Genomic DNA, 119,587 nt, shown 5'->3' on the forward strand with positions numbered 1-119,587 from the left:
TGTGGGCACCTGCGGTGACAGGCCGCATATGTTCCATCCTATTCACAGGCATTCAGACGTGGCTACAATGAGCGGCCTTTGTGCGCACAGTCACTAAATATATTAATCTGCACTCCCCAGAGCACCGGGCTGTTTAATTTTTCACTAGCAATAACATCTGATCTAATCCTTAAATCGGCTCCCAAAAGCCTGCCCTCCCGCCCTCCTTTTTTTCCTCTTTCTCCCCACCCCCTCCCGAAAAACGTGTGAAGCTATTCAACCTTCCACCTGTTGCCTGCTGAACTGGGCGTGGGTTCCTGCAGCATCTGATGTCGGTCGGGGCAGGGGGTGGAGGTGGGATTGGGGGCGGGCGGGGGCGGCTGTGCGGGGGATGCTGCCTGGCCACACGGGCACCGCCAGGGCCTGTGTACCAGAAGGAAAATAAGCGCAACGTGCGAGGGTGGCTCCCGAATGCTGTGCAAACAAAGAACGATGATTATTAAACAGCTTCCAAAGCAGCCCAGCATACCCATCCTCTCCGTGGAAGCGCCTTGAAAATGTACAAGTTCCCACTTATCTTTTTGTTTATTAAACTCTGATGGTCATTATAAACACTGGTCAATAGGCCACACAGCCAAAAGGTAGCATAAATCTCAGATGTGCGACTTAGATTTTTTTAAGCGATTTTGTTGCGTGACTCTTTTATCTTAGCATCCCGTATTCTGTTTTGGTTTGTTTTCGGTCACAATGAGTCCCTTAGTGCCATTGTGGGTGTCACAATGCAGACGGACATCGGGCTGTGAATGAAGACAGAGGCAGTTTAAACAAACCGAGCTCTTTCTTTCCTTTCCGTCCATTGTACTATGAATGGGCCTTCTGCATTCGGCTGCTAGGAGACGGCTTTGCAAAGCCCTACTCCAGTAAATGGGCTGGAGAGAAAGGGACCCCAATAAACAGCCTAAGTATTGGAGAAAAAAGGGGGACAAGTTCAGGCAAATGTTTTTCCACCTTCGCATCAACACCTTTCCTAATCTCAAAACTAAGACATACTTTCCAGCAGTTTCCCTCCTTCTTGTCACTGTAATTCTTACTCCCCCCCCGACCCCCCACACCTCCTAGGAGACGCAGAGTGGGGACAGCACTGGCTCACCATTGAGATCTGTTTCCAAATGCTGCTTTGTCTCCGGAAAGTAGAATGGGGCACGGGGCTGTTTATCAGTCATCATTGCTAATAACTAAGGATTGCAAACTGCTCTCAAAATGGATGCCTGGATGTGTTGCTAGGTAAGTAGGGGCAGGGTTGGTGAGTCTGGACATTTAAGGAACAATCATGAACTATGAATTGTTTTCGTGGTAGTTGGAACTGTTCTGATTAACATAGGTAGGTTAACTGAAGCAAGACACATAGCTGTTTTCAGGTCAAGGGTCCAGCTTGAGTACATTAGGGAATGACCCACCACCACCACCTGCGTTTCTCAGGGGCTAGAACGAAGTCACAGGCCACCACCGATCCAAACGCAGTCGAGGGAAATGGGAGAACCACGACTGGCTTATGTCAATCACAGTTCACAGCTGGGGCTACTGTCAGGCCCAGAGCACATGGCAATGAGAAGGCCAATTCGTTTAGTCGTTTATTCACTCATCCACTCACTGCTCAAGGGGCTGGAGGTCCAGAGTGAAATCAGACCTGCTTCCTGCCACTAGATGAGTGGTAGAAGTAGAGAAGTGTCGCTTGGTCTTTTGTTTTTGGAGAGAGTTTTTGTAGGATTAATATGTCTTCCTTCAATGTTTGAATAGAACTCACCAGTGAGACCACCTGGGTCTGGAATTTTCCTTTTTGGAAGATTTTTACTTACAAATTCAACTTAATATGGGGTTTAAGAAATATAGGGTTACTCAGATTTTCTATTTTTTCTTTGGTCAGGTTTGGTAATTCATATGGTTCAAGGAATTTCTTCATCTCATCTAAAGATGCTCAGATAGTCTCCTTTTTACCCTTTGGTGTTAGTAAAATCTGTGATACCATCCTTCATGCTTATTACGGGTAATCTGTGCCTCCTATCCTTCTATCGTGATCAATACAGCTATGGGTTTATCAGCTTAATTGATCTTATCAAAGAACAGTCTTCTTTCAGAACCTCCATCCTTCACTTCCTGTTGCCTAATGTCTAAAACTAGTAATTTCATAAATTTTATCTAGTTGTTTACAGTGGAAGGACAAGTTCTGTAGGAATTATTCCTTCATGGGCAGAAGCTGAAACAGTTACGATACTTCTGGGTGCAAATAGCAGAAAACCCTAATCTAATATTCTTAACTTTAAGAAAAAGACACCGTCTCATAGAATGAGGAGGTAGAGTGGTTTTAGTTAACTTCTGGCTCAACCATGTCGTCAAGGCACAATGTGCCCTCCATCTTTCTGCCCCACCTTTCCTGCCTTGCTGGCTTCCAACATGGGTTAGCTGTCTCCTGTGATTGCATGAAGCCTGCAGGGACCCAAGAAGTCACAAATAGACACAAGGACGGCCAGTAGAGGAAGAGGACAATGTCTTTCTGTGTGATGCTCTTTGTTCAGTGACAAAACGATTCTGTAATAGTTACTGCGGATCAGCCACATAGAAGTCAGCATGTTTTAACAGTTGTAGCTTTTCTTCTTTCCCAGTTTTTGGGAAACGTTTTACTGTCTCTTAATTCCCAACTTCTCCCTACTTTCAACCTACAGTTTTCTTTTTCTCTTCCTTTCTTTTTGTCCCTGTTTTTCTCTCTTATGTAAATCCTTCATCCCCAAACTGATAAATCTGACGTGTACAGTAGGGCACAGGAAAGTGTCTACAGGTGGTATGAAGCAGAAGGTGGGGAAAAGGATGTGAAGAGTCTCATGTAAGTCTTTGTGCTCCTTTTACACTGATTTCAATGTACAACTTTCCTTTTAGATCCTAGGAAAGAGACCTGGGAGTAATCGCTGGCTCTTCCTTTCCTTCACCGTAGTGTATGTAGTCGTAAAAAATGTTAAGAAGCCATTAGAATGTAGAAAGATTCGAGTTTGAGTAATAATTGTGCCACTTACTACCATTGTACTAGTTACTTAATCACTTCTTAAAACTTATAATAGTTTCCTTTTATCAAAGTAATATACTTACAGATTTTAAAATTCAAATAGTACTTCTAGATTTACAAAAAAATAGCAATTTCCTACATCATGCATTCCCACTCCCAATTCTTTCCTTTCTAACTCGTAGCTACTTCTTTTGAAATTTACTCGTACTTTTAAAAAACTTTCTAATGCTATGTCTTTTTCAGTTGTGTACATTGTCTACAGACTTCCTAACTCTAGAAGATGAAGGTTTAACACTTCCACCTGATTTCCTAGACACACGCATATTTATGAACGCATAGAAGATCACCTCCCATTTTTTCAAAAATAATTATAGCATCCTTTTGATTAAATTACCATTCAGCATTTACCTCATTAAAATTATGGAATCATTATTCACAGCTGAGGCATATGCCACGATTACGTTTTCTTTTTTGTACAATTTTGTCTTTACTGGATTCAACAATTGCCAAATTTATTTGCTTATTGACCTTTCTATGTACCTATTACATACTGTCACCAAACTCTGAATATCTCCTTTTAAAACACTCAAGCAGGGCTTCCCTGGTGGCGCAGTGGTTAAGAATCCACCTGCCAATGCAGGAGACATGGGTTCGAGCCCTGGTCCGGGAAGATCCCACATGCCGCGGAGCAACTAAGCCCGTGCACCACAACTACTGAGCCTGCGCTCTAGAGCCCGCGAGCCACAACTACTGAGCCTGTGAGCCACAACTACTGAAGCCCATGCGCCTAGAGCCCATGCTCCGCAACAAGAGAAGCCACCACAATGAGAAGCCCGCGCACCGCAATGAAGAGTAGCCCCCGCTCGCCACAACTAGAGAAAGCCCGCGCGCAGCAACGAAGACCCAATGCAGCCAAAAATAAATAAATAAATAAAATAAATTCAAACAAACAAACGAAATAACACTCAAACATCTCAGGCATTCCATGGACTGGCTTTTTCCTGGAGATGTGTCTCTAGCTTTCTCCTGGGATTTCCCACCTCTCTCTTCACTTGGATTCCCTACTGTCCGGGTCCTAAATATTCCTTTTTCTTGGCCTCTTAGTTTTGGAGAATATCCTCCAGCAGGTATCTGAGATAAGGTATTTGGTAGAAAATATTTTTGAGCTGCATATCTGAAAATATTCCACCCTCACAATTATAACTAATATTTTGATTTTGAGTAGAATTCCACGTTAGAGTTATTTTCTTCAGAATTTTGAAATTTAGCGCTCCACCGAATTTCAGTTTCCTGTAACTCTACTGAGACTTTCCATGCCATGCTGGTTTCCACTCCCTAAATGCGACCTTTCTGTTTTTCCTTATGGAAGATCTTTAAGGTCCTTCCGCTGCCCCTGGTGTCCTGACATTTTGTGATGATGTGCTTTCACGTGGGTCTTCATAGGCTTCTTGTGCTGGGCGTTTGGTGGGTCCTTTCCACAGGAGAGCATGTCTTTTAGATCCGGGAACTGTTCTTGAATTATTGCTTGAATAATGTCCTCTACTTCATTTTTCTGTCCTCTTTCATGTAACTCCTATTTTTCAGATGTCAAACTTCTTAATTTTCTAATTTTCTTATGTCTTTCTCTTTCTCCATCTTTTTCTCTTTGTTCTGTTATCTGAGAGATATCAAATTTATCTTCTATCAGTTTTTAAGTTTAAATTACTGCTTCTTAAATTTTCAAGAGCACATTTTCTGAATGTTCTTTTATATACTTTTTTTCCCTTCCCTGGTATATGATCCAGAGACTGCAGACCATGAAGTTTTTTATAATATTTTCTCTCTCCCTAGTTTCTGTTTGTTCCCTTTTTTGCTGTCTTCCTCAAACGTCTGTTGGTCTCGGTCATCTGTGCACATTCAGGAGGGGCAGAGCCGAGTGCCGCCGAGTGGCAGGGCTCACACAGGGTGGTGAATGGGGCTGTGGTCGGCCTGCCTCCTCTGCCTCCACCGTCTGGCTCCGGGGGTCTGCACTGTCTGTCAGTGTGAGGCTCCTGCTCCTACAGTCCGGGATGCGTGGCTTCTCCCTCACACCGCCTGAATCCCTACCTCCATCGCTGTCCTCCGTTTGCCCCTTCTGCCTACAAGTCCTTCTTCTTCTAATCCTGCCTCAGGCCCAACCCGCCCTTCCAGGCTCAGCTCGCACATTGTCTCCTTGCTGCCTTCTTCATCCATGTGTTCTAAGACTTTATGTGTCACTTGTTCCCTGACACCTGAAGTGTGTGTTTGTCTCCCCAACCACCCGTGCACTCAAGGCTTGAGACCATTTCACATACTGTTGGTGCGACCCTATGGCACCCAACAAGTATTAGGTGCTGAGCACTCTTTACTGATTTTAGAAAAAAATATCAACAGGAAATGAAAGCCTTGTAGGCCGAATGAAGAGATTGCTTCCCAAATTATTTAATACATACATATGGTGTCACTTCAATTTGGTAATGCTTTTTTTTTTTTTTGGTGGGGGGGCGGGTAGATTCTTAGTTCCCTGACCAGGGATCGAACCCATGCCCCCTGAAGTGGAAGGTGAGTCCTAACCACTGGACCACCAGGGAATTCCCATCAATGTGGTAATACTTTTTGAGTGCTTGATCTTCAAGAGACCCTGCAGGAACAATATTTGACCATCTTATTTCCCTGATGGAAGCCTCCAGCTCCCTGGGGCTTGCAGCAGCCCTCCTGAGATAGGTCATATGTAAAGATAGGTTTTGAGATGCATCTTAAATAACTTGATATTATTAATTGAAGTTTGTCAAGTATTTACTTAAAAAATAAGTTAGATTGGTTTCAAAGTTATTCTTCTGTCATAACACTTGGCTACCAAAATGTTCTCTTGGTTGTAGAGAAAAGGGTGGTGTTGTGACCAGAGAAATGGGAATTGTGTATAATCTGAAGCCTGCCTATCTCCCAGCCCAGGGGAGCATGTCCTTAATGGGAACCTTGCTGGCCTTAAAGCAGCTGCAGAAACGAAGTCGAAGCGGTGGCTACCAGAGTCCAAACTCCTTAACGTGAGACGCAGACACCGCACGACCAGGCAAGCGCGTCCTCGCTTCCTCCCCTCCTCCACTGCCGTGGCTGCCCGCCCCGGAGCTCTCATGCCCCGTTCCAGACCGCAAGCCTGCCCACTAAAACTGTGGGCTCCAGAATAGTTAGGGTGGCCGCCGCCGTCACAGCAATGCTAGCAAGGCTCCTCTCTACCTAGCGCTTGCTGTGCTCTGCTGTGTCCTTGGTCAGCCCAGGCTGGAAAGCACCGCCCTCCTCCAGACAGGACAGACACCGAGGCCCATGGTCGAGGTGGACAGCGCGCCAAGGTCCCTTGGCTGGAAAAATCCACCCGCTCTGGACCCCCCGCCGCCTGCCTCCCGCGGGGCCCGGGCTCACGGCCAGCCTGCCGCCTCCTAACAGCCCACACCGCCCTCCCTGCGCTCTTCCGCCAAACTGCGGCGTCAGGGCCCGGGCTCGCGTGTCCGCACCACCAGTGGCCCATAGCGCCAGCGGGAGCCGAGCGAGGCGTGACCCCGACCTCCACGCACCGCGCGGTTTCCGAGGCAACGGGCGCTGCGCCGGCGCATCGCGCTTCCCGGCGCCTCTGGGGCCCGGCCGCGCAGACCCCGCCCACCGAGTGGGCGGGGCGGTTTCTCGAGCGGAAACGCCCGAGCGGAAGCGGAAGTGCTCGGCGGCTGCGGCGGGCCGAGGGCTGCGTGGGCGCGTCTCCGGCTGTGTTGGCGCATCTCTAGGTAGGGCTGGGCCTGTGGGGCCAGCGCGTCTGGGCCGCTCTCGGTCGTCGCCTCGGCGCGGCGGCTGCGCTCGTGGTTCTGCGCCGTCGCGGTCCCTGGGCCGCGTCTCCCTCACCGCATGTCCCCACAGCCGTGCGCCCTGCCTGCTCCTCCAGGTGCCGCCTTGGCCCGACCCCTCCCCGGAAAGAGGTGTGCAGTTCCGGGTCGCCGTGTGGTCCCTGTCGGCCGTACCCCAGGGAGGCGTCCTCTGACCTTTGCACTTGGCGTCTCCGAACTTGGGCGCCTTCCGCATTGACCCGGCTGTCCTGAGCCGGGGCCCCAGCACCCAGCAAGCACCATGCCCTCTGGGGAATAAAGGCCGGCGGGATGACGCCTAGGTGGCTGAGAAGATGATTTGTCCATGTCGGCCAAGGAGGGGCCAGAAGTTTCTATACAGAAGGGGAGGATTCCAGCTGAGTTTCGAATAAGTGGGAGTTGGGAGGTGCCGAGGGGCAAGAGGCCATTCATTCCTTCAGAGGGAACAGAATGTTCAAGACCTGCAGGTTTGAGACTGCCTGACATATTCTGGGAGAGACAGAGCGCTAGAGCTGGGGATGGCAGGAAACTCGGGGGAATTGGGAACAGGGAAGTGATGTGATCGGATCGGAGTGTTAAGAGTCATCTGGCAGGCGTAGGGATGGTGGTGCTGGGTGACTGCATGTGATAAGAGGGCTTTTGCAGCCGTTTAGGGAAGAAGTTTTAGGACTGAAAATCTGGAAATGATAGTGGGGAGAACTTGGAGGTGAGTTTGATGGGGAAAAAGTGAGCTCGTGGTATTTCCAGTGACTTCCACATTTTTGGCTTGAGCGCTTGAGTAGGTAATGCAGAGAATGAGAACAGAATGGGGACAGGTCTGCAGCATCCGGTTCCTCACCTGTCGCCTCCCAAATGTATTACGCTCTGGTTCCTCCATGTCTGGTGTCCTCCTCCTGTTTTGTCCTCCATCTCTGTCATTTCTGAATCGTGGCCTCGCATCTTCATGTGCTCTTTGGCCTGCCCACGTTTGGACCTTTCTGTGAGGAGCTACCACTCCTGCACCACCACAGCCTTCACACATTCTCTATGTGTCGATTTCCCCATCACCCCATCTCTGCCATCTCTAAGCTCTGCCGTAGGGGTTTTCCCCCAGCCTTGCCATTCCTCTGTCACAGGACTGCAGTGGTGCATTCCTTATAGGTTGTGTTCAAGGAAAGCAGTGAGAACACCTTGGCTGTGTCAGGTCGCACACTACTCATCTCCATGCATACCGTTTCCTGACCACCTTACCTCCCAGTTGTCTTTGTGTAATTTCGAACAGACATGTCTGTTTTCCAGACATGGAAATCTCTAATCACTTCTGGCCCTCTGTTTTCTCGTCTGTGAACTGAGAAGACCGCAGTAGGTGTTGGTTGAGGTCACTTACAGTTTTTACTATTCTGAGGTTCTCCCTACTCCCTGAGCCTGAATCAGTGTCATTTATGGGGCAGGTTTACTGTAAAGCTAATGAAGTTCAGGCTTCAGGGGCCTCGCTTTCACGGGCCCCTTTCAAGGCACTGGGAAGGACCTCAGTGGTCTTGTGTTTATAATTGTGTGTCTTTTATTTTTATTTATTTATTTTAAAAAATTTATTTATTTTTGGGCGCGTTGGGTCTTCGTTGCTGCACGCGGGCTTTCTCTAGTTGCAGTGAGCGGGGGCTACTGTTCGTTGCGGTGCGCGGGTTTCTCACTGCAGTGGCTTCTCTTGTTGCAGAGCATGGGCTCTAGGCGCGCGGGCTTCAGTAGTTGTGGCTCGCGGGCTCTACAGAGCAGGCTCAATAGTTGTGGCTCATGGGCTTTGTTGCTCTGCAGCATGTGGGATCTTCCGGGACCAGGGATCAAACCCGTGTCCCCTGCATTGGCAGGCAAATTCTTAACCACTGCGCCACCAGGGAAGTCCCATAATAGTGTATTCTTTTTTAGAAGAGGGACCTCAAATTATGTAAGTTTCAGGCCCTACAGTACTTGGATCCCTACTAAACTGGCCATTAGTCATATCCTGCTGTCTTGGTTTTTGTGTTCTTGTCCTTCAGACTTTCCCCTCCCCACCTCCTACTCCTCCTTGTGTGTGCCTCTTATTGAGGCTTAGAGAGAAAATATGAATGAATGGAGCTGGTCAAACTCCTGCTGTAACCTGGCTTTGGTTTGCTCTTGGGTCAGGAAGAGAGGTGCCAGAGATTGGCAACTTAGCACAGTGGGCAGAATCTTTACAGCAGTGCATGTATTTGATTTGCTTGTCTGCTGGGTTGCCATGTCCTTCCAGAAAAGGTTGAAAGTAAGAAGGGAAGTTCACTTAATTGAGATCATAGAAGCAGCTCTTATCTCTATGGAAACTAGAATCATACACTGGAAATTCATTCAGAGGAATTAATTGCATCCTTATTTTATTAGTTTGAAACTGAGGCAACCCTTATGCTATCAGTTACTTTTATAGAGCTTTATAATAAGTGTGAGTAACTTTTACATTTTCATTTGCTTTTAGAAGGAAATTTCTGTTTCTTTATAAGGTGTTCTGTTGGAAAAGTCTTCAGAGTTAAAACATGTTATTTAAGGTTTAAATTATTTATATAAATATAATAAGATATTTCTAAAGGATTTTATAGTAGTAGTTTAAAATTTGCCAAATTGAGAGGTAAATCATTATCTTATTTTTACAAATAAGGAAATCAGTGATGTACAAAGAGGGTCAGTGATTTGTCTTCAGTCAGCCAGTAAATCAGGACCATTGCTAGCTAAAAAAGCCAGGTCCTAAGCACCCGTTTCCTTATAAACAAGTGTGGTTCAGAGAAGGAGGAGTCCATTTAAGTCAGCTCTTGTTGTCGAGTGCTTACTATAGCATGCACCGAGTTTATACTTCCACATACCTGTCCAGCTGCACGCCCGTGTGCATGCTAGGCTGTAGAAAGTACACAGCAGAGATGGATGCTTTCCCCATCAGTCCTTGAGCCCGAAGAATTAGCTCAGTACAGATTCGTGTAAGTTACTGTAAGTCATTTATAATAAAACGGTCTGCAACCAGGACAAGGGGACAGTAACACTTTGAACAGCAGAGTTTGCTGGATAGTTGAGTTTTGGATTTTTGCCCATTAAGCATCAAAATTTCACATTTAGGATGGAAATCTTTCTAAAATAGAGTATTTCCCTGCTTTCTTTTTAAATTTTTTTTTTAATTTTAAAAACTTTTTTTTTTTTTTTGCGGTACACGGGCCTCTCACTGTTGTGGCCTCTCCCGTTGCGGAGCACAGGCTCCGGACGCGCAGGCTCAGCGGCCATGGCTCAGGGGCCCAGCCACTCCGCGGCATGTGGGATCCTCCCGGACCGGGGCATGAACCGTGTCCCCTGCATCGGCAGGCGGACTCTCAACCACTGCGCCACCAGGGAAGCCCTAAAAACATTTTTTAAATTAAAAAAAAAAATGATTTTTAAATGAAAAAAAATATATTTTTTGGCCACACCACAATAGCGGGATCTTACCCCAGGCCCCATGCAGTGGAAGCGCGGAGTCCTAACCACTGGAGCCATTCCCTACTTTCTTAATAGAGTGTGCTAAATGTGATATGAACTTTCCCTAATCCCTGTGATGTGATCTCAAGTAAACATTTTAAACATAAAATTTGTGATGCAAACAGTGTTAGGGCTCGTTGAGGCACATACAACTGTTTTCCCTGTTATTTGTTTGGAGTTTTTGTGTCTTTCGGCCTCTTTCAGTGTTTTCATCCCTTCGCTTTCCCCAGGTCAGCTGTTAGAGGTTCTGCCCCTTGTCAGTGTGTGCGTGCCTACCTCAAATGCTCTTTCCACACTTTTCTTCGCTGTGGACGTAGGAGCTAATTGTTAGAACTATGTAGAAGAAGAATTTATAGGTGATAAATCGGAGCCTGAGAAGTTGTTTATGAATGAATTGTTTCAGTTGTACTTGTGAATTTTAAAATTTATGTTGGAGTCTTATCCTGAATTCTGGATACATGAGGCATAAGTTTTTGTAGGTGGCAGACATTTTCCTTTTCTATGTTCATTGACTTGAAGGGGTTTTGTAGCGCTGCAGTCGGGTGCGGAAAGGCCCAAGGTCCAGCCTTCTGGGTTGCTCCTTCAGTCCAGCCTTTCTGTTGGGCCCCTGGGACTGGGAGGACCTTCAGAAAGGAGCGCTCTGGGCTAAGCGCGTGCCCCGCAGGCTGACTCTGCCACGCGAGTTGGTGTTCCGCGCGTGCCGGCAGCAAGTGCAGTGTTGGGGTGGGGGCTCCCCTAGTGAGAGGAACCGGTTTCGGAGGCAGGTGGATTCAAATCCCGGCTTTGCCGTTGCCGTCTGTGACCTCAGGCAGGTGACTGAGCAGCTCACACTGCTGGCTGCCGCCCAGCAGCCGTTCGTTCCTGCCTTCGTCGCTGGCAGGCGTGCCCCACAGTGGAGTCCGAGCAAAACTTGATAGCGTGCCAGTGGGACGAGAGGGGTGTCTGCCGTGGGGCTCGTAGAATAAGCTGCACATATTTAAAGTGTACGGCTTGGTGCGTTTTGACATGTGTTTGCACACCCGCAGGCTTCTTTCCTGACGGACCCTGAGCCTTTGCTCCTTCTTTCAAGGTGCATGTCTTAGGGACTTCGTCTTGCTGGTTGCTGTGCCTACAGCTGCTAGATCTCTGGTATATCGGGGAGGGTGGGGGAGCAGAAGAGCCTCTCTGTACCCTCCTTTGTCTTTTGCAGCAGGAAACAGGGCTCTGCCTCCCTGCAGCGTTGGGGTTCTTCCACATCCACATGAGGGAGGGTGCTGGGCTTTGCGGGGGGGTAGCTGGTTTTCCCCAGTCGGGCCTGCCTCTCTCCCTCCTCCACAGCACAGGCAGGGCAGTGCTTCTAAAATGCGCTTGCTTAAGAGCCCTGAGCAGCACCTGCTTTCCCTTAGGATGAAGTGTGCACGTGTGTGTGGCTGTGCAAACTCTGGTCGCTGCGCCTCTTCGTCTCTCTAGACTCTTCTTCCCTTACTGCAGAGGTTCTGGCCAGACTGAGGGGTTTTGTTTTTGTTTTTTTCCCCCATTTTCCACGTTGAAGAACACATTTATAATACAGTAAATAAAGTACAGGTTAAACTACCTAATAGAACAGATATTTTAAGCACCTTAGAAACACTGATTTAATAATTAAAAAGACACCTTATGGACTTAAAAAAGATTCATCCCTTATTCCTCTTGCTTACGCGCCCCCATCCGCCTACTCTCCCCTCTCCCTCTGGCTGTGCCTGCCGGCTCTTCTGCCTCATGTCAGGGCCGCTTGGAATGCGCTTCCTCAGGATGGCCGTCGTGGATCCCAGGTCTGGGTTGGGTCTTCCTGCTGAATATTCTGCACGCCCTCCGCTTTTCTCTGCCCTACAGTTATGCCCAAGTGATCATTGCTTGTTGGAGGCTTTCCTGCTGGAGCATAAGCTGCCAGAAGGCAGGGACCCTGTCTGTCTTAGCCATGGCTCCACGGCTGCTGTAGCGATGACACAGGTAGCTGCTGAATGAGTAAACCTGACTTATGTCTAAATAAAGTTACCTGGTGTCATTGAGGAGAAGTAAGTGTGAATGAGTTACAACTACAGTTAGGCACAAATGACCAATATGTGCTTTTGCGTTGACTCAGCAGTTTCACACCTAAGATTAATCCCAAGGAAATGATCAGAGATGGTGTGTTCAGAGATGTGTATTCACGGATGTGACTGACATTCTTATTTATGGCATAGGGCATTGGAAATGAATGTTCAGCAGTAGGGTTAGATAACTCCTATTATGTCTACATGGTGCAGCCATTAAAAGTGACACTGCAGGAGGTTAACATTACGACTTGGGAACATATTCATAATAAACTAAGACACAGAAGTAGATTATAGAAAAGCATGATCCCAATTTTTAGTAACAATGAATAACTAAAAAAACTAGAAATATGTACTCAGATGTTTGTTGTAGTCACCCTTGGAAGGTGAGATTATGAGTAGTTTTTTTCTTTTTGTGCTGCCCTGAATTTTCTGCAAAGAACATGGCTACTTTTTTAATCAGAAAAAAATTTTTATAAATAAGTACGTTCCTGATATTAAAAAGTAATATAGGTTGTAAAAATCATAAATACAGTAAAGCCTGACTAAAATTTATATGGCTTTGTTTTAAATTTTGAGATAATTTAATAATTTTGACTTGTGCTGGGCTTATTTCACTGAACTGTAGCAACTAATGAAAAATGATGACCAAATTTATAATATAAATAAAATTGCATCACAGCAATTGAGTCTTACAAACCTCATTTTGCATATAAGAAGAATGAAGTAACTTGCTCCAAGATTCACTGCTAGTAAGTGGAGGTTAGAATTTCAACTCAGCTCAGTTTTGTTGTAGAGCCTTCCCTTCTGTCAGCAGTGCTGTGCTGCCCAGCGTTCTGTCTTTTTCCCTAGGACGCAGCCAAGAGGGGTCGAGCTCCCAACTCGGTGCATCTGCCACGCACGGTTTTCTGAATGTTGGCGTCAGTGGTCATGGCCAGACTGTGGTCCGGAAGGCCCTCCAGGGAGGGCACCCTGAGTCTGGAGTCGTGACGGCTGTAGGCTTTCCATTTCCACTTTGAGTAAACTTTATTGAGGTTGAAGTTAGTGTTAAAATATCCCTCTGACACTTGTTAAGACAGTGAGAAGGACTCTCTTCAAGACTTGAGTGGTGAGAGAGGTGGGCTCAAGTTCGAACACAGCACAGACACGGGGGGATTGAGAGCCTGCAGCAGAGGGAGGGTCGCTGCGACTGGAGGGCGGGGGAGCAGTTAGATCAGATCTTGAGGCGGGTCACGTGTCAAGGGTGGGGTTACTCAAGCTGACTCAGCAGGAATCTGGCTAAACTTGGTAAGGATGAACTTGCAGCTCAAGGTGGAGGCCTGTCGAGAAGAGGGCCCAGGAGCCTGAGTTTGGTCAGGGAGAGCGTGTCGGCCAGTAGTTCCGCTTGTCCCGTGTGGAGGCCTCTGACAGCAGGGAGAGCAGCCTGGTGCAGCCGCCCGGACCACCTGCGGTGAACCGCAGCCCTGGCTGTGAATTCCAGTGAGCGCTGGGCAGTTGCCGTGTCTCGTGTGCTGGCCTGGGACACATGTTCATCCCTGAATTTTCAGTCCCTGTTCTTACCCTGCTGTGTTGAAAGGGTCCCTGTAAATTCCTCTTTTTAGCTGAGGCTAATGGGGAGGAGAGGAGAGAGCAGACTTCAGATCCTCCACTTAAAGGTGTGAGGGGCCTCATGAGAGGGCCCACGCCCCGGGCAGCAGGTTACCACTGGGAGAACAATGGTCCAAGAGTCAGACACGGAGCATGGAAAAAGAGGACTGTATGTTCTTCACTGAATCCTGGGACATTGTCCAAGAGATTCTTCCAATATTCAGTTTTCTAACAGAAGGTCCCTCTCTGTTTTACTTTGCTGTTTACTCTTCATGAGAGCTCAAACACTGTGATGTTACACGTTAACTTGTAGATTTTTGTCTTGTAGAGACATTATTTCTGTCTGATAAAGATCTATCCAAAGGTTATGGTTCTATTTCTGGAGGACATTAACCCAATTCCTCTCCAACTTTAAAAAGCTCACTTTGGTCGGCCAGCTCTTCAGATGCGCTCGGAACTGGCTTCCTGTCTTACGGTTTCTTTCATTAATTTATATTTGCATGGGTTATGTCTTTTCACCTTTGAACATTATGCCTTGACACCTTTGGGATGCTGGATGTGGCTCAAGGTGGCCACAACTGCTGGTACTGGTTGCCTACAAACACTGCTCCATGGGGGGCAGGGTGTGTGCCCTGGGCTGTCCATGGGTCCACTGTTGCTGTGTCCAGAGTGACTCTCCATGTGTAGCTTTTGACCCCGTTCTCTCAGTGGCAGATAGGGTGCATATGTGTTTTGCTGCCTCTCTCTTCATTTCTCCAAGTGTTTGTCAGTTGAAAGACTGTGAATAAAGGAGCTTCTGGGCTTCTCCTTCCTCTTCTCTGCAGGCCTCATTTACTGGTAACCCAGTACATTGGGATTGGTCCGGTTGTAAGGAGAACAGAGCCATTGCTAGGAGCGAGGCCTCCTCCCGTGTCACACACTCTAGCTGTACTTGTGCACCTGCTGCTCTTTCCTAAAATCTCCTGCACTGATGCTTTGTTTCCCAGACCAGTTTGTCAGCTACTCAAGGGCAGACTCTACTCTGTACTCTTTGCCCACAGTTGGAGTCTATAAACTTGTTGATTCCTGATTTCTCTTTATACACTTGCCCTTTGATGCCTTTATCTATTTATTCGTTCACAAGTGCTTGCCAGGCCCTCATGTGCCTGATACTGTGCTGGGTGTTAGGGATCTGACAGGGTGACATCTTCTGCCCTGAGGCCCACGTTAATGCACGTGACTCCCAGACTGTATTTTGGGCAGTGGGACTCCTACCTAGTGAGACATAACTTTTGTTTTCCAGGCAACAGTTATCTAGATAATGACAATTTCCTGTATAATTTGCAGGTAGAATAAATGAAATTTTATATACGTGTGTGTATATATACGTATAATTTTACAATATATATATTGTATAATCATATTATATGTATTTGCAGTCATCTTAAAAACTACCTTTAGAGTATATGTTGTTAGCAATAAAAGGCGTAAAAAAACAGAAGAAAGTTGTTTAAAAAGGTAATATCCAGATTTCTCTTTTTAAGCATCTCCTTTCACACCACACTGACTGCATTGATGGTGGGCTAACACTGCATTAATGCTTTGAAGAGCCGAAGTGCCGGAAGGCATCCTCTAATGCCCAAGTCCCCAAACCTTTGCCTATCCAAAATTGTCTTTGTGAATGCCATAGAAGAGCACATTGTAACATAACATTCCTGAGGTAATTTGTGATTCAAACTGTGAGAAATTGGCAGTGTGAAAGACAGGAAAAACCAGTACATGTTTAAAAAATAGTGAGCTTTTCACTGCTGGGGTAAGCAAGGAGGAAAAACATTTGAATAAAATCAAAGCAGAGGCTGAGCCCGACTTCTTGCAAAATAAAGAGGAGAGTGTTTCAAGAAACTCAGTGTTGTCACTTGCAGTTTTAGTAGAAAAATGCTTGAAACAAAAATGTCTTTTTATCGGTGAGGGAAGGCAGCCAACGCAAATGTGGCAGAGCTGCTGCACAAATGGGCCCACGTCTGTGAGGGGTGGGAGTGAAGGCGGTGCCGGTGCTTTGCCCTCCTGGCTCCATCTCCACGTGGGCTTGGTGGGAGGGTCCTCAGCACCCGCACGAGAGCTCGGGGAAAGAAGCAGGTCTCCTCTCGCAGTATAGAAAGAGTCCGCCTCCCGCTGGGTAAGATCTACCTTGGATCCACTCGTCGTCCACAGACCTTGCCTTTTTTTTTTTTAAATCCATTTCGGTATTTTGTACAGTCTGACATTGTGTTCTGAAACATATCCCCTTTCCACACCAGGCCCGGAGGGCCCGACTGGAGAACTGCATTATGGCTGAGATAATCATGTTACGAAGTCCATCTCCTGCTTCAGAAACACACCTTCCAAGATGAACCCACTGCTAGTAATAGGTCTCCAGTGGTTTGGGGTATATGGATCCATTATGTGTAACAACTTAATGAGCAAGGCCTCACTCAATTTCAACTTAAATGTGTGCTATTTGTGTCCACTCAGTTTTTAGATATTCTTTATTATTAATGGCTATTAAACAGATAACTCCAAATTCTCTTAGGGGCAAGGGTCCATTAACAGGCAGCAAATTCTTAAAAGATAATCCACGAGGGGGCCTTTTCCCAGCCTAGTAATTTATTTACTGAAATAGGGCTTACAGTTTTTACCCGCCAGGGTTGTTTTGAAGAGTGGAGACGTGTGCTTTGAGTGCCCAGCGCTGTCTGGCAGGAAGTGGGCACAGACAGGAGCTGTTACTGCCGTGCGTGGGCAGCTTGGGGCTGCTGCCCTCAGTCCCCAGCCTGGGAGAGGCACCATTTGCTCTTGTGCTGCTGTTTGCATAGTAAGGATATTTTTGTTTTGTTTTATCAGAGGACCGGAAGCCCTGATGAAAAGAATAGGCCGTTAAGATAAAAGATGTCTGACCACTGATGTATGTTACTGGCTATATTACATCCTTTGTTATGCGTAAGGACATCATACTTATTACATAAAGGACTCTGCTTAGGTTTTTTCCAGATTGTGAATTCTGATCCTTTGAACTATTTTGTGTGTTTTTACATTTTAGAATGGGCAGTTTTCCATCCAAAGTCAGTCAGTCACCACCTCAAATGTTGCTGCATTTGGCCTAGTGAATATTCATGTAGTTTCCTTTTTAACACCTTTATTGAGATGCACTCGATGCACAGGAAACTGCACATATGTACAGCGTATGATTCGAGAGGTTGAGCATGCGTTCACCCGTGACACCATCCCCACAGCCAAGGTGGTGAATGTGTCCATCACCCTGTCTCCTGCCCCACTGCAGACGACCACAGGGCTCTTGCCACTGCGGGCAGCTCAGCTCTCAGTGGGCTGGGCTTTTACATAAGTGGGACCGTGCAGTGTGCGCTCCTTGGTCCAGCTTTCACTCAGCAGAATTACTTTGAGAAACATCAGTGTTGCACGTATCAATTTTACATTTTATGTTTTCAAAATTAACTTCTGTTTGAGCTCCTAGATGGGCAGTATTACTTCTTTGAAATTGTTAACCTGTTTTCGAACTTTGTTGAGAAATCTCTTGAGTAATAGTCTTAGTGACAATCTTAAAAGAGTGCTGCCCTGTGCTGTCCTGGTGGAAGTCCGACTCAGCACCTTACTCGCAGGCGCAGCCCCACGGGTGTGTCCGGGGAAGCCTCTTCAGGCTCCTGACCAGCGTGACGTGCTCTGTGTCGTGCTGGAGACAGAGAGTGAATGTTAAATATTGTCTGTGTTTGCTCTGAAAGGCGCCATATGTCTGGTGATAACGCCATAAGTACTCATTTCTTTTCCTTTCCAGATCCTTTCCAGGAGGTCAGTTATGGGTGTGAGAGGCTTACAGGGATTTGTGAGAAGTAGCTGCCCGCATATATGTACGGTAGTAAATTTCAAAGAGCTGGCAGAGCACCACCGAAGCAGGCATCCTGGAGGGACTCCTACCATTGTGGTCGATGCCATGTGTTGCCTCAGATACTGGTACACGCCGGACTCTTGGATCTGTGGTGGCCAGTGGCGGGAATACTTTTCTTCTTTGCGAGAATTTGTGAAAACTTTTACAGCTGTTGGCATCAAGTTGGTATTCTTCTTTGATGGCATGGTGGAGCAGTCCAAGAGAGACGAGTGGGTGAAACGAAGACTCAAGAACAACAGGGAGATAGCCAAGATCTTCCATTATATCAAGTCCCACAGGGAGCAGCCTGGCAGAAACATGTTCTTCATCCCCTCAGGGCTGGCCATATTTACTCAGTTTGCTTTGAAGGCCCTGGGTCAGGAAACTCTGTGTTCGTTACAGGAGGCCGACTATGAGGTGGCTTCCTATGGCCTCCAGAACAACTGTCTTGGGATTCTTGGAGAAGACACTGACTATTTAATTTATGACACCTGTCCCTACTTTTCCATCAGTGAGCTCTCCCTGGACAGTCTGGACACCATCATGCTGTGCCGAGAGAAGCTCTGTCAGAGCCTGGGTCTCAGCCTGTCTGACCTTCCTCTTCTGGCCTGCCTGCTTGGCAACGACATCATCCCAGAAGGCATGTTCGAAAGCTTTCGTTACAAGTGCTTGTCTTCTTATACCTCTGTGAAAGAGAACTTTGACAAAAAAGGTAACATTATCTTAGCTGTAGCGGACCACATATCTAAAGTTCTTCGGTTGCATCAAGGTGAGAAGAAGCTGGAAGAGATGTTACCTTTGGGGCCAAACAAAGCTCTTTTTTATAAAGGAGTGGCATCATATCTTTTGCCAGGACAGAAGTCTCCATGGTTTTTCCAAAAACCTGAAGGCGTAGTAACTTTGGACAAGCAGGTACTGTCCATGAGTTCAGATCCTAAATCCAAGCAAGAAGTTCCCGTGTGTACAGACCCTGGATCCAAGCAGGAAGTTCCCGTGTGTACAGACCCTGAATCCAAGCAGGAAGTTCCCGTGTGTACAGACCCTGAATCCAAGCAAGAAGTCCTTTTGTATACACACCCTGAATCCAAACAAGGGGTTCCCGTGTACACAGACCCTGAATCCAAACAAGAAGTCCCCATGTGTACAGACCCTGAACCCAAGCAAGAATTTCCCTTATGTACACACCCTGAATCCAGGCAAGAAGTTCTCTTATGCACACATCCTGAATCCAAGCGGAAATTGCCTGTAGATACGGACCCTGAATTTAACCTAGAAGCACCCCTGTGTACAAACCCTGAAATTAAACAAGAAGATCTTGTAAATATGGGGCCTGAAGTCAAGCCACAAATAACTATGGTTTCGGATCCTGAGATCTTGAAGGTATGTAGATGTGTCCACCCAGATCTAACGTCATGATGGAAAGTGTACCCATTGATAGATTTGACAGTGAGTATTTATTGACTGCCTGCAGTGGTTAAGACACTGGGGCGGGGGGTGGGGGTGGCAGGCACAGGACAGAACCCTTGGAGTTTAGCTAGGAAGTAAGACACAATACATGTGAAAACCCACATTATAAACTCTGTCTCACGCTGTCACATCACTGTTACGGAGAGAGTGCTCGAAATTTGAAAGAGAGTAATCACTGTGCGTTAAGTACAGAGAGAAGCTCCCAGAGGAGGGATAACTGAAGCCAGGCCTTCATGGGGCTGAGATTTGTTGTGAACAGGTGAAGATGGGGTCTGCGGGAGCGCTGGAGGGGTGGCCTGTAGACTCTCCCCTCAGGCACAGTTCTGGGACAGGTAGCAGAGGCATGCGGTTTGAAGGGCTAAGTAAGGAGAAAACAGTTGCAAAAGATAGACTGCGGCCAGATTGTGGATTTTGGTACATGCCATGCTGGGAATTTGGACGTAGTCCTGAAGGTAATATAGCGCCTTGATGGTTTTTGAAGGGGAGCCACTGTTTATTAACTGCTTGCTGCACGGAGGATCTGTCTACGTGCAGCGCGTGTATTTTAGCTCATTGAATCCTCTCGTTCTCCTTGGGTTACAGAGAAGGTGCATGTCCACATGAATGCCCTGAGGCATCTCAGCAAGTGCAGAACCAGACATGACCACAACCTTTCATTGTTCTGGCATTGACTGTCACCATCTTGCACAAGTTAAAAACCTGGGAACCATCTCTCCCATTTTTCGTAACCAGTCTCTCCCAAGTCTTGGTACTTTGATCTGCTCGGTGGATCCTACCACCCTAGGCCAAAGTATCGCTGTGTGAATGACTGCAGTCATCTCTGAGCGCTCTTCCTAAACAGACTTCTGCCCCTTCCAGTCCATTTGTCATGCTGCACACAGAGATAAAACCCTTATTTGCATTCCGTAGCTCTTAGGAGGGAAACAGTAACCGGAACAAGGCTGGCAGCCATCACCCAGGCACTGCCTGCAGCTCCACCTTTGTCTGCCCCTCGGCTGCTTGCAGCCTCGCATGTGCTCTTCGCCCTCCGGGACGGCTCTCCTGCCCCCTTCTGCTAGTCGATGCCTGCTCGGCTTTTCCACCACACACGCAGAGAAGCCCCCTGGCTGCCCACCCTGTGTGTGTGTGCCTGACGTTTGCAGCGCATGCCCCTGGAATGTCGTGTTTGGTTCCTGTCTTTCCTGCTAGATGGGGCGGTTCTGTGAGGGCAGGACCTTGTTTGTTCTTGTCATTGCCAAGCCGCTTGTCCTGTCCTGCTGTCTGTCTGGTAGGGGCTGCTAGTTCAGTCTGAGAGGGGATGTTCTCTGTCTCTTGTATCTTTAGGTTTTCTCTGGTGACTTCTTCCCTCCCTCCTGTACAACTGCAGGGGTTCTCCTGTCCGAAAGGTCTTTCCCCTCTTTCTCTGTTACATATATTGTAGCAGAGGAGCTAAGAGGTAGAAGGTGATACATGTTTTAAGAGAGTTGCAGGTGAAAAAGTATTAAGAAGTTAAGAAATTTATTCTACTGGGAAGCACTCTAAACTGCTTTTTAGAGGAAAAAGAATGTGGGGTGGACGTTGGAGGAAGGTTAGAAGTGGACCTCCACGTGGAGGTGCTGCCAGGCAGTGGGACATGAGTAGAACATGACAGCACGGGGACAGGTGGGCCTCAGCAGAGAATGAGGAGTCGTCTGATGAGGAAGAAGGAGAAGAGCATGGAGGAAGGACAGAGAACTAAACCTGGGCTCGACTTGCATGTGTTCAGTTTGGTCGCGCAGGTGGCTCTCCAATGACACATCTCTTTGTAGTTGTTCATGGTTCCCAGAAGGCGTTCCTCACTGAGTCTCCTTCGGTCATCGCACAGCTCTGTCGCTAGACGCGTGGGTGAGGACATAGGTGTGAAAGTGACATGGTCTGCAGTAGTCACACGACTAGCGCTTGGCAGACCCTGGCGTTGAACCCAAGCCTTTGACGCTTTCCAAGATCACCGCTGCCTTCCCTGCTGGTCTAGAAGTTCATTGGCGCTTAGAGAGGTGACACAGTCGTGGTCGGTAGTGTAGAAGCAGGAGAGTGGAGGAGTGTGTAAGGGAACCCCCCTGCTCTGAGTCTTCATTCGAGAGGCGGCGGTGTCTGCGTCTCAGCCAGCCCAGGACTCTGACTGAGCGATCACCTGCCACATCCACAGTGCCATTCCAGGCCCTCTCTGCTCCCTCTCCTTTGCTCTGGCCCCTGCCAGTCCCCGACTTCCGCTCTGGTCTCCCGTCTGTGTACACCTTGCACCTGTCCCGTCTGGGCTCCTTGTCACGCCCCCTGGCTCATCCGCCACACCCACCCCATACCCACCTGGGCTTCCGCTGTGCTCATGGGCGTCCTGGCCGTCTCACCCAGTCTCCTGCAAGGGGAGTGCGGACAGGTTGGGTCTGACTGCCAAGGGTAGCACGTGTGTGCTGAAAGGGTTCAGGACTTAGTTCTTACACTCTTTAAGGAGGCATTGGCTATCAAGCAGAGGTGTGGTGAGATCAGATCTTTGTTTTTTGAAACATTGGGTATACTGCAGAGAATGGCTATTGGCACATAGGAGGGTTGGGTGGCCTCAGAGAGCTGCGGTCCCCCAGGGGCCTGGGGGAGTTCAGATTACAGGGATTTGGGGAGCAATTTGGAGGCAAAAAAGGCAGGAGCTGGGGATGGGGTTGCTCTTTCAGGAAGTTTGGCAGAAAGAGCCTGGGATGGGAAGAGGCCGGCAGAATCTGGTAGGCCTGTGTGCTGGTTGCGGGGGGAGGGTAAGGGCAGATAGTGTGCTGTTCCCGTGACACTCGCATTTACTGAGCTTAGTGATACCTTTGAAAACAATTTTGAAGTTTCTTAAGTTTCCCTTAATTTTTTCTTAAAAATTTTTTTGCAGTGGAGTCTTCCAGCCCTGTCAATAGGTAACCAAAATTCAAATGTGTGCATTTTGACCACACATAGTCACCCTGGAAATCCTTAGGTGCAAAGTTGCTGAATGCAGCAATTACCTGAGTACATACCCACAACCACTGCTGTTTCCTCCAGAGTTACACACTGTTGGATAAACTGAATTCTTGCTTTAGAATATTCAGGTTAGGTGCATATGTTAAAGTTTTTCCAAGTGTGGAATGCTATATAATATCTACAGTTAAGGGCAGAGATAAAAAGATACTGAGGTGATGAGCTAATTAATGAATTAATATTATGCTTGTAGAGAACTTCTCTGAAAACCCTGTGTATACCCAGAAAAGAATGTTACATCTCAAATTCTGTAGAGTTGCCAAAATTGAAGATTTCTTAGTAGAGTGAATATAATTTATTATAGCTATATACATAAATTTGTCAAAATACTAACTCTTCTGAAATAAAAAAAGAGTGAGAAATGGAAGAGGGAATAGGAGAATAAATTAGAAGGTATTCTGCCTTAAAAGGATCATGAAATATCTAACCATATTGTTTCTGATAGATTCTGTATCAAAGGGGGTGTTATAGAGAAATAGGTTGCTTCTAATGATCTTTGATTGGTTAGAGCATCAAGTAATAACTCTTTTGGAATCCTTGCTGACCTTAAAGTTGCTAGCTTGTCTGCCATCCTGATTTAAAGAAATTTTAGCCATGAGATAGACACTCGAGTATGTCCAGCCTGAGACCAGTACTTACCACCTACTGGCCATGCACTATGTGCCAGCCTCGTACATTAACACATTTAATCCTCACGATAGTTCTGTGAGGTCAGCACCTTTGTTAAACCTGTTTTACATATGAAGGAAGTGAGGAGTTAAAGGGATTAGGACTCAAGTCTACAATAATGAATGGGCGTGACTGAGCTGCTTCACGTGTATGAGTAACAACGGGACACTGACACACAGAGGTTTTGATGTTCCAGGTTATTGGCAACACATTTTAAGGGCCATTAGTGGTAGGCTGGATTTAAATTCTGAAGAGTAATCTAGATGAATTTATTCCTGCAGTAATAAGAATGTTTTTGCAGGAACATGAAACCTGTATGGAGGATATTATAGGCCGTCTGATCTTAACTACTCACTGAATGAGAAAGTGGTATCCATTTAAATCATCCATCTCGTCACCTACCATGTGCTGCCACTGTGCTGCATTCGAAGTAGAAAGAAATGAGTGCCCAGTGCATAGTTTCTGCTCAATAAAAAATCCCTGAACAGTTGAATGAACGTGATGCAGTTTCTAATCCCAGGGAGTTTATGGTTTAATAGGAGAGGTAAGGCCAGGTAACCAGTGTAGGGTAAACGTGAGTTTGAGCCCATCAGGCCAGGGGTAGGTGAGTTCCTGCTCAAAGAGGATGACAGGGTTATGGAGAGATGACGCTGTAGGGGACCCTTAAAGGAGCAGAGACTGGGAAGTGGCTGGTTGGGAAGGGCTGAAAGAGGTCAGTTTTCCGGAGCACAGGGAGGGTTCTTGCAGAACTTTGGAGGTTGGGCCCCAGAGAGTCCACGAAGGGCAATGGTGTACGTGGGAAAGGAGATGGAGGCCTCCGCGGGGCCTCCCTTGAGTCTCAGGCTGAAGAATCTGTGGTAGCCGGCCAGATGCTTTGAGGAGGCATTGACTGGGCCTCTGTTTCCAGGAAGGCAGAGTATCGCTGGGATGAAGGGTGGCTTGGAGAGAGGAGAGACTGGTGGGGGCGGCTGGAGCCCTGGGTAGCATCTCTCCGTCAGGTGGACAGGATGATGAATGACGGCAGGAGGAAGTACGACAAGTCTGGTAGGTGATTGGAAATTGGAGGAGGAGCAAGAGGAGTAATAGAAAGCTTTGAGCCAGAAGCCCAAAGGAAAGGAGGCACAGAGGCCAGCTTGACGTCATGAGTTCGAGTGACAGTTACGCTATTTCTGAGCCCTCAGAGACGTTGGATTTCCTATTAAAGGTCACTGTTTTGTTTTCAGCGAGAAACCAGTTGCATTTAAATTTCCGGCAGGTCGCCAGAGCACATCACGTCCAGGCAGAGAGCTACCTGGTGTACAACGTCATGAGCAGCGGGGAGGTCGAATGCAGCAACAGTCTGGAGGATGCGATGGACCAAGCTCTGCCCAGCCAGGCCTTCGTCTACCGCCCAGTGCGGCAGCGGGTGTACTCCCTCTTGCTGGGGGATGGCGAAGGTGAGTCATGGTCTCGCAGTGACTGTGCTCGTGAACCTGAATTCTGAGAACTGGCCAGACAAAGTAGAGTGCATTCTTTCAGGACTTGGGGTTTATTTCTCTGTGAAATCTGTAATGTAGAATGCCACTCGCATCTGTGCAGAATAAAGGGTAAGTGCCTTGGGACGTCTGTATCTAATGAGCAAGCATTTGACCAGTATTCATTAAAAGAGAAGTGCATTGTTTCTGTAAAATGTCGAGGGTTTTTTTTTTTTCCGCCGCACAGCATATGGGATCTTATTTCCCCAACCAGCGATCGAACCCACGCCCCCTGCATTGGAAGTACAGAGTCTTAGCCACTGGACCACCAGGGAAGTCTCTAAAATGTTGTATTTTTATGCCTTAAAAGGATTCGTCCTTTTTAAAAAATGTGAAAACCCTTTCCTCCTGTAGGAGTGTAGGGTGTGTTTATTATTAGAAGACAGCGTCTAGTTACTCTCCCTCAAAATGTGAGTTTCGTAAAATGATTGTATATAATCATCATATTTTAAAATATAAACAAAATTTTCCTTTGGAGTTTCTGTAATTAAGTTTATGTTTTTCCATCTGTATTTCAATTTCACAGTAGGAACAAGAGGATAAGGAGAGGACTGTCCCTGGCTAGGCCAGTAAAATTGAGAGGACCTTTAACACCAGGAATAAAATTAATCAGACCCTGTAACCCTCTGTTAGGAACAGTCTGGGGAAATTGGGAGTGTCGGAGAGCGCTCTGTAGCACAGACTAGTGATGCTTAATGCATGCGGTTACCTCCGTGCAAGGCCTTGCTGACCTGAGGCAGGCTGCTGGAACATCATGGTCTGATCGGATGGTGCTGGGATGAGAAACAGAGTCTGGCACACTACTGTCAGGGCAAGGACTGAAGCAGAAAAGTCCTGGTGAAAGGATGTCTGTGGCCCATTTGCCTAAACTCCATTATCTCCAAACCTACCAACATTACTATTAATATTATTCCAGAAAGGAAACATTTACATAATCTAAAGATGGTGATAGAATCATCAGATTGAAGTGTTGTGATTATTCTTTTTTTGGGCAGAGGGAGTGGCAGGTCCTTTGTACCCAGATTTGATTAGATTCCCAGCACCACCCATCATGTGCTGCCTTCTCCCATAGGTGCTGTGAGAGTTCAGACACTGATGTGGCCTAAGGAGGACATGAGAAAGATGTTTAAGCTGATTTGAAGACAGAAACAGAAGAACCTATGTAAACTTTGAAACCAAATATTATTGAAATAATTTTTCTATTTTTCTTATGTGGTTCTCTGCCCATATACTCTTTCTTAACATGAATGATGGCACATTGACTCCAATGGTTAAAGAAAAGATATCTTCATCATGAAAAAATTTCATGTTATAGAATAATATTTGCCTAGAATTATTTTTAGAGTATTTTGTTAAATGAGGTTAAAATATATAAACTTCATAACTTAAATGTCCTACTTTGTTAATGCGATTTATTGACAGCCATAGAGATCACTCTATTAGATAGCCACAGTAACAGGAAAATTACTCGGATTGAGCTTATCTTCACAACTGACCTTCACTCTCCTTTTTTCTTTCTCAACTTTTTGGCTTTCTACATGAAGTCTACATTGTTAGGATGTAACATAAAAAGCTGCTGTTGCAGGTTTATTTATGATGAATATAATAAAGCGTATTCTATGCTGTTTGCTTGGCTTGGCTTACTATTGCACATGCACCTAAGAGAGATGTCTTTTCTGCAGTGGAGCGTGGTGTTCTATAAAATGCCAGTATTGCGAAGAGGGCTATGAGAGTCTTCCACCGACTTTCTGTCAGCTTGTTCATAGTTTTTAAGAAAAGAGTGTTGAAATCTCCAGATACTGTTGTGGATGTTTTTATTTATTCCCTTCATTCTGTTAGTTTTTACTTCCGATGTTTTTGAGGTTCTGTTATTAGTGAATGTACATAGAGGATTGTATGTTTCTTAATGAATTGGCTCCTTTAACATTATGAGATTTCCCTTTTTTAGAAAATCTGATCATATTCCCTATGTTGAAGCTGGCTTTGTCTGATACAAGTATACACACCCCACTTTTCTTATGACTATGGTGTATCTTCTTTCTGTCCTTTTACTTTTAAACTATTTCTTTATATTGAAAGTATGTCTCTTTTAAGCAGCATATACAGTCTTTCAATCTCTTTCTTTTAATTGGACTGTTTAGGCCATTTACACTTAATGTACTTATTGACAGTACATGTAATGTCTTCATGGGTTTAAGTCTTCATTTTGCTCTTTGCTCTGTTCTTTTTTCCCTTATTTTCTCCTTTTCTGACTTCTTTTGGATCAATTGAGTAATTTTTAGTATTTTGTTTTGTATTGGCTTATTATTGGACTTGGATTATTAGATTTACCTGTTTTTGTTTGCTTGTTTTTTTAGCAGTTTTTATAAGGTTTATAATATATGTCTTTAACGTGTCACAATTTGACTTCCGTGTCATATCACGTAATGTGTATTGTAAAAACCTTACAACAGTGTACTTGCATTCTCCCTGCTATTCTGTATATTTTTAAAACTTCTAAAATGATTATATATTCAAGGGAGTTGCAAAAAATAGCTCATAGGGTTTCATGTACCCTTCACCCAGCTTCCCCAAAGATGACATCTTATAAAATAAAGTACAATATCAAAGCCAGGAATTTGACATTGGTACAGTACTATTAACTAGATCATAGACATTATTCACTTTTCAGCATTTTGTCCACCCATTCATTTGGTATGTGTATAGTTCTATGCAGTTTTATCCCATGTCAAGGTACAGGAATGGTCCATCACCACAGGGGAACTCTCTCATGCTGCCCCTTTGTACCCTGCCCTCTGTCCCTGTCCCCTGGTGACCACTAGTCTGTCCTCCAACTCAACATTTTGGTCATTTTGAGAATGTCACATAAGTGGAAACATAGTAGGTAACCTTTTGAGATTATGTATATGTTTTAAATCCCATAACACACAATTCTTATTTTTATTTTAAACCATGGGTTGGCAAACTTTTTTGTGAAGGACCAGATGATAATAAATATTTTAGGCTTTGAGGGCCCCACAGTCTGTAACAACTGCTGAGCCCTGCTGAGCCAAGTGCCATGGACCTACATCCAGAAGGGTGTGGCTGTGCCAGTGAAGCTTTGTCTAGTTTTCCCATGTCACAAAATTTGAATTTTATGTCATCGGTCTGTGTCACAGAAAATTCTTCTTTTGATAATTTTCCAGGCATTTAAAACAATATGAAAAGCATTATTAGCTTTCAGACTGTATAAAAGCAAGCAAGCCAGATTTGGCCTATGAGCCAAGTTTTCCAACCCTTCCTTTGAACAGTCAGTTGTTTTTTTGTTTTTTTTTTTAAGAATAATTTATTTTTTTGGCTGCGTTCGTCTTTGTTGCTGCATGCAGGCTTTCTGTAGTTGTGGCGAGCTGGGGCTACTCTTTGTTGCAGTGTGCGGGCTGCTTCTTGCATCGCGGTGGCTTCTTTCGTTGTGGAGCACGGGCTCTAGGCCTTGCGGGTTTCAGCAGTTGTGGCACATGGGCTCAGTAGTTGTGGCTTACAAGCTCAGTAGTTGTGGCTCGCAGGCTCTAGAGCTCAGGCTCAGTAGTCGTGGCGCACAGGCTAAGTTGCTCCTCGGCATGTGGGATCTTCCCAGACCAGGGATTGAACCTGTGTCCCCTGCATTGGCAGGCAGATTCTTATCCGCTGTGCCACCAGGGAAGTCCCAGTCATTTGTCTTTTAAAGGAGTTAATAGGTGAGATGAGGTCTTCCGTGTGCACCATTTCTGCTGCTCTTTTTTTTTTTTTGGTACGCAGGCTTCTCACTGTTGTGGCCTCTCCCGTTGCGGAGCACAGGCTCTGGACGCGCAGGCTCAGCGGCCATGGCTCACGGGCCCAGCCGCTCTGTGGCATGTGGGATCCTCCCGGACCGGGGCACGAACCCGTGTCCCCTGCATCGGCAGGCGGACTCTCAACCACTGCGCCACCAGGGAAGCCCTCTGCTGCTCTTTATTTCAGAAATATAATTCTGCTGGATGTAGAATTTTAGGTGTTTTTGTTGGGCACTTTCAGAGTGTCATTCTGTTGTCTCTGGCTTGTGTTTCTCATGAGTTGACGATTGTCCTTCTGACTGTTGTGTCCACGGATTGCAAGTGTGTGTTTCTCTGGCTGTCCTTAGGGTTTCTTCTTGATTGCTGGTTTTCAGCCACTGTTCAAGCTGAGCTTTGGAGTCGTTTCCTCTCTGTTTATTCTGCTTGCAACTCTTGAGCTCTTTGGGTCCATTTCTATTCCCTATTGACTTAGAAAACAACATTTCATGAAACGGTGCTCAACTTTTTCTGTCTCTCTCACCTATCACTCTGGGCCTTCAGTTACGTGCCTGGTTCACACCTCACAGTGTCCCTCAGGCACCAAGGCTTGTTTTTATGCCTCTTCTCTCTGTGATTCAATTCGGGTCACTCTTGTTGTCATTTTCGCATTTCTAGTGTCTTTCCTCTGCAGTGTCTAATCTGCTGGTAACCCATCCGGTGAAATTGTCATTTCAGATATTGTGTTTTTCAGTTTTTTAAAACAATCTTCCATTTCTTTCTTCCCTGTCTTCATGTTTTCCTTTAAATCCTTAAACTTGTTCACAGTAGCTGTTTTCAAGTCCTTGTCTACTAATTCCATCATCCCTGTCATTGCTGGGCCTGTGTCTGTTTATTGACTTTTCCTCCTTATAATGGGTCCACATATTTCTGCTTATTCTGATGTCCAGTATTTTTTATTGTATTCTAGAAGATTTTGGATCTGTGAAGGGTCTTGATTTCTGTCCTGTCGGGCAGTTCATTTACCTAATCCTTTCAGGGCTTGCCTTATAGGGAATTTCAGGAGGTAGAGTGGCCCTGCTCCTGAGGCTGGGCCTTCCTGGGCTGTCACCCTAGTGCCGGTGTTTGACAACGTCTCTGCACACTGGCCGCAGGGGCCCCCGGGTCGGTCAGCAGGGTTCCCCATGGTTGTCTTGTCTGGCCTCACTGAGCTTTGCCCTGGACCCACCAGGACCTCGAGCATGCTCCTCTGCAGACTTCTGGAGCCGTCTCTGCACGCCACCAGCTCCTGGTTCTGCCTGCAGCCCCTGCTGTCACGACAGCCTCGTCCTCTCAGAGAGTGGCTTGTTCTGCCAGGCTCTTCCGCCCTAGGTTGCTGTCTGCACGGTGCCTCAGGGTAAAAAGTGTCCACTGGAGAAGGCGGTGGCTTCTAGAGTTGTTGGAGAGGGAAGAGTCATCAGCACGACCCGCCCTGTCTCAGCCAACCCCACCCTCCTCTAGTGTTCCGGGTGCTGACGGCGTTGAGTGCTAGTGTGGTTCTTGTTCCTTTTTTGTGACTGTTTTCCCCTTGGAGAGTTTTATCCTGCATGTTTATACATTTTTCTCCCATCCATATGTCCGTTTTCCTTTATTGGAACTGCTAAGAGATGTTGCACTTCCTGGTCTGATGTTCTGTTTCTTCATCTTCTACTTCCTGGTTTGTTTTTGCTGCATTTGGGTAACATTTCACCACTCCAACCTCAGCTTTTTTGGAGAAGTGTCCCTCTCTCCTTCCTCTCTCCATCAGGGCCTTTCTCTTCTCCGTCCTGAAGCTCCTCCTGGACCGTCGAATTCCTGCTGGAAGCCTCAAGTTGCTGGCCTGGCTCCTGTTCTCAGTGGCTCTGTTGGTGGGAGGCCATCAAAGCTGGGTTTGCCCCCTTTATCCACAGGTGATTTCATTCACTTGCATTGCTTTAAAAACCAAATCCATGTTGAAAAATACAAAATTTATTTTTCTGGCTCAGACCATCCTTTTTTAAAATTTTTTATTGGAGTGTAATTGCTTTACAGTGTTGTGTTGGTTTCTGCTGTACAACGAAGTGAATGAGCTATACATATACGTGTATCCCCTCCCTCTTGGACCTCCCTCCCACCCCCCATCCCACCCATCTAGGTCATCACAGAGCACTGAGCTGAGCTCCCCGTGCTATACAGCAGGGTCCCACTAGCCATCTCTTTTACACATGGTAGTGCATATATGTCAGTCCTAATCTCCCAATTCGTCCCACCCTCCCCTTCCACCCCTGTGTGCACATGTCCATTCTCTACGTCTCCGTCTCTATTCCTGCCCTGGAAATACGTTCATCTGTACCATTTTTCTAGATTCCACATATATGCGTTAATCTACGGTATTTTTCTCTTTCTGACTTACCTCACTCTGTATGACAGACTCTAGGTCCATCCACATGTTTACAAATGACCCATCCTTCTGACCAGTTCTCTTTGTCCCTCATGCCCTTGAAAACCAACTCCCCCAGATTCCTCCCTTATGCCATCATCAAAATTGATTTCCTCTGAAGAAGCTTTGTGCTTTTCATTCTTAAGCTTATTACAGTTCGTACTTGCACCCTGTTCACATGGGTGTTGTCCGGTGGCCTTCCTCCCCACTAGGCTGAGGGAGCAGGGACTGTTCAGGGGGCATTTTGCCACACCTGGCAGATTTCTCAGGTGAGTTAGGTGACCGATATTATGTGTGTTGAGTGTGTGTTTAAAATGTTACCTTTGGGCTTCCCTGGTGGTGCAGTGGTTGAGAGTCCGCCGGCTGATGCAGGGGACGCGGGTTTGTGCCCCAGTCCGGGAGGATCCCACATGCCGTGGAGCGGCTGGGCCCGTGAGCTATGGCCGCTGAGCCTGCGCGTCCGGAGCCTGTGCTCCGCAATGGGAGAGGCCACAGCAGTGAGAGGCCCGCGTACCGCAAAAAAAAAAAAAAAAAAGTTACCTTTTCAGGAGTACTTGCATTTAGCAAGGCATTCCTTAGAAAAGGATTACCCTAATGGTTGAATTTCAGACATGGGAGGGAGAGCGATGGTCTCTCAAATCCCACTAGGTAAGCAGCTGTCTCTAAGCCCTGTCTGACTGGCAGGCAGGAGCCCACTCGTTTGGAGTTTAGAATCAAAGTTGCCTTTAACTCCACGGTCATCGACTCTCAGCACTAGGGCTCCTGCAGGTGCACAGCTGTGGACGCTGGAGGTCTGAGCCAAAGCACAGCACCGAATTGATGGCTTCATACTTCAGAGCTCCTAATTATGGGCAAGATTTGGGTAATGGATCTGTTGGATACTCCAGTTCATCTGGAATGTTGCAGGGTGCCTCTTTAGGGAGTGGTTGGTCGCTGTCACTCTTACATGTATTTTATATAGTTGAATATATGGTATTTAGACAGCTCAATGGCATCATGGCCAAAAGTAGGGAGAAACCCTGAAATCAACTCAGACCTCAGCCCATCCTTGGCTTCATACCCATTCTTACCGCTGATTTTAACTGTGTCTCCGTTTTTTAGTCTCCCTAATGATAAGATTAGGTTAAATCACCATAAAACTTGATATATTTTAGGAAACAGAAGGAACTCAGAAAGATGCAAGAAGGCAGATTCTGCTCTGCCCTCCTGCTCTTGTCTCACTGGTTTGCAGCTCTGGAGAAGAGCCCACGCCTATGGCAGTCTTCAACAATTAAGGTTAACTGTCCTTTTTCCTTGTCATTCTCTCCTCGTTTTCACTTAGCAGACATTCTGGGAATCCATGGGAGTTGCAGGAGAACGATAGTCTTGTGATGGGCGGTTAGGGAGTCATGTCATCCGTGTGGCACCTTTACAAAGCGCCTACAGGCCATCAGCTCATCCAAGTCCTAGAGGTTGACCTAAAAGGTGACTTTTTTTTTCAAATGTATACAAAAAAGAATGGGGAGTTTTTCTGTATTTTTAAGGACTAAAGCCACACATAATTACAGATTAAACCAGCAATATAAAAAATATTACAGGATCATAAGGACATATGTATACTTTTTAAAGCCTGGAGGATTGTTATCAAACTTGAAAGTACAGTACTTGAGCGGTTAAAGTTGACGTTGCTTCTGCTCGTTCTCTTTCCCCTCCCAGTGCTCACAGACCCTCCAGGTTGTGTGAGAGGAGTGGGCACTGCTGGGAGTGTGTGTTGGCATAATCAAGAGTTTTTATGGGAGAGCGGTTGGGCATGTAGACAGTTCCACAGTTTTGCTCCCAGGGGAAAATGTCTTAGTTATACTAGAAGCTTTTATAAAGCAGTATAATGTGTCTGTCCTTTGGGAATAGCAGAAGAACAAGTTTGATTATGCTACTTTTCTGTTTTCCGTGTAAAATGTTATAGCGTGAATAGAGAGTAAAACTAGCAAAGAAATTTTACTTGAGTTTTTACTTTGCTCGTTTGAACTCAGAGCCTAGCAAATTGAAAGTTCAAATGAGAAAATCAACCTTTTCTTTTAGGAATTACCAAACTCAATTTCCTCTTCTCTTTTTCTTGATGTGTAGGTATTTAAGAAGATTATTTTAATTCAGACAAACCAAATTATTGCAAACATTTCTGCTGTTGTTTCAAAGTGCATACCAGATTAAAACCTCTGAAATTATGTGGTACCCCAGAGAATGTGCTAAACTATAGCATTTTCAAGCAAAATGCATTTATTTTTATTTTAAGAAGATTTCAGGTAACACTTTGCATCCGGCTGTGGCTTTTAGGAGTGGGGAGCTGTAACTGTGTCTGTGGTAGGCATAGTCTGAATTAACAGTGAAAATGCTTCCAAATGAATGTTTAGGTCTGGACAGAGACCTTATCCAGACTACAGACTTACTCTGCCATGTTGACAGCATTTTCTAGCTGCTCTGCACCGCCTTTTTACCCTCTTCTGGCAGAAGGAGGAAACAAAGGCGTATCGAGGGTCTCTGTCACCGGGCAGCTCACCAGGTGAGGGCAGGACGCAGAAGAACCTGCAGACACCTGCCCTCCACTTCAGAGAAGATGCTTGTTTTTATCCCTCTTTTCCTGTATCCTTCCCCACAATTTATCAAATGTTGTTTAGGGAATGAAACTTCAGATCAGCAGTTCTGATTGAACTTTTATCCTCTGGCTAGTTAATTTTATTTGAAAATTAAGAGTTTCCTATTCAAGGCTCTGTAAGTAGATAGCTGTAAGTACTGCATTTTAAGCAACATAGTTTGTTGTGCTGAGACCTAGTCAGTTAAACTCATCAGATGTCAGTTAACCATTTTATTGTAAAAGCAAAAGCTTCCCTTCTTTTGTTAATTAAGAAATACTTTGTAATTAATATTCACTTAACCCTCAATGGTCTAAATTATGGAGAAAAGAGGGAATTTGGTGTCAGTGCTGGTCTAAATAATGAGGAAAGAGGGGATTGGGCATCAGTGGTGGTCTAAATTTTGAGGGAAGAGAGATCTTGCTGTTGGTGCTGGCCTTGGGCCTGTTTCTCTGCCGGGCCTGACGCAGAGGTGAGCTCACAGCTCCTATTGGGCTCTCTCGATGGGCAGCTGTTTCCTCCTGGATTGCAGCTGAACTACTGATGCTGTGTGGCATTTCTCTTGGAATATTTGTCCAAAAGATGACTTCCCTGGGTCTTAACAAGAAAGGAAATAACAGAAGGTCTGTCAGGTGTTTTTATTTTCTTTTATTTCTTTAATTTTTATTCATTTATTTATTTTTTGGCTGCATTGGGCCTTCGTTGCTGCGCACGGGCTTTCTCTAGTTGCGGCGAGCGGGGGCCTGCTCTTCATTGCAGTGCGCAGGCTTCTCATTGTGGTGGCTTCTCTTGTTGCAGAACATGGGCTCTAGGCGCACGGGCTTCAGTAGTTGTGGCACGCGGGCTCAGTAGTTGTGGCGCACGGGCTTAGTTGTTCCGCGACATGTGGGATCTTCCTGGACCAGGGCTCCAACCCGTGTCCCCTAGCATTGGCAGGCGGAGTCTTAACCACTGCACCACAGGGAAGCCCCTATCAGGTGTTTTTAAATAAAGGATACCAGTGCCCAATGTGAACCTATCTTTACTTTCTTTGTGTGTTATTTAGAATTAAAACTTTGAGGTGTCAACTCTGAACCTCTGTGCTGTGAACAGTTTTAGATGAAAGATGGTCACTTGCACGCGGTGTGAAGTGCGGTTTTGTGAATGTTTTAGTGATTCCCAAGGAGTCAATTGGCAGGCTAGGTTCATCAATGGCAGCGGTTGAGTGTGAGTTACTAAACCTCCTAAAGTTTGTCTCTTGGCATGAGTAGGACAGTATTCACTCAGTTGGCTGTTTTTTGTTTTTTTTTTGCGGTACGCGGGCCTCTCACTGCTGTGGCCTCTCCCGTTGCGGAGCACAGGCTCCGGACGCGCAGGCTCAGCGGCCATGGCTCACGGGCCCAGCCGCTCTGCGGCATGTGGGATCCTCCCAGACCGGGGCACAAACCCGTGTCCCCTGCATCGGCGGGCGGGCTCTCAACCACTGTACCACCAGGGAAGCCCTGGCTGTTTTTTTTTTTTTTCCGGTACGCAGGCCCCTCACTGTTGTGGCCTCTCCCGTTGCGGAGCGCAGGCTCCGGACGCGCAGGCTCAGCGGCCATGGCTCACGGGCCCAGCCGCTCCGCGGCATGTGGGATCCTCCCGGACCGGGGTACGAACCCGTGTCGCCTGCATCAGCAGGCGGACTCTCAACCACTGCGCCACCAGGGAAGCCCCCTGGCTGTTTTTTAATGTAATGGAAACCTAGGCCAAGAGGATTATATAGAAAGTGGATTGTTTTGTTTTTAACAACATCAAGAATACTTCTCATGTTTTCTTTCTTTTTAAAAATTTTTTGGTATGCGTGAAATTTAGACTGAGATGAATTTGCTCATTAAACTTAACAGTTAATGAATATTTGCTCTGGGCTTTGTTTTATATGAAGAAGACACAGTTCTTGCTCTGGGGAACTCACAGTTAGGGTGGGCAGCCGCGGGAAAATTGCAGGCATATGCGGGACTCTGGCCAGAGAACTAGGGGAGGGAGGCATGGGGTGCTGGGGGGTGCAGGGGGAGGTGCTGGCCCCACACTAGAGGGACTGATGCCTAACTGAGAGTGAGGGAAAGGGAAAGGGGGAGTTCACCAAGTGCCCATCAAGGGAAGTGGGCCTCTGCGGGGAGTGGGGGGGCGGGCAGAGAAGAGAGTGCAGACCAAATGCAGAGGTAAGAAAAGACAAGGTGAGCCTGGGGATCTGGGGGGCTGCCGCTGAGTGGAGCACGGCACGTGAGCCGGAGCTGTGGTTCTCCAGGGTCCCCAGACCAGCAGTGTCAGCCGCCCGGGAACCGGTCACCACCCCCAGAGCAACTCAGGGGCCCTGGGCAGTTGCTGGGCTCCGAGATCCGCACTTGCTTCTGGTCCCTGGGCAGCTGTTGGGGAATCCTAATTAGAAAGAGTGACCGACCTGGTCAGATTTTCATTTTTAAAAAAGCAAAACCCCAAAAGCCCCATTGACATGGAGAATGGCTTGAAAGGGGATGAGACTGAAGAGGAGCCTGCTTTCACCAGGGCAGTGCCAGCGTGAAGGGGGAAGGCCAAGAGTTCCCCTTGTGGGCCCCAGGCCAGGGCTGGTGTGGTGAGGGCCCTGGGGGGGACAGGGTCTGGAGGCCGCAGGGGAGCCAGACGCTGATGGCTTGGAGAGGCTGAGCGAGAACGCTGAGTAGGACAGGCTTCTGCCACCTCCGCTTTGCTGAGGCTGGTACAAGAATGGAAGCCAGCTGAACTTCTGTAGCAATTAATAATCCAGCAACAGACAGAAAGGCCTTTAATTCTAGATTATTTCTATCAGCTTTCTGAATTGTCTGACATAACAGTAGTCTTGATAGTTGTGTAAAGTAGTGAATTTAAGAACAGAAAGGACTGTCCTATTTCTCCAGTTCTCTGTAAATGTTTTCTGGAATGGTGGGAGGGTGGGAAGGAAGGAAGGCAGAATGCTGCAGGAGTCATCTCCGTGGCTGCCTCTCTGCCTGGTAATCACTTACCCGGGTGATCCTGCCATCCTCCCCGACAAGGTTATCATTCCTGTTGGAATGAACGGATGGCCGTCAGATCAGAGGGTAGGGGGCCCACTGCTGGAAGCCCAAGGCCTCTCAGTGACCTTGGATGTGAGAACTCACTGTGCTCACCAGCGTGGAGTTGGTCCTGGCCAATGTGGGTCTGGTGCAGTGTTAGCCTGGTGATGAATTGGCACTCACGCATGTCCACTGATGCAGCTGTCTTTACTCAGGTGGTACCAGCACCTGCCCCACTGTCAAGGAGTGGTTTGTGTACTCTGGGAACCCACTGAGGCAGCCGGACCTCGTCAGGCCTCTGCAGATGAGCATTCCAGGTACAGACAGCCCTGATTGAAATAAATCATTGATTTGTTGATGTGATGCAAGTCCAGCACTGATCTCTGTGGAAACATACTTTTCCAGAACTGTACACATACTAATTTTCATTTCTACCTTGGGTCCCAGAGCAGTGTATCTAATAAAGTTCTAAAACACCTGAGCAAAGGGCGTTATACCGACTTTCCCGGGGCCAGTCTGCCGAGTCGTCCTGCCTCGTTCCCCTCCCACTGCTCAAGGTGCATGCGGGGCGGGGGGTGGGGGCGAAGAAAGGTCGTCATGGGTGGGGCCCCAGGACCCGACGCCTGGCCGTCACTCAGTGAAACCCACCCAACTAACAAGGCTGGGTTCTTGCTACTCTGTTTGAGTCAGTTCTCGTCTTGCTCCCACCACTGAAAGTGGGCTTGAGGAACTGGGGAGGGGAGGCAAAGAAAAGTTATTTTAACTGGAAAAAAAGTTTTTTCGAGGGAGGTATCTTAAAACACATAATGGGAGGGGAGGAAAAAACAAAGTTCTCCTAAAAATTAGTTGAAGTAAATCCTTCCTTCCTGTGAGTTCTTAGTATCTGAAAAAGGTCAAGCATGCTTGTAGCAGATAGTGTTTTACATACAGACAACTGAAGAAGAGGGCTTTAGGGTTTATTTTAGTGGCCCTCGTTATGTTTTGGAAAACAAATACTTTTCAAAACTTTTATATTCCGTTTTTGTATGTATTAAATTCTCTTAAGTCACTATTATTTTCTATCACTCAAGCCTATAATTTACCAAATAAGGATTGAACACTGCAAAACATTTTTCTTATAAGTGGAATTGTATAGGGAGAGAAGTTGAAGGAATATTTCCTTACTCTCTCAGTTGGTGAGTGATATACTCAGACCTAAAAAGGTGCTTATCACAAAAACAAATTAAGATGAATTGACATTTGGTTTTACAGCAAGAAGTATTTTTAAAGGATAGCCAAAACCGTTTCCCAGAAATGTTCTGCTATATATGTAATTTTCATTTTATAGGATCTTTCCAAAAATAATGTGGAAAGTGATTGTGATAGTTCTTTTCCTCATTTGAATTATGGAGAATATTTGGTTATCCATTATTATGAGTTAATTTTAGAAACCACTCCATATAAGGCTTTAATAAGCTCTAGAAGTCATTCATTTATCAGAGAGGCTGCTTCTGGGTCTTGTGAACCACAGGTTTGTGCGTGTGGCACACGCAGACTGCAGTTGGGACTCTGCTTCCAGAAGGAGCTGGGGACGGCACGTCTGCCATCACTAGGAAACTGGAAATGGGATCTTGAACTTTTGTTGCAGGTGGTTTAGATGAATTACTCTGTTCATGCTTATGTTAGTAGTGATACAAGATGACAAGATTTTTATGTAAATAGCTTTCTATATCCATGAGGAAAAATGCCAAGTAGTTTTAGACTAAATTGGAAAATGGACTAGCTAATTCCTGTCTCAGGTGTTTTCCAACCTCACCCTGACATGTGGGAGTAAAACCAGTGGACTCCTGCTGCTTGATCCTCACCTTGGCAGGCCCCTTGTGCACAGGTGCAAGGTGTCCTTGCTGCCTGATTAAAGCCATCCTTTCCAGCCAGGCCAGCGGCGCTGCTAGAGCTGTTGCTCTAGGGGAGACCGTGTCTGATCCTTCCTGTTCTCCTGAGATGGTGCCATTAGGTTGGTATCATGGATGTTACATTTTCAGTGAGTCTCCCCATGTAGTGGCCAATGTAGAAAAAAAGACTTTTTCCTCTAACAGCACACGTGATTTAACACTTGCTTTCTTAAATGGTGGAAATAAAAAATAAATCAGATGTTTTTTAACAGAGTGGAAAGGAGACAGAAGGGGAGCAGAAAAATTATAAAGATTACCTAAAAATTAGGTAAGAGTTAAAAGGGGGAAAGAATTATAAATGACCAGCCAGGGAGGAGAAAAATTAATTTCATTACTAGTATATTTTATTCATGGAGCTCATTTACATGCATATATTCCATCCACATCCCCATCTTAACGTGTGTGTACATATACACACGTCCAGATGTACTCGCTATATGACGTTTATAATTGTATAGATATTACAATATGTCATGAAAGATGATGTTCCTGGTAACACAAGAAGGGTGTACCTTGAAATTTCGCTTCCTTTCCCCAGACGACCCTTACAGGATCCTTGCGTCCATGTGTGTTTGTTCATTCATCACACTTCACTTACGGATGTTCTGCATTTTGTGGTGTCTTGGACCACATAACAGGGAAGCATTTGAAATAGCTTTCTAGCTCTAGAACTGGAGATTCTTCTTTAGACAAAGTGTAGATGATTTCTTTTTTCTTCACAGAGCCATTTTTTAGTCATAATAAGCATATCCTTATTTTACAAACCTAGGAAAGCTGATTGCACGTATCTAATTGGTAATTTGTGGGTCTGTTGGGGTGGCCAAAAGTTCATTCGTTTTTTCCGTAAGGTGGCTCTAGTAGCACTTAGTTGTCTTTAACTTCATTCAAAACAGTTCTGTTAGATCGTATGTGACAGCTGTCACATCAGCATGCGTTTAATAAAAGACTTACCAAAATTGGTGAATGTTTGTGTAGCCATTTTAACATTGAAGATGGAAGAAAAAAAGCAACATTTTTGGCATATTTTGCTTTATTATTTCAAGATAGGTAAAAATGTAACCGAAATGCAAAAAAAGATTTGTGCAGTGTATGGAAAAGGTGCTGTGACTGATCGAATGTGTCAAAAGTGGTTTGCGAAGTTCCATGCTGGAGATTTCTCACTGGATGATGCTCCACGGTCGGGTAAACCAGTTGAAGTTGGTAGCGATAAAATCGAGACATTAACTGAGAACAATCAACGTTATTCCATGCAGGAGACAGCCGACATGCTCAAAATATCCAAGTCAAGAGCTGAAAATGATTTGCACCAGCTGGTTATGTGGATGTTTGGGTTCCACATAAGTTAAGCGAAAAAAACCCTTCTTGACCGTATTTCCACATGTAATTCTCTACTGAAATGTAATGAAAACATTCCGTTTTTAGAACAAATTGTGACAGGTGATGAAAAGTGGTTACTGTACAATAATGTGGAACGGAAGAGATCGTGGGGCAAGCAAAATGAACCACCACCAACCATACCAAATGCCAGTCTTCAGCCAAAGAAGGTGATGTTGTGTATATGGTGGGATTGGAAGGAAGTCCTTTATTATGAGCTCCTTCCGGAAAACCAAACGATTAATTCCAACCGGTACTGTTCCCAATTAAACCAACTGAAAGCAGCACTCGACGAAAAGCATCCAGAATTAGTCAACAGAAAATGCATAATCTTTCATCAGGATAACGCAAGGCCGTGTGTTTCCTTGATGACCAGGCAAAAAATGTTACAGCTTGGCTGGGAAGTTCTGATTCATCCTCTGTATTCACCAGACATTGCACCTTTGGATTTCCATTTATTTTGGTCTTTACAAAATTCTCTTAATGGAAAAAATTTCCATTCCCTGGAAGACTGTAAAAGTCACCTGGAACAGTTCTTTGCTCAAAAAGATAAAAAGTTTGGGGAAGATGGGATTATGAAGTTGCCTGAAAGATGGCAGAAGGTAGTGGAACAAAAGGGTGAATACATTGTTCAATAAAGTTCTTGGTGAAAATGAATAATGTGTCTTTCATTTTTACTTAAAAACTGAGGGCACTTTTTGGCCAACCCAATAGAATGATTTTTTTAAAGTGTTGTTCAAGAATCAGTGAGTAAACTTAGTATTTCTTGGCTATGTAAAGATGTTTGACTCACTAGAATCTTGCAGATCATCTTAGAAGACTATTTTATAAAATGAAATGAGGTGGAGTGGTATATTTTATGACAAGAAGGGGCTATATTTGACTCCTTCCATCATTTGGTAAACAACTATAGTGAAGTTTTCTTGTTTCAGCTCCTCTTAACATGTACTGTTGAAGGTTTCCATCTTGACACTTGTTAATACAGGTGAAAAAAGTGTTGTCACATCTTGGAGGTTTCTGTGGGTGGTAACTGGAGGTCACCAACCTGCTCTGTGGGTGAGAGCATGTGCTCCTCGTGAGGAGATGCTGTCAGGGCCCCAGGCTCTGAAGTCACCTCCCTGATGTTGTGGATTAGAATAAATGGATTTAAAACCTCAGTCGTGTTTTTCTTCCATTTGTAAAGATAATTGGAAGCTTTGTCAACTAAATGTTACAAATACACGTATGAGTCACAAGCCAGTGGTTGAATTTTGCACTGACTGCTTTTTATACCTAATTCACTATATTTTGAATGTATTAGGTAGAAGCAGTATAACACTGTCATTTTGCAAGCATGAAATTAGCTCATCCGTGGAAGTTTAGAGTTTAATATATTGAGATGTCAACTCATTCTAGTCCGTTTATATCTGAATGAATTTTTTTACTTATTGTAAATAAGCTACTGAAGTTTATCCAACCAGAATAAAGATTCAGTTTGCATGTGAGTAGTCAGCGTTTTTTATTTTGTCTTTTTTTGGCCAGCGGTGCTCTTTCAAACAGAATGCTAAATAAATATTCATTTAAATCAGACTTATGAATTAAAACCTTCATAAGTAAACTTGAGACACACAGTGTATGCAGGTTAATTTCTGGAAGTGTCACCTCTCTCGTTCTCAGAGTGCACACAGACCAGTTTTATGGTTTCTTACCCTAGGAACATGCAAGGAAAATAATCATAGGATAACTCTAAAACCCAGCGATTACATTATTTCCGTATAGAAAGCACACAGAAATGCCGTGGCTTAGAGTGGAGGAGTGTGTTCATTGACTCGTGCACTTATAGCTGTAAAAGCACACTCCGGACCATCGCTTTGTTACTAGTGAGGCATCCAGCAGCCTCCACCCTGGGGTGGGTCCTCCCAGGCATCTCAGATGGTCTTCCAAGTTGTCATTCACAGAAATGACCACTTCCCTTGTCCGTCTGCGTGCCCCTCCAGGGCTCGGTTGCTCCGAAAAGCCTTGAGACTTTCCTGTCTGTCCACGGATTCAGGCAAAAACCTTTGCCAAGTGACAGAATTTGGTTTTTGAAGCTGATGTGTTTCAGAGGCAGTGTATCGTAGTTGGTGACCTACAGACCAGGTCACCTGCTGAGATCTCTGGACTGTTCTTTGGAACATCCCAGCTGCCCATGGAACTCTGGGTAAAGTGTAAGGGCTACCCTTGATCTTTTCTGGCAGAGTTACACAATTTTCTCGTATTGTGAAATCTTTTTACTTTGCTAGTTTCAACTATTTAAAAAATGTGAAAGTCATTAATAGTTTATGGGCTGTACAAAAACAGACAATGAGCTGGATTTTGCCCACAGGCTGCTATTTGCAGACCCCTGCAAGATGATTGTTTTCCGGAAAAGCGTGTTTCTAAGAAGGAATAGCTGACCCTGTGATTCTCTTGGAATAATATTTCTATCTTAAAGACTAGTGCCGTTGGTTTTTTTTGTTTTTGCCAAAACAAAATTACCTTCATTTTCTTTCTTCCAAGGGAAAAGATGATTTAATAAATAATGAAAAAGTATTTTGGGGAGGAAGGAACACTTCAGCCGTATCAGAAATGCAAGCGACTTGCGGGGCTGTTTCACTTCTGATGGTGGGAAACACACACCTGAGAATATTGAATGACATTGTGAGAAGCATAAACAGAAAAGGGGAAGAACTTCCTTTTTTGAGTCACTTAATTCTGGTACCATTTGGTTAGTGAGTTTTGTTTTCTTAGTGAAGCTGTGGGACGGTTAGGTCCAGCCGTCCTTGCACTTGAGGATGCCTTACAGCCACAGGACCTACAGAAAGTCACAGCTGCTGCTCTTGGCAGGACCTGGCCCAGCCCAGGCCTGGCCCCTCTGGGCGGAAGGAGCAGGGCTGCTGTGTCTTCCTCCAGACTCGTGCTGCCATTGATGGTGACTTGGGTAAATGAGTGAGAAGTTTTTCTTCTCTTTGATTTTAATAATTTAAACATATATATGAAATGTAGGAATAAAACACAAATTTAGTAGAATTTTAATATTTTAGGAATTTCTGTTTAATAGTTCTAGGGATGTGCTTTCCAAAGCATGGGGCTCACAGGTGCCCTGCTTATCCCAGGCTCTAGTTTGTTCAGTGCAGACTCCTAGGTACTTCACCTAGCAAAGCAGAGTTTCTGCATACAGACCCCACGAAATGTATTTTTTACAATTTTGGCAGCTGGTTCTTCTGCACAGTGAAGTTTGAAAACCACTAGTCTGGGGAAATAACAGCAAACTAACAGCAAATAGGTGGTGTTTCCACCAAGCACCCCATCGCAGCTGTGCTGTGTCTCACGCCCTAAGACAGTACAGCGAGCAACACGGGTAGGAAAAAGCCCTCTTCCCCCACAATGTAGCCATTTAAAAAAAGAAGACTGGTTTCAGTGAAATACATATATGCTGACCTTTTAGGGTTTCTGCTTGTTTAAACCAGGAAGTTCTGTTCATGTTTATTTCCAGTTGCTTTACACTTTAAAGCCCACGGATATCGGGAAGGGAAGAGGTTAGTGCCCTTTATTCCTTTACTGTATTTCTGCAGACGCGTGTTATAACCTGCTAGTGCAAAGAATAATGGTAAATGGACTTTCCTCTAACTAGGGGGAACGCCTAGTTTGAAGCTGCTGTGGCTGAGCCAAGAGGCAGGACTACAGGCCCAGCGCTTGGACACACTCCTGGCCTGTTTTGACCTTTCCTCCTCGCGAGAAGAGCTGCAGGTGGTCGAGAGCCCCTTTCAAGCGTTGTGCTGCCTCCTGATCTACCTCTTTGTGCAGGTAACCTCCTTTCCTGTCGAAGCTGCTGCTGTCACCCCTCACTCCTGGCCCTCGCCTTTGGTGGGGTGTGGTGCTCTGGGATGTAGCCGTGGGTTGGTCCCCTGCACCATCTCTGCCCAGTGTCTGTTCTATAAACTCCAGTCCTTCCAAATGCTCGGACTCAAGTGAGGGTTCCGTGTGCGCGTACATTTGAGAAGCCCCGTCTGCTGCCGGACTTAGAGGTGGGCGCTGCACCTAAGTGTGATGGCGGCTTGAGGCGTCTGACCCGTGCAGGAGCCCTGTTGCACTTTGCTCGCGCTTGCTGAGCTTTCTGGGCTCTGGACTGTTCCTGTGTCCCTATGTGGGTGGTGGTTCCTGTTGGTGGGGTTTCATGTAATGGTGAGAAGGTCCAGCGCTGCAGTCCGGCTGACCTGGCTAGAGTCACAGCTCTTCTCAGAAGCACAGAGCTACCAAGAGAGACTACTTCAACTTTCCTAAGTCATCTAACAAACGTTCGCTTTTCCACCTGCGAACGGGATCACACCTTCTTCCTGAGGCTACTGGCCAGGCATTCTGTAGAAGGCGAGAAGTGTCCTGCACAGGTGCCCAGAGAAAAGCCCACCAGGGTGGTTGCCGCTGTCAGCCACCCCCACCCGCGGAGCTGGGCCACGCACGGGGTGGAGAAGGCCACAGCCACGCGTGGGGAGGTGCCGCCAGCTCCTCGTTCGTGCGGTTTGTTAGTTTATGCAGGGAGCTTGCAAGGGCCACTGAAAACATTCGCCTCTTATTAGTTTCCACGTGCATGATAACGTTGGGACGCCTCAACAAAAGAAGGGCTTAAATACCTTCCATCTCCTGCTTCCCTTCCCCAGCTGAACTGTTTGTACAAGTCCTTTGCCATCAAGTGTCTGTTTCTTTAGCCATGTAGACCTTCTCACCAGCTTTCCTGATCCCCAGTAGCTGTCCCCTCCTCTGGTCTCCGTAGGTGATAGGTCTGCGTCTGCTTTGCCGTAACTATCAAGTTTTCATTTGTCTGGAATAGAAAATTATGTTTCTGTTTTTCAAACCTGAATTCATTGTCTTTAAGAAACTTATGGTAGAATGACATTTCAGGGGAATCATATACTGATTTTTCCTTTCTAAAAGTCCTCTGTCATTTTATAGCTAGTCCTGTATTTTGCATTTTGTACAAACGTGGTATATATAGTTAAATCACCCTTAGAGATTTTATTGCTTCTTTATTGGTTTCACATGCACCTGTATCAACTTTAGTTTTGAGTAGAATTTTCCTTTATTTGCACCAGACTCAGCAAAGTGTAAATCAATAAATGATGGCAGGGTTATTTAGTATTTAAATGTAAAAATATATTTCTTTTTATATTTTTACTAAATGTACATGCATGTATTGTCAGTTAATATTTTCTGTCAATTGTTTATGAATCTACAGGTGGCTGAGGTGGACCCATAGAGGGAATTGGGAAGTGGTAGATGACCAATAGCTGAGTTTTCTCCTCCAGAAGGATCAGTGGTTTTCTTCTCAGCACTCCTTGTGAACATACGGATAGTGATGCCATGTGTTAGCGCTCCTAGGACTACGTTTTGCATTATTTTTTTCCAGCAGTAGAGATAGTCCTTGAACCCATTCACAGTCACCCGATACAGCTCTGCTTTCTTGTCAGCTGTGCAAGTGATCGTTAGTTATGAAAATCCACTTCCAACAGGAAAAAAATGCCAAATCACAGAACAGTCACTTTACATCTCATATTTATATAACCCTGAAGCAAGACAAGCATCAGGAAAACTTCTACTTTTACCTTCTTTACACTAGTAACTGCCTTTTCAGTGAACATCTCTTTAGTGTAAGTAAGTCAGCATGAGATAGACTCAGTGTTGGCTTGACTTGCAAGGACACATTCAAATTGGAACTTTTTAAAACTAGAAAACAAATCGACACATCAGCGTTGTCCCTCAGATCAAAAGGTACTGTACTGTGCTATTATTCACGGGGATAACTTCTCTCAGGATTAATAAGACTAAAAAGGTAATTTTTTAAAAATACTGTACTTTTATATAGTTAAGCTTATATTAGATGTTTTGATGTGCTATACGGGTTAACTACATACTGCTCAGTGCACAGAACCTGTAGAGAAACAAAACCCTCTCTTTTGTTCACTTGGATTCGTACCTCCAAGTCAGCAGCATTTTTTATCAGAGGCTTATCTGAGAAGCTTTCCTGGGAGTGTAAGTTTGCATCATAGAAAGTTTACATATTTTTTATAATCTATACTGGAGCAAATACTTTATAATAATAATATCCATTATACAAAATTCTAAAAAATTGGTATTACTAAGACTTGCCTCCTCTGATATGTTATAGATTTGTTAATTACAAAGGTGGTGGCAGAGTATGAAATAGGTTAACTGAAAAAAATAGGACATGAAAGAGTTATTCCTTTCTCATAGGTAGTGTCTTTTAAAATCAGCCTTCTGCAGAAGTTGCTAATGGCAAGAAGTAGAACTAACTGCTGACAAACCTGTCTAAGCAGAGAGAGGTGAGGGTTCATGGGTTTAAAAAAAATACTTCCTGCTTGGCCTTGCTTCTGTGGATGGGGATCTTTTTTCTTGGTCACGAGTGCTGCACGTTTGTAGATTTCTTGGTTTTTCCCTGAAATAATTACAGCTGTCATTTATACAAAGGCAGCAGCTATTTTGGAGTAAACATGGAAATGGACAGTGACGGGACCAGGGTGGCATTTGGTGGCTGAGCCTTGTGACCCTGTGAGGAGGGTGCAGAGGTGTTGCCGATGGCCGGGCCTGGCGCCGTCTTTGATCTCCATCCCCTCCTCCTTTCCAGGGTCCATCTCTTTCTCCATATCTCTGTCTCTCCTTGCTTCTCACTCACACTTTGGTTAGACTCTTTGATTCCACAAAGGACTCATATCTGGGGAATCCTGGTTTCCTTTAAACTGGGATCTGAGGACACAGTTGATGTCTGGGGCTGGCAAGGGTGGGTGTTTATCCCAGCTCTGATCACTCTGGCTCAGGCCAGCTGTGGGTGCTCTCCGTCTGCAAACCCCTGAATTGTCAGTTCTGGAAATATGTGTCAAAACTTGATGACCTGTGTTGCTCCAAGACTTAGACTTGGTCATAGCTCAGGCTTTCCCCAGGCGCTCTGGAGCGTTCTGCCTTGCTAATGAGTAACAGGCTCCCCAGTCCAGCTTGGCCCTAGGTGTCGTGGAGATTTTCACACCAGGGACTGTGGGTGGTGGGAGAAAAGACCCTGCTCACCTCCACTGGCGTCTCTTCTGCTGCCTCTGTGTGTGTGTGTGTGTGTGTGCGTGCACATGCATGTGTCCCCTGCCTGTATTTGGTCCGAGCTGGTTTTCCTGGGGCTGACGCTGGCTCTCTCTCCCACGCAGGTGGACACCCTGTGTCTGGAGGATCTACATGCCTTCATTGCACAGGCCCTGTGCCTCGAAGGAAAGACCACCATGGAGCTTGCAGACTTGCAGGTACTGACTGTCACACCTCTAAGGATGGCCCGCCTGACCAAAGGGGTGGCACACTTGCCAGCCTTCTTTACATTTGGTTGTTTTACAGGAACATTCCCCATGACTTATTTATTTTGTAACTGGAAATTTTTACCTTCTGAACCCCTTGACCCATTTGGCCCACCTCCTACCCCGCCTCTGGCAACCACTAATCTGTTCTCTGTGTCTATCAGTTTGTTTTTGTTTTTGTTTTGTTTTGTTTTGTTTTAAGATTCCACATAGAAGTGAAATCGTATGTCATTTGTCTTCCTCTGATTTATTTCACATAGCGTCATGCCCTCAATCCATGTTGTCACAAATGACGAGATTTCATTCTTTTTTTACGGCTGAATAATATTCCATTGTGTGTGTGTATGTATGTGTGTGTGTGTAACAGTTTCTTTATCCATTGCACTCATCGGTGGACACTTACACTTAGGTTGTTTGAGTGTCTTGGCTGTTGTAAATAGTGCTGCCGTGAACATAGGAGTGCAGATCTCCTCGAGATAGTATTTTTATTTTTTTCTGATAAATACCCAGAAGTGGAATTGCTGGATCATATAGTAGTTCTATTTTTAACTTTTAAGAGCCTCCATGCTGTTTTTCAGAGTGGCTGCACCAATTTACGTTCCCACCAATGGTGCATAAAGGTTCCCTTTTCTCCACACCCTCTCCAACATTTGTTATTTCTTGCTTTTTGATGATGGCCATTCTAACAGTTATGAGGTGATATCTCATTGTGGTTTTGATTTGCATTTCCCTGATGATTAGTGATGTTGAGTACCTTTTCATGTCCCTGTTGGCCATCTGTATGTGTTCTTTGGAAAAATGTCTATTCAGATCTTCTGCCCATTTTTTAAGCAGATTGTTTTGTTTTTTTGCTATTGAGTTTTATGAGTTATTTATATATTTTGAATATTAACCCCTTGTCAGATACATGATTTGCAAATGATTTCTCCCATTCAGTAGGTTACCTTTTCATTTTGTTGATGGTTTCCTTTTCCGTGCAGAAGATTTTTTTCCTTTTTTTTCGGTATAGTTGATGTACAATAGTATATGTTACAGGTATACAGCACAATGATTCACAGTTTTAAAGGTTATATTCCATTTATAGTTTTTATAGTTATAAAATATTGGCTTTATTCCCTGTGTTGTACAATATATCTGTGTAGCTTATTTTTTTAATACATAGTAGTTTATATCTTTTAATCTGCAGAAGCATTTTAGTTTGCTGTATTCTCACTTGTTTATTTTTGCCTTTGCTGCCTGTGCTTTGGGTGTCAAATCCAAAAAAGTCATTGCCAAGACTGATGTCAAGGAGCTTACTGCCTGTGTTTTTTTCTAGTAGTTTTATTTTTTCTGCTCTTATGTTCAAGTCTTTAATCCATTTTGAGTTGATCTTTGTGTGTGGTGTAGATACAGTTTCATTGTTTTGTATATGACTGTCCAGTTTTCCCAATATCACTTGTAGAGACTGTCCTTTCCCCATGGTATATCCTTGGCTCCTTTGTTGACCACTTATGCATGGATTTTTTTCTGGGCTGTCTATTCTGTTCTGTTGACCTTTGTGTCTGTTTTTGTGACAGTACTAACTGTTTTGTTTACTGTAGCTTTGAGATACAGTCGGAAGTCAGGGAGTGTTATGCCTCCAGCTTTGTTCTTTTTTCTCAAGATGGCTTTGGCTATTTGGGGTCTTTTGTTCCATACAAATTTTAGGAGTGTCCTATTTCTGTGAAAAATGCCATTGGTATTTTGATTGGATTGCATGGAATCTGTAGATTGCCTTGGGTAGTATGGTCATTTTAACAATATTCATTCTTCCAATCCATGAGCATGGTATATCTTTCCATTTGTGGAAAGGTCCTTTTAAATGATATGTGTATTTACACGTTTATTAAAAATCCAGGTGATGGGGCTTCCCTGGTGGCGCAGTGGTTGAGAGTCCGCCTGCCGATGCAGGGGACCACGGGTTCGTGCCCCGGTCCGGGAAGATCCCACATACCACAGAGCGGCTGGGCCCTTGAGCCATGGCCGCTGAGCCTGCATGTCCGGAGCCTGTTCTCCGCAACGGGAGAGGCCACAACAGTGAGAGGCCCGCGTACCGCAAAAAAAAAAAAAAAATCCAGGTGATTAGATTATATTTGTAAAGATTATAGCACATTTTATATATATATACTGTACACACATTCATTTACAGCCGTAGAAGTCTGCTATATATGAAATCAAAGAATACAGGAACTCTTAATCTGCAGGAATATAAAAAAAGAAAGAAGAAAAACAGTATTACTTGGCACTAAAAAAAAAAAGACAGGCTTTTTTATAAAGCAGGGAAGGCAGTGACCAAGGACACTGGTCTCCTGGGTGCTGAGAGCACAGTGGGGCCAGGCCGTCCATCTGTCAGTCAGTCTCCAGTCGCTACTCTGTCCTCTCTGAATGCTGGGTATGTACTTGCTAGTTTTCCTGTCAGCGTCGTAACTGTCCATGTGTGCGTTCCGCCTACAGCTCTAGAGGACAGGGTCTGCTCACGTGGTCCTTTCATACTTGGTTTGTACAGCCCATAGGAACACACGTGCATGCGTATAGATAGAGATGCAGGTGCATGGCTAGCAGGGAAAGTCAGTTAAGTAGTATTCTGAATTGTATAGCAAATAAGTCCCCCGTCTTAAGCGACTTGAAAGGGGGAGGGTGGAGTCTTAGATTCTTCTATCTGTATCATTTAAGACAGGGATACCTCAGCCAGAGAATAATCACGGGTAAGGTATCACATGTCATGATGTGTGAGTTCCTGTGGTCACTTGCCCCTGTCCTTTCCTGGTTCCTGCCCATCGGGCAGTGGTGGGAGGAGCCCTGGGCCTCAGGAACCCTGGCTCCTGCTGTGTCCTGTGAGCAGTACCTCTAACTTGGGTGCCCTGTGTGCCTGTCCAGGAATGTAAAAGGGGTGCACGTAGCTGCCTTGCTCACCCCCAGGGTTTCGTCAGACTTGGGCACGTGCCCAGAGTGTTGTGTAAAGTCCTCTATGAAGCTTACTGTCACTGAGCCTAGCGGAGCCCAGGCCTGGCGTCCCAGCCAGACTGCGTGCTCTCAGAGCCTCTTTGCTCCGCCCCAGGGTGCTCCGTGGTTTAAATTTGCTTTCACTCTTTCCTTTTGGAATGAGCCAAAGAGACACTGGGGCTTTGTTTGCCTGTCAGTTCCTCTCTGCTGCATTGGGTCCCTGAAACCAACAAAACGATAAACCATCTGCTTTCAGGGGGAGGCCCCCAACTGCTGGAACATTCCAGGCTCACCTCTCCCACCCCCGGCGCTCGGGGAGACCTATCTGAGCCACCCCGAAGCCTAGCTTACAGGAGGTGGCTGGCATCTTTCCTGGCACTACCAGGGCTCCTTGGAAAGTTCTTGGTCTTTTTTTTTTTTTTTTCCCTTGCGGTTCGCGGGCCTCTCACTGTTGTGGCCTCTTCCGTTGTGGAGCACAGGCTCCGGACGCGCAGGCCCAGCAACCACGGCTCACGGGCCCAGCCGCCCCGCGGCACATGGGATCCTCCCGGACCGGGGCACGAACCCGCATCCCCTGCATCGGCAGGCGGACTCCCAACCACTGCGCCACCAGGGAAGCCCTCTTGGTCATTTTTGATTGGGAAATTAAAAGGAAAAGAAATAGGAGTTAATGGAAAGGAAAATTCTGCTCTGAAATTCGAGCTATACCGCATTAGCAAGGGGTCTGCTGTGAGCATAGCATCTCATCGCCCCGGTGAGGATGTTTCAAGATTTACTGGACACGTGACGATTGGGGCTGCTCCACGGCTGGACCCTCTCTGCCTCCTATTGGGTGCCGGTCGAAGGCCCAGTGCTCAGCACATTTCGTATTGAAGGCAGTGCTGTGCCTTGGCGCTGAGTGCACGGGACCACAGGCGGTTCAGTCAGAGCCCTGTGTCTTGGGCTTAGACTCCAGAGTGTGTTGGAGCCACATTAAGAAGCCACAGCTCCTTTTCCACATGGGTTCCCCAGCGTCGTGTCATCCCCCCAGCAGCCATGCACCTCTCCGGTGGGGAGCAAACGCAGCGTGTGTGAAAAGCAGGTGTAGACGTCTTCATCGAGAGATCTCTACGTAATATTGCCTTGGCTGGTAAATCCTCACTTTCTAAATCACTCTAAGTCCCATAGGCAGAAATCAAAATGCTTTGAGGACGTACTGAGATCACATTCTTAGAGCACATCAAAATAGTATGCTCTGCTGATTAACTCACTGGAACAGCCACAGAAACACAGGATTGTGTAAAAGTACACTCAGATTTAGAAAAATGCTTTCATTATTAGGCAGCTCAAAATTGGATGAATGAGTGAATAGTAGAAATAGAATCTATTGAAAGTTTTAGTAGACTTTTTAAAGTTGTTTTGTAAACATAGGAGATGAGTGCTCCAGACAGATTAAATGAGATGAATGGGTAGGAAACCTGGTTTCCATATTTTCCTCATTTTTATTCTCTCTGGCATGCTTACGACTTTCAAATGCTTGTCCCAGGCAGGATATCGTTGAGTGACTTTGGGAGGGAAGAGAGGTAGTGAGAGGGCTCAGGGTGCCTGGAGCCCAGAGTCCAGAAGGCCTGGTGCCCAGCGGTGGCAGCAGTCCCAGTTTCGCGTGGTTTGTATCACAGTACAGGTCCTGGTACTCGGTCCAGAAGATGCGGTCTCTCCGGGTGAGCACGAGCGTTGTGAAGAGACCGTAAGGTGCACAGTGGGGAACACGGCTGACGAGCCCTTGAGGGAACTGGCCGTGAGGGCTGGTCACGCCTCCTCCCTGAGTCCATCTGCAGTGCTCAGACAGGTTCTCCGGGCGAGAGGAGCCCGGGGAGAATGGCTGTGCCCCTGGGAGGGGGCTGGGGGCCCTTGTTAAGTGAAGGCGTGTGGGTGTGAGGGCAGCGACGGAGCTGGCGGGACGCCTTCTTGAGAGTCGGGAGAGATCTCGGCCCGCCCTCCCGGGCCCGTAACGGTTCAGAAGGGTCGATCTCTCCCCCACCAGACACCCGGGGTGTGCGCTCGGACAGGAGAGAGCGAGGGAGGGCCAAACCCAGCCCGCGCCCGCCCCCGACACAGCCACGCTCAGTCGCTCACACATTGTCTGTGGACGCGTTCACATCCCAGCCGCAAAACCGGGTGGTTGCGATAGATGCTCTCTGCCCTTCCCAGACAGCTGGCCAGCAGCCCTGGGCGTGAACCTGAGAGCTGGTTGGTGGGCACGGACGCTCAGGGTCAGAGGAGGGGTCCGTGTGTACATGCCTGGCATAGTTCACAGCTGCCCAGCTTTAGAATCTGAGCTATTCACATTTGGGTTTTCGTCCCTCTCCTGTTTTTGTCTTGAATCATAAGCAGATGTTACAACTTCTTACTGCTTCTTCCTACAAACATTCAGGTATTAAGACTTCAGCACTCTGGCTTTGAAACTGTCTCTAGCCTCTGTTCTCCCCTTTCCAGGCCACTCACACCCCAGGGTAGATTAAAGATTTTGATGCTCAGAATCTGCACTTTTCCAAGTAGGCTGGCCTTCCAGGCCCTCTGATTCTGTCTGCCCTGGTGTCTGTCTTGCAGTCCAGCCCCCGTGAAGCAGGCCCTCCACAGACCCAGCGCTTTCCATGCCCACCAAGACCCAGCGCTCACCACCAAGGTGACTTCTTTCCTTCTGCAAATACCTGTAGTTACTCCTGGTTACCTGTACTTGCTGATAACACATAAATACCTGTAGTTACTCCTGGTTACCTGTTTTTGGCAATTACACAGGTGCTGTGTGATCCCTCTTCCAGTGTTGCAGGATCTGCTTCAGAACCGTGTTCTTCCTTTTCTCAGCGTGGGTCTCTTACTGTAACGCTGCTCTTGGATACGTGTCCCCTTTCTCATGTCGTTCAGACTGTTCTTAAACTCCTTGGCTTGTGGCTTCTTCAAGAGTGGGGACTCCGCTTTATTCATCTTTGTGTATTCTCTGGTACCTATGCTTCTGAGTAACTTAGCAGGTACTCAGCTAGTATTTGTTCAAATGAATTGAGATACATCCTTCCTGGGGCAGAGTAGGGGGCGGGCCGAGTGTTTATAACTTCCATGGAGCCCCCTTGTGTGTCGTATGTACTCAAATAATTGTCAGTTTGCTTAATGTTTGTATAAACCGCTGTGATGTTGGTAGATGTCCTTTTTATCTTCATGAATAAGAGCCTTTCACATAAAATGTGTTTTTCTACAGCAGAAACGGACCTCAGACGTAATTTCAGTTTCACCTTTCTTTTTCTACAGCAATGTGATTTCTTTTACAAACCCCATCCCATTGGTTGCGGTATATATTCCGGGGTTGAGCGGGTGGGCACCCCCCGAGACACTGTGCCAACTCGCTCTACCAGTGGGGGCCGGGCTCCCCCGCCCCGCTGCCCCCGTGCCTGCTCACCTCCCAGATCAGCCGGGCAGCAAAGCTCTGACACCTTGCACAGAGTTTCTTCCCCAGACCCCACCTGCCAGAGGCGGAGCTCGCTGGCTGCCTGGCAGTCCCCCTGCGGGCTCTGAGCTCCACTCGCCCGAGGCGCCTCCCCTTCCTGCCCCACGCCTGCCCCTTCCTCTTGCTCACTCTTCACACGTGGGGCACACTGGAGGTCTTTCAGGTTCTCCGGGGGTGAGGCTTTTGAAAGTGAGAGGCCGGAACTTGGCAGTTTTGCCCTTTCCTGTCCCCATGTACTGATGGCACAGAGGCTTAGGTGACTGAAGGCCTTAAGGAAGAACGGGAAGAAGGGTGGAGTTATGGTTACAATGACCTTACTACATTTTTTGGTAAAGATTAGCCTTTTACCATTCTTTCAGTCCCCTTCTGCAGTTTTGTACTTGTAAACATAATGGCAGACCTCATGGTGGTCGTGGACCCTGGAGCCACCTTCCTTCTGACTGGATCACTCGAGGCTGCAAGAGCTGCCTGAGATGAGGTGACGGGGCGGGGGAGATGAGTGCAGCTTCGAAGCCATAGGACGTCTGCATGTGTTCAGGTGGCTCTGAGTCTGGAGAGGGGTCAGGACCAAGGAGGCGGTCTGGAGTGGACATTGCGGGTGGTAACACTGTGGGAATAGCAGGCTTCATCCTGCCAGCCGTATGTGGGCTGTGCTGCTCCCATAGGTATTTCCTCTGTCACATAGTTTTTCGTGAAGGAAAACTTGACTTCAGACCAAGCTGCATGTTCTCTTCTTTCCTCTGTTCTTGGGTCCTTTCTGTGAGCCACAAAGCACTCTAGCAGGAATTGTTTTTCCTGTTTGTTACCTGTGGTCATCCATTCTGAACCTTAGGTGTAGGTCAGGATGGAGTTGGAAGTTAGGAGTGTGTTCAGAGGCTGTCTCCTCATGCCCTGCACGTGCGGGGGCTGCAGATCAGAAGGTTATGGTTGGCAGGCCTGTCAGTGCTGCCGGACCCAGCACGCCCGAGAAAGCCACTGACTTTGGCCAGGTGGAGATTTTGTTTCTATGTGTGGTGAGTTCAGAAAACCTGCAGTTGTTCCACAGGGTATTGTGGGTATTTTAGTGATGTTACAGGGTGCTGCAGCTGGCCCAATGCTATGACAGGCGGCCCTTGACAGTTTCTCACTTATTTCATTTTACTCTCTTCCGCTTTTGTTCCTTGCAAGTGTCCATTTAAATTCTAGGAGTGCATCTCAACACAGTTTACTTTTGCCTGGATTAAAGATGTGGCGTAAAAACGACATTGGATAAGAACGTGTACAGGAGAAATGGAATTTTCATCTCGCTTGCTGAGGGCAGGAGCCGTGTAACGACTGCCCGCGCAGGCCTCAGTGTTACCCTCGGGGCAGCACCTGTCGTCTCGTGGTGACCCTGTGTTCGCGAGAAAGAAGAGCTTTCTGGGTGCACTGCTGCTGGTGCCTCGTTAAACGGTGCCCTGCCTCTGATTTCTTTTTCCCTCTAAGGTAGGATCAGAAGGTGGTAGGCTTCCCCACACAGCCTTCACACGTCACTTATTTACATGTAAATCCAGCAGCTGTTTTGAAAGTACCCACTGTGTGGACAGCCCTCCTGCAGTGACCCACCTGACACGCTTACCCCTGCTGTGTTCTCACAGGCTTATCTGTGCGTCAGACAGATGCACTCGTGTTATCCTCCACTTACAGATGAGTGGCTCTCCAGGGCCTACCAGGTAGTGTCGGCATCCTCCGTACAGACGCAGAGCCCTGCTCCTGTGGTTCCCGTCTTCTCCCCCGACACAGTCATCACGAGTCACGTGCTTGACTCCCTGTCTCCTGCCTATTGGCTCGCGTCTCTCCCCGTCCTGGGGGTTGGAGCTGACTCTGGTACCTGGCCCGTGGTTGTGTGGGTGATGTGTAGGTGCCAGCCACCGGCCCCGCTGCCTCAGGCGGCCTCCTGCCCCTGAGCAGCATCATGTCTTGATTCACGGCAGGAGGGAGTGCTGGACAGAGATGGGAGGGTCGGAAGGTAAAGTTGGGAAGCTGCTAGGCTCCGGGGGACTGTTAGTATTGGATTCGAGCCCTGGGCCACCCCTGTTGGACACGGAGAGTCTGGGGGTCACAGGTAAGTTACTCAGTGCAACATGAGAAGCCTCCAGGGGAGGGTCTCAGCAGACGGCCCCATTTTCGGTGGTCTCTGCCCTCAGGAGCCATCTTTAACAAGCTCTCCTGGAAGCCGCGGGACCCCTGTGTGACTCAGGAGGGCTGAGGAGCAGCCGGCTGTTAGGAAAAGCCGGACCAGCCCCTCGTGCGCCTGCCCCGCAAGGTTCAGGCGGCCTCCTTGGGCTTGTGTTGTACAGTTGTGCCTGCCTGTAGCCACAGAGAACTTAGGTGCAGAACCTCCTGAGTCCAACCGGCCTTTCAGACCAGAGGAGCTCAGAGTTTGCCTTTGCTTTGTTTTCTGGTGAGTGGTAACGAGTCTGCAGTGCTCTCCTTGCTGTGTCTGGATTTCCACCTGGTTTTAGGACAGTCGCTCTGGTGAAGCAATGCCTGAAAGGGAGCATCGGCTGACTAGGGGGTTTTGGCCTCCATGTATACATAACTGCTAATACCTTAGCGTATAAACACCACACAGTTGAGCTGTTTACTGTTAAAATATTGACTGTGAGGCTTTGCAGCGTTAGAACTGGTCTTTCTGGTTTCTGTGTCCGCATTAGATGCTCCATCACCTCAGCAGGAAGTGCTCAGGGCTCGGCTCCTCCTTGTCTTCATTGCAAAGCACCTTGAATCCTGTTTCCAAAATACGGCCGCTTTTATTTATGACTTTTATTGGTAAGGCCATACCTTAGCCACATGGAATTAGTCCGTGCTCACCAGCGACTCCGAGTCTGGATTCAGGGTCAGCCTTCTGCCACACTGACTTGTTCCCTAAATTCCAGTTCTTTGGGGAAGAAGAAGAGTTGCTATGTGACTTTCTCTGTTGCTGGAAGATACCCGCAGATTTTGATTCTGCAACCTGTGGAAATCTTCTGCTCTTTCAACACAACCAACTGTTTATTTTTGGAATACAGACTTGGTTTAACATTTGAAAACCGGTGTGATTCACTTCGTTAGTACCACGCATGATGCAGAGAAAGTATTCGGTTGAATTCAGTACCTGTTTGTCGTAAAAAGTCTCGGCAGACCAGGACTGGAAGGGAATTTCCTTAATCCAACAAAGAGTATCTACAACAGAAATCAGACCTGATGGTAAAACAGTGGACGTTTTTCCACTCTGGTGGGAGTGAGTCAGGGGTGCCTTCTTCCACCACTTCCCTTACACTGGAAGAAAAGAATAAAACTGTCATTATTGACAGGTGGCGTGATTGTGTATATGGAAAATCCAGATCTACAGGGCAACCATTAGAATTACTAAGCAAATTTAACAGGGGCTGGTGCAGAGTCAACATACACAATCCAGGTATATTCTACAGAAACAACAACAAGTAAAAATAGCCCCCGCATTTTTTGTGTTTACACTAACATCAAAGAAAAAATATGAAGTACTTAGGAAAAATCAACAGCTGGGCCAGGTCTCCACACTGGCAACCATAAAGCATTGCTGACAGGATGCGCTCCTGGGCTGGAAACAGGCTCACTGTTTAAAGATGCCCGTTGTCCGCAGCGTGGTTCATAGGCTCAGCATCCCCAGTCAGCCCTGCAGGCAGTGGCGTGTGACAGCCCGGAGGGGTGAATGGCCTGGGGAGACCCCAGCAACGTCAGCCCAGGGAAGCCGGAGCCCGTGTGTGCACTTCACTTCCGGAGCCGGTTCCGTCAGCTCACTGGCGAGCAAGCCCGTTCCTGCTTTGAGGAGTCGGTTAGCGCTACCTCTGGGGACAGTGGGTGTGGCAGGGAGGGGCAGGGGGGCTTCTGTGGTCCTGGTGACATTTGCTTTGTGGCCCAGGTGTTGGTTGCCTGGTTTGTTTGAGAATTCAAGTGGCGCACATAGGATCTGTGCTTTGCAGAGTGGTATACTTCATTTAAACTTTACTTTAAGACAGACAGACAGGTGTCAAAGAGATGAGCAGAAACTGACTCCATTACTGGAAAATGTGCTTCATGAGAGAACTGCCCCCAATACTCAGAAAATACGCAGCCTCTGCGTCAGTTCACCTGACCTTGAGCAGCCATGGTGGGTGCCCTGACCTGGGGCTGAGACCTGCCCCGACCCGTGCGGCCTGCAGTGCAGCCTCGGGGCTGGGCGCTTTGCAAAGGGGAATGCGGGAGGTGGAGAAGGTCCAGCGGTGGGCAGGCGGGAAGGTGCTGACTGACACTGCCACTCAGGCCCCCGAGTGGGGTGGTGCCTCTGAGAAATGGAGCATTTGATCTTACTGCACTTAAATTCAAACCTCACCCAGGGCCCCAGCTGCTGGTGTGGACAGTGCGGCTCTAGACAGACAGTACCCCGTGTGCGTGGGTGCACAGGGTGAGGGCTCGACGACTGAAATCAGGGAGACGGTGGAAGGTGCTGATGACAGCAAGGGGCAGATAGCCTGGTGAGGGCGCGGGCAGAGAGACCTGAGGGTCACGACCACGCTTCTCTCAATAAGGGAGGTGAGACCTGACTTAAAAAGGGCATGAACATCTGTCCCTTTTCCTGGTTTACTTCAATTTTGTAAACTATGTGAGATACATAATGACATTTAAAATCGCTGCTGTTTACTTTGAGCAACACAGATCCACCCGATGCCGACAGACTGAGTTGAACTTGCCTTGTTAACAAAACCCCGTGGACAGTTGCTGCCTGTCAGTTCACTGTGTGTGGTCAGCACAGGCCACAAATTCCAGGAACACGAGCGATTGAAGGCGAAGGGCGTCTCTGCAGGTTCTCACCAAACGGAGCCCCTGCTGTGTCCAAGAACAGGAAGGAGGTTTGACAGCAGAATAAATATTTTGTATGGGTGTGACCTTAATTTGTAAGAAGTAACAGACTATCAACCCTATGCAGTAATAAGCCATTTTATTCTTAAATGATAGACATTCGTGTAAAACATATCTAATAATGTTCACAGAACTCAGTGTGATTTTTAAAAATGCGATGACTCATCAGTGTCTAAAATGACCCTGTCTTGGCTTCTCTTTCTTTGCCTTTGCTTTTTTTTTTTTTTTTTTGCCTTTGCTTTTAAAGAAAGTTTCCCAGTAGGCCCGAGGCTGCAATCCTGTCACTTTCCCGGCAGGTCAGAGCTTTGGCCTTTGCAGCTCCAAGGGTGTCTCTGTGTGCGGAGCACGTCGCACCCCGAGGGCGCAGCACCTCTGGTTCTCTGCCCGAGTGGCGGCTGCCTCCTCACCTTCTCTGTGCGTCTTGTCTCCACAGCTCGACCACGTCGACCCCAGGGCTGTGCAGCTGGGTACGCTCCTGGTCCGCGGCCTCACCACCCTGGTGCTGGTCAACAGTGCCTGCGGCTTCCCCTGGAAAACGTCGGACTTCATGCCCTGGAATTTGTTCGACGGGAAGCTGTTTCATCAGAAGTACCTGCAGTCTGAGAGAGGGTACACAGCAGAGGCGCTTGTGGAGCAACACGTGAGTTCACAGTTTTCTTTACGCTTAGAAAAAGCAGGTTTGAAATCAGTTGCTCAAATGCATCACGAAAACTCAGAGTCCTCGGCTGGAGGTCAAAAGGGTCCGCAGCACCTTCTGTCCTCACGGTCATTTTACTTTAGGAACAGACCCCAGCAGTCCGCTCTGAGGAGCCGCAGATCCCAGGCTTTGAAATTGACCCAGAAGTCCGTGAGGCTGCTGGTGCCGGTGGTCTCCTCCGCTGTGGTTGTGCCTCAGGCCTCAGGGTCAGCGTCGCTGAAGCTTCTGCCAGAACCTGTGAGGAGGCGGGCGAGCAGCGTCCTGCCCAGTCTCACACATTTTGAATTTTCGAGTGCTTTCGCTGCTTTTCCCCTTTTTGAGTTAAGAATGCACGTTCCCTGCAGAGCTGCCTCTGCAGACATCAGACTAATTCAATAGGAGCGGTGATGATTTGTTACTTGAAAATATTCCCTGAAGGCTGACAGTTTAGTTGGGGTCATTGGCTGCTGTTCTGGCTTTGTAAGTACAACTGCTACACGGTTCCTGGAAGATTTCCAAGTCGGGCCCCGGCCAAGCTCATTTGGAACGTGTGTTAATACCCACAGGACCCTGTGATCAGCGAGAGCTGACTGTCTATGACAGGTCAGCGCTCCACGCCTTCACATCAGATGGAAAACATTACTGACTGATGTGCCGGTAGTGCTGCTTCACACACAGACACAGTCCAGGGCGTCGTAGGGATGTAAGTGTTCAGAATTTAGAAGCAGCCACGGTTATGCAGTCAACAAAAGCAGAGTCCTGACAAAAATGTCCTGTAAGTGTGGCCTTGGTACCGAATCAGTGAAAGGTAACAGTAGGCCGGGCTCATGGCCTGCACATCACCCATCACGGACCCCTCCCTCCTTTCCTTCCTAATGTCTTGACCAAGTACAAAATGATTACAGGTTCACACTCACTGCTTTAAAACAAGTTAGGGCAGATAGGATCGAATATTCAATAGTACAGATGAGGCTGGAAGGGAAGGGCACATGTTAATTTGTTGTCTGTGGCCTTGCTCTTTCCACTTACTGTCTTACAACCAAGAGGAACTGAGGTGATAACACACTACCGGCATGGATGTTTTAGGTATGATTGTGTGTTAGGGCCATAGATGTCACAGTAGAACTTGAAGGCCCTTTTGGAAATGCTTGTATAACCTACAGGGGACAGAGAAGGTGTAGCTGCCACTGTCGCCATTCCAGGGCATGCAGGAGAAGATCAGTTTCTAAGAACATCTTGCTGAGTTGCAGTGTGGAAGGGAAACTGCAGCCGTGCTCGCCCACACCGCTGCAGTGTCCTTGGGCACAGTATACTGTGTAGTTTCACTCACGTAGTTGCGTCTCCCGAGTGCCTGCCTGTGTCTGACACTGCTCCGCCCCATCTGGTGTGTTTGCAGAGGTCCTGGCTCACCAGATTCCATGCCCTGAAGTCAGTCGTGTGCAAGGCCTGCATGAAGGAGAACAGACCCATCGTCAGCAGGCGGCACTGGCGTTCACACCACTCAGGTGGGTCCCAGCCTCTCGGTCCCGGGAGGGGCCCCACTGCCACGTGCAGCTGCAAGGAGAGGCTGATAAAATTGGAAGAAGAAACAAAATTAAGATGATAGTGTGCTGCTGAGCGGTTTAAGTTCTGGTCCCCGTAGGAGGGAGTTTTCAAAGGGTTCATGTGCTGAGAGTTAAGGACCCTCCTCTGGGGCTCAGCCTCCTTTCCAGGAGGCCCTGAAGTACACACGCCGCTGGGCTGGTGGGCCTTTATTTGACAGAGGTTTGGACTTATTTTTTCTCATGATAAAAGTACATGAGAAAACACTTAGAATATAAAGAAAATAATTAAAAATGAAACCCAAATAACCTTTAATTCTGTCTCCTGAAGGTAACAGATGATGACAGATGTTTTCCTGTGTTTTCGTCTCATTATGATTATACTCTGCATGCTTGTGTGCTCTGTTCTCCTCGGCACTTGACTTCCAGCGTGATCGTGGTCACGGTGGTCAGGCTCCCCTTAAACAGAAGCCCCACCACCACACGCACTGCCTTTGCGTCGTAGCCCCCCACCTCAAGCTTCCGTTTTTTCTCGTTATACTTGATGCTTTTCTGTGTGTTGTTTCCTTAGGATAGAGTTCCGTTGTTCACAGAATTATAGATCCAAACATAATTGGATTTTAGATAAATGTTGCCAACTTGTTTTCTAAAAACACACGGTCACTTCACACCTTCACCAGAGGGGTTAAGAGTTCCTGTTTCATGCATTCTTGACACCACTTAAAAGTTTGTTTTTCTGACTAATTTGATAGATGAAAAAGCCTGTCTCCTTGATTGGGTGCTTCTTTGTTTATCAGTGAAGTCGGACATCTTGTTCAGTAGCTCATTGTGTTGAGTTCATTTTTAATCACGTTCTCATGTCCTCGTTTGGGTAGGATCTATACCTGTAACTGTAGCAGCCCCATTTTTTCTTGATGGAATAGAGAATTACCCCAAATTCCTACTCCCCCAGACCGTCTTGACTTCTGCTTACACCAGCCCTGCACGTTTCGCTCCGAGAGACTTTGTGCCGTGAGGTCGGTGAGGCCTCAGGTCGCGTCCAGCTGCTGCCGGTCAGTGCTGTGTAAAGGGGCTTCCGGCCCCTCCCCACTCCTAATGGTGACAGAGTCCCGCCTGGCCTCGCCCCCTCTCCATCCTTTACCTTTCTCCAGCTGCCTGGAGATAGGCGGCGTTTGAGACCCCAGAGCAAAAGTTTATTCCTTGCAGAAGAAAGAGGCAGCGTTCTCTCTGTGTCCCCTGTTCCCCACATCTGTTGGCAGCATGTCACTCAGGCCGTCTGCCCTGTGAGCACCGCACCAGGATTCCTGTCACTAGTGAGATGGTTAGCAGAGCAGTGACAGGCTGGCTGCAGACGTGCAGATGGCAGGGTGCAGGCTTTGTCAGCTGCAGCAGTCACTGGGATTTGGATGCCTGAACCTCTTTCTGCATTTCAGAGTCTGACGCTCAGGCTTAAGAGGGCTGTACATGTGACAAGTTTTCTTGAAAGCCCTAAGGCAGCCTGTGGTTTCACAGAGGTTAATGCTGCAGTACGGTCACTCCTAATACAGACAGGAAACTCTGTGATCTCTTTCTGGTGAAGTGTCCGTAAGATGGCAGACCTGGGTGATCCTGTCGAGTTACTCCAGATTATGGAAGAAACGGTTTCAGCAGATAATCATGAGTCAATTTACGTGATTTGGAAACTGCTCCTTTTTTCTCTCCTCGATGTCATCATTTTCTTCACAAATACAGCCTGATATTCTGTGGTTCACTCCCCTGGGCGCCGGTGGCTCGCCAACACCGCACAGGTTCTCAGTGGCAGAGCCCAGCCCCTTGGCCCCAGCCCAGCGTCCTTCGGTCACCTGCACGCAGCCGCTGTCTCCTCCTCCCGGGACGAGCTGGTGCCGTTGACACTTGCCGGTGCCTTTCAGGCCGCTCCCCGCCCTCAGCTGGCAACAGTGTGCGTGGAGGGCAGGGGCCTGGGGCTGAGCCAGTGCGGAGCCGCCTGCCCGTGTCCTCAGAGCGCTGGTTCGCCCCTGTGGCTGGTGCCGGGCAGGCTTGGCCTCCTTTCTTTATGGAATAGTGTGAGGTACCAAGGTAGTGTTTAGAATCACATTTAAATATGTACTTAGACTTGCTAGTACTGAATTCTAGTAGAGACAGACAGAAGAAAGCGTCAGGGTTTAGGAATTTAGAAGAATTCAGAGTGAGCCGATTGCGTGCCGATGAAGTTTGTGGGGAATTGGGAGGAGAGGGTGGCCTGGTCAGGCCCACCATGTCCCAGAGCCCCGCGTGCTGGTGGCCAGCAGTGTGGGCCTGGGCCTGTGGCCGCTGCCCAGGGCAGCTGCCCGAGGAGGCAGAAAGGAGAACTTACTGCCCTGCTTTGAGGGACCTGACAGGATAGCCTGCTCGTCCCCCCCACAGACTCTCCTGGGAACAGGTTTAAGTGCAGCCCTGAGCCAACCCGGCCGCGGTGCCGTGGCCCCAGCATCTGCATTTTTCAGGGGCTTTCCCTGTGGTGGTAAGGACGTTAGAAGTTTGGGAGCTGCCAGCCCAGGGTCGTCTTGCTCTACTCTTAAACACGACTGCCATTTGGAGTTCTGCGTCTGGTAGCTGCTGACGTGCTGATCACGTGTCCCCACAGGGCAGAGGGGCCGACAGGGATCCAGCGACCACAGGATGAGCTCTGGGTACAGCCGGTCTGGCCAAGGACAGCACTGGAGGGACCAGGGGCCAGGTAAGAGGCAGGCGGGGTGGCGGCAGTGTTCCGGAGACTGCCTCGCAGCTGTTTTGGAAATATGTTGTATGTTTACAGGTAAATAAACAGATAAATGTACTGATAGATCTGATTGCTTTGCCTAGTGAAGTGGAGGCGTAACTGCCGTGCTCGTGCTAGCCTGCCTCTGCTCACCGCTTTATTCATTTTCTGTCAATTTATTCATCTGTTCAAGACCCAGTTTTTTGTAATTTACTCAAAGGAAGACTCTTGTAAAGGCTACATATACATACACCCTTCTAATAAGAAGACAAACACATTTTCTTATGTTCTATGACTTTTTTTTTTCTTGTGGTACGCGGGCCTCTCACTGCTGTGGCCTCTCCTGTTGCGGAGCACAGGCTCCGGACGCGCACGCTCAGCGGCCATGGCTCACGGGCCCAGCCGCTCCACGGCATGTGGGATCTTCCCGGACCGGGGCACAAACCCGTGTCCCCTGCATCGGCAGGCGGACTCTCAACCACTGCGCCACCAGGGAAGCCCTATGACTTGGTTTTATACGTAAGAGCCTTAACAGTGTGATCTGGGAAGTAAGATGAATCCTTTGCTTCTTATGTGTGTAATACAGATACCTGGTTTGAACGCATAAAGATGAATTTAGTACGTTGTGGCCACGTGGACTCCGAGCCAGGCTGTGTGTGGACTGCTCGTCCCGCGGTGGCCTGTGGGGGGCTGAGTTCTTCCCACTGGTTCTTGGTAGAATCTGCACTTACCTAATGTTAGGAGTCTGTTGGTCGGTTCCGTGAGGCCAGAGTTTATTATGACTGTTCCGGAAATGCCCATCCCTGTGGGGAGAGGAAAGCTTCCCAGAGTTAGACTCACAGTTGCTGCAGCTGTTCCTTTGAGCTTACTTCACCTGCAGTCTCTGCCCTCACAAATGACGCCACCCTCTGTCACTTGAAGCTTCCAGGTGGGCTGGTTGAACAAAGTGAGTAAAGTTCCATCTTCTTGGAGTCCCTGGTCCACTGTTGGGACGGGGTTACTTCCGCCCAGGGCCAGCTAAGTCATCTGAACGATCACGTAGTGCCGTGTCACTGAGCAGGGAAAATACCTCCTTTCCATGACTTCACAGCGAGAAGGTGCTGAGGTTGACTCAGTTGCAGACAGGGCACCCGGAAAACCATAGGCAGGTCTGTGTACGCCCTGGAATCCGAAGGTGATAGCAGTGCTGTGGACTCATGGCCGAGGGCGCAGCCCCTCAGACACTGGGCTGGGGGGCTGTCCATCCGTCACACCTGCGTCGTGCACAGGGACATGCTGCCGATGGCACTCATCCGTCAGCCCCATCCCCCTCTAGCTGGGCAGTGGGACTGCTTGGAAACAGGCAGAATTTCAGCTTCTGACTCTTGAGAACGATGGGCCTTCCTCAGGGGAACCAGGGGGAAGGTATTTCTGAGAGAAGGAGGACCCTGGACAGATATGCGGAGGCCTGGAGGGAAAAAGGCGGGGCTCCCCTCCCCCCGCCCCCACTGGGTTACACGAGGGGTCCGAGGAGAGGGGCAAAGCCGTGCACAGGGGGCCACAGCCGCGGAGGAGCAGGGGCGGCCCTTACCCGGCCGTGCTCTCCCCTCGCGAGGGCCACACAAGACGCCCTTGGTGTCCTGAGCAGGGCGATGCCAGGAGGGGCGGCCGTCAGGCAGCAGACTGTCATCCACATGCCCAGAGCCCGCGGCCTTCAGTGCGGAGCCGGGAGGAAACGTCGTGCGGTTCTGACTGGGTTTGGGTCTCGGTGCTGGCCCTGGGGCCTCGAGGCCTTGTGTGGTGGGCTTGGAGCCGGGTGGGGGCCCGGATCCCCCACTCCAGATACGAGTGCGATGCTGGTCCCCCTGGAGTCAGGCCCCCAGCAGAGCGCAGAGGGCGGGGGAGCTGAGGGCCATCTTTAGCTGCCTGGCCCGGCATGGCCAGGGTCAGCCCTCCCTCCAGAGTCCGCTCCCAAAGCCAGGAGACAGGCCCCTGCCAGTGTCTCTCCAGCCGTCTCCCTTCCCCCCACCACCCTGCGCTCCCCATCGGGGCCTGATGTTCTGTGAACGGCCACCTTCCCTCGCCCCTTTGGCTCAGGCCTGTGCCCTCTCCTTCCTGCTGGGCCTCGGGTCAGGAGAGCCAGGGTGGGAGGCTGCAGGTTGAGACGGGCACCGGGTGGGAGAGGCTGTGACCTCGGGCGCCTGCGGGGGAGCACTTGGCCAGCACCAGGCCATCCTCTAGAGGGCGTGTCACCTCGAACAGCTCCTGCACCACCCCTGGGCCTCATCACTGGGTGTCCGGCCCAGGTACCCCTAGTGTCCTTCTGGCTCTGAGCCCCGAGGTCCTTTGCTGCTGCTTTTTCACGCTGGGACAGTGGCCCTGCAGAGTGCGTAAGAGGCAGACCTGTGTCCTTGGGACGCACCATCGGGTGCAGGCCTCGTGTTGCCCCACGCCGGGTGGCGTTGGGCCTGGTGCGCCCTTGAATTTGAAGCCTGTAGAATAGTACACGCTACAGACTTTCTTTTCTTACTTCACTTGGGTCCAGACAGGCAGAAGCTGTCTCGAAACCTGGGTCCACCACCTGCCAGAGGCCTGGCCTGAGCAAATCACAGATCCTCTGGGGCTGTTCCCTGACGTCTGACCTGGGGCCGGGCTCTTCCTGCAGGCTGTGCTGAGGGCTGGAGGGAAGGCACCCGTGGACCTGGCCTCTGGTGGCCCCTACGCTGTCCTTTCTGAGACCTTGTTCCTCTCCTGCTGTTAGCTCTAGTGTTTCCCTTAATATTTTCACGTTGACCTGTTTTATTAGAGTTATTAGTTTATTAGAGTTGTTTTTCTATTAAAAAGCAAACAAAGTCAACTATACCTCAGTTAAAGCTGTTTTTAAAAATAAAATAAAGGAAGGAAACAAAGCAAAGCTTGACTGTGCAGGCTTGGCCTGTATGAGTTCAGCCATCACTTGACCACAGGACCAGAAGCCATTGCTTAAACACCAAGTCCTCTCCAGGACATTGCCCTCAACCTGGTCAAAGTTTCCTCTGGTTGCCGGCCAAGGGCCAAGGAGAAAAGGTCGTGAATGTTGGCTTCGTCCTTACTTCCTTGTGATGGCATCAGGAGCATGTTAACATTGAAGGAGAAACAGTTTTCCTTGGATCTACAGTAAACAAAGAAGTTTCTTCAAATTCTGTTGGCAGACAGGAGTAGTGTCTGGCAATTTCTCCTCGTGCAAATTAGAAAAACAGAGTGACTTTCCTTAGGGCGGAAGCGTAGACGCTCACCATCAGCCCTGGTTCCCTGCTGGGGAGGAATCTTCCTCTTGAGACCCCACGTGACTTGACAGCTGGCCCCCTGGGGAGTGACAGGAGCCCTGCTGGCCGTGCAGAGGCCCAGGTGCTGCCCGCGTTCACGTATCCTACATGTGTGGACTGGGCCCTGTGGAGGTTGAGGTCAGGCTGAGTGGTGTTGGTGAAGAGAGCAGTGGACGGACGCAAGCCTGAGAGTAAGCAGGTCAGTGCAGAAGGACGGGGACACCCGGACGCTGAGGGCCTCTGGGAGGCTGGGGGCGGCAGCGTCCCAGTGGGACTGGACCAGAGCACTGGCAGGCAGCTGGTGACTGGAGAACGAGGGGCTCCTCGTTGGTCTGGCGGGCTTTAAGGTGCTGGGAGGAATGATTCAAGGAAGTGGTTGGGTCTGGGGGAAGGAGGGTGAAAGGTTGTCACCTGCAGGGGCACAAGGCCAGGTGTTGCCACCACCTTGGGCTGATGAGAGGGGTCGAGGACGCATGCCAGCAAGGCCTGTGCGTGTCTGCTGAGTCTTCCCACCTGGTCTCGGGCTTCGGGCACGTTGGCAGAGCAGAGGCCCCCGGGGAAATGTGCTGTCTCTTCCCTTCTTCCTCCTCTGCCAGAGACCTGAGCTCTGGGCCCCACAGGTCTCACTACCAAACCTCAAGTGCAGGTCACAGGACCCAGGTCGATACGTGGACTTAAGGAACCGTTGACTCAGGGAATGAGGCCAGAGGTGCAGCTGCGACTCCTCTTTCAGGTGTCGGTGGTTCCCGAGCTGGTGCCGGTGCCTCCGGGGCGTTTTCCCTGTAGACCCAGCACATACGTCTGATAAGGGGTCTTTGAAGGAAACCCCTGCTCTGTCGGGGCCGCAGTAGCCACACCAAAGTCAAGGGGTGCTAGTGCCACAGGGCTGGGGCTGAAAAGCTTCCTCTGGGGGCCGCAGGCCAGAGGCAAGTTGGGGTGGTGAGCGCGGAGTTGGCGTCAGGCTTCGGAATCGAGGAGTAGGTGGTGGGAGTTCCGACAGGACACACGTGAACAGCCGGGGTGTGAGCACTTGCATGTTGCCTGACGTGGAGAGTGCTCAGAAAATGTTACTGCAGTGCACGCATGTCTCCTAGTTGCAGATGTTTTCATATAGTGTGTGTTTCGTACGCACACACACACACACACACACATTTGTATGCATAAAGTCTTTTATTGGGACAGGAATATGTTTTTCAGGTTAGGTAATCCACTTTTTCAGTTTTATGCTGTGATTGAATTACGTCACCTTCACTTGGCCAGCACATTTTTTGCTGGGTATTGTCTACTTTTGAACTCCTGTTTTAGTATTTTTTGGAGATACTAAGGTAGTCCAAGCAGAAGGTTGTCACTATTTCCAGGGCAGAGTTAACAGGCAAAATTCTTCCTATTGGTGAAAAACTAAGAATGCCTCAAAATGAGAGTATTCAGTTACTGCCCAGAAGTTGGGAGATTTCCCACGGCCGCCCCCTGGCCTGATGAGAGGCGAGCCGTTCCATTTGGGCCTGGCCGGCCGAGAGAGGTGAGAATCACAAGCCTGTGAGACCTTTCTGGGCTGAGATCCAGTGAACTAGGGGTGGGGACCCTGGACCAGCAGAGGTGTGAACCTCCCCTCACTAAGGGGGTGAGCATCAAAGCTTGCGGAACCTTGAGAATGCTAGCCGGCAGCTACAGTGAGAATGGTTTGACCTCCTGCATGCTGTTGGTGAGAAACGATGTGTTAAATTCCACAGTCAGTAGCCACAGATTTGCCTGTGATTTCTTCAGATTTTCACTTCTCTGTGGTAATTCTGTAGGAGGCCTGGGCTGTTGTAAAGCTGCCCCCGATCATCTGTGGTAACAAGGGTGGGGCCTGGAAACCTCATTCTGGCCACTGCTGTGGCCTCCTGCTACCCTCCTGGGGGTGTGGGTGACGAGCCTGCCCATCATCCGCGAGCACGGCGGAAGGTGGGCAGCAGCCCCATGCGCAGGGGCAAGGAAGCCCTGGGCTCTGCTGCGGAGGGAACCACACTCGCGCTTTTCCGCATCAGCGGAGTGTGCCGTGAGCCGTCTCCACGTGAAGGGCCATTTCCAGACTTCACTGACAGCAGCGGCTGCGCAGGCGCAGCGCAGACGGTTGGAACTGGAGTTGAGGGGAGCAGGCTTGACGCTGCTTCCTTGCACTCACAGGGCTGCCTCTTAATTAATTGCTTCCTACTTTAATGGAATAATTATGGTGGCCAAAACGGAAAAGAGAATAAAGTTCTGGCCCCAAGTATAACTCAGGTGTTGTTTTTATACATACTTAGAAATGTGCCATTTTTTCTGTTTGAATTTTAGAGAAATTTGATTCTGAATTTTTGTTTCATATTTATTTGGTGCAGGAAGTAGACAGTATGACCCTGACCAATGGAGAAGATATTAATCATCTTCTGGGTAAGTCCACCACTTATATCTTCAGAACAAATCAGTTTTATCAAAGGTTGAAGTACAATATCTGTCTTTATAACATACATCTTTCATGTCAAGTGCCAAACTTTAAAAGAATTCAGATGTTAAAACCTCCCAACAAGGAGCTAAGTTAACTTGGTTTCAAGATGAGTTTGCCTCCTTCAGAAAAAGTGTGCACAGAAAAAGATGCAGAGTCTGGCCATGAAACCCAGCACCCTCCTTCAGAGTGAAGTAATCAGACAGTGCCTGTCTTCTCTGAGGAGGGGCTGACCTGTGGCTTCTAGACCCAGCATCACGTAAAGAGGACAAACATCCTTGTCAGTCTTCTCCCTCGTATCATATAAGAAACACCTTTGTTGGCTTATTTTTAGACATTCTACCTGATTCCATGGCCCCAAACGGTCATTGTTAACATTTTCATTCCAGTGTCTTCATCTGTGATGTGGGTATGGTTGGTTTCTTTTAATGAGTGGGAATCTCATTATATCCCACTTTTTCTAACTTTAACACTAGATAGTGAGGATGTTTCCCAAATGATCTTGTCTTTGAAGACATGATGTCTACTAGCTATGTCATTTTCCAGGAATTGTTTTCTAATTATAAATTCTAACCTAAAGTAAAGTTTCCAACCATATCTTCTGTTGGTCCTCAGTAGTGTTTGTATAGCGAAAGAGGCACCAGCTTCCTTCTCACCTTCCTGGTGGGAGAGGTAACTGCGTAGTCTTGACACAGCATGAGACTCGTGGCTCTGCTTCTGTCGTGTCATCCTTTTCATTCTGCACTTGTTAGGCTCAAGCCCAGAGCCTGCGCATGTGAAGACACACCGGGTTCTCAGCAGACGTCAGGCACCAGACAGGAAGCCTAATTTATGATGCCACTAATGAGTGGCACATTTGTTGCTCTTTGTCTGTGAGCCCTGCAGGGCTCTTGTTGTTAAAAAATATCTTACATGAATCCAAGTTCAGAGAAATTCTTTTCATGGAGGAATTTTCAGATAATCCAAAAATTGAAATAGTAAGCCCCAGATTGTTCTGAACTCAACCCCTGAGGTTTTGATAATAGAAGAAAATCTAGATTAGGGGTTAGAAGACAGGCCCCTCATTAGCAGCTGTCTCCCTTTGGCCTGGAGCTGCTGTGACTCCCAAGTCCCCTTCTGGGCCACAACCACGACTCGGGAGAACCCCAGCACTCTCAGACATGCTCACCAGCGCTCATGAGACGTGTCCTTCAGTTGACGTCATTAAAAACAAAATACACCCTAAACGAATCACAGTTCAGTTTGTAACTTTGCACCTGATGCTTCACCCTGACCGACAGCTCTGTGTGCATAGCTCCTGACTTTGTCTTGTGTTTGAATCCCATCTGGTATTTACCAAAAAGGGATATAGTCTCCCGCTATTTTAATACATGTATATCTCTTACGTTTGAAATATCCTCACCACTTCCTGCTGGTCCTTCTTAAGGACATCTGCATGTCTAGTCACTTTTCATTCAGTCTTGTAGGACCTACAACCTTATTTCCCAGCTTTGGAAATAGATCTTTTTTTCCATGTTTCCTGATGGGAGGGACTGGTGGTGGGTAGAGCTTGGTGTAGCTCTGGTGGGCAGAGCTCAGTAAAACTTTAATCTGCTTGTCTGCTGATGTGTGGGGCTGGGTTCCCTCCCTGTTGGTTGTTTGGCCTGAGCTGACCCAACACTGGAGCCTACCTGGCTCTTTGGTGGGGCTAATGGCGACTCTGGGAGGGCTCACGCCAAGGAGTACTTCCCAGAACTTCTGTTGCCAGTGTCCTTGTTCCCATGGTGAGCCACAGCCACCCCCCGCCTCTGCAGGAGACCCTCCAACACCAGCAGGTAGGTCTGGTTCAGTCTCCTATAGGATCACTGCTCCTTCCCCTGGGTCCTGATGTGCACACTACTTTGTGTGTGCCCTCCATGAGTGGGGTCTCTGTTTCCCCCATTCCTGTCGAAGTCCTGCAGTCAAATCCCACTAGCCTTCAAAGTCTGATTTTCTAGGAATTCCTCCTCCCGTTGCCGGACCCCCAGGTTGGGGAGCCTGATGTGGGGCTCAGAACCTTCACTCCAGTGGGTGGACTTCTGTGGTGTAAGTGTTCTCCAGTGTCTGTCACCCACCCAGCAGTTATGGGATTTGATTTTATTGTGATTGCGCCCCTCCTATTGTCTCATTGCGGCTTCTCCTTTGTCTTTGGATGTGGGGTATCTTTTTTGGTGAATTCCAGTGTCTTCCTGTCGATGATTGTTCAGCAGTTAGTTGTGATTCGGTGCTCTCGCAAGAGGGAGTGAGGGCACGTCCTTCTATTCCGCCATCTTGAACCAGTCTCCCCAATTTATCTGGACTCTCTGGGGAGGCAGACAGGCACAAGAGGCCTCTGGTGGTACAAAGTTCCAGTGCCTCGTAGAGTTCAAGGGAAGGAGAGAAGTCTGCTCTGGGTCCCCTCTGTGGTCACTAAAAAAATAAGTTCAGTTTTAAACACCTACTGTCCAGCCACACAGCTTCCTGCCTCTAGATCTGGGTGATCCTTTGGTCAGATCAGGACCCCAGTCCACTTGTCCAGCCCCCTTCATTGGTCCTCACATTCCTTCGCTGCTGTATCCCCTCCCTGTTTACCTTCCATGATCAGTAATGAAAGTGACTTTCTTGTATCTATTCTTGACTGCTTTGCCTCTCTCATTTTACTATGTTTTGTGGTAAAGCTGCAAACTTCGGTTAAATCCAATCCTTTGCATTTGTGTTGTGGCTAGAGAACAACCCCCAGTCACCCTTACCAGCCCCACCTTAACACTCAGCTCGCCGGCCTCAGGGAAGCCAGCCTCCACTCTGTCCCACCGGCCACACGTTTCACCTCTCCTCCCTGCTTAGTTTTCCAGCACTCTCCCCAACCTCAGTCACAGCTGACAACGCTGCTTTCTGTACATTCCTACAGCCACATTTGCCCTCTTTCAAGCATCAACGCATTATCAAATCTAAATTGTATAAGCAAATGCCAGGAGAAATAGACAAATCCAGAATAACAGAGGGAATATCTACTTTTTCGTCTCCTCCTGTGGATGAACTACCCATGAGTCTCTTCAGCTGTGCTCTCAAGTCCCCATCACCTGGTCAGTGGCATTGCTCCACCACAGCCTCCCCCCACCGCCCGGCTCCTGAAGCATCAGCTACATCCCCTGGTTATTCCTCCCATTTTGCAAAAACCCTTTGTAATCTGCTTTCTCTCCAGCAGTCACATCATTTCTTTGCTTTCCTTTGGAGAAAAATAATTTTGAGCCCAGACTCCTATAGTCAGCCAAATTAGCATTGTAGCATCAGAGCAAAACATTAATACACTTTTAGGAAGTGTAAAATGTTGACCAACGGATCTTTTCCAGAAGAAAGTGGGTATGCTCTAGCAAAATGAGCACTTCAGCTAACAGGAATGCGTGGGATATAGGAAAGTGTTGAACAGAGAAATCAGTGAAATGTATAGTTATTGCTGTATAATTATTAACTGTAAAAAATGAGTAAGCAAAAACAATTGGAGACGAAAATATCCGAGTATTATAAGGAAAGTTATGAGTGTTTCTGGGGCATAAGATGAAAAGCAGTGACTTCCCTGGTGGTGCAGTGGTTAAGAATCAGCCTGCCAACACAGGGAACATGGGTTCAAGCCCTGGTCTGGGAAGATTCCCACATGCCGCGGAACAGCTGAGCCCGTGCGCCACAACTACTGAGCCTACACGCTAGAGCCCGGGAGCCACAACTACTGAGCCTGTGTGTCACAACTACTGAAGCCCATGCACCTAGAGCCTGTGCTCCGCAACAAGAGAAGCCACTACAATGAGAAGCCCACGCTCCGCAACAAAGAGTAGCCCCTGCTCCACAATGAAGAGTAGCCTCTGCTCGCCACAGCTAGAGAAAGCCCACGCCCAGCAACGAAGACCCAACACAGCCAAAAATAAATAAATAAACAAGTAAATAAATTTATTTATTTTTTTACAAAAAAGGTGAAAAGTAAAGGCAGACTAAATTTTTTATCTTGCTTAGAGAGAGAATAGGTTTTGAATAAATCTAGCAGTTTTTAGAAAAGTGTAAGTTTGCGTATGTTTGTAAAATGTAGGGGTACACTCTAGAGGAAAGAAAGAAAGGGGGGAAGAAAGATGATAGAGGAAAATCTGTCATACCCTTTATGCACCTGACATAAATCAAAATTATAAGCAACATACAAGGAGAAACAGACCCAATAAGAGTATATTTAATACATCTCTGTCTCAGAGATACAGATCAGGTGGACAAAAGTATGATATACATTTGAATAACTTCATTAACAAGTTTACTGTAATAGAAATATACAGAACAATATACGCCCTCTTTATTTATATTATTTTCAAAAATAAATGGACAGTTAAAAAGTCTAACTGGGTATTACAGGTTCCAAAGTAAATCTCAACCAATTTAGTGAAAAGCAGAAATCACATAAGACATATTTTCTGTCCACAAGAAAATAACTTAAGAAATCAACAACAGAAGGACAAAAAGCAGAAATCTTCCCACTTGGAAATTAATCTACTATTCTGAACTTTTACTGAGGAAATCAAAATCAAAATTACTTTTAGAAATAATAATAAAAATACTACATTCAAAAATTCATGGCAGGAGAGTGATGTCAGGGACGATGCTGCAGTAGGAGGCTCCAGGACCCATCTGCCTGGACAGCAGTTGTACTGGCAGAAACTGTGTGAAGGAGCTGTTGTGGAACTCTGGAGTCTGAAGGCCTGCAGCTTCCAGGGGAAGGCATGGCTGGTTAGTTGTGATTCATTTCCATCCATCCCCTTTGGCTGCCCATCCTCCAGCCCTCGGCAGACAGCCGTGTCCTCGTTCCTAGTGCAGCTTGCTGGAGCCAGGATGGGCAGTGAGGTCCTGGGCCACACATCAGGCTTCTTGATTGCTGAGGGACAGGCGCTGGCCGCCACTGTCTCAACCCCACAGTATTTAGAGGAGCAACCCCTGTGGAGCTTTTGTTTCCTTTTTTTTCCCTTTGTGCTCTTCTGGAAGCCAGACATTAAAGGGTTAGGACATTCGAAAGCAAGCATATATACAGGGGAATTTAGAAAGCCACCACACATGGCCAGGGAAGGGTGCAGGCTCAGAAAAGACATGAGCAGGCCTCACGTGTCCCCCTCAGGCTGGTCCCCAGCACAGAGGCGGCAACAACAAACAGCAAACGCCAGGAGACGAGGAGGATCAGATCTCCAGGATTACCACAGTATACGCTTTAAGTGTCCAGTTTTCAGCAGAAAATCACAAGGCATACAAAGAAATAGGGAGACGTGTCTGGCAGCTAAAACTGGCCTCAGCAGACAGCAGTGTGACGGCATCCGTTCATCTCTGACCTTTAGCTTTGTTGTGGAGGCCGCTGTCAAGCTTCTAAAGTACCACTCACGCGTCGTTGAGGTTTTGTTTCCATCTCCGAGGTTTGCAGAGGAAGGAAGCTGGGTCTGAAGGCGTTTGCCTCCTTCGTGAGTTACTCGGTTGCGTCCTCCTCCTTTCCCTCCGTGCCCGCAGCCTGCCCTCACCTCTGCACCTCCCTCTTCTAATCCACCTTTATGCTCTGATTAGCGCGTGCCGTTCTTTCCACTGTCCTGCAGTAATGGAAGCTTCAGCTTCAGAATGGACATTCCAGATTCTTCATTATCAAGATTTTGCCGCATTTGCTTCAACTTTCCATGTCTTTTCTTTGCTGACTTAACTCTCGTTCACTTTGTTAAAAGACAAACTAAAGCATATTAAATTTTTAAGAGTTTATTTGAGGAAAAAAGTCAATTCAAATTGGGCCGCACCAAAGCAGAATCTGTTTGGAGGCGTCACCAGTAAGAGCCGGGAGGAGGCGAAGCAAGGCCCGAGGCTGCTGGCCGGCTGAAGCTCGTAGCCTCTCTGGCTGCTTGTGGTGGGTTGTCCTTAGGTTTGGGTTCCTTGATTTCAAGGCATTTGAGGGTTTGCTTACTTAGGCTGCTAAGGCCTTGAGCCAAGTCAGTCTGATGGCTTCTTTGTTTAATTTACAACCTCTACACACTGGGTCTGTCTCTGGCCTGTGGTGAGGAAGGTGTGTCCTTCACTCTCTAAGGAGGCCGGTGTGGGTGAGCTTCTAAGGAAAGGCCTTAGGCCTGGCCATCCTGATGGGCCCCAAGTCAGGGAGGTCCAGCACCCAGTCCAGCTTCTTGGCACACACCTGACCACCAGCAAGAGCTTCCAAGGAGCCCCTGCTCAGGGCGGTGGGGGAAGCCAGTCCATCTCCAGCGTGGCCCACCTGCCGAATGGACGGTGACATGAAGCCAATTCACATCTTCCAGGTTCGGAAACTTTTCTCAAGTGATTCTGTGATGATTTCCTCCTTTCATTTTCTCTGCTCTCGATTATTTGTCTCAGAGGTTAGACACTGTATTCTGAGTCCTATAATTATCTTACATTTTCCTCCTAATATCTTTTTGTCTTTTTACTCTACTTTGTGGGAAATTTCCTAAACTTTATTTTCCATCCTTTCTGTTAATTTTTTAATTGTGCTGTTTTTAAATTCTGAGAGCTCAACATACTTAATTTTTATCACACTTTCTTCTTTGTGTCAAGACTGCACGTTTTCTCTCACATCTGAGATTAATTACACCCGTAAGTTCGTTTTATTTTGTTTCTCTTCCTTCATAGACTGTCCTTCCAAGTTTCTTTTTCTGTATGTTTGTTTTGGTCTCTGTTTTTACTTTAGTTTTTTTTTCCTCAGATGCCAGGTGATTCTTGAGTCCGCTCTTGTTGAAGAGTCAGGCATTAGAAAGGGGATTGGAAGTCTGTGCCTGGCGGGGCTTCTACCGCCATCTTCTCAGTCATGGGACCCTTGTGGAAGCCCTGACACTGGAATCCTTCGCTCTGTTGCCTCGGGTTCCTTAGAGCAGAGACCTCCAGTTTCTTCTGGAGGCACAGAAGGGATGACGTAGTTGAGAACATCTGAAGCTCTGCATGACCTTTGGAAACAGGGTGAGGGGCCTTGGAGTAACCTCCAGGTTTCTGCCTTGTGTTGGGTTCAGATCTCAGTAGCGTTGACTTGGAAGCATGGGGAGAACAGCAGTGACCTGTGGGTGTGTTGCCCTTGAGACGCCGACGCCGCACACGCACACGGATGCAGGCGCACACGGCGAGCACATCTGTAGAGAACTAGGAATAGCCCCTGGGGCACCAGCACCCACAGACCACGGAGAAAGGGGAGGTTGAGGGAGAGCTGCCTGAGGGTGCAGGAGGGGTTGGGGGCAGGTGCCCTGGGTCGCGGGGAGGAGCGTCTCAGAGGAGAGGGGCTGGCACCTTCCAGCATCTCCGAGGCAGGAGCGACCCACAAAGAAAGGATGATGTTGAGCCCTGAGGACAGCAGGGGTCACATGGAAGAAGCACATGGTTGGTGGCGTCAGATCAGGAGACCCGTTGTGGGCCTCCAAGGCCACACTCAGTGAGGGGGCACCGCAGGGGCAGGGGGTCCCTCAGCTTCTCCTAGACCCTCCTCCACATCCAGGCAGCACAGCACCCATGCAGACACACACGGCCTCAGGTGTGATGCTTCCTGTGGAGGGAACTGCAGCTGACACACCCCTCCTTTCCTGCTCACCCCAGGCCCTCCAGCTTAGGAAGCTGTCCTGTCCTGGCAGGGAGAGCGGGCTGGCTCAGAAGATGCGGTTGCCACGGAGACTCACGCAGCCACTTGTGTTCCAGGCAGTCCAGCCAACGCCTGCCTGCTGGGTGGGACAGAACCGTGTCACCATTGGAGAGAGAATTGTTTTAAAACTTGGACATTGAACATAGTGCCTCTGGCTTACCTACAGTCAAGACACATCATAAAATACACTGTGTTTCACACGTTACTGGCACCCAGTCCAAGACGTACATGGGACGTGGTGTGTGTTTTAAACTCCGTTCCCCTTGTGCATTTCACAGGCAGCGGGTAGAGAAGGGAGCCAGGAAGACAAGGCAGAACTGAAGACACTCACGGAAAACCACCTGCGACGTGTCGCCCAGAAGCATCACTGCAGCTTCACCCCGAATACAAGTATCGTCCTAACAGTGAATGTAAATGCAGAGACGCTCGTGGGAGAGAATAGGGAGTGGAGAACTCGGCCACACTGCAGGAGGCCTCTGGTCGGCCGCACAGCAGAGGCCTCGCTGTCTGTCCAGAGCGCGTGGTTACAGCTCCTGCTTCATTTTCACACAGCCCAGTGCACACTCGTGTCTTCATACAGCTGTCCTTGAGTTAAAAACACGATTTCACAGAAAGTTACTTTCTCACAGTGGTGGGCCCAGGCCTCTGACATACAAGGATCCTTGTAAAATGCATTGATGTGTCCATGGTACAGCTTTTAGGTTTTGATTCCTTGTTTAAATTTGTCAGAAAGGCCATTTTGTCAGGAGTTAGAGTTTTCTACGGGTGAGTGGAAATGACTGGTTTGTGGTGAGCATTTTGCTCCTAGGAATTAGCCAGACCTCATCATTAAAGGAGACACATGCAAGAACCAGGGAAAAGCTATGACCCATCCAGGAGCCGGGCACCAGGGCCGCATTCCACGTGCTCTGTTCCTCGGCACTCTCCACAAGGTCCACAGGGAAGCCTGCAGCTGTACAGATGGTCTGGTCGGGTTTGCCATCTCTCTTCGTGTCGTAACGGTGATCTGTGATGCAAGTGTGTGGTTTATGCCAAATATAAATGATTAGTCTGTTACTAATGAGAAAACATGACTGACTTCTTTGCTTCTGTTTTTCATTTGGACCTGTAGTTAAAGTTCTAGAGCTGGAAAGGCCTTGGGGCTCTAACCCAGGCCTCTTAGGTAGCAGACGACTCCCACGAGGTTACCGTGGCGACAGCAGGGTCTGGTCCTGACTCTGCCTGGCCTCCTCCTACTTTGTGGCCCCGGTGTCCTCATCTTCAAATGCGAGTCACACGTACTCCCTAAAAGGAAAAAAGTGATTTCTGTGCTGATTTGTTGTTCTTCTAATGTGATTTAAATTCGTGCAGACACACCTTAGATTCCTTATGCTCACAGCTCTTCCTTGATACAGCTTTCAATCTAAGACATTATGTAGATGAAAGGAAGCTAAATTATGAAGCAAATAGTGTCAGCATCACAACCCCAGTAGCTCTCCGTGGGCTGCCGTAGCCTGTGCTGGAGGAGGGCTGTGCCGGGACAGTGGCGGCTGAGCCTCTTGCAGGGCCTGCGGTGGCGGCACAAGGGGGAGCAGAGCCTTGGGGGGAACGAGGCTTGGGGCACCCTGCCCCGGGCGCCCACCCACCCCTGCAGCTGTGGTGCGGTGGGTCCTTCTTGTGCCTCGCGCCCCTTGGTACCAGGCCGGGAGTCGCCCGCTTCGCTGCTCCCTTGAACTGGTAGAGCTTCTGGGGGACTGGGTTTCAGGAAGGCTCCTGCCTGATCTGTGCTGTGGGAATTTCTGCAGCAGCAATGTGTGTGTGATCCCGTGGAGGAACACAGCACGGCAGGGACGCTGTTTTCGTCTGAGATAAAGTGTCCTTTTTTAAAGTACTAATTAGTTGGATTTTATAAATCTGATTTTTTTTCAGGTTTCAACACCCAGAATTTGGTTATGTTCATCTTTTTCCGTCCTTTGAGCTTCTTGTTTAAAATTTCAAGTTCTTTCAGGCACCTGCCACAATTTAGGAAGAAAAATAAATAAGCAGGCACCACTATTTCCTGACTCACAAAAAAGAAAAAAAAAATTTGCTAAAGGGAAACGAAGCACATGTGTGAGGCAGGTCTGTGTTTTATACGTGGTATTGAAGCTTCGGCTGGTGACACACAGGTGACTGGACATCTTCACCGGTCTTCAGTGTCAGCCTGGCTTAGTGCCCAGTGAATTCCTCACCCCACTGTCCTGCCGGCTTTGGGGAAGAGCAGGCTTGCGGACCATGATGTTGTCGGACCATGAACTGCGTCCCTTGGTGGAAAGAGGGACGCTGAACGCCATGCTCTGGGGAAGCCGCAGTTCCGTGTGGGGAGAGGGGACCCGGGCTGCTTGCAGGTGCTGCGTTCGGGGGGCCCCGCAGGGCCTGATGCCCATAACTTCCTCCTGTTTGATGCCAACGTGACCCACGGCCGAGCCGGCTGCCTCCCTGTTAGTGTAGCAGAAGCTGACTCGTGGCTTCTTCCGTGGCTCCCGTCTCCCAGATGTTCTGGGAGCTCCTTGTGAAGCGTTAAGAAGGGCTGGAGCTGGCTCTGCAGACTGACCGTGAGACCCCATCCACGGAGGTGAGCCAACCAACAGTTGGCAAACGTCCCCTCACGTCGAGGTCCTGTGTGGTTAGAAAACCTGCTCCCTCACGGTCTCAGGTGGCACCCAAGGCCATGGCTCGTGCCTCCCCCACTGTTCCCGGCCCAACCGAACCCGCCTTCTGCAGAAGCAGCGCGGGTCTGCGGGGCGGTTATAGTTCTGAATGAGGAGGTGGATGGCGAAAGCCGGCTTTATTAGAGGTTGGGTAAAAACTGAAGTTGACTTCAACCTTCTCTGTTCGGCAAGTTGTCTGAACTAAAAAGAAGGAGAAGCAGCAGCCTCTCCAAACCAGACTGGTCTTCGCGTCTCTGTGGTTTTCCCAGAAAGCCTCTCTCCTGGGGAGCCAGGTCAGCGCCCACAGGACACGCAGGGAGTTGCGGGGGAAACGTGTGCTGGTGCCGACGACTAGGTCCCCGCGGGCACCCAGGTCAGCGCCCACCTCTGCCCGGAGGTCAGAGCCGGAGGGCAGGGGGTCCGGCAGGCAGTGACTTGAGGGCAGGAGGGAGCGAGGCCCACTGGTCACGGCTTCGCGCCTGGACACTTGTCTGCACTAGAGCCACTGAATGTTAGTAAAGCTGAGCAGCCGGGGGAAGCCTCTTCCGGAAGGTTCCACGGGCTGCAGGTTTCTCGCCGGCTGTTCTACAGTTTCGTCGTCTCCTAACCCCATTTTCTTGGAGGCAGGTCCGGCACCAAGAGTGAAGCACTCCAAGATCTGTCTTGTGGTTTGATTCGGCCTCTCCAGCCTGTCAGTCCTTTGCGTTAGCAGCTAGCTCGTAAGTCTGTGTAAAATGGCGTGAGATATACTCTCCCTTTTCTTGATCCATGTAGCTGTTAAAATTCAGGAAAAGCAGATGATTCGATTAAATTAAGCCACCAGCCTGTCTATTGAATCAAATGTTCAAGCCACAGCCCTTAACTTCGGATCCAGACCAAGATAAAAGCCTGTCACGTGTGAAGAGATACTGAAATAGTCTGAGCCACTGATACACATCTGGTGTCACCCCAGCCTTCCTGTCCCAGGCAGCAGGGCAGTGACAGGTCACCGTGTGCCGGGCGAGGGGGATGCAGTCAGCTCGAAAGGAGGAAATTGTCTAATCCCTTTGGCGTTGGTCTCGGAGCAATGCACTTCTGAGAAGACAGTACCGCAGTGGCTGAAGGGATCGTATGACTCAGCATGAGTCGCCAATTTAAGGCTACAGAACTTTCTTTCTTTCTGAAAAGGTTTTCCCAAAGAGTCATGCTCTTTTTTCTCCCCCCCCTTAGAAATCCTCCTCTTCCTTTGCTCTTTTCTGATATTCTGGGTTTCAGCATATTTCCTTCTAACAGTTGGACCTTTCCAAGTCTTAAAGCTGGATTAAAATCGTTTTAATCCCGGATGGTATGTAGCGAGGTTCAGTCCCTGGCCCTCGTAGAAACGTTCACAGCACATTATAATGAGCTGATTGTCAAACTGAATGTTTCTGAGCTTGTGTGGACAGACGTCAGGAAAATCGCCTTGTTATGTTGGATATGAAGGATTTCTCTTTCACGGAGGAGCAGCAGATCACGACAGTAGACTCCCAGGCTTTGGTGGCCCCTAGCAAGTACACAGAGTCGTAGAAAATGTGCTTTTCATCCTCTTGGGAACAGTTCTCGTTCTTACTGGTCTTAGACCCCTTTTATACCTAGAAACTATTGAGGACTCTAGGTTACTGCATTGAAAATTAAAAAGGGTGAAAAACCTTAAATGTGTATTTATTAATTCATTTAAAAATAACATATTTCCTCCAAAAAAATGAGTGAGAAGAGCAGCATTCTTTTGCACTTTTGCAAATCCATTTAGTGTCCGGTTTTAGGAAAGACAGCAGACCGTCTGCAGCAGTGCGCCATTCGTCTGAGAGAAAAGGAGGACCGGCCCCAGGCCTGTGGCTCGAGAGCAGGAGGCCTCTGGTGCCTTTTCAGAGATGGACAGGCTTCCTGGAAACCATCCCACACTCCACAGGCAGGAGTTCCCTGAAGGCAACTGCAGTGGAATCTGAAACCGCTTCAGTAACTCCGGCCCAGCGTGTGTGACAGGCACTGGTCTGCCCTGCACTCTGGGCGCACAGTTGTGTACCCTGCTTGGTCATGTGGAAAATACTGGCTCTCTGAGGTCTGCAGTCTTCCAAACGCTGGCATGTTTCCTTATACGAGAGTCACACTCGCTGCTGTCGCCCGCAGCTCCGTCTGAGAGCTCTTCCCTGAGGACACCCTCCAGCGGCTGTGGCTCACACAAGGGCTCCCAACTCTAATTTTTGCTTGAAATTTCAGATTTCCTCATTGGCAACAAAACTTTTTGTGTTGTTTTCCCTGAAATGACAACTTCAGCACCTCTGGAAAGGGAAAGTGGGAAGAGATACGGGTTAGAATTTAATGCATTAAAAAAAGCATCAGAAACAAAATGGCCAAAAGCTAACGCAGGACAGCCTGGAGGAGGCGTGGATGGAGGTGTGGGAGCCTGGGGACAGCGGAGAAGCCACGTAGGTTGACGCAGCCGTTCTGTGGGCAGACGTACTGACGGGACATTTGTGTGGGAGACTCTGTCCCCAGGGTCCAGATAGGAATTTACTCTCGTCCTGTCCATACAAGGCTCATTCTGAGTCAGGCAGCCCGAGGAAGAGGGAGTGTCCGACCTAACGGGCCACAGGACACGTTCAGATGCAGCTGGGACAGAGGAAGGTGTGGCGTGTGCAGGGGTCTTCTCCCGTCGGCTGGGCTGGAGGCTGATACTTAAACCTCCCACGAAGGGGGTCAGACCAGATGCGGTGAAGATTTGCAAACAGCACAAGACGCAGAATCGCAGGGTCACACCCTGGCTGGTGGCCAGGCAGCGTGACCACATGCTTCCCGCCCTTGAGTCCCCGAAGTCCCCACGAGGACCTGTCTCTGCCCCACCCTGTCCCTGAAGGCGCTGAAGGAGACGTTTAATTCTCCTCCTTCCCACAGGGAAGTGTGCTGCTTCTGTAAAAGCCGCAGGCACAGCCCAGGGCTGGCAGGGCTGCTCACTGGGCTCTGGGCCCCTGGTCGTCAGCGTCCCGCTCGGCTAACTGAAGCCCAGCTGCACACACAGGCGCTAATGTCCGTGACGCAGCACCAAGGGGAGGGCAGGGAAGGAAATGTCAGGGTACCAGGGCGAGCGCCCTGCCCACCCTCCATCTGTGCCCACGGCAGGGCTTACGGGAGCATATGCTGCCTGTTGCTCACTGACCATCTGCTCCGAGTTGCTGAAGTGTCCCCGTTACCGTGGCAACACAAACACTCCCCGGTCAGGTTTCACTTTTATCTGTGCTCTGGAATGGGGCTGGGGAGGGGTCGGTCTTCCTTCCTCCCGGCCCTGCTGCCCCTCCCTCAGCGCTCCCTCCGCCTCTGGCCTGGCCCTCTCCCCCCCAGTTCGGAGCACGTACGGTTGGAAGGAGAGCTGGCCAGTCTGAGAGCTGGGTGGCCGTGTATTTCTGTTCGCCTGGCGCCTGACTCCGGAATGGACCCTTCCCCAAATTTCAGGCTGGTGTCTGCGGGCTGAGTCTGCCCGCACGGGAGAGCTCCAACTGGCTGGGACACGGCCCCTTGGCCAGGGAACATCTGTCCACCCACGCAGTTTGGGGAGCTGGTTTAATGGGACAGATGGGTGGGCTTTCGTCAGCTGTTAGCAGGACCGTTTCGTGGGCCCTGTTGTGGGATCCACGTCCCTCCCGGCAGCACCAGGGGGCTCCTTGCAGGGGGCGCAGCTGCGGAGCCTCCTAGAGAGTCCGTGTTTTCAGCTGGGGTTGAGAGCTGCTGAAGGGAGCGGGCCGGTTGCAGCCTCCTCTCCACCGAGGTGTCAGGTGGTGAGACTGGAGCCCCCCAGCGGGAGGCTAGGAGGGGTCTAGGGCGAAGCCAGACCTTTGCTACGTTACCCCCAAACTGAGTTCCCCTCTTGGTGAGCGTCGAGCCGGAAGACACAACCAAGCCCAGTGCGGGAGAAGGAAGGATTGAGTACTTGCAGCAAGTAAGGAGAGCACCAGGGATATTTCCCAGAGCAGCAAAATAGGGGATGTTTTAAGCCAAGGGTACCTGCATCTTCATGAGGGGGCTTGAGCAGAAGAGAATTCAACATAGAATTGGGCAGAGGTGGACACAGCCCAGGCTTTAGCTGACTGAAGTTGGGACGGTCAGCATCCCTCTTCGCCTCCTGGGGAGGACTTAGTTCCTGCAGAGTAACTCAGACTGTGGTGTGCGCCCCTTGGGGAGGAGCTGGGACTCTGTTGCATCGCTGTTCCGTTGCTTCTTGACTGGTCTTCCTTTGTTCCTGCGTTTCCCGCCTCCATTAAGATCATTAACTGCTGAGACCTGTTCAAGGGCAAGCGCTGTGTCCACGTTCAGATCACAAAAGGCTTAGGCCCCAAATGGCTTCTTATGTCAGGAAGGCCATGCCTGGTTCTTTCTCCAGGGACCCCCTACCCTGTTTGCTTACAGTTACTTTCTCTTTTGAGAACCTAGGGATACAGAGATTCTGTTTCTCCTGCTGGTTCTTGGGGAGACCAGCTCCCAGGTCTGGCTGTGACCTTGGGCTGCTTCTCTCCATCAGGACGGCGTGTGTCCGGGGCACTTCCACCGGGCACCACACAGACCTGCACGAGGAGGCCTCACAGGCTGCTGAGCTGCACATGCAGGGCCCACGCCCAGGTTTATCAGGAGAGGGCAGAGCATGGCAGTTCCTCCCAGAAACAAGGGCGCCAGGCCGCCCTCCGTGTTCTCCAAGTTGATGGGACCACCCAGAGCTGGGACCAGGCAGGAGGGCAGCACGGGACCTACTCCAGGGTTTCTGGGGCCCCCTCGGCGCTTTTTCAGCCAGACCCTGGGCGTGGGCAGGAGCGGATGCCCAGGCAAGACCTGAGGCATCTTATGGTCTCCAGGGAGTCAGTGGGAAGCCAGGGACCCGAGCGACTCCGTGCGGTATAGGAAGCCACCTCTGGGGAGGAGTCAGCCTCTCGTGGCCAGACTCACCCACCCAAGCCTCTCCTGAGATGCCCGCCCTGCACAGAGCCCCCGGCTGCCGTGGTGGCAGCGCCCCCAGAATTTCACAAAATCTGCTGTAAAGGTTCATTTGTGGCTCTAGGACGCGACTTCCCTCAGACCCAGGGGCTGGGTGTCACCACGAGGGTCTTGGTGCCCCGCGGTCACTTCATCAGCACGGCCCCCCAAGCTCAGCAGTGGCCCTCAGCCTTCCGCACCGCACTGCCCGCTGGAGTTAGTTAAGCGTCCGCACCCTAGCCGGGCCCCTGGCCACCTCCTGCCAGGCTCCCTCCAATCTCCAGTCACCCGCCCGGTGCTCGACCGCAGGCAGGTCCTCGCTTCCCGGAAACGAGAAAGCAGGTGCCTGGCTGCTCATTAAGTTCCACTTCCCTGGCCTTTCACCACTGCACTTGTGAGCATAAGATAGTGAGATTTCAATGAAATTAACACACATTGCTGGGCACCAAATGGCCTTAAGAGCAAGTCAAACTTGGAATTTTACCGAAAGCAAAACTCCCGTTAGACTTCTTATCTCGATGGCTTTTTAAAATAGGAATTTCTTCATAATATCTCAAGTATCTTTTAATTTCCAACAGATGCACATAAAAGGCCCATTTCCAGGTTACTTGGGTAAAGGGTGGCAAGTGCTGATTTCCCTCTGTGCCATTTGCCCTGCCTGTTCCAACATTATTTAAGCCATCGCAAATGTAGAAAGAAAGCGGACATAACATTGACACCAAAGAGATCAGCAAAAACGAAAGCTATCAACTAATCTAATGTATAAGCAAGTGTGAAAATCCTAAGTAAGTAATTAGCAAACAGAATCCAGCAGTGTGTTAAAAAGATTATACACTAATAAGGGACTAAGTAGTTTTTTTCCAGTGAAGTAAGAATGGGTCAATACTAGGCCTTTTGATATAAACCACCATCTAGTAGAGCAAAAGATTAAAATGTCTCTATAGATGCTGACAAACATTGGATGAAATTCAACATCCACTCTCAGCTTTTAAAATGCTCCTAATAAAACAGCAGTTGATGAATACGTCTTTAATATTATCAGTGCTGTCTCAGCCCGAAAGCTCACATCCTGGGGAACCCTGGAGACGCTGGGAAGAAGACAGACCCTCACGATCCCACAGCCCCTTCACACAGCTTTGGTGGTTCTGGCCCATGCAGTTGAGTCAGGAGAAAGAAAGTACAAAACTGGGAAAGGATGAGATAAAGTGATGGTTACTTACAGGTTATTTCATTGTATATCTGGAAAACCCTAGAGAAGCAGCTGAAAAATATGTACAAAAATATAAGAGAATTTGGCAAAGTAATCAGCAGGCTTCCTGTCTGGAAACAAGAACCAGTAGGAGATATGACAGAAGAAAAGGCTTCATTTATCACAGCAACAGAAGAAAGATAAGCTGTATAACAATGTGGTTAGGAAGAAATATGAAAGTCCTACAGCAAGAAAACTGTATAGCACCTCTGGGGAACGTGCACACCGGGACAGGGACCAGCACGCATGCGCTTGGGTTGAAGATGCCAGCTTCTGCACAGTTAATCTGCACACATAGTGCAACCCCAACTAAAATGTTAACTCTTTTTAACTAGACAGGTTAAATCTAAATTTGTGTGAAAAAATAAAAATAGGGCAAATCTAAGAGAAAAATCATAGAGGAATTAGCTCTATCAGATATTAAAACACGTTTTGAAGTTATATTTTAAACTCTCTTTTACTGGCAAATGGATAATTAGGAAGTCCAGAAACAGACCCAAAATACAAGTCATTTATGATAGAAGTGTTTAAATCGTTGGGGGAATGTAGTGGTGCTACATAGACAAACATCTTGGAAAACTATAAAGCTGGCCCTGTACTTCATCAAAGTTAATTCCAGACAGATCAATGATCTGAATGCTAAAGAAGAGAAACAGACGTGTACTGACTGAAAGAAACCACAGGAGGGTTTTTATGTTGTATGGAAGGCCTAAATATAGCACAAAACCCAGAAGCCATAATGATATGAACAAAAAGATGACATAAGAATAAAAATACTCTGCGTGGAACTAAACCGTCACCGTAAGCCAGTCAGAAGATGAAGATAAGCTGTAAAAGATGTTTGTAACAGAAACCGAGAGGAGTTTCTTTGTTATTTAAGTCAATAATAAAGAGACCAATAGGTCAGTGAGGAAAAGGAGGCAAAGGACGTTGACACACAGCTCACGAGAAGGAAGGAGAAGTCGCCCTTAAACGAAAAGATGCCCAGCTTTTCTCATAAAACTCCCCGAGCGACCGTGTTCCACTTGGGTCAGGCTGAGCAGGCAATACGAAATCCCTCCCTTCTCAAGGGACGAAGAAGGTTTGGCATGTCCATCAGAACTCTATTTCCATGAATGTGTTCCACAGGTACAGTCACACGTGTGTGCAGTGACACGTGTGTGGTTATTCGTGGCCATGTTGCCCGTGGGTCCACCCTCATCCACAGATGCTGTTGCGTGTCACCTGCCCGCTGAGCGCTGGCCCTGCAGAGCGGAGCTCGGAGCCCAGCGTTGTGGCCACCAAAATCCTCACCTGAGACTCGGACCCGTGGACACCGTTGTTTCCCGTTAGGACCCCGATGTGAAGGGCTGGCTTGGGACAGGTGTGACCCCCAGAGCCCTCGGTGGCTTTGTGAGCCCCGAGTCATGGGGCCCAAGTCCCTGCAGGTCACAGGCCATCCTGAGGGCCCTCGTCCCTCCAGAGACCCTGCCCCTCACGCCCGTACCCGCACTGTTGTGGGAGACCTCACCAGGGCCCGGAGCAGCCTGGGCTTGGGGGGGCCCATCCACAGGGGCCGAGGAGCCACCAGCTGGGTGTTCACTGAAACCACGAGGTGTGTTCAAGTCTCCTCATGTGCGTCTCAGCATGTGTCTGGGCGAGGCTTTTCTCCCTGTGGGTTAATTTGCAGAGAAAATACTGCAGTTCAGAAACATGTACAAATTGAAAAGACACAGGAACGCTGGAACTGCCTTTTCTGATCACTTACTCAAATTCATAGGGCTGTCTGAGCAGGATCCTTGCTCCTGGAGGCCAGTGGAGCCAAGCGACTTTGACCCCACGGAGGGCGGGAGCCCTGCCTTTCCACCCCGAGGACGGACCCCTTCTCCCAACACAACCCATGTCACACGGACGAAGCAGTGATCGCATGGGATGAACTCACCGGGAAGAGACGAGGAAGCTGGACATATGTATGTTGTGGAAGAAACTCAAGAATTGAAAAGCCGTGGAACTAGGGACCTGGGTTTAAGGTTGAGGTCTCCAAGTCTGTGAACCTGCCCCTCTCCCGGGGACGCGAGTCCTGTGCCAGATACAGGCTGGCACCAGGTGGGCCCCCCTCGGGGGCTCGACCGGGCTGGCAGGAGGCTGTCCCCTTGTCCGGGGTCTGTAGCTCTGCGGCACCTGCCCGCTGTCCAGACGCTGTCCTGCTCGCCGAGCTGACCATCTCCCCCCGGAGCCCAGCTCCAGTTTCCAGCTGTTCCCACGGATCTGAGAAGAAACTACGATTTGCACAGCAGCCGAAGGGGCTTTTTCATTCTGGAGTATCTGTAACAGGTGGGAAACCGATCTCCCAAATGAGCCTCGTTGACACCCCTCTGTCCCTGTTTCTTGTGGGGAGAACAGCATCTGGCTTATAGAAGCTACAGCCGCGGCCTCTACATGTAGTCGGGCCGCAAAGCCAGGTCTGATTGCCCAGTTCAGTTTTAGTTTTGCCCACAGAGGTAGCTGTTGTGTTTTGGCTGTGTGATAGTGATGACGGGGCTAAATGAGACAGGTGCTTCTCTGTAAGCACCTTTGCTGAGCACACAGAGACCTTGCACTGTGACTGTAAGTGGCCTTAGCCACTCGCCCAGTGATCCTGTCGGCTGCTTTTTGTGCCGGGGGCCAGGAGACCCCCTCAGCCCCATGTCGGGTGGACTGCAGAGGAGGTGGAGAAGATGGGAGGGGCTGGGGTTCCCATCACAAACACTCCCTGCAGCACGTCCAGCTCACGGGGGGTGGACCCCACTCCCCGGCCCCACACATGGTTCTCTGAGCCAGTCCTGTTTTCTCCCAGGGCCCCAGCAAGGCACAAGCTGACCCTGACTTTCATAAGAAACTGTGGCCGGCATGAGGGGCCGGGGCCATGTGGCCAAGGTGGTTGGGAGACTGGCTGTGTGACTTTTCAGCAAGTTACCCTCTCTGAGCCTCAGTTCCCTCAGCTCGGAAAGCAGGACAACACTGGGTATCATGTAAGGACCAGCATGCAGTGCCCAGCACACGGGAGGTCTGAACAGTCGCCGCTTTCCTCCCTTCCCCCCCACCCCCCCGGTGGGACCCCCGAGGGGTGGGCCCAAAGCTCGATGTCACTGGGAGTCACCCTTGAGCCATGGTTCTTGCTTCTCAGCGGATGTGCCGCGCCCGCCCCGTGGGATCCTCAGCAGTGGGGATGGGGGCAGGGCAGGAGGAGGTGGGGCCAGGGGGCCACAGACGTGCAGCCCCATCTGCCTGGGACCCAGGCGGCAGTGCCGTTGCTGTGTTTGTGTCCAAAGCCCATGTTTCATCGCAGAACCTGACAGTATGTGGATGGGATACTTGGGTGATCGCCTTGACAACAGGCACCTCTAAATCCTCTGTCCCGGCAGATCCGCAGTGGCCTCGCCCTCCTGGCGAGAATGGTGCCCTGTTGCCTCACCTGGGTCTACAGTGTGTGTGTGTGTGTGTGTGTGTGTGTGTGTGTGTGTGTGTGTGTGTGTGTGTGTGTGTGTGTGTGTGTGTGTGTGTGTGTGTGTGTGTGTGTGTGTGTGTGTGTGTGTGTGTGTGTGTGTGTGTGTGCGCGCGCGCGCGCGCGTGAGTTACATCTCTCGGCAGCTGCCGCCCACGCAAGGCCAGCCAGCTCTTCTTTCTCCTCTTCCCCCCAGGGGAAGGGGCCTTACCTGACGCAGCAGGGGTTTGTGGAGTGTCCACTTGCAGCTTGCCAGGCGGGGGGGGGGGTCACTGCTCAGCTGGCCACCACCTCGCCCCTCCCCGGCTCAACTCAGGCGGAGTTGGAGCTCTCTGGGCCACTGTGACCCCCCCGCCGAAGGAGTCCCCGTGACTTTGGGGGAGGCAGCGTCCCTGCCCTCTTCTGAGAGGGAGCCGTACGACCCTGGGTGGGGGTCAGGCAGAGAGGGCAGTGGGGCTGGTTCGTCACCACCCAGCTCTGCTCGTGCGAGAGGACAGAGGAGGACCAGGCACACCTTCCTCACCTCCGACCGGGGGCGCGTCCCACCAGCCCTGGTGTCCTCTGGGACAGTGTCGGCACGGCCATCCGTGGGTCCTCTGGGGACCAGGGTGGGTCCTCCACTTCTCTTGTAAATGAGGAACAGAACGGAGGTCTGCCTCAGCCCCGAGGGGGCGGGGCTCTGGCCCTGACCCGCAGACACAGGAATCTGCTTTCTTTAAACAAGAGCGGGCATGCACCTGCGCTTGGAGTGGCTGTTAGGTGTGACCCGGACGTTGGGTCAGGTGCTCGCCGACCGCTGACCCAGCCCCTTCGGCCACATTTCCTCAGGCTCCTGTAGCGGACTGAGTGGATCTCAGACTTTGTGGCCAGAACCGCCCAGAGTTCAGGACCAGGCGGGCACAGGAACCTGCGTTTCTAACATTGCTGAGGAGCTGCTGGTGCCCCTGGCCCGGGGAGCAGACTTGGGGACCCAGCCTCACTGCTGACATTCAGCTTCAACTCCAGGGCTCGCGGGAGGCGCCCAGGGCCCCTAGGAGGCAGGAAGGCCCAGTTAAGAGGTACATCATGCTGCTGAAACCTGACTTTGTGTGTAAATTTCCTGGGGATCCTGGTTCAGGAGGCCTGGTCCCCCTTGTGATCAGTGTTGACAGCACAGAACATCGCAGGGGCCACCTTGCTTCTCGGTGCTGGGGACCAGGCCCCGACATCCGCGGCTGCTCTGTGGTCCATATGTCCCCCTTCTCGACCGGAGGCCTCTGCCTGACCCACGGGAGCCTGCTCCGGGGACTCGGAACTCCTGCCCGACCCGGTGGCCGGAACCCCAAACGGCTTAAAATCTCTGTCTGTCCTGCTGGCTCTCACCTGCTGACGAGGACCTGGTTAGAGGGCCGGCGGGTCGTGTCCTACCCAGGCTCCAGGCTCACCCACCTGGGTGCCGGGACCCAACACCCGGCCCCGGACCAGCCGCTGAATCGCCCGAGGGCGACGCCCCTCACGCCGCAGAGCCCCGGGCAGAAGAGTTCCCTCTGCTGCCCCCGCGCTGCTCTCCCGGCCCAGGCTTCCTCCTCTGAAGTTTTCCCTCCCAGCCCCCCATGCAGACGTGACACGTGATAAAGAAAAATGAGCCGACCTCCGGCTCTTATCTGGGGATATGGGGCAGGCGACCCTTCCACCGACCGACCCGCCACGGACACGCCAGGCCCCTCTCTCCGGCGGACGGTGTCCTCCTGCCCTCGTGCTGGCCCCACACCAGTGTCACAGATCACAGCGTTTCTGAGCTGAGGAGACTCCAGGACGAGCTGGACGACCACGCCCGCCCCTCCAGCCGACGGCATGGGCGCAGGGGGAGCGTGCCTGGGCCTCCATCTGAGCGAAGCGATCGGAAGTCGGGGCTGCAAGCTGCGACGCCCCTGACCGCGGCCTCGGCCGCAGAGGAATGTGCCGCCGTGAACCGCTTCACACTTGGACTTCCCACCTGCGAGGGGCCGGCAGGGGGCGCTCAGGACACCGCCCTCCCTGGGCTTTGAAGTGGCCACGCCTGCACCTCGGCCAGCAGAGGGTGGGAGCCTGGCGGGCATCACACCTTCCGGCCGGTTGCAGGGTTGCCCGGGGCCTCCTCCGAGGGAGTCACAGATCTGCATAACCCAGAGGAGGGGCGGGGTGGCAGCACAGGGCAGCTGGCAGATGAGAAAGGTGGGCCCCCCCAGGCCGCAGACCTAACCCCAGCAATGGCTTGGGGTTCCAGGTGCCACCTGGGCGGGCTTGGGCTGTTCTCTGTGGGAATTGCTGCAAAGACACTTCCGCTGCTAGGAAGCTGGTGGGGAGCAAGTTCCGGGGTCTCCAACTCCACAGAGGGGTCTGAACCCCCAAAGCCAGGATTACGTCGGCCTTTGCCCTTGGATCACAAGCCAACGGGCTTACTGAGCCAGTTAAGGCAATGAAGCCGTGTGGCCCCCGAGGACTTGACGGGGTTAAGGCTGAGGGAGGGGTGCAGCCCGAACCTGCTGGCAGGGGGACCGACGTCCCCCAGGCTTCCCGCTGCCCGTCATGGCCCCGGGCCCTGGGCAGCCCTCCAGGGTCCTGGCTGCAGGGTGAGGCTGGGTGTGGAAGAAAAGTCACTTCGGGAAGCTTTCCACTCAGGCCTGCCTCGCCGCCAGGGGTGCTCAGAATATTGCTTTTGAGACGATTCTGAGGCGGGGCCCCAAACGCTCCGTTCCCACAGTGGAGGACCCAGGACCCGGAGCCCGCGGCCCGGAGGCCGGAGACAGCGGCACGGGGCCCAGGAGGGAGGGTGGTGGGCCCCGGCGCTGGCCGGGGAGCTGCGAGCCTCTAACCCACTTGGCAGATCAGGGAATCGAGGCTCTGGGAGACAAGTCACCCACCCAGGCCACCGCAACCCGGTTCTGCTGGCTCCCAGGGGGCCCAGCACTCTGCTCCTGTCCCACGGCGCCGCAGCCCCTCCCTGTCAGGGGCGACGGAGGCCACATCCGAGCCAGGAAAGCCCTGTGCCAGCACCTAGCCACAGGCCCCCAGGGCTCCGACTCCTCAGGAGACAGGAGCGGCCACAACCCCTGGGTGCCTGCACACCCCATGACCTACTGAGAACAGCAGACGTGCATGTCGAAGGAAGCGGAAGTGAGGACGCACGGGGGCCCGAGGGGCCAGGGGCAGCCGGCGCTGCAGTGGGTGGGATTCGGGCCACGCTCAGGCCTGCGCCAAGGCTTCGGTCAGACTTCTGGGAAACGGCGTCCCCCAATCAGGGCAGCAAACCTTGTCTCGATGAGGGTGGGGAGAGCCGGTGGGACAGGTGTGGAGCAGACACACAGTAAATCCTGGGGAAAGCGGCAGGGGCACAAGAGGGAGGGAGGTGGCTTCTGCTGGACAGGCAAACGGGGCCGCATGTCTGAGCCTCCATCCAGCCTGGGGTAAAGCCAGAGGGAGCAGGCGTTGGGGCAGGCTCAGGCCAGGCCACACCGTCAGAAAGCCTGGGCTGACGTGCCTGGGCCGACCCCTCTGGGACACCCTCGTGGCGCCTCGGATGGGCCGGGCCACGCTAGCCGTGAGTGCCAGGGCTCCCGGCCTCACGTCCACGCCCGCTGCCCTGACGCTGCCTGGTGACTCTGGCCCTGCGAGGGCTGGCTGAGCAGTGTTCTAGAAAAGCCCACCCTCTGTGTCCTCAGAAGCAGGCCAGCAACTGGCCAACCCCCCAGCACATCCCTGGAGCCCCCTTTCTACCCAGTGGTCTGTCCAAATCCTCCCCGCGTCAAAAGGAATGCTTTCAGCTACAAGTAGCAGACTCCTGGAATAACAGTGTCTTCAGCAAACAAGCTGTTTTTCTCACAGAACAGGGAGTCTTGAGGTGGGGAGCTCAGGGCTATTTCAGTGCTCACTGATACCAGGCCGCTGGGTGAGCGCCTCCTCATGGCCACAACGTGGCTGCACAGCCGTAAGTGTGATATGCTTACACAAAGCCAGAGGGAAAGGAGTGGGTGAGAAAACGTCCACCTAATTAATAAACAAATAACATAATGTGTGCAAGGTGTCCCATAACAGGGGCAGCAAAATCGTAGTTTTCGCTTTTATTAAAAAAAAAAAGGAAAGAAAAAAGAAAACGTCCAGCTAGTGGGAGTTAGCATGAAAGAATCTTGGCAGGAAAGTGACAGCTTTTCCCAGCCACTGAGAACCCAGAGTCTCTGTGTGTGACCAGCAGAGCTGCAGAAGCATGTGGACCCATCCAAGGAGAAGGAAACAGCGGGACGGACGCACCAGGCCAGCTTCACGGGCAGCAAAGCGGAGACTGAAAGAGGTGAACTTCGGAACTCTGCCTGAAGTAAGAAAAGTGGAACATGGACCTTGACCCATCACATGAGTAGCTGAACTCTTCAGAACCAGACGGGGAGTGGGGGGGTCACTCCATGAGGCCTGTCCGACCGGCCACTCCCTGTTCCTGGCCAATCTGAAGACCACCTAAGTGACAGTCCGGCCACGCCGTCTGCTGTCTCAGAGCCCAGCCCGTCTCGTCCCGTGTCCTCTGTAGAGTATCACCAGCCCAGTCAAGATCAGCGAGGCCAGAATGGCTCCCAGAAACACATCCAATGCCAGGAACACGCCCTGGTCCTCTGAATGCGGGGCATTTCGGCTGTGCACTCGGGACAGTGCCCTGCACACGGCGCTCCCTCTGTGGAGCTGCCTGTGGCTGGTGACGCCCGTGCACCGGGCAGCACTGCGAGACAGAGGCAGCCTCCCTCCATGGGTGTCGCTAGCGCCTGGGCCTCATGCTTTCTCAGACAGACCCTGCAGGACAGAGCAGCTGCTGTGAGCGGTGGTCCAAAGAGAAGGGAGACAGCGCCACAGGCGTCTGGGAAACCCAGGTGAGACACGATGGTCCTGTGTAGGCTGCTCAGGACGCCGCTCCGTGCCGCCTTCCTGGAGGCTTGGGGATTGGCCACGGTGCCATGTTCCCAGTGTGTCGAGGAGGGCTGTCCGTCAGTGGGGGGGTCCCGTGCCTTCCCTCCTCTTCTGGGCCTGCCCCTCGTGGCTGCCGTGTGCTGGGAGCCATGGGGCCACCAGAGCCAAGCCTCTGCTGCGCTTGGGACCACGGTGGGTGGGGGAGCCTCAGCGCTGGGCGCTGTCCCCACGTCAGCGGTGGGCTTTCCAGGCTGCTGGCCCACGGTAGGATGGGGGAAGACAGGGAGAGCAGCCCTGAGTGTGAGGTTCTCTGGAGGCTGAGACAGACAGAGAAGCTCTCCCACAGACCCTCCTGTTTCCTGAGCTGAGTGGCAAGGACTTGGCGTGCCCGGAGCCCGGGAAAGTCACATTTTACAGTCCCTGCTGTGTATGGGATGTAGGGCCCCAGAGAAGCGTTCACTTTGCCCGGATCCAAATTGGTGCTGTCTACTGCTGAGGCTAGTTTCTTTTTCTTCCTGCTTTCGCAAAAATGAGCAAGTTAGCATGGAAGCACCGAGGAGTCCCAGCTGCTCCCGACCCAGGCTCCCGACCCCTTCCTGAGGGCACCCGGAGGCCAGAGGAGGACTGTGGTCCCGGGTGGTGCCTGGACTTGGAAATCCAGGGGGAACGGCAGCCTCTGCTCACGCCGAGCACACGGGGCCCGTGTGGCTGGCAGTGTTTATTGTGTTAAGCTTCTTAGACAAATAGCTATTAAATATGTAAAACTGTTAAATACTACAAGTCCCTCCCATCAAATGGCGATGATGAGAAGCTGGCAGTGTTGCCGCACAGTCTAATCCACGAAGTTTGCGTGACTTTGTCAGACAGAGGGGCTGCCACCCAGCTGCTGTAACCACAAAATGGGAGGAGGCCGCACATCAGAGGCCCCTGAGATGAGGGTCTCTGGGGATCTGGCCAAATGATCTAAAGCAGACATCCGGGCCTGCCTGCGGGTTCAACAGCCAGGTCCAGGGGCGGCTTAAGAAATGCTAAATTATTTTCCAAGGAAAACAATGTATAATATAACATACAAAATGCCTAGCACACAGTAGGGACGCAATAAATATTTGTTAAGGATTTGATGAGCGATGGAACATTTGCATTTTGGTGTAACTTTTATCATTGCGTAATCAAAGAAATCCAAAATTCACAGCAATGCCGCCAAGCCACAGAGCCTGTGGCCTTCCCCATCCCGTGTTCAGCCTGGGTTTCACGTCTGTCCAGCGCCTGCCCCGTGTCGGTCCCAAAGTGACCAGTTGTCCCCTATTGTTACCGTACGTCTCAGCACCCCAGAAGGCTAACCACACTTTTTACTGAAATACAGACATAGGAAAATATAAATGAGCAAAGAAACTACCTCCCACAAACATAAGGAACTTGAAATGGCCTGTGTGCCAGTGTCACTAGCAAATCTGCAAGAAGCCACAAATGGTGCCGCCATGGGTGGGGAAGCGGCAAGACACCAACCACCCCTACGCTGGCCACGGCCCTGCAGAACCCCCACACCCCAGCCCGAGGCACGCGCTCGTTCATGCCCGCGCACAGCCCATCCCCTGGCGGGTGCAGACTCAGGGCCCCCCATCCTCGTGTCAGCGGGTGGGCAGCGTGGCCTCTCCAGGCAAAGTGGTTTTTTTCCAGTGAAGTAGGAATGGGTCAATACTAGGTCTTTTGATGTAAACCACCATTTAGTAGAGCAAAAGATAAAAGTATTGTCTTTAAAGATGCTGATAAACATCGGATGAAATTCAACATCCACTCTCTGTGTGTGAAATGCTCCTAATAACATAGAAATCCAAATAAAATAGAGATCCGACACCCTGGAGCCCTCTTCAGACCCTCAGCTGCTTTTTTCCGCAAGCTCCACGTCTGGCCCCTGTCAGGCATCCCCAGGCTTTCACCACCACACAGCTTGTGTAACGCAGACAAGTATTGATATTCCTGACCTGTGTTTTATGTGTCAAATAAGTAACATAAACAGAAAATGCTCACAGGTTTAGCAATACTAGCAGACTTTTTTTTAAAATTGAAGTGTAGCTGATGTACAATATTATACGTTTCAGGTATACAATATAGTGATTCACAGTTTTTAAAGGTTATACTCCAATTATAGTTATTATAAGATATTGGCTATATTCCCTGCGCTGCACAATGAACCCTGTAGCTTATTTTATATAGAACAGTTTCTCTTACCCTCCTAACCCCTAGCTTGCCCCTCCCCCCTCCCTCTCCACTAGTTCGTGTTCTACATCCGTGAGTCTGTTTCTTTCATGTTTTCTTCACTAGTTTGCTGTATTTTTTAAATTCCGCATATGAGTAATATCATACCGTCTTTGTCTTTCTCTGTCTGACTTCTTTCACTTAGCATAATAATCTCTAAGAAGTCCATCCATGTTTCACTCCTTTTTAGTGGCTGAGTAGTATTCCATTGCATATGTGCACCACATGTTCACCGTTCACCTGTCGACGGGCATTTAGGTTGCTTCCATGGCTTTGCTGTCGTACATGGTGCTGCACTGAACACTGGGGTGCGTGTATCTTTTTGAATTAGTGTTGAGCACCTCCTAAGCATCGAGCTCGGGTGTTGTGCACAGAGTTGGGGCGGGTGGGGAGGGGAGGTAAAGAGACAGGTGCCCCCAAAGGGCCAGCAATGGATGAAGCTCAGGGCCCACACCACCACTGCAGGCAGCGCCGAGTGCGAGGGTCACCCCTGGTAGCAGAACCTTCTCTCTGTGTACCGCCAACCCAAGGCCCCCACTGCCTAGACCGGCGGCAGTGTTGGGGTCGATCACATGAGGGCCCGGCGAAGGAAGCGGGGCATCTGGCCCGTAGGCAGAGGTGGCCCCCAGCACTGTCGGCCAGGGCATCGTGAGAGGAGGGCTGAGAAGGAATGGCCTGGGAGGAGGAGACCAGCTTTGCAAGATGTTACTTAGGCTCGTAGTGGCTTTTTCCCTGGCTCCTGATGGGGATGGTACCTCAGCACTTGTGCATACGGGTCCGCTCTGCTTGGAGGAGAAACTCGGCTCCCAGTGACAGACAGCCTTGGTGGATCAGCGTGGCCTGGAGGGGAGCAGGCATTGGCATCCCCCCACCTCCCAGCCGAACTGGGAGAAGGGCTCAGGGAAAAGGGGGCTGGCACAGGTGTCAGTCAAACAACACTTCCCCTGCACCCCACGCTGTTACAGAAGTGGAATCAAGCTACGAATCAGCCTGGGAGCTACCATCAAGAAGGCAAGAAATAACAGATGTTGGAGGAAGAGGAACCCTCGTGTGTTGTTGGCAGGGATGTACAATAAGTCAGTGCAGCCACTGTGGGCAACAGAGTGAAAGTTCCTCAAAAACTAAGAGTAGAGCTACCATACGATCTAGCAATTCTGGTTCTGGGCCTTTGTCTGAAGAAAACAAAAAGAGTAATTCAAAAATTTATATGCACCCCAATGTTCACCGCAGCACTATTTATAAGTGTCTTTACAGCCAAGACGTGGAAGCAACCCAAGTGTCCATCGACAGACGAATGGATAAAGAAGATGTGGTACATGTATACAATGGAATACTACTCAGCCATCACAGAGAACGAAATCCTGCCACGTGCGACGTGGATGGGCCTTGAAAGTATTTTGCTAAGTGACGTAAGTCAGATGGAGAAAGATGGATTGTGCAATGTTACTCATCTGTGGAATCTGAGAAACAAAACAAAAACAAGCTCATAGATACTCAGCTGTATTGTGTCAGATGGAAACTACGCTTGTGGTCGTGATCACACTGTAGTGTGTACAGATGTCAAATTATATTGTTCTACAGCTAAAACTTCTATTTTAAAAAAAGAAAGAATCAGCCGAGGGGTTGCCTTTGCAGGAAACGTGGTCACAGAGGGGCGATGAGGGCAGGCAGTGGTATCAGAGGGCGCTCGACACGGCCTCTGGGACAAGGGTGCAGGGCAGGAGGGAAAGGGGACCTTTCCCACAGTGCATAATTTATTTTTAAACCTGTGAGAGGCAAGCAGATGTGTCTGGTGGTTTTGCTTACAGGCCCAGAGTTGTCACCAGGGCCCAGCTAGTCTGGGCTTGTTTGTCACCGGCACAGGTCTGCACACACAGGGGCCAGCAGGAGCCTGGAGCCCCCACCCAGCACACCCCCTCCAGCAGGGGCTGGAGGCCAAGCAGGGCTGCCCCTCCAGCGGGTGGGCGGCCGCCATCTGTCCCCCCGTGGGGCTTCTGGGTGTGGTCCCACCTGAGGCAGAGGGCTGGATCAAATGAGCTTTTGAGGTTCCTTCCCGCACAAGCCCCTGAAGTCTGTTCACTGGAGCCCGTGAAAGGTTAAAAGCAGAAAGCAACCGTGAATGTAAAAGAGGCAAATGGAAGCTTTGGCTTTCGCCCTCCTCTCCCTGCGAGAGCCACACCAGGGCCTGCAGCTCTCAGCTTCTAGAGCTGCTGCCTGCCCGCACGCCTCTGGGAACTAAGCCATCAACAGTAGGCTGAGAAGTGAGGCCGCACCATCTCCGCGCACAAATGACTCTGAAGAGTGTCTGAGATCAAAGGAGCCAGGCGGCTTGTCCCACAACGGCCCCCAGACGGGAATTCACACCTCCCTGGGGCTGGCCCCGTGTGAGGAGCCATCGCTTGCAAAGGTGCATGAGTTTGAACTTTCAAAAGGTGCCGTCCGGCAGCCCCTCCAGGGACAACAAGATGCAAGGGTGACCTTGCTACACCACAGAAGATGCTTTTGTGGGGTCTGCATTGCAGCGGACCCTCTTCACAGGTCCTTGGCTTGAGGCCTCTAGTCCTGCTTTCCACAAACTGTGCCCCTCGCCAGCCAGGCGCAGAGCTGCAAGCTGTGTTGGAGTCCAGTGGGCTGCCCGGTGTGACCTGGAGCCAGAACTCGAAGGACAAAGAGCGAGGACAGGACACATTGGGAGGGACAGCGGTGGACACCTCGGCCAAATGGACGCATAAAACCTTAATCTAGTAGCCGGAGTGGATACACCTGAACTCGTTAACACGACCGATTTCCCTGAACTTCCCCGATTCAGCTGGGAAACCAAGCACTGGCCACTTGAGTGTGTCACTGTAGCCCTGGTGACATGAGCACGTTCACTCAAAACGTCTCTAAAATGGTGCCCGGAGCACGGGGCCGGGGGCGCGCGTCCCTGCAGGGGGACTGCCCTCTTAGGGTAGCTTGCACACCCTCGGTGCTCAGTGAATGTTTGTTGGACACACGATTTGATGCTTGATATGACCTTCCTGAGGGTTAGCCTCTGTCACGGAACAGTAATTCACCCGGAACTCTTCAAGTGAGGTATGTTAGTTGTTTCTGCTCACTTCAGTTACTGTTTAGCAGTGTTGTCTGAGCATCTGGGGTTTGCCCCCGTGGCTCGGACGTGCATGGAGGCTTCAGCTGTCCAAGAAGTTTTCCCAGAACAATCAAACTGCAGGCCACCATAGTTCACCTGAGCCCTGTGGCCCAAATCCTACGAAAACACTACTTCAGGAAGAACTTAATTTTGTCTACAAGAAGTGTCCTTGGCTGCTATACACCATAAACTAGTGAGATAGTTGTCAACAGAAATCCTTCCTAGAATAGACAAAAAGTTTTCTATTTAAAATTTGCCAACCTAAAAAATACCTACACAAGATTGTCTGTTTCTGCCAGTTTTTCTAAAGCCTGACTCATGGCTACACAATTTACCCTTGATCTTGGCTCACCAAAGATGGTCTTAGTGGTTTGAAAGTCAAGTCGACAGAGTTCTAAATAAGCCCCCCTTTAGCAGTGGATGGAGCAGCTGTCCATCTGGGCCGTTCACTAAACACACACCAAACCCGGGGCACCCCTGCCTGCACCCCCGGGGACGGGACGCCCTCTGGACAGGCCCCAGGTGAGCCCCAAACCCAGGCCGTACCCTCTCACATCTGCCCCCTGAGGAAGCAGAGCTTTGCTCGCCTAGGTGCTCACTGACTGTTCCTGTGACAATGGAACAGAATTAATGAGCGTAAGGGTGGCCGCCCTGGACCCCGGTCCTCGACTGCTTCTGTCAGCAGAGGTACTGGCTAAGGGTAGGTGGTGACCGGGCACAGCTGCCCCTCCACCCCAAATGAGACCAGCCCTCACCAAGCAGCTGTCAGGCCGGCCAGCCAGATTCCAACAGGTGGTCTGTACAGGTTAAAAACTCCCTATCCTGTTACTGGTTCCCAGAGCTATCCAATTCCCCCTTCCTTCTTCTGGGGAGAACTTTGTTATGAATAGAAACTTTGAATCTCAAGGAGCGTCCTCTGTCCTTCCCTCCCGGGCAGGAGAACCTCAGACCAGACGCAGAGGAGCAGAGCCCGTGGTGCTGAGTCCCCTCCTGCCAGTGGGGGGCGCCCTGAGCCGCCCGACCGGACATCAGTGCTCACGTTGGCAGTTCAGGCCAAGATGCGGACAGGGGTTCAGGGATCCGCTTCCCAGCCCACCAGCCAGGAGAAAAGGCCTAAGATGAGGGGCTAAATGATCCCTAAGGCCCTCGGCCCCAAAGTTCTACCACCTTACCGGGCTCACGACCCCACTCACACTCTGGCCCTTCCCAGTGCAGGGGCGCTGGGCAGGTGGGCAGGGGCAGGGGGGTGGGGTTCGGGGAGGCTGGAGGAAGGCACTGGGGCTTGGCACGAGCAGGCACTAGCTGCGTGACCTTGGACGAGCGCCTTAGCCTCTCTGACCCTTGGGGTCCTCTTCCAAGGCGGGGATGTGGTGCCTCCCTGTCAGGGCGGTGAACAGGGGCGCAGACCTGCGAGCGCAGCGGCTGCCACCGGCTCCTCACAGCCTTCCCCTCCCCCGACCACATCCCTGTCACTAAGAATTCATGGTCTCCCCAGATGTGTTGAAGTTCCTTAAAGAGGCCTCGACAAACCATGAATCCTCTCAGTTTCCTCATTTTAAAAAGCTGAATGACACTTTCAACAACTTGTACTGCAAACGTTACCATGGAATCCAGTGGAAAGTTACGTAAAAGTCCTCGCGCAGTCTAAACGTGACGCGAACGTTATTTATTGCAAGGATGCGCTCACCGTGGCGACTGATTCCGTGGGCACTTCACGTATTAAAAGTGGATCTTGCCACAAATGCTCATGGTTCAAGGAAGTCTCTGTCCTGGTTTTTTACGGTTCATGGTGGGGGATGAGCGTCATTTGACAACCTAAGAGAAAGAAAAGTAGATAATTAACTTTGGTGTTTTTCCTTTTACCTTTTAATTGTTTTAGCTCATTGGTTTTGTCTTGTTTTGTTTTTCTTTTCTCAAGTGACCACGCCTGAATACAGGCTGTATCCTCAGTAACAGAATGATCTGGGCAGTTCCGAGGTGTGTCAGTCCCTCTCAGGCCTCCTCAGCCAGCCAGACCCACCCCGGTTGCAGCCGTCCTGCTGATCGGTGACCAGTTGCCTGGGAGAGCAAAAAGGGAAGGGGACTGTTTCCCCTGGTCCCACGTCCCACTGAGAAAGGTTCAGGGGAGGCTGGTGTGGTGACCAGACAAGGCGGGGCTTCCGGGAGACTCCAGACAGCCAAAAAGGAAAGTCAGGAATCGCAGACTCACCCACCCCCTACCACCCTTCTGTCAGGCAGGGTCTCACTGGTCAGCCCCGAACTTCAGCTGAGATCCGAAGCACAGTCAGTGGTGCGTCCGAAGAAAGGATGAGCGAGAGCCCCGCCGGGGGCCACCCGGCGGGGTTTGTCCCCGGGGCTGCGGTTGGAAGAGGTGGCCCTGGCCCGCGGCGAGCCGTGGGGCGTGGAGGAGGGAGGTGGTCTTGAGACAGGCCGTCTGCACTCCTGCTTGGTGTGGCGCCGCGGTCAGTTCCTTTCCCATGAAAGACCCTCCCAAGTCCTGCTAGGGAAGCCAGTGAGTCCTAAACAAGCCACGTTCATTTGGCATTTGACTTTATGACGTCCTTCGCTGTCTGCAGTAGCTCTGGGCAATAAATGTTTATCGGTGAGGCCCCGAGCGCCACCACCTGCGACTGGAAAGCACAGTCGCGGTGTCTGGACAAGACGCGGTTTGTCTTCTCGCGGAAGGGAGTCGCTGGTCCGACTGGAACTGCACGATGACCCAGGACCGGGGGGGTCTCATTTTGCTTGAGACCCAGATGCGGAGGAGGGCGCCTTGTCAGGGCCCTTTCGGAGACCCCAGCAGCACCCTCCGGCTCCTGGGGAAATTCCCAGGCTCCCGGGCAGTCAGCCTGGTGCTGGCAGCCCTCTTCCCGGGTGAGTAACCGAGGTCTGAGAAGCTGTGCCTTTGCCCCAGATTATACAGCTAACAAGTGGTGGGTCCAGGGTTCCAAACCAGAATCCAAACCCAGGTCCGTACTCAAGTAGGCAGGCACGCGCACGCGCACACGCAGGCACACGTGTGCACGCACCTGCACACGCTGCCGAGGGCAGCTCAGAAGGCTGCCCGGGCCCAAGGGCCTTCACGCAGGCACAGCGGCCACAGAGCATCCAGGGTCAGGCTTGGGGCTGCGGGAAGAGCAGCTCCGTCTCTGGTCCCATCTGCAGACTCTGCCGGGGCCGTTTAGCAGAGAAGCCCTAAGTCCCCACAGATCACTCTTTACTGTTTAAAGAACAAGGCAGGTGGGGCCTGGCAGCCCACGGAGCTACCAGCACCCTCTCCTGAGGTCTGCGTGCCTGCAGGGCATCTGACCGCCCTGAATTCTAATCCTGGAAGCAGGAGCGCCAGCCCTCTCACCGGGCTAGTCCTGAGAGGGTGGGGCAGGGGTTGTTTCTGGAAGTCCAAGCTAGAGCCCGCCCTCGGCTTCAGACTCCGGAAGTGCCTGTTCCCTGTGTTATGTCCTCCTCTGCTTGAACCAGCTCAAATAGATGCAGGTGTCTGCAGCTATGCTCTGACCCCCAGATCCCGCATCTGCCCCCAGCTGGGCCTACGCTTGCCCCCTTCTGGAGGTGAAGAATGTGCTGACGAGCAAATGAACCCTCGGGCCTGTTCTTTCTTAGCTAGAAAACAAGCCGGTCGGCTGAGGTATTGCTCAGTGAGTCCTCACCTCCAGCCCTCCCACCCCTTCATGGGAGAGCCAGGCCTGGAGAGTTGCCCCCTCGTCCCGGGAGGGGGCCTGCCAGGCCCGCTGCCCACAGACGCTGAGTGAGAAAGGGAGCCTACTGCCCAATGCCACCGAGCACCGGGGTGATGGCTTGGAGCACAGGGTTGTCATAGCGATAGCTGGTTACTGCACCCAAGCATGGTTTTGAGACTAAAACGAGACATTAGACGGTTTCGTGTGTCACACACACACGCGCACTATCGTTGAGACACCGTCGCCTGACAGTCTCTGCCGGTGTCTGAGATCCAGCTGTTCGCTGGGAATTCCTTTCTCCCCGGTCATCGGTTCTTCTCTTCCCTCCACCCAGCTCAGGACCGTGCAAGGGTCTGATCACAGACGCTGTGCTCTGTAGGCAACTCCCTGGCATCTCCCTACCCTGCGGGTGCGGTTCTGCTACCTCAGGTGGGGCAGGGCACCACCAGGACAGTGGCCCCAGACGGAGGGGCATCCGCAAGCCCCTCGAAGCCTTCCTGGGCCGCCATCTCCACCCTCCTCCCCAGCCGCCCCACAGCTAGTCCTGTGTGTCTGTTCCCTTGCTCAGCTCTGCCGGCTGCGTTCCCAGCCAGGCCCCCGTGAGATGCACTCAGGGAACCTCTTCCACACCAATGAGTCCCGCGGCACCGCCCCCCTCCAGACCCCGCTGTGTGATTTAATAAACACAGACGCCTCCATCTTCCCCCCACGCTAAGCTGCCTTCCCTCCTCCCCAAGGGGAGCTGTCGTGCTTGCCATCGTGGCCTTTCCCGGCAACTTCTAGTTGACTTGGGGACACACAGCCTCTCCGGTCTGCACAGGTGTGGCTTCCCTCCACCTTTGGCAAACTGCCCTCAGGCCCAATGCAAACATAGTAATTTTGCTCTCTCCATCTCTTCCTTTTAAATTTCCTCCACAGCTTCCCCGGGAGTAAGGAGGCTCAGACAAGCTGAGCAAAACCCAGGTGCCCCTGAATCTCCCTGAGCCTCAATTTCCTCATCCATAAAATGGGGGTGTCCTTTCCAGGAGGTGTGGCTGAGCCAGAGGCAGCTGTGCTCACCTCCAGCAGGTGCCGGACGCCTCTCCTTCCTCTTTGTGTGTGTCTCTGCCCCTGTCTCTCTGTCTCTCTCTCTGCCTGTGTCTTTCTCTGTCTCTGTCTCTGCTTCCACCCCTAACGGTCATGCCCTGGCTACCTGGCCTCAACGCTGAGCCCTGGGCGTCCAGTAGACGCACATAGGAGCCCCTGCCGTGCTCACTGCCCTTCTTAAGTCACTCCTAGTTCAAGGGTAGCGTCTGAATCTGCCCTTGGCCCAAGAGGCAGAAGGCCCAGGGGGCTGATGGGAAACTGAGGGGACGGCCAGCTTCTCTGCAGGAGCTGGCACTTGAGACAGACAGGCAGCAGAAGGCAAAGCCAGGAGACACCCAGAGAGCAGGTAACGAGAAGCGGGGTCGGCGCAGGGGCCACCTAAGAGGGGCTGCGTGTCCTGGGCCGACCATCTTCCTTCCCTCTCCTGACCCCTCCTGATCCGAAGGCTGCATGAGCCCCTGCAGCCCAGGTGGGAGGGTCGGCCTGAGCCGCGGCCACATCGGCCTTTCCGTGTCTGGGGGTGTGTCTTGTCTTCAGCCAGGCCTTCGAGGGGCCCGGCCGCACCCTGACCCCTTGTCATCCCCAGTCCTTGGCTCTCCCAGGATCGCGTCTCCTTCAAAGTGGCCACACAAGCTAGCTTGACGAGCTAATCCCAAAACCTGAAAGAAATGAGGCACCATTGAAAGCAGTCAGGCAGATGTCACCTAGAGGATGGCTCTCCCTCTCCTCTGCCCAGAAGGCTGGTAAGTGGGGACCTCAGACAGGTCTGGGCCACCAGCATGGACTGTCTGAGCACTTTCTCCTCACGGACTTCTCATCTAGAGCAGAGTCGGAGGGGATTCAAAAGCAACAGGAGATAAACCTGGAAAAGCAGGTTTTCTCCTCATTGTAGTAATTCTTTAAGTATAATCACCATAGTAGCAGCTAATGCTTACTGGTCGCGTATTGCTTGTCAGCTGTGTTTTCAGTTTAAGCCACTGAACCCCGTGGCACAGATACCACCATCATCCCCATTATTTTACAGATGTGGAAACTGAGGCACAGACAGGGCAGCACCAGGAGTCTCACCCTGCGTTCTCACTTCAGAGCCTGAACTCCTAACAACCGCTGTCCTTTGCAGTTTTCAGGGAACTGTCAGAAGCTAAGAGATCTGTAACATTTCAGGCTTTGGGGTCAGATGCGATCTCCTCGCCTCTCCAGCTGCTGTGACCGTGGGGAAGGATTTAACCTCTCTGAGTCCCAGGTTCCTCATCTGTGTGACAAAGTAGGCCTACTGTCAGGCTTAAATGGCATGAATTCTGTTACAGATGACGCGGCCCTCCTGGTCAGAGCCGAGCCTCCAGGCTGAGAGGGGCTGGTGAGGGCGGAGTCTGAGGACTGTCCCTTGGGCAGGAGTTTTCCTTTGTCCCCTTGGTTGCCGCCCTCCTTCCTCTACCCCACAGAGTGCTTTCTGATGGTTCTGGAAGCCCTCCTGCCTACCCATTTCTGTCCAGGGCGACTCCCCAGCTTGCGTCTGCTGGTTCCCAGTGTGGCTTCACGCTCATGACATAGAATCACAGAGTCCCCTCAAAACCCGTGTTCTCGAAGGAGCGGAGGGTCAGAGGCCTGAAGTGGTCTGTCCCGTGTCACAGGCTGTGCAGTACAGACGGTCACCAGCCGAGCAGGGGCTGGATCCGTTCACCACAACCAGGTGCTGTGCACCCTGAGCGCCAGACACCCGTCCAAGCGAGCAAGACGTGTGGAGCTTTGCCCTCCCGGCTGCAGCCGATAGGGGACAAGATTATAACCGACAGACGCTGCGCAAGGGGCCGCAGCAGGAAACGATGGCGGAGGTGGGGAGGGCGTGGTGCTCCAGAAAGGGACGAGGGAACCCCATCTTCTGAGCAAGCCACCCGCGCAGGGCGTCCCACAGGCCGGGCGGGCGGTGCCTGCTTCCCGCCCGCTCGCAGGGGCCCTGCTCCCCCGCCAGCTTACGTGTGGCCTCGTGCCCTGCCTTTCGGGCCCAGGCTCTCTGAGCACCTACTGTTTACAACAGAGCAGGGAAAGAGTGCGGCTCCTCCCAGAATGGGGCGCAGGGGCTGGGAAACCAGCAGCTGCTCTGGACAGAAAGCTCTGCAGAAAAGAGAATATCTGGAAGCAGCCCTCTGACCTCCATGCCACAGGGCGGGAATGTACCAGCTTGCAGAAGCGTCTGGGCGACAGAGCTGCGCGGGTTTCAGCACCACTCCCCACGGCCTGTGGGCAGGCACAGGGACTCCCAGAAGGGGAGAGGGCAGTAACCCCTCTTACCCTCAAGCCTTTCTGTGCCTTCCCTCACTGTCATTACCACATCTGTGAACATCTAGATGCCAGAGAAACAGGGCACTGGATCAGGTCTCTAGTAGCCACGTTCTTGGGCAAATTTTTCCCCTTTAAACGAAGTAAGTCTATTAAAGAGTATGAAAGACAACAAACAACTCTGGACACATGGCCTGTTGAGGCTAAAAGAAATGAAGGTTTCTTCATTGGGGAAAGGCTTTGGGGCGACATCTCGACTCTGGGAAATAGAGCACAGCTAATATCTGGGAGGAAGGCTCTCGTGCTCCGACGTCTCGAATGTTGATGACTGTTGTGTGGTGTTTGTTGTGCTGTGTTGTGTTGTGTTGCTCACTTGCCTTTCTTTCTGGGAGGTTGTGCATCTCCGATCTTCTCCTTCCTTGGAAATTTTTAGCAAGTAGGCAAATTCACACGTATGAAATCCATGGGTAGTGAGGATTGACTATACGTATGTACACATGTAGTCTCAGGGTATGTACATGTGAGAGGGGCACCAAACAGGCTGCACTGAAGTTGCCATCCGTGTATTGTACTACTTTGCTGTGCCCTGCTTGCTCCAAGCACTGGGACTGAAACACTGAGAGACACAGAGTTGCTGCTCCCAGAGGCTTTATTCTTTTTAAATGTTGAGGCTTCTTTTAATTTATTTATTTTTATTTATTTTCTGGCTGTGTTGGGTCTTCGTTTCTCTGCGAGGGCTTTCTCTAGTTGCAGCGAGCGGGGGCCACTCTTCATCGCGGTGCGCGGGCCTCTCACCGCTGCGGCCTCTCCCGTTGCGGAGCACAGGCTCCGGACGCGCAGGCCCAGCGGCCATGGCTCGCGGGCCTAGTTGCTCTGCGGCATGTGGGATCTTCCCAGACCAGGGCTCGAACCCATGTCCCCTGCATTAGCAGGCAGATTCTCAACCACTGCGCCACCAGGGAAGCCCTTCCTAACGGCGTGAAGACGTCTGTCTGGGGAGGGGAGAAGGCGAGGTGGCTGGTGGCCTGGAGGCCCGAAGCGGCTGGCGAGGCTCCAGAGCCCCAGGCCTGGGGTGCGGTTAGTTCTGTGGACGAGAATGGGGCTGGTGGGAGTGGTTAGTGGGATTTTGACTCTTTATGTAATTGTGGGTTTTTAATGAAAAGGTATAGTCATGTAGCGTAATATACCGACAAAACTTTAAATAACAAAAGCCAAGCGTATCCAAGTTCCTTCAAGAGTGGCCTCCAGAGCCCTAAGAAACACCCACCAGCAGAACTTGGGTAAGGAGGGAGAACGCTACAGAGGTCCGAGGCGCAGCTAATGGAGCGGGAGGAAGCCCCAGAGATGCGCTGCCACAGAGCCGAGGCAGACAGAGGGAGGCCAAGCAAGAGGATTCTCTTTAGATTTGGCCCAAGTACCTCCGTGGCGCCTTGACAAGCGCACTTTGATGTGTCAGAGTGCAGGAGGCCACGTGGAGGGAAGGGCGGCGAGTGGTGTTTACAGAAAGCGTTTTGAGGAATTTGACTATAAAGGGAATCAGAGTAATGGAACAGTAGCTGGAGGGGGGTGAGGAGGCCAGAGGGGTTCTCTTGTTTCTTTATGTGGGAGGCCCTAAAGCACATCAGTTTGCCAGTGAGGATGACCAAGTCCTAAAGAAAGACCAGTAATTCACAACGGAGGAGGGCGTAATAGGAGGAAAGAAGACCTACACAATGAGAGGGAAAGGGGTCTGAAACTCCTGTGAAATAACTGATCTTTGTTAGGAGGAAAGACCTTCTCCAGTTGTATCTGGATGGAATAAAGAGAGAAGGGTGCATATAGGAGTATAGACTTGGGAGGAGAGTACAATGATAGTGTAATACATCACGGGCTTCCCTGGTGGCACAGTAGTTAGGAATCTGCCTGCCAATGCAGGGGACACGGGTTCGAGTCCTGGTCCGGGAAGATCCCACATGCCGCGGAGCAACTAAGCCCGTGCGCCACAACTACTGAGCCCGCGTGCCACAGCTACTGAAGCCCGTGTGCCTAGAGCCCGTGCTCCGCGACGAGAGAATCCACTGCAATGAGAAGCCCGCGCACCACAACGAAGAGTAGGCCCCGCTCGCCGCAACTAGAGCAAGCTCACGTGCAGCAACGAAGACCCAATGCAGCCAAAAATAAATAAATAAATAAATTTATTAAAGAATACATCATAAAATATGATTTAGTATTTGTAACTTTATAAGACTTCTCGTATAAAAGAGTTCACAAGTCTGAAATCAATCTTTGGTTAACAAACTCAGTTTGGGGGTCTGAAAATATAGTCACCGTATCATGCTGGGTCATTTACAAAATTTTGCATGCATAGAGTTTTAACTGCAAAATGGCAGGAGGTGAGAGGAGCTGGTCCCATCCAACTGTTTGCATCAAACTAACCCCAAGGGACCTTAGGGAGTGGCCAGGGACTAGAGGCCAGCCCACAGAAGGCCAGCAGGGGCACATGCCAGGCAGAAGGCGGAAGTGACCCAGGAAAGGCACTGGTCAGCGGCAAAGCCCTGTATCCTACCTTCAGTGGCAGCTGCTGCCTCCTAAGCTCAGAAACAAAGGCTTAATCCGGAGATCAGGCTCCCGCTGGGATGGAAGGAGAAGCTCGCACAGCGGTTCCTCAAACTTCCTACCACCAAGAATTCTTTTTATCTTTCCCACCCCGCCTCCATTGACCCACCCTGTGTCGGGAAGGTTTCTCTTACAAAATTGCATTTAGTAACAATGAATTATTCAAGGATCAAAGATATTTATAGTTTCCAGCCAAAGTTTTATTGAATAAAGTCCTGAGTTTGTTTAATTAATTATTTTAACAAATATGTATTCATCAGTAATGGTAGACATGGATGTCGAGCCCTCTAGGGTAAGAGTCAGAAGTCACCATGCAGTGAGGAGTTACCCTCCTCAGGACGTCTGTGCAGGAGGAGAGGGGAGCGGGGACGAGGCAGGGAAGGAAGAGGAGGCAGAGGTGGGTCAGGGGCAGCTTCCCAGAGGCACCCCTGAGCCGGGACTTGAAGGGGAAGAAGGACAAATAAGAGTTTCCAAGTAGGGCTTCCCTGGTAGCGCAGTGGTTAAGAATCCGCTTGCCAATGCCAGGGACATGGGTTCGAGCCCTGGTCCGGGAAGATCCCACATGCCGCAGAGAAACTAAGCCCGTGCGCTACGACTACTGAGCCCACGAGCCACGACTACTGAGCCCACGAGCCACAACAACTACTGAGCCCACGAGCCACAACTACTGAGCCCGTGCGCCTAGAGCACGAGCTCCACAACAAGAGAAGCCACCGCAATGAGAAACCCGCGCACCGCAACGAAGAGTACTAGAGAAAGCCCGTGCACAGCAATGAAGACCCAAAGCAGCCAAAAAGAAAAAAAGAAAAGAAAAAAAGTTTCTAGGCAGATAGGAGGGCGTTCGGTTGTGGACCCCCCAGAGAACGGGAACAGCCTGAGGCTTAAAGAAAATAGCTGCAATTCACTGAGGCCTTGCTGCGCGACGGGGTCCGGGCTGAGCACTCACACGCGCCACTTCGTCCGCTCCTCCTAACGTCGCACACATTTCTCAGGTGAGGATGTCTGAGGCCGCATGGCTGGGAAGTGAGGGAATTGGGCCCCAGGGCTGACAGCCACCGACTCTGCAAGTGTGTTTGGCCCACAGCAAGCAGCTTGTCGTCACTGGAAAGGGACGGTGGGAAGACAGGCCAGGACCTGAGGGTGCTGGTGCGGCTCGGCTGCGCCACGTTGGTCTGCAGAGCTGCTCCAGTGCCGGCGGGGAGTGGGCAGAGTGCAGTGCAGACGCGAGCACAGAGCCATGCACTGCACCGCTGCACAGTCACCCTGCAAACACAGAGAAAGCGGAGCCTTTTCTTGGGCCTTATTTCACATTAATGTCCAGTTCATGTTAGATTTTCCAAAATATTGTCCCTGGATGCCCCCTCTAAGCTGGCATCTTGTAAACACCCTGGGGCTCATGGCACACCCTGGCTTCCTCTTGGCATCCACGTCTGTCTCGGCTGCTGAATGAGCCCAGCTCTGACTCTTTCTGGGTGGAAATCCACGTAGATTTGCTTCCTATCTGTAACTTTCCTTAATTCAACCTCCTGTCACATACACTTGTCACAGCTGTAAAGGAAGGAGAAGAGCTGTGATCTTGCCCTGACCATCTGCCACATTTGCAAGGAATACTGTCCCTATAGAAGCTGATTTTGGAATGGAGTCATGGAGGAAGCTGAGATAAATAAGTGTCTCCTTTTCTGGACAATTCCTTGAGATGGAATCTACTCCAAAAGGCAAGGCACTTAGTTTCCGCCCAGAAACTGATGTCACTTGGGCAACAGTATTCCATCTGAAAGTGACAGTGACAATGAATTGGCATCATAGACGCAGCTGGACCTCGCCACGGCACATTCACAAGTGGATGTGACATGTCACACGCCACCCAATTCCAGGTCATAGAGGCAAGAGGACACCTTTGAAACTTAAAGATAGCTTTAGTTTAAGGAGAAGAGGAAAGAATATGCTCAGGAATAACCATTTGGATTCAATGCTCGTTCAGAGTGGCACAAACATCAAATATAAATAGGTTTACAGGGGCTTTACGTAGACTGTGGGTGATCGATTCACGGCCGGCTGTTAAGGGTAGCTCAAGACGACCGGGCTATTTTGAGGCCAAGCTCTGGGAGGCACCCTCTCGCTCCCACAAACTGTTCCCTGGGCGCTTTCAGAGAGAAGCTGCGCCTGTGCAGCCCACCCTCTGACTCTCCTTTTAAGGCCATCAGGGATCTGAGCCCGGCAGGCAGGGAGCAGGCAGGGCAGCTGGATGCCTGCGAATAGCTTGACTCTGAAGTGTCTAAAAGGGAGCCTGACAGCCTGGGCCTCGCAGAAGAGGCACCGGTCGCACAGACCCTCTGCCCCGGTGCCCAGAGGAGCCATCTGGAGCTGAGCTGAGCTGGAACAGACCCTTGGCTGGTAGGTTCCCTGAGTCCCTCTCCCAGAAACAGTCCCAACAGGAGCAATAAAGATAAAGGCAGAGGTGACAATGAGACTAATAGCAACGCATCCTTACTATGATCCCTAGAATAAAATATGAACAAAGGTGTTGACCACAAGCAGGCATAGGAGATAGAGTGTTGAATACAGGGGCTAAGCTAAGAGGATTCCCAAGAGCAAGCCAAACTCCCTCAGTTAGTGGGCCAGATAGCCTGGAAAGTGTGTTATTTGAGAAAGCAAGTGATATTTACATTATTAACACAGAGCAGGGTAACATGATAGAAACCCCGTTTAAAATCAAAAAACCGAAAACCTTGGAAGAAAATGCACTGCCCTGGAGGAGAAGCTGTGACCTTGTGAGGGAGCTTCCTACGTGGCCCCGGGGATGGGCTGAGTGGACGAGCCCCCATCCCTGGAGATGCTCATGCAGAGGCCAGGTGCCCCCACCCCAGGGCAGCGGGAAAGGAACATCTGACCTGTACAAGCGGGAAGCTTGAAGCCCTGCCCTGTCTGAGTTTGGAACCTGTGATTGAAAGAACGTTGTGGCTTTTTTAGAAACTGAAGTTTATCTTACAACGGCATAAACTAAAACAATCAATCGTACTTAGATATGTGTCACATCACAGTAGATTATTGTTTGACTAATAGAAACGGGTCAAATTTGCCGATCTAAGCAATGGTAAGATGTAAACTTAGATTGCTCTGTTGATGAAAAATTGAACTGAATCTGATCAAGCTTCTAAATCTAACTACCGATTTCTAGGAAAAGACAAGCACAGAAGCTACAGGAATATAATCGGTAACATCCAGAAAGTGGGAAACTCTGCAGTACAAAGCACCTGGCTTCTTTGACCTTTGAGTTTCAAGAGATTGAAAGAGATTAAAACAGAGAGAGAGGTTGGCGAGAGAGAGGGAGACTGAAGAGAGAGATTGATTTATTTGGCTCCAGGTTTGAATGAACTGTAAATAGACATTTGTGAGACAATCGAGACAATTTGAACATAGACTGGATATTTCGTTGAGAAATTAGAGTTAATCTTTTAAAGTATGATTATGAAATTGTGATTATATTTTAAAATATGATCATTATCTTTTAGAGGGTTGAAATATTTACAGATGATGTTATAGGATTTTCATCTGATTTCTTCACATCAAATAGATTCTTTAGAATCAAATAGAAGATTTCTTTCTTCTATTTAATAGAAGATACAGAACAGGAGGCACTGAAGTATCAGGAGGGCTCAAAACTGGCTGTAAATTTTGAGCAAATGAAGATCTCATGTTAAAGTTCTCTCCAGTGTAAAATCCCATACGGATTTTTCTCATAGAATTACGAGGGACACGGGACAAGACAAAGTTAGTAAGGGGAGAAGAGAAAGTTAAAATGCCCCTCAAAACTACACCAAACTTCCTGATAAGTTTTTTTTTTTTTTTTGCAGTACACGGGCCTCTCACTGTTGTGGCCTCTCCCGTTGCGGAGCACAGGCTCCGGGCGCGCAGGCTCAGCGGCCATGGCTCACGGGCCCAGCCGCTCCGCGGCATGTGGGATCTTCCCGGACCGGGGCACGAACCCGTGTCCCCTGCATCGGAAGGCGGACTCTCAACCACTGTGCCACCAGGGAAGCCCTCCTGATAAGTTTTGACCAGTAATTTGTTTCCCTCCAATCTGTGAAAACTGTGAGAAAGAATGTGTTTTTTTCTTGGTTTTGAAGTGTTGATATTTGACATTACTCCAAACTTCCAATGGAATAAAAAAGGCGCTGGTGATTTTCCCTGGAGTTTTTCTTTAATTGTTTTGTGGGGGACATACTGGCTCTAAGCATTTATTAGCGTGTCTTTTTGAGGGAAACTCTACACCCTTCAATATCATTTTCTTTGTTAGAATTTTGTAATGTTTGCTAAAGGTTAAAATTCCTTTCACCTTCATGAAGCCTGAGGGAAGTCAGAATTCTCTGTGATTCTCTCCAGACGACCCAGAGACTTTGTACACCTCTTTCTGAAAAGGCTAGGGTTTCAGTTTCATAATTCGACAGATAAGCAAGGCTAGCGTTCTGGCCATGCCATTGCCTAACTGCCCAACAGTCCTGAAATACAGCAGGCGTGCGCTCTGCAGTTAGCCCCATCCTTGCCCCACCTACCCACCCCCAAAATATTTGTGGCTTATGAAAATAGCACCATGAAAACAATAGTTTTTATTAGTTAATAATTAGGAAATGATCAGGTATATCTCTTGATGTCAACATGGCTGGTTAAAAGTAAGATACTCTGTCAAACAACCTAATTTTTTACCAACTCAAACCAAATTACCAGTTGGATTTTTCTCATTGAGTTAGCTGATTACTAGATTGCATCCACACTCAAAATAAAATATTGTGAGGAGGTTGGCAAAAATGGAAGAGGAGTTATTAAATGAAGAATTCTAAATTTACAAAACTTTACCTAAAACTTTTTTTAATGACAAAGTATCATTATGGAGGCCTATAAAATAAGGAAAACCACCCATATTGGGCCACTCCACTGTATTAATTTGGACGTCTTTTCTTCTGCATTATTATATTCATGTTTTCACATACCTTTGGTCATGGAGCACAGACAATTTTCATTCTGTGGATTTCATGTAATGTTCTGCCCTAATATTCTGCAGTGTTACCACAAGGGCTTCACGGGCACTACTTTTAAGGGCTGCAGAGTTCCTAGGTAGTCAGTATTTCATAAATTGCTCAATCATTCCCAATTGTTAGTTTTTAAGGAACTTAAAACAGAAACACCGTCTGGACGAGGTTTTTATTTATCTAGATGTGCTTCATGTCAGGACCCCCACTAGCAACAGCCCACATGGGCCGAGTCCCAGTGCTTTTCTCAAAGGGAACCGTACACCGCACAAGAAGAAGCTGAGGCTTCAACACATGACCTTCGTGTTAGGATCCCAGCCTCCCTCTGAGGCACAACACAAGAGTCACTAAGTGCTTGGCTTCTTTCTCAGGAAGGATCACCAGCACAGTCTCCCTTCTGCTCTGCTCCCTCTAGAACCTATATTCCTCTGTGTTGACTGTCTCCCTTCCCCCAACATAAGATGAGCTCCAGAGGACTGGTGTCTGTTCAGGCCTGGCACGGAGATGGTGCTCAGCTGGTATTTGGGGGAACAAATGAACCTTGCAAACTCATCCCCAAGATCCTCAAACCCCTGGCTTTTCTTTGTTCTCAAGTCCCAGCTCACATGGTTCATACTCTTTTCAGAGCCTGCAGAAAGGAATATGACCAACCACCCTGGCTCTTTGACATTACCCAGGGTCTCCTGTCCCTGACCCTGTGTCTTTCTCCCTGTTCACACCTTCCCCTTCCCTCTGAGAAGTTTCACAAGGATCCTACAAATGGGGAATGTTCTATGACATTTAAGGCTTCCAGAGCCTCAGAGCCTGGGAGTGGGATGGTTGGCAGTTCTCCGGGAGGCCTTCGCCAAGCCTACAAGCTTCCAGAGATCCGTGCACTGCACCCCTCCCAGGAAGCAGTGATAACAGAGTTCGTACAGTCCAAGATGACCTCCTGAGACGCTAGCCAACATTTCAGGGTTTGTAGGTGGATGTTCTTAGCATCCTAAATGAAGAGGAAAAACAGCAACGTCGTCACAAACGGACCAGCAGCGTCTTCACCCTCTAGGCCAGCCTCATGGCTCTGAACAGTCAATTCAAAAAGTAAATGAGATTATCAAAACGGGGAGAAAACAGAATCCAGGTGCAGGTTTTGAAATAGTTAAAAATAAATGTTAGGAAAGAAAACCAAAACTAAACAGGTACTCTTAACAAGTCGATTACAAGTGTTAATATTTGAAAGACAGCCTTGAATTGAAATGTTTGGTCAGGCCGTATATTACAGCATGTTTCAACCTTTGGCTTAGAAAATGTGGTCATTATAATGGCAAGCTTTCCTTTTTCCTTTTTAAACTTTTTCCAGTTAGGGCAGGTCAGCCTTGGGGTTACCAGATCTCTCTTCTGAGCAAAGGAGAAGAAAGGCAAAATTACCTGTGATATATAAGGAAGACACATGTACCCCTGGCCAGCGGCACAGGAAATCAGTAGAAGCCAACTCCTATTAAATCAAAAGGCATTAAGTTAAATGCAAGAAAAGCAAGTCTTTTCTTGTGTTTTCTTGGGGGTGTAGTTACTACTTGAAGTAAGCAGCCCACTCACTGGGATTTGGAACTTCATTAAATGGACATTGTGCTCATGACTTTGTGGCCACTTTCTACCATGAGCGCCTACACAAAATCTTCACCCACGAATCTCAGCGGCGTTTGTAGCCTTGGGTCCTTAGAGCATCATAACATCACATTTCATTTGAAAGGAACATACTGAAGTTCAAGAAGTAAAAGGATTTACTGGTAGCAGAAAACAAAGAAAACCCAGAGAGAGAGAGCAGTAGCATAAAACAAATACCGTCTTAATTTCAGTCCTGCCGCCAGTCATCTACCTGAGCAAACCCCGTCCATTTCCCCATTTCCACAGAAATACTGTGTTCTGATGTTTTTCTCCCCCCTTTCTCTTTCTCCCTCTCTCCCCTCCCACCCATACACATACACAGGACCTCCAGTATAGATAACTACCTACCAACTTTTCGGTTGATCTCTGCCGGTATCGATTACTACCAATTCTTCTGCGTTTATCTCCTGTTCTTTCCACTTTGATATGAAGATGAGGGGATTTAGCGCATAGCAAGGCAACCCTCCTTCCAGGTCACCAAACAGGACTTACCACCAGGCTCAGGGCTCTCACAGGAGCCCAGCAGTCTGCACTGGCAGAACTTGGGCCAGCAACATGCTTCCTTACCGAACACCAGGTCCCCAGCTGCAGGACGGCCAGCCGAATGAGACAACACTGCCACCAAGTGGCCGCGGGGAGAGTGGCCCACAGATCTGACGTCCGTTAAGAGTGAGGGTCCGATGGCCTCCCTGGACCGCAGCCAACTCCTCCTCCAAACCCACAGCTTCTAGCTGGGCCCCTCCAGCAGCATCTCACTGCAGAAGGGGCACAGGTTGTGGGTCTGCCTGAGGACAGTGTGTGAGACCACACTCCAGGTCACCTGTACTTTCTAAGTCAGCCCTATGGATATCAATTCATACCCCATGGTGGTTTTTTGTTGCTTTTTGTTTTCCCCGGCTGTTTTTTGAAAAGATTTTCCTATTACAGAAAAAACATGTTTCAAAGATGATTACACACTCCAAGGAGGCACTCAGACCAGGGAGAGCCACATGGGCAGCTAATCTCATGCTAGAGGAGAGAGGAGAACAGATGCCCTCAGGACAGAGACACCGGGCACCTGCTCAGAGAGGGTGATGTGGCCGTGGTGGTCAGGGCCTCCTCCTGTCTGGACGTGCCCAGAGTCACTACAGACACACCGTGAGCCCCTCCCCGTCCAAGAGAGTAAACCGGCCGGATGTTAACAGACAGCTCTCATGCCCTCTGGCCTAACCAGCAGAACGGTAGGAGGAGGTTCTTGCCCACCCCACCCCCCCACCCCCCCCACCCCCCCCCCCCCCCCCCCCCCCGCTCTCCATGCCCTCAGGCCGCCCATAGTCCAAATTGCCCACGGACATAGTTGCCGCCTCCTCTGCGGGGAATGTACTTCCCGCGTTTAGGCGTGCCCTGCTGCTGCCGACTCAGGAGGAGGGCTGGCCAGCGACGTGAGGCAGCATCCGTCTTCCTTTCGTGCCCATCTGGTGGGCGTGGTGGTGCCTTCAGCTCCTGCCAGCGTCCCTCTAGCTTCTCCCGACTGCTGTGCCGGGTGAGAGTTTAGCTCAGCCCTTGAAGCCATCTCTGCGGGTAGTGGGGCTGCTGAGAATGTCCTCACGCCCCAGTTCATAGTTTCCAGACTGGCCGTGTGTTCCCTTCACACCCACTGTCCCTTCCCAACAGCCTAGGCTGCACTGTAGACTAGGCTCTGGCACCACGCACACACACGTCTAACCGGCCCCTCTTAACGGCACAAGGTCAAGCCTGTAATCAAGCCTTCATTATATGTCTCCTAAGGGTTGTTCCTCTGATTGGGCCTGCCTGAAGAGTTACGGGAGTTTTCAGATTGGGTGTTTGTTTCCTAAGGCAAATTTTCATGGCCTAGTCCAGAAACCAGGACAATACGTCCGGGGTGGGCCCAGGAATTCAGTTTTAACAAGCGCTCTACATAATTCTGATAGAGGGGACCTACTAGTCACACCCTGAAAGTCACAAACAGAGGGAATGGTAGACCCTGGAGTCAGAAAACGTTACTGAAGGGCTCTCCTAGGCAACAGGTACAGAAAAGCAGTGGGAAAACCCATCAGGGTAATCACTGAGATATTTTAGTAATAAAGGCGATTTTCCTACTAAGTGGTTCATGTTCCTCTCAAGTAGGCTTGCAAAGTCACTGTCTCACAGCCTGATTTGTCTTTGCAATTAGAGCAGGCAACGTGGCTGCGTGTGAAACTCAGAGGCGCAGGAGTAGCCCCTGCCCGTCACAGGCTCAGCTCTGAGCCAGCGCTACCCCAATTGGGCAGCCCTGTCGAGCGGACTGCAAAAAAGCATTTCTGCTCCGATAATTAAAGAAAAAACAAACATCCACACAGCATTCCAATTCAGTGTGTGTGTAAATCAAAGCCATGGCTAATACCTCCAAAGAGTAAGCACTCCTTTCCCCCAACAATTTCTAATATTAGCAGATTCTTTCAATTCTGTGCTACCGGCGGGAATGCAACTCATCTGTAAAGCAAAGTCACAACGTAATGGCAGCTTTCCAACCAGGACCTCAAAGGCCGGCACCTCCGATCTATCCAAGTGCTAAAAGGTTGCCTTTTTAAGGTGAGCACTTGTGACTGAATGACCTACAAAAGCCACTCAAGCAACTGCAGTCAGAGGGAGCTCCAGAAGGGTCCATATCTAGCACATTCTGGACAAGGCCTTCAGATGAGACCACGTTCACGGTCTAGAGGAATATTATGCTAAAATAATTTGCACCTGAGGGTGGGGGAAAAATGGTCCTAGACACCTCAGGAGGTGAGGACCTTATAGAAACATTTTAGGCACGATATACATAACTTTAAGTGGTGAAAAACTGAACCCCAAATCAACAGAAAATCCTTTGAAATGAGAAGTAAAATACACCTGTAGCTTATATAATCGTTAATTTAATGTCGACTTGACTGGATGACAGGGTACCGAGATATTTGGCTAAATATTATTTCCGGGCGTCTGTGAGGGTTTCTGGGTGAGGAGGTTGTTGCCCTCCCCAGTTTGGGTGGGCATCACCCAATCATTCTCGCTCCCTGTTGAGCTGGGACTGCCACCTTCCCTCGTCCTGGGGGACAGGATCTCACCCCGTCGGCTCTCCTGGTCTCAGGCCTTCAGACTCGAACTGGAACCCACGCCCCACCCCTCTCCTGGGTCTCAAGGCTGCAGACCACAGGAAATGGGACGCCTCAGCCTCCACAACCATGTGAGTCAGTTACCAATAATAAATCTCCGTCTGTATCCTCCTGATTCCGTGTCTCTGGGTAACTGGTATAATAAAGACGACGAATGTGCACTCTGGATGGGACAGTCTAGTTTCCAGTTGGGATGTTTTAAGAGAAGTGAGTGAGATGCCACCACTGCATCCTTGGTGCCTGCGACAGAGTATTCAACAAATACTTCTCGAGCAAATTTTAAAATACGTATCCTCTCCGGGGTTTTGATCATTTAAATTCCTCACGGAAGGCCAACGGTAGAATTGGCCGCGAGGCAAATCACACCCCTACGTAGCACAGAATTTGACTTGTTCGACATCAAGAAAATTACTCCCACATCCAATGTTGACTCCATCCCATTTGATGGAGCCAAAGTGCACTTAACATTAGCTCTAAAGCAAACACTCTATCGAAATTTAGGTATCAATTTTAACATTTCCAAAGTGTTTATACAAATTATTCCAGATTTCTGGCTAAAGCCCGTTTAAAGGGCTATTTGCTTTTACAGTTTTCTTCTACTCTGGTTGATTTAAAGATTTTCCTCCAAAACAGCCATTCCAGACTGTTTAACAATCCCAGGGATGATAAATCTTAACATATTCTATTTATATCCATTAATGTCCTAATAAAATTGAGGTGGTTTAAAGGTAATCTGCCCTTCAAGGCAAGCTGGGTGGACTAAATAAATTCCAAACACTCTCCATAA

The 119,587-nt window shown here is 49.7% G+C and overlaps 1 protein-coding gene across 19 annotated transcripts; it reads left to right on the plus strand.

Moving 5' to 3' along the window:
* The first annotated feature begins 6,715 nt into the window (after positions 1 to 6,715).
* FAM120B (family with sequence similarity 120 member B) lies at positions 6,716 to 113,180 on the plus strand. Of its 19 annotated transcripts, none has more exons than XR_012324997.1 (12): positions 6,716 to 6,804; positions 17,803 to 19,272; positions 24,290 to 24,470; positions 36,597 to 36,698; positions 43,318 to 43,490; positions 46,889 to 46,981; positions 58,780 to 58,986; positions 60,419 to 60,527; positions 63,187 to 63,279; positions 68,945 to 68,996; positions 71,954 to 76,026; positions 76,651 to 77,761. XR_012324997.1 is itself a non-coding variant. In XM_073789854.1 (11 exons), exons 2-10 carry the CDS (start codon positions 17,824 to 17,826, stop codon positions 68,983 to 68,985), a joined length of 2,448 nt encoding a protein of 815 aa, XP_073645955.1. In that variant the 5' UTR covers positions 6,716 to 6,804; positions 17,803 to 17,823; the 3' UTR covers positions 68,986 to 68,996; positions 112,850 to 113,180. The 19 variants fall into 19 exon arrangements, 16 of the variants coding, with proteins under 16 accessions (XP_073645955.1, XP_073645956.1, XP_073645950.1 ...); XR_012324999.1 differs by having other exon boundaries at positions 76,972 to 77,761; XR_012324998.1 differs by having other exon boundaries at positions 71,954 to 75,353; positions 75,776 to 77,761.
* Positions 113,181 to 119,587: the final 6,407 nt, after the last annotated feature.

Source organism: Tursiops truncatus, chromosome 12 (genome assembly GCF_011762595.2).
Source record: "Tursiops truncatus isolate mTurTru1 chromosome 12, mTurTru1.mat.Y, whole genome shotgun sequence".
Lineage (NCBI taxonomy): Eukaryota > Metazoa > Chordata > Mammalia > Artiodactyla > Delphinidae > Tursiops > Tursiops truncatus.

Excerpts from the sequence above, each read along its gene's own strand:
- FAM120B (XM_073789854.1), top strand. The coding sequence starts at position 17,824 with ATGGGTGTGAGAGGCTTACAGGGATTTGTGAGAAGTAGCTGCCCGCAT. Across the intron at positions 24,471-36,596 it reads CTTGCTGGGGGATGGCGAAG|GTGGTACCAGCACCTGCCCC; the intron begins GTGAGTCATGGT and ends GTCTTTACTCAG. Across the intron at positions 43,491-46,888 it reads TGATCTACCTCTTTGTGCAG|GTGGACACCCTGTGTCTGGA; the intron begins GTAACCTCCTTT and ends TCTCCCACGCAG.